General features: G+C 43.3%; 9 protein-coding genes across 13 annotated transcripts in view; 4 read left to right on the forward strand and 5 right to left on the reverse strand.

The window, feature by feature from the left end:
• Positions 1–4,558: 4,558 nt before the first annotated feature.
• l1cama (L1 cell adhesion molecule, paralog a) lies at positions 4,559–43,713 on the forward strand. Of its 3 annotated transcripts, XM_069659879.1 has the most exons (29): positions 4,559–4,716; positions 25,708–26,061; positions 27,272–27,286; positions 29,233–29,335; positions 29,832–30,034; positions 30,917–31,039; positions 31,359–31,529; positions 33,358–33,472; positions 33,762–33,946; positions 34,040–34,171; positions 34,246–34,392; positions 34,478–34,589; positions 34,937–35,097; positions 35,192–35,351; positions 36,262–36,386; positions 36,536–36,637; positions 37,045–37,242; positions 37,326–37,396; positions 37,478–37,703; positions 37,812–37,927; positions 38,679–38,895; positions 39,169–39,291; positions 39,568–39,744; positions 39,842–39,955; positions 40,072–40,221; positions 40,625–40,756; positions 41,734–41,806; positions 41,973–41,984; positions 42,357–43,713. In XM_069659879.1, exons 2-29 carry the CDS (start codon positions 25,941–25,943, stop codon positions 42,616–42,618), a joined length of 3,846 nt encoding a protein of 1,281 aa, XP_069515980.1. In that variant the 5' UTR covers positions 4,559–4,716; positions 25,708–25,940; the 3' UTR covers positions 42,619–43,713. The 3 variants fall into 3 exon arrangements, with proteins under 3 accessions (XP_069515980.1, XP_069515982.1, XP_069515983.1); XM_069659881.1 differs by lacking the exon at positions 41,973–41,984; XM_069659882.1 differs by lacking the exon at positions 27,272–27,286.
• A 1,708-nt stretch (positions 43,714–45,421) lies between these two features.
• On the reverse strand, positions 45,422–48,455 carry ribc1 (RIB43A domain with coiled-coils 1). The gene is made up of 7 exons (XM_069661021.1): positions 48,257–48,455; positions 47,870–48,087; positions 47,661–47,775; positions 47,242–47,360; positions 46,419–46,655; positions 45,641–45,807; positions 45,422–45,503 (listed from the first exon to the last, which is right to left on the reverse strand). The coding sequence occupies exons 1-7, from the start codon at positions 48,453–48,455 to the stop codon at positions 45,422–45,424; spliced, it is 1,137 nt and encodes a 378-aa protein (XP_069517122.1).
• Positions 48,456–49,046: 591 nt separating this feature from the next.
• On the forward strand, positions 49,047–59,043 carry smc1a (structural maintenance of chromosomes 1A). The gene is made up of 26 exons (XM_069659917.1): positions 49,047–49,423; positions 49,946–50,134; positions 50,602–50,714; positions 51,103–51,306; positions 51,634–51,872; positions 51,965–52,223; positions 52,501–52,641; positions 52,730–52,812; positions 52,911–53,010; positions 53,412–53,519; positions 53,621–53,806; positions 54,152–54,331; positions 54,415–54,561; positions 54,683–54,820; positions 54,912–55,028; positions 55,117–55,223; positions 55,308–55,449; positions 55,553–55,698; positions 55,792–55,945; positions 56,032–56,139; positions 56,248–56,404; positions 56,516–56,670; positions 56,851–57,002; positions 57,093–57,162; positions 57,263–57,373; positions 58,250–59,043. Exons 1-26 carry the CDS (start codon positions 49,315–49,317, stop codon positions 58,328–58,330), a joined length of 3,696 nt encoding a protein of 1,231 aa, XP_069516018.1. The 5' UTR covers positions 49,047–49,314; the 3' UTR covers positions 58,331–59,043.
• Positions 59,044–59,443: 400 nt separating this feature from the next.
• On the reverse strand, positions 59,444–79,564 carry LOC138589695 (dihydropyridine-sensitive L-type skeletal muscle calcium channel subunit alpha-1-like). Its single transcript, XM_069660100.1, has 45 exons — positions 79,178–79,564; positions 77,815–77,920; positions 75,262–75,401; positions 74,924–75,057; positions 74,624–74,776; positions 74,274–74,479; positions 74,064–74,167; positions 73,810–73,955; positions 73,652–73,733; positions 73,401–73,561; positions 73,086–73,311; positions 72,790–72,997; positions 72,521–72,641; positions 70,684–70,798; positions 70,493–70,592; positions 70,326–70,395; positions 69,795–69,927; positions 69,531–69,660; positions 69,386–69,445; positions 69,138–69,244; positions 68,942–69,029; positions 68,184–68,291; positions 67,999–68,051; positions 67,772–67,918; positions 67,319–67,520; positions 67,038–67,196; positions 66,122–66,232; positions 65,953–66,036; positions 65,265–65,312; positions 64,684–64,710; positions 64,475–64,600; positions 64,328–64,393; positions 64,158–64,249; positions 63,915–64,074; positions 63,709–63,836; positions 63,478–63,574; positions 62,912–63,014; positions 62,689–62,790; positions 62,466–62,599; positions 62,098–62,223; positions 61,732–61,940; positions 61,583–61,647; positions 61,443–61,489; positions 61,286–61,360; positions 59,444–60,943 (listed from the first exon to the last, which is right to left on the reverse strand). The coding sequence occupies exons 1-45, from the start codon at positions 79,360–79,362 to the stop codon at positions 60,632–60,634; spliced, it is 5,556 nt and encodes a 1,851-aa protein (XP_069516201.1). The 5' UTR covers positions 79,363–79,564; the 3' UTR covers positions 59,444–60,631.
• A 1,628-nt stretch (positions 79,565–81,192) lies between these two features.
• On the reverse strand, positions 81,193–84,587 carry tmem9 (transmembrane protein 9). Its single transcript, XM_069660185.1, has 6 exons — positions 84,480–84,587; positions 84,198–84,331; positions 83,255–83,346; positions 82,984–83,092; positions 82,749–82,880; positions 81,193–82,648 (listed from the first exon to the last, which is right to left on the reverse strand). Exons 2-6 carry the CDS (start codon positions 84,288–84,290, stop codon positions 82,508–82,510), a joined length of 567 nt encoding a protein of 188 aa, XP_069516286.1. The 5' UTR covers positions 84,291–84,331; positions 84,480–84,587; the 3' UTR covers positions 81,193–82,507.
• Positions 84,588–103,714: 19,127 nt separating this feature from the next.
• Positions 103,715–110,470, forward strand: c1ql4a (complement component 1, q subcomponent-like 4). Its single transcript, XM_069660422.1, has 2 exons — positions 103,715–104,266; positions 110,198–110,470. Exons 1-2 carry the CDS (start codon positions 103,721–103,723, stop codon positions 110,375–110,377), a joined length of 726 nt encoding a protein of 241 aa, XP_069516523.1. The 5' UTR covers positions 103,715–103,720; the 3' UTR covers positions 110,378–110,470.
• Positions 110,471–113,625: 3,155 nt separating this feature from the next.
• Positions 113,626–120,735, reverse strand: LOC138589269 (myosin light polypeptide 6). 3 transcript variants are annotated; one of them, XM_069659478.1, is made up of 7 exons: positions 119,157–119,237; positions 118,721–118,748; positions 116,340–116,483; positions 116,034–116,207; positions 115,644–115,721; positions 115,207–115,241; positions 113,626–114,173 (listed from the first exon to the last, which is right to left on the reverse strand). In XM_069659478.1, the coding sequence occupies exons 1-6, from the start codon at positions 119,157–119,159 to the stop codon at positions 115,213–115,215; spliced, it is 456 nt and encodes a 151-aa protein (XP_069515579.1). In that variant the 5' UTR covers positions 119,160–119,237; the 3' UTR covers positions 113,626–114,173; positions 115,207–115,212. The 3 variants fall into 3 exon arrangements, with proteins under 3 accessions (XP_069515579.1, XP_069515578.1, XP_069515577.1); XM_069659477.1 differs by lacking the exons at positions 115,207–115,241; positions 118,721–118,748; positions 119,157–119,237 and adding exons at positions 118,499–118,526; positions 120,559–120,735; XM_069659476.1 differs by lacking the exons at positions 115,207–115,241; positions 119,157–119,237 and adding an exon at positions 120,559–120,735.
• Positions 120,736–129,785: 9,050 nt separating this feature from the next.
• Positions 129,786–131,826, forward strand: neurod4 (neuronal differentiation 4). The gene is made up of 2 exons (XM_069660700.1): positions 129,786–129,923; positions 130,771–131,826. The coding sequence occupies exon 2, from the start codon at positions 130,777–130,779 to the stop codon at positions 131,824–131,826; it is 1,050 nt and encodes a 349-aa protein (XP_069516801.1). The 5' UTR covers positions 129,786–129,923; positions 130,771–130,776.
• A 9,197-nt stretch (positions 131,827–141,023) lies between these two features.
• birc5b (baculoviral IAP repeat containing 5b) overlaps positions 141,024–141,533 on the reverse strand; it is a 2,658-nt gene continuing 2,148 nt past the window's right edge. The window contains exons 3-4 of the mRNA XM_069661008.1: positions 141,199–141,316; positions 141,024–141,113 (exon numbers count right to left, since the gene is read on the reverse strand). Coding sequence (XP_069517109.1) covers positions 141,024–141,113; positions 141,199–141,316 — 208 coding nt within the window. The remainder of the gene's footprint in view (positions 141,114–141,198; positions 141,317–141,533) is intronic.

The raw sequence follows: 141,533 nt of genomic DNA on the forward strand, positions 1-141,533 counted from the left end.
ATCATTCCGTCTCTCCCGCCAGTCTGCCAGCTGACTCACCTTCAGTCACGATGGGAGGAGGGAAAATTAGAGGAGAGCTTTTGCAAGGGCAAGTAAGAAGTCTCTCACAGATGAATGGTCTTGAGTGAAGGGCCGAGGTGGGAGGTTTCCTCAATGTTTCCTCATATGTACGTTTATCCTACAGAGGTCAGGGAGAGGGATTACTCTCCAGCTTTGGTCTCTTTTATGTGGAACTCCATATTAGGAGGTGAAACAATCAGACAGGAGAAACTGTCTGTATTGATCTGTCTGAGTGATACTTCCTACAAGCTGGAAGCACATTTTACTCCTTCGTCCACTTACAAAGGCTCTAAATATTACTGTAGTTGTTGTAATAGCTGAGTGATGCTGTTATTCTGAGAACATTTTTAGAGATCTTTAGAGACATGCTTGCTTTTATACCCTCCTGATGACAATAACATCATGGTTTGTTACTTAGCTACATTACACACATTACCAGATTCTAACCAACACACACACACAACATTTTTGCCCGGCCAGAACGACCAAGGGCCGATCCAATACTTCCTGTACGTCCGTTTTCAAAGCATTGACGTCAGTCCTTATTGTTCCAGATAAGCTTAAAGGGCCAGTTTGCCGATTTTCAACCTCAGTCCTATCATGCTATCATGGGGAGCTAATGCCATTATAGTAGGAAAAAAATGCAATTTGGCTCTGTGCCTTTGGAGGACGCTATCCGCTTCTCCAATGGGCCCTGGAAAACCTCTGCTAGACTACGTAAAACACGTCATCTGGCGGAGGCCAGGGAGCTTGCTAAACTACACTTTCTCAATCTAGGACGCCCGCCTCCGATGTCTGCAGTGTTTAGTGGAAAAAACCACATACCATAATATGTAATCATGTGCTCTGGGAGGTGCCTTGAAACGCTGCCTGCTCTCCTGTTTTCCCTCCCAGACATTACTTATTTATAACTGAGTCATGCCACGTTCCAAATCGTTTGGTTTGAGATGTAGACTGCAGACCACTAATATCACTAACATACTTACTGCTACGCTGCCCAAAACACATCTACACCACTGTAGAACTGAGATACTCTGTGGATCTCTTTCAACAACCAGCCACAGCACACAACTCTGTTGCTTTAAAACTCGGACGCTCACACTAGATATTCAAATATCACCACATAACACGTGAGACGCTTTCTAGCCTGCAACCAAAACATCAATTACCAGAAACACATTTTATGTCTTTGCACAACAAAATAATGCCTCCATAAACTGCACAGAGTAGAAACAGAACAGTCAACAACTTGAGTCTGAGCACATTCAACAGTTACAGCGCTCTTAGTGACCCAATCATAGACAACGAAAAACATTTTTGCACGGCACAGATCACTTGAGGTCACACAGTACAATTTTTGTATTTAACAGAGCACTATGTTCCCGCGCAAACAGATTCAGAAAGGACACACACGCAGCTTGACACACATACACACACACACACACCACAACCGGACATTCCAGCACATCGGCTTCCAGCTGCTCCGAGTCTGACTTTTCTCTTTCTTCAGGACACTGTAATTCTCTTATGAGTTGTTTTTTAAAAGTACTTTATCAAGGCATGTTTGAAGACACAACCTGAACAGTGTTACTATTAGTTTTACTACTTCTTAATTATTTTATTTATTTCCTTTATTTCCTTTTCCTTTATTATTTTGCAATGTTTTAGGTCATCAAGACTGCATTTTAGATTTATAAGACAGTATATTCATATATATATATAATAACATATACATACATACAACATACATATAATAACATAATATACAATAACATCTGCTATCCATCCCATGCTCTTCTCTAATCTCCCCTTGCAGTTTTAGCCTCCACTCCTGGTGCCCATCCGGTCAGAGACACGACTCTGAACTCTCAGCCTTTCTTCAGCCATCCAGCGTCTCCTGAGGATAAAGGCATTGGTTCTCATCTATCCAAACTGGCCTCATCCATCATTATTCCCATGCTGTCTGCTCTGGTGGCAGCTTTTGTCTGCATGCCTGGCATCGTCGCAGGCACCAATGGCAGATGGGCAAGCTGGCACCCTCAGGTTGCAGAAGCACAAAGAAAACCAGCAGCTCTGTGGGAATTGAGGTTTCTGACTGGACATGATGCTGCCCCAATTACCTAAATAGTCCCTACTTTATTTTTAGGAACAGGCATGGAACAGGTAAAAAATAATTGGGGTTTCTCACCTCAACCTTTGTCTTCCTTTCTCTTCTTTCATTTCAGGAATAGATCAAAATTCATCTGAATATCAGTGTTTGCCTATTTTCTGGAGGGGTCAGAGCCAACCAGTCTACAACAACGTGAGTATCATGGAGACGCACCTGGAAAGACTGTCACTGTCAGTCAAAGCTGGTGTTCTCTGTAATCGATAGAAGCAATAATATAGCTGTGGAGAAATTTGGAGAAAGTTATACAAACAGCTCGTGGTTTCGCCCATTGTACATTTCTACAACTCCCAGCTTGCATTGCGCCCCTCCCTCTGAAAGGAGCGGCCCAGCAAGAGACGCTGGAGTGAAAAATACTACGGTTTTCCGGTTAAGGACATTGATCGCTGCAGGCAATGGCTCAGAGCGGTACGGAATCCAAAATATGACGAGAATATACTGGTGGATCGTCTAAAAAATCTTCGGGTTTGCAGTCTACCCGAACTGCAGACCTGACAATTTTGAAGGAGACATGACATCGTAGGCGGGAGTCCTAGAATGAGGAAGTATAGTTTAGCAAGCTCCCTGGCCTCTGCCAGATGACACGTTTTACATAGTCTGGAGGTTTTCCAGGGCCCGTTTGAGAAGCGGATAGCGTTCTCCAAAGGAACAGAGCAAAATTGCTTTTTTTTCCTACCATAACAACATTAGCTCCCCGTAATAGCCTGATAGGACTGAGGTTGAAAATCGACGAACTGGCCCTTTAAGTTATGACCGTTATGTGGATATATACACAAATAACTTGACAAGCAAAGTTTTTTTTCCTGATCATGGTGCTATAAGAGGATACCAAAAGTTGAATTAAACCTAGGGGGACAAAATATCTAATTTAGGCAATCCATCAAGAAGTTTCACTCAAAATAACAACTTCATGTTGGCGCTAGTTGAAAAGTCAGGATATCACCAAAGTCGAGTCCAGTAAAATTCATCACCAATTATTTCATCCTGAGGGGATAATTAAAAATGATATGTTCACAAACTGTCATTGCAATCATCAGATGGTGCGATATTTCAGTCCGAGCAAAAGTGGAGGACAGTCCGATCAACAGGGATACATTTGCAATCAAGTACATAGTAATTCAATCTGGTACAAATCTCTATCATCATTTCTTTGATTTAAATGTTCTGTTTGTTTTCTTTTGTGCATGGTCCCTCACAAATTTAACTGGATAAAAAAAATATGAATTTAAGTTTAAAAAAAAAGAGTAACCTTAATACATTAATTCCTCCTCACAGAGAGGGGTAAACTGTTCCACACAGCCGGCAGCACTTGGAAAAGCTCTCTGAGTTTCACATTTTAAATGGGAGCGTGGAATTGAGAGCAGTAATTGTTTGGAGGATCTAAAGGCTTTTGGAGGTGGAATATGGACTTAGGAGGTTTAAAATATAAACCGGTGCCAGTCCATGCGGTGCTTTAAAAGCAATTAAAAGAAGATTCAGTTTTGTATCTCTGGTTTCTGGATGAGCTGGAGAGGAAATGAGGCAGACTTACTGACACATAATTCCCCAGTAATCAAGATGCAAACAAATCAAAGCATGTCAGATAAAACATCTGTAAAACATATGTTTCCAGCAAAACGTGTGGTGGATCACAATCATTCAGCCAGACAACCCCAGTGTTAAGCAGCCCTTTATTACCCTGAAATCTGTGCAAATCTGCGTCTGCTCAACCCAACCCCCAGCCTTAGATAAAAGACGGCAGTAATTCCTGACACATTTTTATTCACCAGCGTTACGTAACTTTCATCCCAGTCATGCCTTTGATTAGACCATAATGAACTGCAGCCCGGTGCATGTCTTAGTGGCAGAATGAATTAAAAGAGCTTATGAAAGTGGAGCCCAGTGGAGCGCAGAGATTATTAACAAAAACCCTCAAACTGTCATTATTTCACCTTTGTAGTGTTTTTGCTCCTGGATTGGTGCAGGAGGAGAGAAGAAGAAGTGCTGGAGGGCCATAAGCTGTGTGCTCTATGCTAATGTAGACTATAGTATGCATCATTATGCTTAGCTCTGCATGGCTGAATACAAGAGAAGCCAGACCTACTAATCCAGACTGTATACACGGGAGAAAGGAGAGGACAGAGGGAATAGACAGAGGACAGGAAGGATGAGGGGGGGTACAATAAAGGAATGGTCAGAATCCACAGAGGACTGAGGTGAAGAGAGAGAGAGAGAGAGGGAGGGAACAGAGGAGGAGGGAGGGAGACAAGCAATGAAGAAGGGTGATGTCACCTCTAACAGGCAGCCAATGAGAGTCAGGGAGGGAGAGAGAGAGAGAGCGGCCAAAGGAGGGTGTGTTTTTCTATCACTGCAGCATCAGCGGAGAGGAGAGGTGCACAATCAATTTCTTAGAGAAGAGGAAGAAAAAGCACAAGTACATAAGGAAGACGGAGAGAGAGAGAGAGGGGGAAAAGACAACAAGGAGTTGCCTGAGGAACATCCCTGTGAAGGTAAGAGGATGTTTTTGTGATCGGATGGATAGTTTGTCATTACATAGAAACGGAGCGAGAGAGAGCCGGTGGGCAGATTAATTAGGCTGGTAGGTGGAGATGGCTTGTTATGGAATCGCACCTTTTCCTCATCTTACACTGGTATTTAAAGATGACTGGTCTGGTTCAAGTAAATCACTTTAACAGCTCCTTCTTTGAATATCGTCAGATTCGAGATTCGTCCTGACCCCAGCAGGTGTGTCGACGATTAGGAAAAAACTATGAAATAATTTGAATATCTTAATAGAATTTGTGTGAAAATGTTGATTAAACAAATGTAAGAATAGTTTGTTATTCCAGTGGTTTTGGGGGTTGTGATTTATTCTTCTACACTGCAGCTCTGCATATCTTTGCACTGTATGAAAGCCCAGGTGTGATGGATAACCTGTTGGTGCAGATCACTTTGAGAGAAATGTTTTCCATTTGTGTTTGAGTATTTATCCTGCTGATTGAAGATTCAGTGCTTTGCATGCAACAGGGTCTCCTGTGATATTAATATTAAATGCACAGCAGTGCTGTGTGCTATTCTCCCAACACTTTAGTGGTCAGATTATCTATCACTGAAATGTTTTGTTCTTCTGTTGTCTGAGGATGATAGATGTGTTTTTAAAAAATAGATGCAATTTGGACTTTTTGTTAAATCATAAATGTGATTCTTATTTTCTTTGCTATATTTTGTTAGGTGTATTGAACTTCACTTTAGATCTGTTGCATTGCTATAGATGTATTGCAGATATGCACTGAAAGCCCTTCTTCACAATTTCCCACAAATACGTAACACAACTATTCTTTAAATCTGCTCCTTTGCTCATTTTATTGCAGTGTGCATATTCCTGCCAACTGAGGCTAATTACCCAGACAAATTCGATGCTTAATATTAATGTTCGTTTTCTCCCCACATTCCCCTCCCCCAGCTAATAGCTGTGTGGCTTAATGTTAAGTACTGCCCATGATTGCATGGGCCTGTGCTGTTGTGATTTCCATCGATGTGGAGGTATCAACTCTGTATGGTGAACAGCACAGCGGAGCAGACTACAACAATTTTCTAGTCTACCAATCTTATCTCCTGCGGCTGTATTAGGTCTGCTTTGCTAGAGTAATGACAAAGCTGTGTAACCTGAGAGTACAGACCTTGGAAGGAAGAAAGCGTAGGAATCCAAAGAGAACAGGAAGAGGAAGAAATAGAGATTGAGATATCAACAGGAGACGGAGTGAGAGAGATATTCATACGGAAAGAGATATCAGGGGAGGTGAAAATAAGGGTGGGGCCGTGCTCGCAGCAGACTGAGGAGGTGTGCCAATGAAAAGGACAGGCTCACCTGGCTGTGTGCCACACAGCTGCCTGCTGTCATCCTTTGTGGCCTGTTACACATCTGTTCTACCCAATGGCAGAAAACGACAATGCTCCACCACTTGTGTTAATGATGTATTACTGTATTGCCAGAGGCAGCTGCTAAAGGCTGTGAGCTTGTTTCGCCTGTAGGTTGTTTGTGCATGTGTTGTGTATTGTCTGTATCTACTCATACCATGCACTAATGATTGGACCAAATTCCCAAAAATATGCACAACGACATGTAAGTCTGTGGATACACACATCTGTGTGCATCTTTCTCATCCTGGGAGTGCATGTGTGTGCTGGTCGTGTAGTGAACCTGCTCTCTCTCACTACCCCTCACTCTACGCCCCAGTAGCCTGCAGCCTGTCCCAGATGAACCCAGTCAAGGGACTGTAGGGGAGGGACGGCATTGCGCCTGACAATGACTTGTTACCATCTGTACAACATCCATAAACATACTGCACTGCACACATTCACACAATAGATGAAGATACAGCTGCTGCTGAAGAGGGCGTGTTGGAGTGAATGAGCATGTGTGTGTGCGCGGTGCGTGTGCTTCCTCTCTGTGGCAGCAATGCTCCGGAGACCCACTGCTGGTCACATTATCATACTATTTAATGCAATGGGGTTTGCATGTCAGTGGCAGCCGGATCTCCAGACGGTGTTTCTGTTGCTGCTGGTGTAGCAGGGATGTTTTCAGAGCAGGTAGCTAGACTTGGACGGTATGATTACCTTTGCTACAGTATGGTGCAGAATGTAATCTCCCCTCTGACGCTGGCTGGTTAATTGAGCTGTTCCATCAAAGAGATGGATGGAAACAGGGATTTATGTGAGGAGAGGACAGAGAGCCGGGGAATGGCGATGAAAAGAGGGAGAAAAGGCAGAGGAGGGTGGTGTAAGCAATATAAAAAAGATAAAGGAGAGGAAGGTGGACTTCCTTTGAAAGGCAAAGCACTTTCAGTGCTATAGGTTTTAAAGAGAGTGGCAAGAGAGAAAGAGGGATCAACTAGGATAGAGAAGAGGGCAAGGTCACAAGGGAGGATGGGCTCCAGCTAATGAAAGAACCGCAGAAATGAAAGGCGACATGATTAAAAGGAGGATTTTTAAACATTTATTTACGGATTATGACAAAGACGATCGAAGAATATTATGAGGAAAAAGCACTGCAAAGTATGCCTACATATTCATGCTGGCCTTTTGCCAAATGCCTTTAGTCCTGCAGTTGAAGTGGAGAGCTGGTGTTGTGTAGGAGGAGAGGAATGATCTACACTCAATCTGCCTGTTAGGAGGAGCAACTCCAGGGAAGAGCAGTGCTGCACTGGCCCTTTGCTCCTCAGCAACCTGTCATAGCCTCAGGGCACCTTCGCCTGTCATCCTGCACATAAACACATCTGTAAAGGCACTACTTATGCAACACACAAACAAACAGTCTGCAAATACACACTGCAGAAATCCTGTTGCAGTGCGCCAAATTAAAGATTCTCTAATGTTGCCTCCCCGGCCTGATTACTTAAGCGTCTGCTGCTGATCAAAGAGCGCACTCACCACTTCCTGGGGATTCAGACGTTGAAGCAGCGACGGGGTAAAATAAGGGTTAAGCGAGAGAACTATCTCCGAGACTCAAGTGTCAACAATAACTTTTATCTCTGGTTTTCTTTTTATCCTCCTTTGAGAATAAAAATTGTAAAGTTACGAACTCACAAACGCAGATCCAAAGGCTTCTGAGTGAACTCCCCTGAGTTATCCTCCAGCGTGTCTGTGTGTGTGTTTGTGTCCTTTTGATGCCTTGCACGTGTGAGCGCGCAGATGCATGTGCACCTTCAGGATGCTGTCAGTGTGGAGAGTCCCCGCACCACTACTGCCACACACACACACACACACACACACACACACACACACACACACACACACACACACACACACACCCTCCCCTGTTGCAGCTTGGAGGCTGTTTGATTTAGACTACGCAGATGGGAGTCAGCCCACTGGGTGTCAAGTGGGGGATCGTGTTGACATGCTGTCAGGGTTTGGTGGAGAATACATTGTGGTGATTTAGGGGAGCTTAGGGTCAGATGGATTGACAGGCCAGCCACGGGTAAATGATTATAGAGAATTGAGGAGGAGGGAAGGAGGCCAGCAAAGGGAGGAGAATAAAATTTGCAGAGGTGAAACGAGGCAGGCAGGGAGGAAAACTTAAAGATGGAAAGGATTGATTTAAAAGGCAGCGGGATGGTACAGAGATGGAGGAAAGATAAAGGCTGTTAAGGAAGACGAGACAAAGCTGAGAGGATTGTCACGGCAATTTCTTTGAACCACCTTGTTCCAGTCATCACTTTGGATTCCTGTTCTCTCTTCCTAGACAGCCTGAGCAAACCTTTCAACCTAAGTAATCCATTTTCCCTTTACCGCATGTGTATCTCTATTCTTCTCCCTGTTCTACCTGCCATGCGGCTCTTTGGTTTCACTTGTCATATCAGTATTCATGCAGCGGTGGTCAGAGAAGCCCACGCCGGGGTCTTAATCAGAATAATGACTGTGGCTCTTATTAGCCTTCCCAGAAAGAGGCTCTCAGACAAAGACTCGTAAATCCAACCCTATTATACAATTGAACCTGTGATGGAGACTAAGGCACAAATAGAGGCGTCATGTATGGAAATGAATTTAATTTAGCAGAGTGAATTACCTTATTACAGCTTTCAGAAGTGATGGTATGAGAGAGGAGAGATTGGAGAATCCCCCTGGGAAACAAATATGATATTGGCAGATAAAATTACAAAACTGGAACCCCGTCGTGGATATTATTTGAAACCAGGGGAGAAATTAATTACTGCCAAACCAATAATGAAATTGGAGGCCCCGGTTATTGTAGAAATATATTTCAAAACGAGGAAATATATATATAAACATTTTTATCACTTTATTAAATGTGCTGCCCAAAAAAAATCAAATTCTGTGAATTTAATTTCTTCAATGCACATCGATTAAAATAAAGAAGCAGACTGGAGAGCAGCAAAGCAATAAAGCTAAGGTTGAATATGAATGAGGGGAGATATGAAACTCCCTGTCTGACCTTCTCTGTCCCTCCTTTATGCTGTCCTTATCCTTTTTCTGTCTTTGGCAAAATGATGTCTTTGTCTTAGCGAAACAGAGAATTCCCCTCGGTGTCACTCCATCCGGACCTCAGTCAGCTCTATCAAAGAGGCCTCTTATTCCGCATCAGTGACTATAAATGGACTAAACTGACCCTTTGTGTGTTTTCCAATCGCATCTCTGTAGTGTTCTGTTGATCGTCAAAGATGATTCTCTGTGCGTTTGTGTGCGTGTGTCTTTTATCATGAACAGTGGCCAGTACGAGATGCCGCTGTGAGTGAATTAACTGGCACATAGGCTGCCAGTGTTGGTTCATTGCCTCTTATTTGTAAAGGATAATGTCAAGTGTCCGATGGGCACATTGCTGAGTTTAAGTATGTATGTTTCAGTTTAATGGATTCTAGTTTAAAACAGCTCAATAGTTAGATTATGCAATACCTTTTCTGCTTAACAGAAATATATATTAATGCTTCAGTTTTTCTTTCCACTTCCATTCTGTAATCATGCCTAATGATTCGATCTGAACTAAATTAAAGCTCCTGTGAGGAACTTTCGGTTTGTGTTGATTTTGGCGCCCCCTGTGGACAAAGCCGTACCTCTCATCTCTTTGCGGATTTTGTCCTGTACATGCTTAAGTGGTGTTTTTTAACAAGAATTCTCATCCTGCTTTCTTTAACAGTCATATGTATCACTCACTTTTCACTTTTCACTCACGGTTTCAGGCATTAATAATAACTTTATAGAAATAATCAATCTTATCGCTGATGGTCTGGTTTGCTTTTGAAGCTCATATAGAGTCATCAGAATTAATTTCAGTCTGTTCCATAATCTGATAAAAAAACTCCTCACAGGAGCTTTAACCATTGTAGTAATTGTGCAAAGAGCCTCCACTTTTATTGTTGGCTACAATATTCTGTAGTTGGCTTGTTTAACATTCAGCCAAAAGTTAGCCAACAGTAACTACCCTTTATAAATATTAACCAGGTAAATCTAAGCTAATTATTCATATTATATATTGTTCATTAAACACAAAATTACAAGATATAAAAAACCCTTAGTGTAAAGTTTTATTACGTGTTCATGTTTCGTGAGGACAGCTTGGCCTGAACTCCCTTATAGCGAGCTTGCTAACCCAATGGCTGAGTTCGAAATGGCATACTACTATACTAGCAGTATGTACTAATTTGGCCAAAATGCAGTATGTGGTATGTATTTTGCAAACAAAAGCAACATTTACAGTATGCCAAACATACTGGGATGTCGTACTGATTTAAAAAACAATCTCAAGTATGCCTCAGACAGTCTGCCTCGCCTACTGTATCCCACAGGATGTATCCTGCAAAGCGCTTGAACATCACAACAGCAGTTGAAACGGCGGACGGCAGAAGCATTCCCGAAGAGCTGAAGGGGGCGCTATAGCTAAAGAAGCAGTGGTTTGCTTTTGGCAGGTTATTGTTTACTTTTGCTTTCCAAAACCGGAAGCTGATGCCTGGCGTAGCATACTGCAATATAAATTTAAACAGCTCCATACTACATACCGCCGAACACAGTGCAGTTTGTAGTATACTGTATAGTATACAGTATATTAACAGTTAGCTTAACGCTTAATCTATATAACTTGAAAAAGTAGTTTTATTGAGTTGTTTTTTAATGTATTCAATATGTTAATGAAGCACTATTGTCTCTGCATCAAAATATTGAGTGTCCATTGTTTTCTATGATTGATGGAACTGCAGAGGGTTGAGCTGTAATTGTAGGCTGAAGGTAAAAGTCAACAGCACCATCTAACTTCCCTTTGCTGCATGTAGTGGTTTTTGGAAATTCCAGTATAGCATATTTAGCACATATAACATTAAAAGCTAATAAGTTTATTTCTTATAAAAGCTGATTTACTGTATTTTCTATGGACAGTATTACAGGCGTGACTCTATGGTGATCCAGAATCATGTGCTATTGTATCATTCTGGCTTTGGTTACAATGCGCAGGCTGTGTGTTAATGGGACATGACAGCATTGGTTTACTAATTTATTGATTTGTTGCTGAGAGGCCAGCTGCATTTTTAATGAAACTTGGAGGCTCTGTCGGCTACTTCAGCACTGTTGTTGCTTTGCTCGAGGTTACATCACACTGGTCTGACAGACTTTCACTACTGTTGGAATTGACTCTTTTCATGTCAGCTTCCCCCCGACAGAGCCTCTCAGTGTCCTTGGCTTGACTTTCATCTCATCCCATTATAATACTTTAGCGACATTCATTCTGACAATTATTCTGTCAATAGACTGTCAATGGAAATTCCAGCTTTCAGCCACCATTTATACTTCTGTAGGTAGTATTTAGAAATCATGTCTGAGTGTCTGATGTGAAAGCTGCAAATCACTGCCTCACCAGGCTATATGAAGTTGTCTTGATTGACATTTATCCTACATTCTGGCAGTGAAGCATTACCACTGTCAAGTAGTTGACAAGTTTCTGTTTGCATCCTAAAAGCTTGGAACATTGAGGCTTATGCCAGAGCATATCCAGTCATTTCAAGCATCATGGAAGCAAGAGTTTATGGATAAAGATTATGTTCCCTGGAAGAGCCGCAGAACTGGAAATTCAGTTCGGGAAATTTGTGCTTCAAGTCTATAAATGGCAGTGATAAGTTTGGAAGCAGTGTTTGGTATGTTGCAGAGATGTAGAGGCAGGAGAGAAAACAAACTGTGTGTTTGGAGGCATCAGAGAACGTGCGCCGAATTGAATGTGAGCGCTTGACATTGACTGAGTGGTACACATCAGTTTCTCAGAAGTGAAATACACTGTGGTTAGATTGTACTCTGAATCCATTTAAAGGCTTATTTATTTACAGAGTTTACATTGATTTTGTTCACTCGGCTCTTCCCCCACCTACACTTCATTTGAATGAACCATAAACGAAATAAATGGGGCATGAAATACAAGCCTCCATACAGACTGGAACAGACGCGGCATCCTCGAGTACTGCAGGTGATGTTAGTAAACAGTCTGTCTGTGTTTGTCTCGTCTGCATATCTCGCCGATGTTGTGACTGCATTTTCTCTCCGGCGCTCTATCTGCTGTGTCAGCCATGATATATTCATTAGGGTTGGATTACAGAGAGTGGGAGGGGATCAGGTTTTGAGTGGGTTGTAATCCCCATACACTGGCCTAATTTAATCTCACCTACTGTGCCATCCTATTACACACTACACCCACCACATGCATGCAGGCGCTGGCTGGAGGAGAGCAGAGGAGGGACGAGGAAGGTTAAAACAGGGTAATGCCAGACAAGAGGCGTGGAGACAAAGAGGGAGTGTTGTAAGGAAAAGGGCCACAGAGGAGGAAATTGATTATGTGCAGCAGGAGAGAGAATCAGGTAGAAAATGGTAAGGAGCTAAGAGACAGAAGTGGTGACGGGTAGAGAAGGGTGCTCTTTAAGTTTGTTTCTTGAAGAATTTTAAATCACTACATTTACTAACCCCATGCAGGGCTCGAGATGATCATTGGCCAAGCATGTAATGTATAATATTTCACCCGTTACTTCACAGGCTGTGCCCTCTATCTCATGTAGTCATCATTATTGGGTCGGAAAACTTGCCAACCCGTCCCGTGTTTCTTCCGCCTAGTGTATTTTGGGATGCCTCCCCGTCTCATTATACTTATTTGGCCAAGTTGCGAATAATTAGCATGTCAAGGAGACTTTGCACAGACAAGTTAGCAACTTATTCTGTTGTTTTCTTTACCGTTTTAATGACCTACATCCCTCCCTCCGTACCTGCTCATAGCCGTAAAGAATTAGGCCATGCTAGCCTGTTACACACCTAAACATGTGCATGTCTGTGAATCTGTTCTTGTTAGCCTCTCCTTAATGCAGACTTTGTGATTTTAAAGCAGGTTGGTGTTGGAGTTTTGTGAGTTTGCTCCCTGAATTGATCAGGGGTAATTGGGCATGGCGCTACAGAGAGTCTCCCACAGTGCCCAAGCTGCAATAATGAGACTCTATATTTAGCTATAAAAGTGTCTGTTTACATCAGCCGTCATGCTCTGGTTCACAGTGGCAAGAGCAATCATGTTTATGTGGCCAAACTTGCAGGGCACAGTGTCATGTAGCGATTCTTCTAAATCGTTTGTTGAAGATCCGCGCTGAAGAGAGGACTGAGTGATGTAGCAGGAAGCGATAAGGAGACGTGGGGCGAGGCTTCTTGTTAATACGAGGAAAAGATAAAAGGCGCAATCCCCTGGAGAAAACACACGAGCAACACGGAGAGAAAATAGATTTATTCAGGGGTACAGATGTCACATCGGGGGAAGGAGGGAGATGAATGGAGAGAAGAGGAAGAGCAGAAATCAAAACACATGGAGAGAACAGGCACAGGGCCTGGACACTGTTAACGAGCTTAACAAGGTAATTATACACATAAGCAAAGACCTCATCCGCCTGGCCTTTACACAGCTGGGTGTGGCAGGAGAGTAAGTGAAATACTGAATACGGTTTATTATCAGCAACCCTTTAATAATATCGATTGTACCATTAAAGTGTGATCCTGCTCAGGGCGACGAGCAGGAAGTGTGAGAGTGTGAAGGCTGAGACGGGAGGACGATGTGGAAAGATGAGGAGAGAAAGATACGGGGAGGAGCGAGAGACGGGAGGGTAAAGGACAGAGATCCTGTAGCGATTGAAATGTCAGTGTGTGTGGTGGCAGATGCACACCTGCTAAGCACACACACACATTCACACATGCAGCTCACCTGCATCTTCTCAGGCTGTGTGCTGAATGACTCTGTGACAATTATTTAATAAGAGGAGCACAACCCCAACACAAACAACTCAACTACCTACAGACTGACAGGATGACTTCATACTCAGTGGGTCTTATTTTTCTCTCCCTCACTCCCCCACCCCTTCTGTGTTACGATTCCTCCCGCCGTCTATCCTCCACCCAGCATCCCAGACACTCTCTGTTTTATTTATGGCCGCGTAGTGAACGCTATTTAGACCAGCTTGTGTTTCAGACGGTGGGACGAACAATCCAACCGTAAGCGTTAGTGACAGGACTGTTACTAGCTGCAAGGCTGTCGTACGCACTTTCTCCCACTCCTCTTGGCCCCTTGGCGTGCCTGCAGGGGCCCGTCCGCCTCCACAAGTGTCAGAAGAGCCGGTTTTTCTCCTTTCACTTTGAATCACGTGAAAAGTCTTTGAGGTGCTTGGGAAATGTTGTCATGCAAAAGCTGTGTTTGTTTGGCTAGCGCTCGCTGGCAGGAGTTGCTGACATGCTGTGTGGGTGTCCTATATAGGAACCAGCACGATCAGCACGTTTAAAGCCAGCTATCATGGGATGGAGATGATTTAGATATCTGCAACTTTAGCAGGGGATTTAGTGCACCAGAATATTGCTGCTGCTCTATTTTCTCCTTCTGAAGGTGTTTCTGTTTGTCATGTTGCTTATATATTAAAGCGTGGGAGTATAAACAAGAGTATCCACTTCTTGCCGGGAGCGTCTTTGTTTTGCGTGTGTCTACAGTATAGATGTGGAATGTCAGACCTTGTTGGTCTAACTCTCTATGAATAGCTCATCAACCGGTTGTTTAGCCACAGGGAAAGGTCACCACAGCTTCCACTACATCCCCGTGGCCCCCTCTCTCTGTTTCTTACGGTTTGTCTCTCTGTTGCTTGAATAGGCTGGAATCCTTTCTGTCATCTCTCATAACTGAAGCAAACAGGAAGGAAAGAGAGATGAGAGTGCGGTGAAGTTGTGGCCACAGCTGGGAATGTAATGTACGGGCCGATACCCCTGGAGGAAGTGGATGAGGAAAGAAGAGATGATGCAAGAGGAGGAAGAAAGGGAGCAGTGAAGCTCTGCAAAACAATATATATATAAACAGCATCCTCTATTTTTTGCTTATTCACTCTGTCTGCCTCCTGGAATAGATAATATAACAGCAGATATATTTGTCACTCCCTTTAACCGCCTGACGGGAGATGACGCACACACACAGACACACAGACAGGTGCAAACACAGGCGGGGACAGAACAGGTTGTCTGTTTACTCTCTTTCATATTGCGCCTCGCTGAAAATTGCTGCGAGTTCCGTAAAATGTCACGTCCTTGATCTCTTTGCACCACTACACACTGGTGCGTGGACGGGCTGTGTAGAGACGCAGGGAGGGGGATTTGCAGAGACGGGGGTCTACAGCAGAGACGGGGCTGTGCGCCTGAGATAACGCTGCAGCCTTTGATGGAGCCTTGCCCTCCTCTGTTGGAGAGCACAAGCCGCTCCGCCTCAAATAGATCTCCGCTGCGGACTCCATTGGTAATGATTGGATTTAGTTACACAGCAGAAATGGTTTGCCGATGATAATGATAACAGATGCGATGGGAGTTAGTCAGCCACTTAGGGTCGAGGGATTGCATCGATGCAGTGCCAGACTGCAAATTTCCCCTTGGACTGGAAGGTCTCTCTCAAGCTTGATAAAAGTTGATGGCAGGGGTTGATAGAATGCTACCTGTAATTGCATTGTGTATGATACTGGTTGGGTGGTTGTAATGAAGATGTAGTGCAGCACAGATGGAAGACAGTGTTCCACAAGCTACTTTCTATGAGGAGAAGGAGAAAAGTAGGAAGGAGGGTGCGGTGAGTGAGTTCAGGGAGAGCAACAAGGGAAGTTTCATACTGGTAAAAAGAGTGAGAGGCAATCAGCAGGGAGCAGAGAATAGAGGACTGAAGTGAAAGCGATAGAGGAGCGTAAATAACAGACTTTCTGCAAAGACGACAGTCAGGAAGGAGGAACTCTTTCAAGTGTTGGTAGCATGTAGACATAAGAGGGGAGCTGGAGAGAGCCAGAGATGGGAAAAGAGCAAGAGATGGAGACTCGGGAGACAGGAGATGAAGGTAGAGAGAATAAAGTTCAGATAGATGAGAGAGAGAGAGAAGGAGAGAGAGAGGGAGAGGGGAGGGGATAGGGGGATGGGGTGAGGAGGATGAACATGTAGAAGGGGGAGGGGAGGGAAATATTTTTTCCGTGAGCGTCTGAGCTGGAGTCAGGAGGTTGTCATGGTGATAGCAGGGTGAGAAAAGGAATGGGAGGCAGGGGTATTGACACCTAGGCCGAAACACTGCATAGACATGTGCGCACACACATGCACACACGTACACACACATAACAAAATGACTCATACGTGATAACACTGACCTGTCACACCCCGAATAAACACTCATTCACTTTCTAACACAAACAGAAGCGCACGCACAGGTGGAGCGTCCAAACAACCTGAGACCCTGCATTAAGCTCAGGAGCCATATCACCATGCAAACTCTGTTTCTCCATGTCTCTCTGCTGTCTTTTATTCTCACTCAGCCGTATTTGAATGGCAGGCAAATCTCCCTAAACTGATTTGTTTTGCCAGTCAATTACCTAAACCAACCCCTGCTGTCTGCTGCTGCGTTCGTGCATGTGTGTGTGTGTTTGGGTGTGCAGGTTGGAGCGTGTTTGTGAGTTTTCATATATCTGAGCGTTGCTGTTTTCCTGTGTGTGTTGATGACACAGAGAGATGAGAGAGGCAGAAACAAGCTGATGCAGAGACAAGCAGCTCCGGCGAGGCAGGGTTTTCTGAGCCTGTGCACACACTTATATAATAATCATTTCTTCTTGTATTTTGATTTCCATTAAAACAAAACATGTAGTGGATAAAACTGCAGTAAAAACAGCACATACTGCAAACTGCAGTTACTGCTGAAATACTACAAAACACATCTTTTTCTTGCAGCTAGAGCCTTGAAAACAGCAGGAGTTTTAAAGGTTCAGTACTGTGACCTTTTAGAAGAGAGCAACATTTTTTTACCTTGAAACAAATTCACCTTGACTTCAATAATCTGAACTTTGCTGATGTTAGAGGTTCTACAAGTCTGACTTGGAATATCTCTAAGATTCATCTCAAACACTGATTCATAATCGCGATGTTGTGCGAGAATGTGAAGCATTAAAAGCAACGCCGCAAAGTGCATCACAGCAGGAAGAGAGAAGGATTTCCATATCGGACAACAATCAGATCAATAACATTGCTAATTCAGAACGTAAGCACTTTCAAGAAGAAATGGGGTTTAGTTGTGTCCTCATAGAGGAAAGAGTGCTGGATGGAAGAAAAGGATTAATTGTTTCGGAGCTTATTGGACTGTGATCATTCTTTATTAATCTGGACTTTGGAGACTAGTTTGAAGAGAGCAACAACATCCTTCATACTCTCTCTACGCCTTCTCTCAATCCTTTTCATCCATACACCCCCACCATTATCTCTCCACTCTGTTTCCACTCGATAGACATTCACTAGCTGTTTAGAGGCGGTGTATCTCCTTCCTCATCCCCAGAAGACCTTGGATTTGATTAGATGAGGAGCACTTAAGGGGATGTGCTGCTTTTGCAACTTTTAACAAAGTTAATGGGATTGCTTAGAAGCTGTTGTTTGACCTGTTTAATCATTTTGAAGATGTGATCACCAGGTCCGGTGAGCTGATTTGCTAAAACTGTACCTCCTCCGTCTTTACAGCTACCTTGTGCCGTCTTGTTTGTTATGCGTGTGATATTTAAGAGCGGGTTGGTTTGCTTTTGTTGCTAAGAATTTGCAGTTGTTTATATTTCTCTCTTATGCTTTGCTGTGGTGATGAAGGATCCGTGTGTTTGAACTTTCATGCTGGTGTGCATGTATGTTTTAATTTGTGGACTTTCTGTAATTCCATGTGCGACTCTTGCAGGTCTCAACAAGCCCAGTGTCAGGCTAGAAAAAGAACAGCCAGCCACTTTCCCACAGTCGTTGAGCCACAGGGGCTCTTCCATGCAAATGCGTTAGCACAGCACTATGTGTGACCTTGCCCTGCCAGCAGCTCATTTCCCTGAAGTGGTGGAAAACGACAGGATTACATCCATCCTAAGGAGACCTTGACAAATGTTTCTGACAAAGTCTAACTCTTAGCAATAAGCTGTCTGCAGGGACGCTCGGGGCACAAAATCACCTTTTTGAAACATCATGCAAACAATGTAGCTGTAATTAAGACCCCAGGAAACAGAGACGCAGACATTTATTTAGAGTTAAAGCCTGATTTTTAAATATGATATTTTGGTGTCTTTGGTAAGAGTGCTTTTTTCCCTCTGAGGCATGTTTAACCTGTTGTGATGGAGGTCGTAGGTCATATACACACACTCCGCCCCTCTCCTCAGGGTGTGGCGTGCTCTCTCTCCCTGGGTAGACGGCCAGTGTCCTTGCGTGTTACACGAGCCGAAGGCAGCTGTGTCCTCCAGCGCTATATGGGCCACTTATCACCTGACCCAGGGGACCACTCCCTCCTCCTCCTCCTTCTCCTCCTTCTCCTCCTTCTCTCTGTCTGCTGAGTGACTGAGTGCACGGCCCCTCCTCAGACAACACTACCTGCAGCAGCCAACACAAACCTGCCCCCTGCGCACTTCGCTTGATACAACCCAGACACACACACACGGACAAGTGCACACATATGCTCCCATTCACATCTGACACTCATCAGATAACCTCTGCATTACAGCCTCCTCTGACAGGCTCATACATCTCTTCTGATGCTCTATAATGTATGTATGCATGGCTGACTTGAATAACAATGTGACCAGTATGGAAAAATCAACATTCAGTCACGTTAATGCTTATTTTTGTTTATGTTTTTGCTTATGTTTTTCCTTACTTATATGCTATTGCTATTCAAGCATTTGCTTCAGTAGCTGATTTCCCTCTGGTGCTGTTGCACACTGTTTGTGTTGTTATAGCTGGTCTGCATTCTCCACCAGTGTTAAGCTGCTGCATATGGTTAGAGGGCTCCCACTGTAGGGTACTATACTGATGTCAGCTTCTTCTTACTGGGCTGCCTGGCTCCAGTTTGATCCCCAAAGGCTTTCCCAGCACACTCACATAAAACCTCCTTTCCACCAGTCTGATCTCCCTATAATTTTTTTCTCTCTAAGGGATGAATGGCTGCACACAGACACGTTTACTGAAGGATCTCCTCTGAGCTTCTCTTCCCAAACAGCATAAATATCGTCACAAAGGTAGAGCGAGTGACGGAAACGAAAGTGGCAGTGAAGGTCAAAATGCATGTCAGAATAAAAAAGAAAAAAAAAAACAGCAGTAAGGCTGTTGGCTCTGGAGGAACGGGAGAAAAGGGGAGAGGCTGACTGAGAGAGATAAAGAGAGAGAGAGGCAGGGACTGTAGGAGCGAGCAGGAGACATAAAAGGAAGCAGGGAGGGGAAAGAGGGAAGGTCACTCCTAATAGCTCTTCCACGTAATTTCATAATGTCATGATTGCCTCTATTTACGCACACCAACACCATTAACTTTGTACTGTATGAACGCTGTACCATTCAGCCATAAGGAGCATCAGGAGCTGTGTATGTTCATCATTGCATGTTCCTACTGCACACACAGTGCATAACAATGTAGCTGTGAGGACGCGGTGTGTGCAGGGGAGGGCGTTCGTATGCATCTTATATCTTCTGCCTGACACAGAGGGTGTGTCCGTGATTACAGCGCTTTGTGCTGCAGGCGCAGAACCTGACTGATGCTGCTGCTAATGAAGCAAATGACGCCCAAAGGGGAGAGTGCAGCAGTGTATGATAGTGTATTCCTACGTGTGTGTGCATGTTTTTAAAATTTTTGCATACATAACACATATGTTTCTAATTTAGAGTACAGAAACAATTTGTTTTCCCAATGAGACCGTTTTATTTCCATTTTTTCTGCATGTAGATTACAGATTCAGTGTTGCGGCACAGCCCACATGTTGTGCCCATTTAACCGTCTCTAGTCTACAGTAGTAATTTTATCTACCTAAACACACACAAACCTACTGTCCTGCTCCATTCTGTACCATACTCCATTTCCTGTGACTAACTGACTGACAGGCATAAGCAAATTACCTTATCAGTTGTGGACTTAAGTGAGCAGCGGCTTACATGCTAGAAGCAGAGAGACCTAGAGGCAGCACTCCATCCGCAACACTGGATCCATTAGCTGACAAGAGAGATTAGCTGACCTGCTGACACACGGGCTGATCTCTCACTGATACACAGCAACACACACGGACTCACATGCACACAAACACACACACATTTAGGGAACCTGATACGGTATGACATTAGGGTAACACCCCTGATTGTGATCGAGCTTTTACTGGTCAGTGATCCCATAACCGAGATTTCACATCTGTTATTTTACACTTTTTTTTAACCCATCCGTTTCTTGTTGTTCTTTCCTCCCATTTCTCTCTTTGTTTTCACTCTCTATTAATTTTTTAGACTTTTTGTTGTCGACATGTTGTTAACCCCCCTTTGATCTCCCGCCGGTGTTGCCCTTCTTTCTCTTTGTCACTTTTCCTTCCTCTGTCCCTCCTTCCATCCATCCACCTCTCCTCCCTTTCTCCAGCCTTCACGGATGTCTTAATGAGTCCACTACCTTCTGCTTGAATTATTCACCACTTCTTTTATTCTACTATTCCCATTGTGTCTTAAGGGGGAAAACATCAATAAATAAATCACGCCAGAGGTAGCTACTCCTGCGGTCTTGGCAATAGGAGGGATGACTGTGCGAGCGTTTATTGGTGTACAAAGGCGAGACAGAGAGAGGGGGACTTGGGGAATCTTGAGTTTGATAAGTCGCTAAATTATTTCACTTTATAAATCTTTGTGCAACTGAGACACTTTCTGCCAAGTCTGGGTGTTTTGTCTATCATCATGTCTGTTCTAGTATGTGTAGCGTGTAGTGGTGTCTGCGTTTGAGGGAAAGCCTGTCAGAGTGCGCCAGCAAATGAGTGAGCATGTGTACGTGCATGCGCATACGTAAGTGATACCGCAAACCTGTTAGTGTCCATGTGTGTGAATAACTGAATTTGTATGTACAAGGGGGGATGCTGTGTGGAGACCCTGTTGTCATGGCAACCAGGAGAGAGAGAGCGAGAGAGAAAGAGAGAGAGTGGGCGGTTGCCCTCACGGCTCCTCTGACAACCTTTATTTTCTCCAGCTTTGTGTCAGTCCGATATTCACCTCTCACCTCTGACAGATCCAAGGGGGGGAGGGGTGGGGTGTGGTTGTAAAAAGAGAAAATGAGCAAATTATTGCGCGCCATATTTCGCCACATTTGACACAGGTGGGAGTTGCAAAGTATCCAATGGCTCGGTTTATGCTAATAGTGGTATTGATGAATGTGCTGTCTGCGTACCCTGATTCCAGATAGCTTGCAGCTTTTTTTTCCGCTGGTAAATTTCCATCTTGAGTTGACCATGGATCATCAGTCCTGAAACACATTACTTAACCCTAAAAGAGTAGCGGCTGGAGGGATGTGTTGGTTTCCCAAAGCATCCTTTCCATTAAAGTTGCAGATATTGAATTCATCAGCTGCGTTGCCTATTGTCCAAGCCAGAGTGCTACCGCAGCATTTTATTAAATTGATGGAGGGAAAAGATGGTGAGTGTAGAAGGAAGAGGAGGAGAGGCTAGGAAATGTACTGAGAAAAGTGATCGAAGGGGAATTGAAGAAAGCTTTTAGTGTCAGCTACCAAGGGGGCTGAGAGCCGAGAAGGAGACGACTGATAAAAAGGTGACAGGAAAATGGGTACCCATGGCTCCTGGACGGGTCCTATTATACGTCTTGGCTCCTAAGTAGAAACACTTTGCCAAAACATGAGAAAGGATTGTAAGAAATGCAATCTTCTCTGCCTTCAATGATTAAACACACGCCCCGTGTTGCAGAGTGAACTGAGCGGAGCGGGAACAGGTAGCCAGTATTATTTCACATGATTTGTGGTATTTTTCTGCTGGAGCGACAAAGTGGGTCTGAGACTTGTCTCACTGCAACAGGCTCATGCATTAAGTATGACTCTGCCAGAGAGAGGAAGAGGGGAGGGAGGGAAGGAGACAATCAGACAGACAGAGCGAAGACACAGGTAGAGACATGGACAGCAGCAGTCTGGGACCATACCCAATGTATGGTGAGGGGCGTGAATGAATTATGAATTTGGGTGAATTTAGGGCAAATTGTGCCGACAGGAAAGGAGATTTCTATGAATAATTCACTCTGTAGGGGGCCTGATCATCTACCCCCCACCAGCATCACCTTGTCTCTAGGACCCCCTCCTCACTTTTCCGTTGACCCTTATAATCTCTCACTGTCTCTCTCCTGTAATGCCGATTAGTCCAATTGTCTTAGTGAGCACGCTCTTTGTCAGTGTCCAAATCACTCCGTGTTCCCCCTGTCCCTCCGTCTGTCTCCTTTCAGCCTGATGTTTCACCAGACAGACGCACCCCGAGGGAAGAGTAGAGGGTAAAGGGGGGCACGTATTCATTTATTTTTCTCCCCCCCTCCTTCCGTCCCGCATCCTCTCCCCCTACACATCTTCACAGCTGGAGGTAGTTAATATTTAAAAGCAAGGCATGACAGGACACAAGACCTGCACACATGTTTGAACACGCACACACTTTCACGCTCGCACACAAATCCAATACCGCAGCGCTGCTCATCAAAGTAACTGAGAAGCTCTCAGAATTTATATTTGCATGACTCAATGTGTTGAAAGAAAATACAGCACACTACATTTATCAACATCTCAGCTCCTCAGACGGAAACGTGAGGATATGAAGCAAAGTAAGTCTCTCATGTTTCTGTGGGCGGTTGGCAAGACGGGGATCAGAATATGTGTGAAACTACAAACATGTTGTGACTCTAGAGGTTTGATTTTGTGTGTTGTTGCCCCCTCCTCCACTGATAAGACAGCTATTCAGCACTTAAAAGTCCTTGGCAACGCCCAACATGTCTACTTAATACTAATTACTACATTTTGCAGAGGAAGGAAGGGTGCAATTTTCTATCTAATGGATGAAGAGGGGGGCAAACATCACAATGGTGCAGCAATTAAATTCTACTAATGATAGCAACACTTACAGCATAATATAAGATGTTTGAGTTATTTATGTTTTTGTAAGCAAAACGCCTCAAAGCAGGAACTCATGAATAATTGAAGGAGGTGCAAAATTGACTCTGTCGATTTGGCTCGTTTGATACATGGACAGGCCGTGAATGGTCTAATTTTCTGCACTCAGGCTTCCTTGAGGAAAAAAAGAATCGACCACGCCCTCAAATCTCAACGCCGGCCCGCTCACTCTATAATCTCCCCATAATTGAGTGACTTTCGATGTCGCCGTTTGACATCCCAGCGGTGATAATAGTTTTAAAAAGCACTCAGAAACACTGCGACCGGTCATCTCAGCCCAGCTGCAAGCAGCCATCCCAGGAGTGACCTTTGACCCTGTCCAATGAAGCAGGTAACAGGGCTGTGATTGGATCCCTGACAGCTGCACAGCGGATAGCTTTAAGAAGTGAAATCAGGCATCTGCTTCGATGTCAGTGTCCCTCACCCTCGTGATAATGGAGCGCCACAACGCTCCGTGTCGGGCACACAGCCTGGGAGTGTGTCTGTGTGTGTTTGTTAGTTTGTCAGGCCACATCAGTCTGTGCTATCAGCATGTTTGGGTGGCTGGGTTAGCCTCATTACATGTCAGCCTGTGATGCCACCTCTCACAGTCCCTCCTTCACACCCCTCCCAACCCATTATAGTGTTCTCCTTTACTGCTCCTACCCAAAATGACTGGAATATTCTTTGGCAAGGTCTGCCTCCTGACAGGAGCTCACTGGACCATGCCCTTTCATCTGTCTGTTTTCTTCTGTCAGACCACTGGAGGTGTGTGTGTGTGTGTCTGTCTGCCTTTCAGTCTGTGATTGGCGGCGTGACAAGTAACGGAGCGCCACAGCGTTAATCAGCGTCCGGCTTTGCCACACAACACTGGTTTGGAGGCGGCACTGGCAAGCTCCCACCTTAGATCACATTAACACCAGTGCTAATACCCTGACTATCCCTGCTTCATCCGTCTGCCTCTAATGGCATCTTGTAGAGGCCGGTTTAAGACCGGATCACTGTAATTGGCCCCCTGTCTCCAGAGAACAACAAGCACTAAAGCAGCTGATATAAGGACAGCAAAAGAAGAAGAGAGTGAACTAGTGATGCACGCTGATTGGAAGAGTGTGCACATGTGTGTGTATGTATGCAAGTGGATGGAGAGGATTAGCGTCACAGCTGTCACCCTTTGTCATCCCTCCTCCCTCTCCTTCCACATCCCTCCACTCCTCCCATCACCTCACACCCTCCCTCCATCGCTTTGCCTCTCGCCTCCCTCTCCTCGGCTCTTCTCCTCCTAAGGCCTCCGCCCTCTTCATTCCTCCCTCTCTCCCCTCTCTATAGGCTTGTTGTGCTGTTCTTCCGACAAAGCCAGCAACTTAGTGTGATGGCTCATTTAATCCTAATGCTGTTAGTTTAAACTGCCTTATTAAGGGCTCAGCTTTCGTTTGGTCTTTAATTAAATCTAATTGGGCTCTCTATATCGAGACAAATCCCACTTTCCTGTTTCTTCTTCATAATATATTGTCTTAACACATTTTCCACACAGTAACATAGAAAGGTCCTCAGTAATTAACCGGCCTGCCATCTCCCTCTAGATAAAAGAAAATGAATGATAATGACCGCTCTCCATCCTGGTCCCACCCTCTACTCTTCCCCCATCATCTTCATCTCCTCTCCTCTCCTCTCCTCTCCTCTCCTCTCCTGACCTTCCCCCACTCTCCAAGGTCACCTATCACTCCATTGTGGCATTGCCAAGAAACAGCAGAGCCAAAACTCTTCAATCAAGCTGCCATTTCCGCAGAGCTGCCAAATACGCATCCTCTCTCTATTATCGCCCATTTTCTTTTGTCTCGCATGTACGTCTTAATCATGGTGCGCTGTAACAGTTCTTTGTGTGTGATACTGAGTAGTGTAAACAGTCAGCGGGCTGCGCAACGTGGTGTCGCGGGGGAGGACAGCCTGCATGTTGTGGCGAGGACTGAATCCAAGGGTACAGATGGAGAACGGATAAACTCCTCGCAGGGGTGGCTCGCCTCACTCACCAAGACTGATAGCATCTTTATCGCACACTTATCACAGCACTGTTGCCCAAGTACAGTATGAACAGTTCAATTTGTGCAGCGCAGCCCCGTCCAATCAACGTAATTGTCAACTATATGTTTGTCTGTCTTGCGTATTATCTGATTTGACACTTCATCAATCTGCATTTGTCCGTCCACAGCCCATCTGGGTGCTGGGAGGCTCTGTTCAGCTTCTTGTTGTGGTATTCTGTCCATCTGTCCTGCTGACTGGCCCCTCCATATGGGCCACTGGTCACGTAATTAACCAAATGGAGAGTGTTTTTTTACAGGAACAGCGTCAGTGAGAGGCATTGTAGGTGTTTTTTGTCGGGATATGTATTGTTGACTGTTGATTGGTGTGTGGACGCCATGTCTCGGCCTGTGTATAGGTCTGACCACATGGCGCACGGTAATTTTTCTCCCATTCTGACACATGGCCCCTCTCTGCCCCTCCCTTTCGCTTCTCCTCTTGTCCTCCCCTCACCTCCCCCCTCTCTTTTATCTTCCAGAGAGAAGACCAGCAGGAGGGCGTGGACCTGACTTGAAGGAAAGATCGAGAAAAAAAAGAAAGGAAGAAAAAAAGGAGAGAAGAGGGACCAAAGACGAGGAAGCCGAGGCCTCCTGGAAAACACCCAGCCGCACACTTGCTCTGCACAAGTGTGTGTGTGTGTGAGGTTGCCCTCTGCTTGCATTTTACTGCACGCGTGCGTGAGCAGGTGGGACTTTGATGGGACAGTGAGCAATGCCTCACACGCAGCGACAGCAGGTTGGCAGTAGGGGGCGGTGCTCCCCTCACCTCCTCCTCCTCCTCCTTTCCTTTGCTGCCCAGCCCAGCCGAGCAGCCATACACATTCCCCCCAACTGTGAGTACAGATTCATATCGTAGCATTCGTAACAATGTTGGCTGAACGCTTTCATGAGGTTCAAAGGTTCTATTTGTTGTGTTAATTACATTGTTGATTCATCAAAGCAGGCTAATAATGATCTTTCATCATAATTAATTAGTGCAAATCAGCAGAGTGAACATGTGTTTCCCTTTCACTAACCTCAATATTCAGGGTTGGATTGCGCTATTATGCTCAAATACGACCCTGTCTGAGGTTCCTTTGGTGAGCACTCATCTGTGCCTATGCTGTGTCTAATTACTTTGTAATTGATCCCCTCATACTGCATTGATTAGTCCCTCTATTGATCTGGTTTCCTTGGTGCAAACCAGAAACTGATTGGGGAGTAATTTGATCAACAATAGAGTTATACAACAAAAATCCAGCCATTTTTTTTCCTCGCTCGCTCTCATTTCTTCCTCCTCCTCGATGCAATATGTGGGCATTAGAAATACAGCTGAGCTTGTGGCCCTGCAGGGAAATTGATCATCATCTCCTCGGCTGTTGCGGGCCTGCCCACAGAGCTCCGATGGAGAGGGAGAGACAGTCGGGAGAAGATTGTTTCCACAGCTTGCTTTTGTTGTTCACTCTTTATCTAACTAGAAATGAGTCACAATCCTTCACCGCCCACGCAGGTTTCAAGAGTGTGTGTACAAACAAGCAATTAAACATGCGTGGACGCACATGCGCTCACGCGCACATAACCTGTAAACATTGATGAGATGCAGTAAATCTCCCAATCCAATCCCCAAAGGGCCGAGGTGACAGAGAGGTGAGAGAGGCCGAGGAGGATGAAGGGAGGATGATGAGGAGGAAGGAAGGAGGAGCGGGTCAAAGATGTAAAAGGTCAAGGTGTCCCCTGCCTTTCAATTAGCGAGCCTCGGCCATGTCAATGAGAGACTTCGATGCAGTGATGGGGATCAATAAAGGAGATGCCTCAGTATCTGTGTTATAGAGGCAGTGGTTATAAGCTACGCTCCATTACAGGAGACATTACACTGCTTTATCGTCCATGAATCATAATGCTTGTTCAATTATCAGTGAAACGTCTATCTATCTATCTATCTATCTATCTATCTATTTGTCTGTATTTAGGCCTGAACTATCTCCTTGCTCTTCCTGTTTACTGTAACTAAAACATGTTTCCCCTCATTGCCTCTTCCCTCTGCCCACCACGGTGGATTAACAGACCACATAAGTGATCGTAAGTGCTTTCAACTTCATTGACGTCTATGTGTCTTAATGTAGGTGCTGGCAAAGCTTATTGTAAACACTTTCATTATGCCAAAGGGGTTATTTTCCATCCTGAACGCACTAAAGCTCCTGTTGCACTTTGCACTCAAATGAATGCAGCATTAATGTGCATTTGTAGTGTTACGCATGTGTGTGTTCATGTATATGCATCTGTTTATCTTGCTTGTGTTTGTATTTGAGGATGTGTGTTTGGTATTTTAAAGGTGGGGTATTATGCTAACTTCAAGCTTCATATTTTCCTCTGTGATACCTGTGGAGTAGCTTAGCATAATTACAGTTAAACAAACTCATTTTTCTCACACTGGTGCTCTGTGCAGGCCCTCATACAGCCTCTGTCTGAAACGACTCAGTTAGCTCTGTCCCTTTAAGAAACCCCGCCTCTACAAGCCCACTTTCTTCTGATTGGTCAGCTTTCTAACGCCTGCTGAGACGTAACAAAGTGCAGCATGTAAAAAAAACTGTGTGAAACCTGGCGTTCACAGCAGCCTGCAGACTGAGCTGAGAAGCTTGGCGATTACTCCGACATACTTTTACCTACAAATTTGAAACTTCACCCACGTTTAGTCTGGACATCCAACATTGTAACATTATATATATATCTTAAAATGTGAAACAGCATAATAGAGTGTCTAGTGTCAATGGCTTCCAATAGGTGAGGTCCTGGGCTGTCAGATCAAAGACATGGGGAAATAAAGAGGAGTTAAAGCACTAAGCACCGGCTCCTCTCCTCCGCCAATAATGGAGCAGTGCCTGAAGCCCCCTACTTCAATTTGATCAGCTGAGGAAATGGCCTTATTTCCTCCATCAGTGGGAATTCTTTCATTAAATTCCCTCAGTCACCCTATCCGTCTCTTTCTGCATCTCCCTGTGAATCTGCCCCTTGTTTATTTTTTCTATTTCTGTCTCCCTTTTGCTCGGTTTCTCTGCACGTGCTCTTTTTGCAGCGCTTCCATCCATCCTCCTGTCCGCTCAGCTCCCCATCTCCACCGCCTTCCTCTCATGTACCGCAAGCCTCCCCCACGCCCCCACCCATTTACCTACATAATGTTAATTTATCTCAGACTCGGGCTTTTGTCTCTTTCCCTCTAAGTCAAAGACTCTACCAACAAATATCCAGCTGTGACCTCCATTCCACTTTGAACAGCCCGTGTGTAGTTATTCAAGCTGTAAGGATAAAAAAAGATTTAAATTTCTGTCTGTAAGTATTGGAAAGCACAACATAAAAACTTGACATGGGCTGTAAAGCATGTGGAGGCATCAAACATGCTGGTTCAATACAGTAGTCACACCAAATCCCAGCATGCTGCTTTTTATGAGTCTGTTATTGAGGCTCTTCTTTATGGCTGTTACGGACAGTGTTGACAGAGCAAGCCAAACATCTTCTGCTGGTCATTACTTTTTTTTCCTTTTAAATCCCTGCTTCATTTCCCAGCAGACTCCGTCCCCCTCTCTCCCTGCCTCTCAGTCTCACAGTGTGCACCGTGCCGTATATCTCTTTTGCATGAAGTCTCCCTCTTAACATTATAATCTATCAACGTCCTCTCATCTCAACCCATTTTCTCTGCCGGCTCTCGTACTTTCACTCTTTTCCTCGGCCTACATTTCATCTCTTTCTCTGGGGAGTCTTTTTAAGTGATATTGACTGAATATACTTATCGGCAGCTGTTAAACTATGAAAATGAGCGCTGTCTCTGGTTTTTCTGTGCCACGGAGATATGTGGGCTACAATAGAGGTGATATATGTGTGTGTGTCGTAGCTGGAGTTATTACCGTACGAAAGCAGGTCATGTGAAGTGTGTGCATGTGTGTACATCTATTTAAACTACAAAGATGGGCAGTGCACCTGCCTCTTTATGGGTATTAATCCAGCAGTAACTCTGTTTTTAATCCTTGCAGTAAAGAGGCCTCCGATGATCACCACACAGCCGGAGTCTGTCACCGTCTTTAGTGTTGAAGATCTCGTCATGAGCTGTGAAGGCACCGGCAACCCTCCGCCCATGTTAGTCAGCACACACACACACACACATCCACACTAACACTTCATGTCCAAGGATGCTATATTAGTCACGGAGGAGTTTAGCCAGTGGTTATCATTCTAGACAACAGAGGACAGTGACCTTCCCTCTCCTTGCTCAGCTGACACCTACGTATTAGTATTACACGAGAGCACAGACTCTCCCAGTCAGAGATCTCATTTCAACGAGGGATAAATGTCATTAAGCCCTCAAGCAATCTTTCCGGAGTGTCTTAGCTGCTCTGAAGTGGAAAAACTGTTCCAGTTGCCAAGAAAAAGATGAATATCGCAATTACACAGCACAAGCCTGCGATCCCCGCCGGGGCATCACATGTACATTCTGCAAACCATTTCTGTCCTCAAATTCAGCGACATTAAAGACTTTGTGCGTGTTAAAAAATAACAACAACATTTTTTGACATTGCTGTTGGAGCAAGCTGTCTGCCAGCTGTGTTACTGATTTTTTTTCTCTTTGCTTAAGTTTCCGATGGACAAAGGATGGAGAGGAGTTCGACCCAGGCACTGACCCGGAGATGAAGGTTTCCGAGCGCTTGGGCTCATCCGCATTCTTCACGCTCAGTAACACTATGGACACTCTGAAGCAGTACCAAGGCAAATACGTCTGCTACGCATCCAATGAGCTGGGGACGGCCGTCTCTAATGAGGCCATACTCATCACTGATGGTAAGAACACGCTGGCGGCTGATTATTCCTAAAAACAACTGATTAGATTGATAGAGACGGAGTCGCTCAATTTGGACTCAATAATTATTTGCTTGGTGATTTCAATATTCAGTCTTCTTCAGAGAGTATGTGTTTTTATACAAACAGCATCACATCAGAGGAGCTACATGTGTTTTATAGATGTCAGCTTCAGTGCTAGGACTCCCGTAAATGCCTTCAAGGTCCTGATTAGAAGCGAGCTGCGTTGTTGTTGGTTTTATCAGCAATAACAGAGCGATTTACAAAGCTGTAAGCGGAGCAGGCGAGTAAACCTTTCCCTTGGCCTGCTTTATAGAGAGCTCATTTGTTAGCAGATGGAGGCTCACGTCGAGCACTCCTGGTACCGCCACCCGGAACACAATTACATGCAATAACATGATAATCAGCATACACTTACGTGCACACACTCACGCACACACATGGGCCCCTGGGCAAAAGTAAAGAGCACCTCTGTGTATCCATCCACCTGTGTGACTGGCTCTCTCCTGGGCGACCTCCTTCCTTCACTGTTTCCCTGACAACGGTTTCCCCAGAAACGCTCTTGAGTTGATGTCATGTGAAGCGCTCTTCAGTAGCTCCTGTGGGGTTATCAACGATGAGCAGAGGGGAGGATGAGGATGATGAGGGGGTAGCAAACACATATGATACACACATCACGTCATTCTTCTTCTACAAGACACAAAAACACACTTTTGGAACACTTAAAAAAGATACTTCTAGTGTTTGTGTCTGCCTCAGAAAATCTTACCCCTACAAAGTAAATGTGTGTACAGCTGTCTCTGCAAACGTTAGTATCTCGACAGACTAACAGGTGTGTATTTGTCCTCACTTGCCTCCCCGCAGCTCCCCCATCCCAGCAGAAAGAAAAGAAGATTAATGTGAAGTCGGAAGAGGGAAGCAGTATTGTCCTGAAGTGTAACCCCCCGCAGAGCTCTATGGAACCGATCATTCACTGGATGGACTGGAGTGAGTACATTACCTTTCCATCTCCGTCCATTACATCCTTCCTGTCTCCTCAATTAACCTGACCCTTAGACTATCTATCGATCGTTTTGTTGTCTCATCATAGAGAAGTAGTCAATTACATATCTCATGTTCTTTCTAATCGACATCTCTATCATAATTCTTCATCTGCTCTCTTCCTATTTTCCTCTCACTACTTAATTTTACTGCTTAATTCTTCTCTTCTCTTTCTTTTGTTTCTCATTTTCTCGCTGCCTCTATCTGTCATCATTTTCTCTCTTGTGTTTTTTCTCATTTCCTCTCTCTCTCTCTCTCTCTACAGAGCTACACCACATCCAGCTAAGTGAGCGTGTGGTGGTGGGAAAGGATGGCAACTTATACTTTGCCCATTTGACAACTGAGGACAGCAGGGAGGACTACACCTGCAACGTCCAGTACCTGGCAACGCGCACCATTCTGGCAAAGGAACCCATAACTCTGACTGTCAACCCCTGTGAGTTTAACTCTGGATCAACTAAACTTAATAGACTTAAACTCTATTTACAGATTCTACACAGAAATGTGGAATCTGTAGGCAGGGACGTGGATTTCTGGGATGGCTGGTGTTAAGGTTTCCGTGTGTAGTACGCTTGTAGTCCGAGCAATATTGACCAATCACGTATCAGCAGGCTGCGGCATATGCAGGAAAACAGTTCGTGTGGAGAGAAAAAGCAGGCAGAACGTAATCCGCAATAATGACATCCCGGCTCCCATCAGCATCATCTGACAATGATTTTGCTTCTTATTAATCTCTATAAGCAGACATCTGCAGCAAGTTCAGCTAACAATCTGTTCTAGATCCAAAATTCAACTTCAGATAAATTCCCTGACGCTGTGTCACGAAAGCCCTTAAGCGTTCAGATTTCCTGACTTCCACGAATGCATCAGATCGATCCGAGCTCCGAAAGCTTCATTTTTACTTTTTACAACTCTGCATCATGTTGTTGAAATTTCGGCAGAGGTAAGACCTGTTAATTAAAGTAAATCACAAGAACAACGCTTTCTTTTTCTGTAAACAATGCAGCACGCGGAAAAGGAAGTCTTAACTGGAAGCCGTTTATCGCAAACTGCTGGCTACATGCCCGGCATGTTCACCGTTGTTCCCAGAGGCTATATCGTTGTGAGACTATAGCTAATGGGATCCGACATTGCCATAGAGTCAACTGATATAATGAAAGCGTCAGCTGCTGCATCAGGAGCTGTAGCCTTCGTATATGAGGTTCTCGCTCCACCCACTGAGCGCCCTTTCAATGAGATTTTACCATTAACCATTAACAAAACCAACAAGATGACAGGTGTTCAAACTCTTTTCAAAAAGTACATTCGACAGGAAGTTTGGACCAATAGGACTCATTTGTGTTAATGTCTTACAATGGGATCCCGCTTGTCTTCATGCACTTTATAGACTCACTTAAATTACAAGCTTTCTTTCTCACCCGTACCTTTAGTAGTAAGTAGACAAGCGATAGTTTGGGGTTCTGATTTAAATGCCTGTGAGATTTCTGCTGCCGGCTCAATAAAACCAAGAAAGATTAATGGAATTTCATCCGCGGTGCTCAAAGCACTGATAAATTACATTTCAAAACACTTGACAGAACTCGTGTCTAAAGTTTTCATGGCACAATTTCTCTGGAATATAATAGTTTGAATTAAAGTTGAAGAGTCTGCAGCTGCATTGTCAGCTCTGTGAGACTTTCACAGTGGTTATTAGACCTCAATGCAAACCACCGCATACTCATATATTCACAATACAATCCTTTAAATGTCTGTCTTATTTACCATCTTTATTTTAAAGAAAAATCATATTTAGGTTTTAAATGAATTTGGCACACGCTGTATGGTAAATACACAGCATGAGAATTTGTTGAGAACGACTGAGGCCGGATAGTGGAACCAAAGTCATCCCCCCACCAATGTGGAGGCATGTTGCTGACCTAAGCAGTATCGCGTCCAGTCGACAGTCCCAGAGCCGGCAGGAGGCCCATCACCTCCTCAGCCCAGCGGTAATGAGATGCAGCTCACACTGAGATGTGGCTGCCAGCATCTGTGGCCAGACTAGAGGTCAGATAGATGAGCACATGTTAACATGAGACCTCTGTGCGTGTGAAGAAAATCTGTACGTCGATGTGTTGTTAGTCCTCTCCACACGATTCCACGCCGTGCATGTGTGTGTGTGTCAGTCTCTAAAGTGGCTGCTGTGTCAGCAGCACGTTACCCATACATATGTATGAATCTTCTCTCCGTCTTTGTTTTTCCACCTCTCTCTCTCTCTCTCTCTCCAGCCAACTCAGTGCTGCGGAACCGGAGGCCCCACATGATAAGACCTACTGGAAGCCAAAGCATTTACCAAGCTCTCAGAGGCCAGACCATAGAGCTTGAGTGCATCGTCCAAGGCCTGTAAGTGTGTCTGTGTGTGCATATGTGTGTGCTCCTTCCCCCATTAATCACTGCGTTTGAGCCACTCCTTTTAATCAATCTTACCTGCCTCTTATCCATCACTCTTCCCATCTCCTACCTCCCTACTCTCTCTTCAATCCATTATCAATCTTTTGCTGTCTCCTGCCAACACCGCTCCTTGCTGCTACCTTATTTTTATGTATTTCTTCTCTCGTCACCCTGTACGTTCCTCCATCTACATTCTTCTCATCCTGCTTTACCTATTCCTCCCATCTCTCCTCCTCTTCAGTCCGACTCCCAAAGTGTCCTGGCTGAGGAAGGACGGCGAGCTCTCTGAATCCCGGACTGTTAAAGAAATGTTCGACCGCCGCCTGCGCTTCAGTAACATCTCGGAGAGCGACGGGGGCGAGTACCAGTGTATAGCTGAAAACTCCCAAGGGAAAGCCACGCACACTTACATTGTCACTGTGGAAGGTACATAACACACACTCATAAATATATACTTCATCTTCGGAATGTATTGTTTGGCTTGTACTCTATGTTATCAATATATTGTGTCCCTTGTAGCGGCTCCTTACTGGACCAAGGAGCCAGTCAGTCAGTTATATGCCCCAGGTGAGACTGTCAGACTCGACTGCCAGGCTGACGGCATCCCCTCTCCTATCATCAGGTGGACCATCAATGGGGTCTCCCTCTCAGGTCAGAGTGTAGATCCACCTGAATATCCATGTTTTAAAACACTGTGCGTGTGCTGACGGCATGTTTTTTAACAGATATCGTAAGTGACTCCAGACTATCTCTGACAACGAGCGGATCTCTAATCCTAAAGGACATCACCTTTCAAGACACCGCCATCTACCAGTGCCTAGCCTCCAACAAGCACGGAACCATCCTCACCAACACTAACATCTACGTCATCGGTGAATGTTTATCGAGTACACGTCACATATTTAACTGAGTGTGTGTGCTTCTGTTTGTCTCATTTCTGCGTGTGTGTTGTTTCAGAGCTGCCTCCACAGATCCTCACTGAGGACGGGAACACGTACACGTTTGCAGAGGGCCAGAAGGCTTTACTTGAATGTGACACCTTTGGCTCCCCTAAACCTAAAGTGATATGGTGAGGCACATAGCCACCTTACTCTATTTCACTGAGTCTATTCATTGTATTGTGTGTTATAGTATGTTGTCTGGTGGGTTTTCATACTAACAGATTCCACAGAGGTGATATAATTGCGTAGGTAGCTCTTCAAATGCATAAATTAACAGCCAAATGCTGCTACATCTGGGCTGTGACTGTGAATTCTAACTGCGTGGACTGTTTCCAGCTCCGCTTTGTTCTGTCTGCTGAAATAGGCAGTGGCAATTTAACTGGTGAATTCATCAGCACCTGCAGCAGCCAATAAAAGGTTTATCTCTCAATCTGCTTTCCAAGTTTCTAATGTGCTGCATGTGTGTCTTTTCCAGGGAGAGCAGCAGCACCTCCCCCCTTCTGGCGGATCCCAGAGTTAACCCACTCGCCAATGGAGTGCTGGAGATCTCTAATGTCACTCAGGACGACGAGGGAATCTACACCTGCTCTGTGCAGAACACCAGCTTGTCTATCGGTGCCGAGCTGGAGGTGCTCAGTAAGTGAGACAAGGTGTCCCTCAGCGGCTGATGTTATTTGCGCCTCATGCAGCTTTTGCTCAGCGTTGTACATCTCTTTGCTTCCTCCCCTAGACAGGACAGTGATCGTAACACCTCCACAGTCTCTGAAGATGCAACCTGGAAGCACTGCAATCTTCACCTGTGTGGCCCTTGTTGACCCAAAACTGGACCCTCCGCTCATTCAGTGGAGAAAGAACGAACAGAAGCTGTTCCAGTCGCACAGTGACGAAAAGTAAGACTGAGTTCTGTACAGTTTATGACTGGCTCTAAAAGGCATACGTTTTTTAATTTGTTTTACCCTGAATCTTAGAGTTATAATCTCAAAGATCTCAGTTTCGTTCTCTTTGGCGGCACCTATGGCGATAAACAGTAATTGCAGGAGCATACCAGCCAAATATCCAGACAGTGTCGCATGTGTGACGTCCTCGGTTGGCTCCGGTTGTAACGCCTGATTTTCCTCACTGACGGGGCGCTTTCCTTTTTAGACTGTCTGCCTTCATCTGAGCGTCGAATTTGTTTCTTTTTCTTTGGATTTTCACTTATTTTTTAAATTGTATCTGTAGTCATCGATCTTTTCTTTGTTTGTTCAGCCATAGTAGATTACTGTTTACTCGCAACACTTGAAGAGGCCGGAAAAGCAGCCGCTTAGCTCCGCCTACCCTCTCTGGCAGACCAACCACTGCTGGGTGAAGGAAAACGCGTCACTAACTGGGTGCCGCCTGTGATTTTTTCCCCGAATGTCACCACAGACACCCAGTCCATAATAATACTATATACTGCAAATGCAAAGGCTTTCATCAGTGGGTCATAGGCTCACCGCTGTGTTAACTCATTCAGCGATAGATAGTGACTTAATAGACATTTGTTTGATTGAAAATCAAGATTATACCTTTAAAACCAAACCACAAGAAGTGTTTACAGATCAGTTAGGCACACCTTATACAGTGCTAATTGTTTTTCCTTCAACAATGTTTATCTGTATTGTCCCTGTTACATAACCCAAAAAATTAATAAGTTACTATGTTGACACAAATACAAAACAAGATGAGATGATGAGATAGAGGCAAACACGTTAATGAATAATTATGTATACATGAGGTGATAGGAGGGAGAAGACAATAACAATGATGATATTTCCACAGATACACATTTGAAGGTCCAGACCTGATAATAGCAAATGTGGGACCAGATGATGAGGCCGTGTACACCTGTCAGGTCATCACTAAGCTGGACATGGCTAAAGCTAGCAGCACCCTCACTCTGTGTGGTAAGATCACTGATCATATACTGTATGCTCACAAAGTTGAAGAAAGTGCCCAAGACTAAGAGGCCATTGATAAAACATGCAACATTTTCACTATTTTGTGCATAATGAGAATATAGTTGTATTGATGATCTTATTTATGTCACCATCAGATCGTCCAGACCCTCCTGTCCTCCTCCAGATCACCGATTCCAAGCATCGTGCAGTCACCCTAAGCTGGAGTCCTGGAGACGATCACAACAGCCCTGTGCTAGGTATAGTATAGACAAACACACATAGTCCTCACTTCAACACACACACACACACACTTGTCTACTTCTTCTCCTGTTTTTCTTTGTCTTCTAATAAAAACGATAATTTCTCCTGCTGTGATCCATTTGTACCAAGTGAAAAAATGTACTGACACAGACACAAATCATCTTGTCTAACTCAAATACTCAGAGCAACAAACCCATCTCATTTATCTCCCTCTGGCAACATGAAAGACAGCTCTGTTTCATTACTTAGACAGGATTATTATTTGATCTGCTGCATAAGATTTGTAAACCTCAAAATATCTCACTATCACCACTGTGTGTTTATCTATGTCTCTATTTCTACCACATTGTTTACCTCCTGTCGTTATCCACCCCTCCTCGATTCCGTCTTGTTTTCTCTGCAGAGTACGTGGTTGAGTTTGAGGATCAAGGTTCACAGGACAGGGGCTGGGAAGAGCTCAAGAGACTAAGAGGCAACAAAGAGCGTGCCAGCCTCCCTCTGTGGCCCTACATGTCCTACCGTTTCCGGGTCATTGCCATCAACGACGTGGGCAAGAGCGACCCCAGCAAGCCATCTGAAATCCACAGCACAGCCGCAGAAGGTAGAGCCAGTGTTTCTGAACCACAAGTTTCATTCTCACTGTAAACCCCGACACATGACACTGAACTTTTCTTCAAATCACAGCTCCAGACAACAACCCTGAAGATGTCAGGAGTGAGTCCACAGACCCAGACACACTGGTCATCTCCTGGCAGGTACATCTTTCACCTGAATATACATTAATCTGAAGATTTAAAAGTATTTTTAACATATGGCTTCTGTTCTTGTCACTGCAGGAAATGGACAAGCGTAACTTCAATGGACCTGAATTTAAGTACCGGGTAAAGTGGAGGCGAGTGGTCGGCAGCGGGCCCAACTGGCACACCAACTACACAACAGCACCACCGTTGACGATCAGTGACATTGGCAACTTTTCTGCATTTGAGATCACAGTACAAGCTATCAATGATAAAGGGGAGGGGCCTGAGCCTGACCCTGTCATTGGCTACTCAGGAGAGGATGGTAAAATAGTCTTAAAACGTTTGCTTAATGCTTCAGCCACACCCTGTTATCTTTATTGTGAAATATTTCTACTTAGTAATCTTTTTCACCTCTTTCATCGTCTCTCAGTTCCTTTGGAGGCTCCGATAGATGTGGGTGTGGCACTGCTGAACAGCACAGCCATCAGAGTGGCCTGGGCGGCAGTAGACAGAGAGACGGTCAGAGGACACCTGCTGGGATACAAGGTACTGATCCTGTATCTCCTCTGTTGTTTGGCCTGACATATTCAGTGCCTGTCCTCATGAATAATTCATACTTTGGGTTTACAGCGGAGGCAGCCAGATCTTGGCAGCAGCTTCAGAGTTCTCTTTAGTTTCAAGGTTGTGAAGAAAAGAATCTATTTTATTTTAGATTATCTAACCTTCAAAATGTATCATATTCTTGTCGCACTGCCTCTCTCTTCTGGGTTTTTATAACATGTTTCATTCAACAGCCAAGTCAATCTTTTTCCTTCTTTAAAGCCACTGTGAGGAGATTTTTGCTGGTTATGAAACAGACTGAAATTAATTCTGATGACTCTCTATGACCTATAAAGCAAACCAGACCATAAGCGACAAGATTGATTATTTCTATATAGTATATAGTATAGTTTTTTAATGCTTGAAACTCCTGGCGGGGGGGAGGTGTCAGACGAAACGATTAACTGCACACTGCCTTTGTTTACATTTTCCAGGGCAAAAATTTGAAGTGAGTGATACGACTGTTAAAGAAAGCAGGATGAGATTTTTTGTTAAAAACCACAAAATCAGCAAAGAGATAAGACTTTGTCCACAGGGGGCGCCAAAATCAACACAAACCAAAAGTTCCTCACAGCAGCCTTAAAAAGCTTTTAGAAAAAAGAAAATGTGTCTTTAGGTTTGGATATATTACGATAATATCCAGAAACTAATCCCATCCTTGTTAAGTTTTTTTCTGACTTACATTTTTTGGCTCTAGATCTACTTGAACAGAATGGGCTCAGGGGGCCACCACCGAGGCCGGAGGGCCAGAGAGCCAGAGAGCATTGTGGTGGTGGAGACGGGCGCCAACGAAGAGAAGAAGGTGATCAGTGATCTCAGACCATTCTCCCACTATGGCCTGGTCGTCACCGTATTCAACAGCAAGGGCGAGGGACCCCCGTCTGAGACGCTGACCTTCAACACTCCTGAGGGAGGTGAGATTGAGAAATAGAGCATAAAAATCGAGTGAGAAGAAAGAAGGGCTGAAACACGGTGGGAGGTGATAGATAAACTGTGGAGTGGAGAGGTTTAATAACAAGCAGGGAGGGACAAAGATGGAGCGAGATGGGAGAAAGGGAGGGATGGGTAGTGGTAATGCCTTGGTGAAGGGTAGAAAAGAGTAGAGGGGAATATAGACAACAGTTGATCCGAATAGTATAATAATGCCTTGAGTGAATCTTAATTGTTTCTGCTTGTGTTGCTGCTAGTTCCTGGTCCCCCAACATCCTTCATGTTGGATAGCCCATCAGAGACAGACATGACCCTCCGCTGGACGCGTCCTAGCCAGCCTAATGGAGTCCTCGTCGGATATCTACTGCAGTACCAGCAGAGTGAGCATTGTTTACACCCTTATCCCATATAAACAACCAAATCAAACACCCTGAAGTCTTCTGTTAAATACGATTGTCTATGCTGCATCAGGAGTGACAATGAAACCAGACAATACATCTCCAGCTTAATCAATAAAACGAGTGAAATGTCAAAAGCTTGGCCTCCTAATGATGCTCATCAGTCAGTCACATGTCACCCACAACAATGTGTCACCGGTAACAATGCGTCGAAGATCGAGCAGTGATTGAATGTTTTTTTTGCTGTGCCGTGGTCAGTTGTGGAGAGTGATGACAGCCCCATGCAGGTAGAAACAATAGACGACCCCGCAGTCACCCACCTCACCCTGAAGGGCCTTGACCGTCACAGCCACTACCGCTTCTACCTGAGGGGGCGCACCACCGCAGGGGACGGGGAGCCCATCATGAAGGAGGGTGCCACCACGCTGGATGGAGGTACGGAAGCAGGTTCTCTCACCGTCACTGATCAGACACGTAGAGAATCGGGCTGTACTACATTAAGAATTTAATCCTCTTTCTGAATGTCTCACAGCGCCTCCTGCCAACATCAGCCTGTCTGTGGGGGAAAACTCAGTGAACCTCAGCTGGGTGGCCAAGAAGAGACACAGAAACGTTAGCTTCCAGATCCACTACCTCAGAAAACATGGTATGATTACTAAACTAATAAGTGCTTCAGGAAAACTTCCTAAATGTCCTCAATGGGAATATTTTCTTAACACTAAAAATGGAAAAAATATCAATGTTCATGTCATGTCTCGACAGATGGCAATAACTGGAGGAAGTCAGAGAAGGTGAACTCCTCTCAGTCTTTCTACCAGCTCAAGGGCCTCACTCCTGGCTCTCATTACCATCTGCGCTTCAAGTACAGCAACACCACCTTCTGGGAGACTGAAATCGACACAGAAGGAACAGGTACTATGAGCCTTCTGCCTCCATTCATCCTCTTTCCTTTCATCTTCCCTGCTCTCTCCTCTGGGCTTCCCACATCTAAATATAAAGCCTGATCCTACTGAGAGCGCTGTGCAGTTCCCTCTGCTGCCTGTGAAGTGCTTTCAAAGATCTATATGAAAAGAGAGCTTAGTTAGCCATATAAAATGATCCATTACTTGTGTTTGTTTGGCACATTGTGCTGTTTTCTTTTGTTCTCAAGTGATATGCCACCCGTGTCAGAATGCTCTCTTTTGCTCCAGATTCGGCTCCCTCTTTTATCTTAGCTCTCCTACGTTTTTTCCTCCTTTCCGCTAGTTTTGTACTTTCATCTTGTTTCCCTAATATGAAAAATTCTCCTTTTCTGTCTTTTATTTCCCCGCGGAAGGAGTGATGGAGGTGCAGCAAAGCTTTGCCACACAGGGCTGGTTCATCGGTCTTGTGAGCGCCATCGTGCTGCTGCTGCTGATACTGCTCATCCTCTGCTTCATCAAGAGGAGTAAAGGGGGGAAGTATTCAGGCAAGTGCAGCTCACAGTCGTAAAGTGTCCATCAGTGGAGATGCTGAACTGTTAGAAAGTATATGTTTGGTGTTGATTAATCGTGTAGACCTTAAACAGCTTATTTAAAAGAATATAGCGCAATTGTTCCTCCATCTGTGAGAACATTACAGTGTGTGAAAACTGCTGTGTCACCCTCTACACAAGCTGCTACACAAACCATAAATATATTTGATAATGAAAGTTACACTGCAGTAAAAAAAAAAGAGCCAAGCACTTACAGGAATGCATCGCAGTAAACAAGATTATTCTTACTGGAAATACGAAAAATAAGATTGCACCATGTTTAGATTTATTCTCAAACAGCTCTCTGTGTGATTCATGCAGTGGCTCCAGCTCCAAATAATTGGCCGGTTTTCACCTGGCCAACCTTCTCCCTCGCAGCCTTCATATCACAGATATAGTGAAACATACCCCAAAGCTTTCACTTCTTCACTGGGATAGTAAGGAAGAAGCTCTGCCCTGAAAAAGACTGAAATAATAATCACAAACCACAAGAGTAACTGCAGCCTGCAGGCCACCGTCTGCCTGGTCAGAAGAAAGCACCAGCCTTTTATCTCCTTCCACACGAGGGAGAGACACGAGAGAGAAGTGACTGTGGCTCCTATTACAGTACGCTCAATTGTCTGCGTTAAAAGCAAGGACTAAAAGAATAATAATTAGGTACAATTCTGAATTTTTTTTAAATTTAAATGGTTTTGAATTTTAATTATGAAGCTGTAAGTGAGTGATTACGTCAAACATCAAACAGTAAACCTCACAAATAAAGAGATTCTGTCTACAGATCCAAATCTTCCGTCCAGATAGAGACAATTTATTTTCTCTTGGTGTTATCTTGCCGTACGACAGAATGTAATTATCGATGTCTGACTCGGTGGCTTAGAGAGAAACATGGTTGAGATCTCACCGATAATGAAATCCAATAATCTTCTTCTCAGTGAAAGATAAAGAAGAGGGTCCGATGGACTCGGAAGCTCGGCCTATGAAGGATGAGACGTTTGGAGAGTACAGGTTTGTCATCCGAACGCTGATCGTCTCTTTGAGTTTTACATTATATTTCTTTACATCATTAAATCTCCTAACACAGCCTGACTCCCTCAGCACTGTTTGTTTTTCCTAACCCTTTGTGTTCCTTCCATTGTCCCTCTTCTCCCTAATGCCTGCCCTTGCTATGCAGATCTCTGGAAAGGTATGCTGTGATGTGATATGCTCTCCCAAACCCACTTACATATGATCCCATGCTAATGCCTTACTTACCTTCTGACTCCCCTGTAACATTTGCTGTAATCATGGTGTACTGTCTTATGTAGAACTGCAACTAAAGATTATTTTTGTCAGCAATTAATTAGCTTATTATTTTCTGTAGTGATTGTTTAAACATTAGAAAACAAGGCAAAAAGGCCCATCATGCTTTCCTAAACACAATTATACTCAATTTACTATAAAGTAAGACCAAGAAAAGAAGCAAGCTCGTCGATAAACATGTAATCAGATGGCTATTCATTGTTTCCATGACAACATTACTTTCTTATGACCTCCTCTGTGCTCTCACCTACTGTAGTGACCTTGAGGAGAAGCGCACGGCAAGCCAGCCCTCCCTCTGCGAGGAGAGCAAGCTGTGCAGCACGGACAACCTGGACTTCAACGGCAGCAGCGCCATCACCACGGAGCTCAACATGGACGAGTCTCTGGTCAGCCAGTTCAGCCGGCCCAGCGAGGGTCCAGAGGTGCTCCACGGCCTGCCGGACAACTCCCCGCTCAACCCCACCACCATCTCCCCAACTACCAACGGCATGCCCAACTCGCTCACCATTATGGATTAACCCCCCCCCGCCCTCATCCACCAGGAACCATCAGACCAAAACATGTCAACACATATGTGCCCATACGCTCCTGTTCCCTCCTGACGTGCTGATCTGTAGTTTACGACTAATACACAATCAATATGTTGACTATTCAGATGCACCTGGCCGTCATCTGATCGACTGGACTATTTTGACCAAAGGAGTGTCCAAAGTAGTGGACAAAGTGATACAAGTCCGACTGACCTGAAGATGCCCTTTGACCCCCCTGACCCTCCTTTATCTGTCGTTTACAACATATCTTAATGACTAACATTCATTTATCTCCTTTTCTTCTCTTGTTTTTCTCTCCACAGACAACTCTATAGGAAGATAAAGACAGAATGTTGTACAGCTAGAAATATCACAGGGATTGTAGATATGGTCTTATAGAGATGCAGAGTAGCGCATTGAAGGATGATGATGATGGTAGAGCCTCGAGTGGGGAAACAGACAGCACCTGCTGCTGTGAAAAGTCTTTCATATTTATCATGCCTTATATTATTTCGCACGATTTGTACATCTTACGCCATTTCTCAGATTGTATGTGCCAGTGACATTTTTTTAATTTTATTTTTTTACAAATGTTTGAATACAAAACATCCTTTTGTTACCTTTATTTATAGCATCACCTTTTACATGTTTTCTACATTTGTTCTAAATAATGACTTCTCTTTATTGACACATTTCATACATCAATTGGTTTTGATTGAAACTAAGTGAAGCTAAGTTTCTTACTATAAATAACATTGGATGCATACGGGGAACTTGCTTTGAAAATGCTGAGTAGCATCTGGTGTATATAGCTGCATCTACATCTATCTATTTAGCCATAATACAGTATTATAGATATGTACATGCTCCTTATAAGTTCCTGTGCCTGCTGGGTCTGCATAGAGCACCAGATTGATGTCATTACTCTCTCGCCTTCCCACCAGAAGTGTAATGTCATTATTGGAAATGATATTGTAATTTTTTGTGTCGAGACCTATGTGTAGCTTTCTGTATCTGTCTTTGTCTCTTTCTACACTGTATTAAAAACATTGTTGTCTCTAATTAACAATCTTTTCATACCTGTCCATCTCATACTACACAAGCTGAGGAGCAGTATTTATGTATATTAACAGATCAGAGAAAGAGAGAGAGAGGAGTCTTCTCCCAACTTTTATTTTTCAGACCTTCATTAATGCAAGTTGATATTGCAGACAGGCTTAGCGAATGCCAGTTGATGTATAATAAAGGCACGCAGTTGGTATTTACATCAAACACAGAGAATGTATTCTTTTAACGCTGGGCAGACGTTGTATTTACATGCTACTGATTAAACCTGAGCTACCACACACTGGAGACAGAGTGGTTATGGTTCACTTTTTTTCCCCCCAACAGATTGTAAATACAACCTTTAAAGATTGTTTTGATGAACCCCACCATGTTTGATATAAAAATGTGAAAAATGTGCAGGTTTGAAAGCCCTTAACTTAATTTGAAAATGTTGCAACTTGTCATTTTTCTTCTTTGTACTTCTGCTATGAAAGCAAACTTTTTTGACTAACGATCGCAGTGAGATTTGGCTGCTTTAGCAAAAATCATTCATAGCTGAGAAAAAAATAAAAAAGGGAAAAAATTCACATTGTCCTGTAGATGTTTGCAAACATTTCAAAATAATAAAAAAAAATGTGCATTAGTGTCATTTAGTGATAGTTGTAGTTACATTACAGTGAAAGCTAAGATTACCTTCATGCCAGTAACCATCTAACAATGCATTGCAGCGCAGTGAATATCTGTGGAGTCTTTGTCTGATGCAGTTATGAGAGACAGGGATGCAGCGAGACAGTTTGTGCATACCAAAGGGAGTATCTTTATGCAAGGTAGCTGCCTCAGTTCTCCCTGTTCAAATAAAAGCTTGACACTGGCCAAACAACACCTGACAGTCCCTGAGATAAAGTGTTGGGATGTCTAAACAGGCGAGTGGCACTGAAGGAGGTGTGAGTATGCTCCCTGTCGTTTGTTATTCAGACACACTCAGGATAAATAAAGCTTTTAAAAAAATCTATTTTCATACCGGAGTGATGAATGACACAAAGTATGCCAATATTCTGACTTGACTATCTGCTGCTAAACATCTGTGTTTGTCAGTGTTGGGGGGGCAAATGTTAGCTTTGAATGAGGAATGAGTGTACACACACAGATACTCACTCGGCTGCCACTCACTCTTTGCTTTTCATGTGTCGAGGGGAAAGCTGGCCTTTGCTTTTACACCATTGTTTCCCCCCGTTTTTATAGTTAAAAGGTAAAATCCTATTAAAAAGTGGTTTGATTAGAGAGGCTTCTTCAGAAATCAAACACGTAGATTTTCAACAACAATGCCCGAGCGGGAGGGGAGAAAACAGGCGAGGAAGGAGGGGAGGGGAGTGTGTGTCACTGCTGGGATGTAGCTGTGCGTATTTGTGGAGTGTGGGGTGCACAATTAGCACGAGGGGACTGATGGTATCTACATGTATCACGAGTGGACGACAGGTGTTGTACCACACATTGGGCAAATATAACTGTAACTGCATTATGAATCTACACCTGTAACTTGATTTATGACTGAAAAATAAAGAAGGATGAACAATCTGTATTAAAAAACTGCTCCTTTTTTCAGTTGCTAAAATCAATCCAAGTATTTGTCACCTAAAAATAAGCAGCAGGTATTGATTAAGCAGGATTGAATTCACACTGAGTGTGAAACTAGCGATCGATAGATTTTATTAGCACATTGTCACAAGCCTGTGTGAGGTGAGTGTCAGCGGGAGCTGGTATTGAATTGATAGAAGTAGTCCTTGGTGGGTTTGTTGGTGTACAGCGTCTTGTTCAGGTGCTCCTGACTGGGAAACACAGACACATAAACAGACACATGATGAGTAAATGTTCCCAAAATGCTTGTTAAAACCTGAATTCTAAATTACAGCATGTGACCCAAAACACATCTTTCAGAGCGTATGTACATGTACGCAGTGCTCACCGTGCCTGCTGCTCCCTGGCCAGCTGCATGTTGTCGAGGTCTGTCTGAATCCTCCTCTCTCTCCTCAGCTCTGCTGCTCTCCTCGCCTCCTCCTCCGCTTCTCTCGAGAGCTTCAGGAGCTGCCGTTCCCAGGCTGTATTCTGAGCCTTCTCTGCATCACGTTGTCTCTGAAGACGACAGGACATAAAGGTCTAAATGCTAAACTTAAGTGGAACTCTTATAAATGGATACCAGGTCTATTTTTTTTTTTTGTAGAGCTGCTCAAATAAAGGAGTAGTTGCCAACTTGGAGGTTAAGACCAGACCACAGGTTAATAAGACAATGCAGAAAAAGCATATCTCTGCAACATGTAATACTTTCAGATTTTCTTCTTTAGACATGTGCAACCCGTGAAGTAAGGTCTGTAAATATACAGACACATGAATGATAGATTAAAGGATATACATAAATAAATTAGTGGGAAAAGTCAATGAATTCAGATCGATACAGGGCAGCAAGGGTCACTGAATGGTGTGTTGGTTATTGGACATTTTAGACCAGAATGTAACACAGGGATTATGTTTTGGAAGAATAGCTCCAGGAGAAATGAAGAGACTTTATTCCAAGGTGCACCGCAGCATGATTTAGTTTGTAACCCATCATCAGTTTAGTTGTAAGGCAAGTAAAAGGTTTACGAACCACAATTTTGAAGGAATTTGGAGCTTGGAGCCAAGTCAGATATTTTTTAATCAATAATCACTCATTGTGCGCTAAATGTACAAAAGAGTGTTTCCAGTACCTGTCTCTCCAGACGCTGTCCCTCTCTCTCCCTGTGGATGGCGCTCAGCTGCTCAGGTCTCATCCCCTTCCACTTGTCTACCAGAACACGCATCGGCCTCCCTCCTCCCGCCTCCATCTCCGCTGCCTCTGCACACTCTGTCATCATGTCTGATGTCAGTGTGTGCCACACCTCAGCCAGATTCTCCCTTTCCTCCCTCCTGTGCCGCTCCTTCAGGTTCTCCGCCCGCTCTGCAGCCTGTGGGGAACGAGATATGATGAGGCCCTATACCACTGATCCAGGGACAGCTGATTGGTCATTCCCTTGATGGTTAGAGTAGCAGGAGTTTCATAAATCCAACCTCTAATATGTGGTTACTTCCAACATGGAGCGAGCTGTATGCTGATTGTCCTCCTGAGAGATCTACTCAGTCATGTGTGTTTGCTTGTGCATTGTGCATGTGAGTGGTTATTAGAGAAACCACATAATTGTCATGAATACGCCATGACCTGAAGGATTTATAATGATGCCTCCCTATGGAGGGTTCAGTGCATTCAGGCAAACGAGGAGGGGGAGCTAAATGGGGGCTTTTAAAAACAGACAAGGCCCACGCATACATCAAAGCAGTTTAACCATCCATGTTGTTTGGTACCTGATAATATGATGGTCGCCTTCCTGCAGCAAGTGTGTGTACGCATCACTTAACATTTTCAATTAGCATTTTAATTTCAAAAATCCACCTGAGAACACCGTGTCAGAGCTTAAAACCCCTCTGGAGTTTGCTTTGAGCATCCACATCAGCAGGTGGTGTGCGCGTGTGCATGTGTGTGCACATGTACTGTACCAGAGCTTGATTGCAGTCATCGAGGGCAACGCGGGCAGCCTTCTTACACTCCTCCTCTTGTGAGAGTAGCTGAACCCCCCTAAGGTCCTGATACGCCAGCTCTTTGCTCACAAGCATCTCTGTGACACACACACAAGTTAGAAATCACCTCCTGTGTGTTTTTCACACCTGCATTAGCCGTTACACATTGTACAGAGGATTTCAGCGGCACATTCACACAATGGCTCACTGGGAAGAGCATCCATCAATGCCACCTGGCAGTAAGGGCTGTGCGTAGGAGTGTGTGATTGTTTGTGCAGGAAAGCATGAAGCAAGTGTGTGATTTACAGAGGCTATAGTGTACAGCATGTTCGCTCATCAGGGATTAAAGAGAGTGCATGTGTGTAACTGTGTGTGTGCTTGTATTTGTCTCTTCTCACCTCTGTGCTTGTCTCCCATTCGTCTTCTCTCATTCGCTTCCTTCTGTGCTCGCAGGTCTCTTTCTGCATTCTTCATTTGTTCTCTCCTCCTTTCCTCCTCTCCAACATCCTCGCCCTGTGCATGACACAAAGACACAACTGCAGCATGATATTTATATAACCTTTGACTGGATTCTGCTTCACTCATCTTTGATGCACACCAAACCTACCTGAAAGAGCTGCATGCTGGCAGGCCCCAGCTCAGCCTCAGGAATAGTGATCCTGAATGCCCCCTTCAGGCCACATTTGAGATCAGCTTCACGAGAGTCCTCAACACGCTGATGAGTGGCCCAATACTGGGTCAGGTCAGTGTTTAAAGCTGCTCGCTTCTCTCTTTCATTAACCTCTTGCTGCAGCAGGGCTTCATCATGATGCTCTCTCAGCTTATCTGTAATTTAGTGACAGTCAGTTGTGATTAGTTCTGTCAATAGTGGTGAAACATGATTTCAAAAATGGATAATGTGACAATCTTTTTCTATGGGAGTTATGCCCCTGGGTGAATGATAGTTGTGATTCAAGTGATGTAATCCCTGGCTCTCTTTATGCCCAAAGTTTACCATAAGCTTTGCCCCGTTGCACCTCCATGTTTTGCAGGTGTTTTTTCTCCTGGACCTGTTGGTTGAGAGCATCAGTGTCAAGGCCCATTACACGGAGCCGGGTGTTGAAGATCCGGGCCTTGCGGGCTGTTTCTGCAGACCTTCGCCTCCCCACAGCCTTTTCAATGGACTGGTCTACTGGCAAATCCAATTTGTACATTTTCTCACTTTCAAATGGCCCTGATTGGAGATGACAAAGCATTACAATACTGATTATTATGGCTGATATCAATGATTGAATGAAATGATTGTGTTACATGAACTACCACATCCGGTGGGGCATTCATCTTTGACCATATTACTATCAAGTTACTATCATGACCAAACAATATCACACCATAACCTTAAGTATTAGATGCAAGTTTTTTAATTCAGTTGTAAACAGACAGAAGTAGATCAGCACTTACCTCAGATCTTACAGACGTAGTATTGGGACTGAGACTGAGACAACTCGAATCCTGTTGTGTTTGGATGCCCTTGGTAACCATGGTAATATCTGCATATTTCGCATCACAGGTTGTGCTTTGTTTTACAATAACCACTACTACGTAAGGGGCACTTGTACACAAGTTTGAGTTTCTGTGAAATGCGCAATTTGTCGTGTAATATAGTTTGTTGTACGTTAGAGATGGGACAGAAGCCACAATCTGGGGGTCGTAAACGCAACTGAAAACTACTCTCTTCGGTCTCGCGATAAACCACGAGGTTTCCTCCCTCGCGCGCTCGAGGGTCTTCCTGTTGGATTGTAAAATGGCGCATTGTTGTCACAACTGCATCGCGTCTGTCTAAAATAGATTATGAAGCGGTTTAAATTAGTTAACTAAATATGCACTTCATAATGTGACTTATGCATAGGCCAGCAATAGATTGGACACAGAGGTTCATTCATTTGCGTGCATGCTTCGTCTTTGAGACAGCTTCTCGGGTATACAGTGGTTGTTAGCATTCGCTAGCTAACATTTTACTAGCTAACATTAACTGCAGCTCTTTTCCAGAACAGCGGCACAAATATTGCGAAAATGGGCTATTTGAAACTTATAGAGATCGAAAACTTCAAGTCCTATAAAGGAAGACAGATCATTGGACCTTTTCACAAGTTTACTGCAATCATCGGACCCAATGGATCTGGTATGTTATGATTGACAATAACTCGCGGCTAATGCAAACTGCTTGCTAGCATTGGCTAACGGTAAACAGTCCAGGAATGTCCCGCTGTCTTTTGACTTCACAACTTAGGTTATGCACATACTTTTTGTCTTAACTGTGTCCGACTAGCTTATAACAGCAGCTTTATCACCTATCTCACAATAGTACTGTCTATCGTTTTAATCTGTTTTTATTAATAAGTTAATTGTGTGTATGATTTAGGAATACAACTAGTGAAATGTTCTATGTGTGCATATCAATCAATAACCGGTAGTTGTGTACAACACGTTACATAACAATAACAACGTGTTAACGTGTTATATTATCAAACTTCTCTTGTAAACTTGAACACAGACAGGTTTTTGTCCAAGGTTCTTTCCAAATTCTTGTAAAGAGCCCAATGTTATATTACAGATAGTACATTTTATCTACTGCTCATTTAAGTTTGTGTATTGTGCTTTCATATGTGATATGCATTGGTTACTGAAAATGCTGTTGTTGTAGGAAAGTCCAACCTTATGGATGCCATCAGCTTCGTGTTGGCAGAGAAGACCAGTAACCTGCGTGTGAAGACTCTGAAGGATCTGATTCATGGAGCACCTGTAGGGAAGCCAGCTGCCAACAGAGCCTTTGTCAGCATGGTGTACCAGGAGGATAACGGAGAGGAGCGCTCCTTCACAAGGGTCATCATTGGTATGAACCACCATTAACAGTCCTGTTGGAATGTATGATTGAGTATCGTCACTGTTAATGAACTCTCTGCTTTCCAGTCGACCCAGTTAAAGGAATTTCATTAATTATAACACATCCCTACTTCTATACATCTGCACAACTAAGATTATTCAATATTTTTAACATTGTAAACGGGCCCACAATGTGCTCACTCTAATTTTGAATCCATCCTAAACTGCCTAGGTCTGTAATCAGCCTCTGTTAACTGCAGAACTTTCTATTGTTATTTTTATCAACCTACAGGCAAAAATTTTATTGTGCAAAAAAGAAGAACATTGTCACCCGTGGGAATGCATTTGATGTTTGTGTGTATGAATGAGAGGCACAATTGTAAACAAATAGCACCTAATAAATGAATGTAATTTACAGTTCTGTTGTATTGTATATGAACTTTGAACCCTTGCTTTTGCATTTTGCGTGTTTATTAGGTTCGTCCTCTGAGTACCGCATCAACAGCAAGGTGGTGAGCTTGCCTGAATACAGTGAAGAGCTGGAAAAACTTGGCATTCTGATCAAGGCTAGGAACTTCCTGGTGTTCCAGGTGAGACTGACATCTGAAAAAATGTTTTCTAGGACAAGTGTTATCTTTTGTGTTTTGTGACAGTGCTTCTGTACCTAAGAGACGAACGAGTCTTCTGTGCAGTGATCATAGCACAGTAATGTTAAGTGTTTTTTGTATCATGATTGAAGTTGCACACTGTGTTTGCATTTCTGTTATAAAATGATTGATAGCTTAAAAAAATGTTATGACCAACAGCCCTGCAAGTGTTCGCATTAATGTCGCCATACATCGTCTCTCGATATCACAGCTTTGAATGTGACTCAGACAAGCAGAGCAGTGGCCCAAAATATAAATGATCTGGTGTTGAATATAAATGGTGATGCCAGTTGCTGTCCTTGATTCTAATGCCTTGCTTCTCCTTCTCCAGGGAGCCGTGGAGTCGATTGCCATGAAGAACCCGAAGGAGCGTACGGCTCTGTTTGAGGAAATCTCCCGTTCTGGAGAGCTGGCCCAGGAGTACGACCGCAGGAAGAAGGAGATGGTGAAAGCCGAGGAGGACACGCAGTTCAACTACCATCGTAAGAAAAACATTGCTGCAGAGCGCAAAGAAGCAAAGCAAGAGAAAGAGGAGGTACGTGCTTGTTGTTCAGTCTAAATACAGTATCTCTGGAATAACGGTGGCTTGTATGTATTTGTTGGATTTTAAAATGAGAGGCTTCGTTTGCATAACTTTTGCAATGGGATAGGATGCTAGAGGATAAGATATACTTCTGATTGGTTTTGTTGTTTGATTTAATGGATTCGTCACATATTTTGCAATCTTTCCCAAGTTATATTTGTCAGTAACCCACTGTTGTTGTTGCCTATTTTGTCCATGACATTTTTAACCTCTGTGAAGCTTCCCTGGTTTAATAACAATCATCACACTCTCTATTTCCCTCTCCCATCATCTCTCCAGGCTGAGCGTTACCAGCGTCTGAAAGACGAAGTTGCCAGGGCCAGCGTTCAGCTGCAGCTTTTCAAACTGTACCACAATGAGACTGAGATCGAGAAGCTGAACAAAGAGCTGGGCCAGCGCAACAAGGAGATTGACAAGGACCGCAAAAAGATGGACCATGTGGAGGAGGAGCTGAAGGACAAGAAGAAGGAGCTGGGTAGGCTCATGAGGGAGCAGCAGACAATTGAGAAAGAAATCAAGTAAGTGACAATAAATGTATGGTCTCCTCAGGGCTGATTTTAATTCATAAATAATGCCATTTAAAAATCGAATCACTTGACTCTGTCCGCAGAGAGAAAGACTCTGAGTTGAACCAAAAGAGGCCGCAGTACATCAAGGCCAAAGAGAACACCTCGCACAAGATCAAGAAGCTCGAGGCGGCACGCAAATCATTGCAAAATGCTCAGAAGATGTACAAGAAACGCAAGGCGGACATGGATGAGCTGGATAAGGAGATGAGGGCCGTGGAGCTGGCCAAGCAAGAGTTTGAGGAGCGCATGGAGGAGGAGGCGCAGAGCCAGGGCCAGGACCTCACGCTGGAGGAAAACCAGGTCCGATAAGTTGTACACAATAAATCGCAAAGTATTTTAATTAAATGATTTATTTATAAAGGTGATAAAGCTAAAACAATTGCACTCCAAGGTTCATGTAAACAAAGGAGAGAGACATTATTCTTCAGGGAGTTTATACTTGAATGACTGTGTAGCGGTCAATACAAACGTTATATGCTTCTCATAATTTAATCAGTAACTGTAATTTTTTCGATTGATGAGATAAAAAAAAAAAAGATGACTTTACATGACGCACTGTTTTGTCTCCCCCCTTCAGGTGAAGCAGTACCATCGTCTGAAGGAGGAGGCCAGTAAACGTGCTGCCACTCTGGCACAGGAGCTGGAGAAGTTCAACCGCGACCAGAAGGCCGACCAGGACCGCCTCGACCTGGAGGAGAGGAAGAAAGTGGAGACAGAGGTAAATAAGATATTTGTGTCAGATGACCTGAGAACATTGATTTTAGACGATTTGAATGCATTCAGCTTTATGCTTTTCTCCTCTCCAGGCCAAAATCAAACAGAAGATCCGTGAAATCGAGGAAAACCAGAAGCGTATTGAGAAGTTAGAGGATTACATCACAACCAGCAGGTATGCTGCTTTTTTTGTACTTCCTGAACAGTGCTGTGTTATGATTGATTTGTAGATTGATCCACTACACTCATTCATTCACACTGGTTACCCCTCAGGCAGTCACTCGATGAGCAGAAACGCATGGAGGAGGAGCTGACGGAGGAGGTGGAGATGGCCAAGAGGAGAATTGATGAGATCAACATGGAGCTTAACCAGGTACTCAATGCAGACACTTGGAAAGAAAACCTGATTACTTGAAAAGGTGTCATCTTAGCTGACTGCTAATGATTTCTGAAGTGTTAGAGACCCTTTCACATAGACCTTAGCATCCTGTTTGCACATGTTAACCCGTCACAGTGTCTTTAAGCGAGACAGGAAGCTGCATGTTTAGCTAACGTTCGTCTTAAAAGTGAGCAGTAGGTTTTTTCTCTCTGTAAATCCATAGAAGTTTCTCACTGCAGACTTTTCTTTCAGATCAGACAAAAGTAAACATTTAACTAATAAAGTGAATCACAGCTGGGTGTGCCAGTGATCTATCTATATACGTGTTATAAAAGTAAAATGCCAGCTGTGAAAACGTCTGTAAGAAATCCCATTATTTTGGGCTTTGGCTGTAGGTGATGGAGCAGCTGGGAGACGCCAGAATCGACAGGCAGGAGAACAGTCGCCAGCAGCGCAAGGCTGAGATCATGGAGAGCATCAAAAGACTCTACCCCGGCTCTGTGGTACGTCGAATGTGACTCTATCTTTAATTTTCTTATGCTTGCAAAACTGCAGTTATTTATCTATTAAAAGGTTTGATTAAGGTGTCTTTCTTCTCCTCCAGTACGGCCGTCTGATCGACCTGTGCCAGCCCACTCAGAAGAAGTATCAGATCGCTGTGACCAAAGTGTTGGGCAAGAACATGGACGCCATCATCGTCGACTCGGAGAAGACTGGCCGAGACTGTATTCAATACATCAAGGAGCAGAGAGGAGAGCCGGAGACCTTCCTCCCTCTCGACTACCTGGAGGTTAATACAACATAATAATCGCTCTGCCGCAGTGTCTTTTAGAATATTCAGATATCAAAGTGTCTCATCTTAATGGAACTACAGATTGTTGAATAACATAGCAGCACGATTTATTTTTGCCTTAAAGCATCATTTATCACTCTGACACTGCTGATTTGCATCCACCTAATTAGTTTTAATTCATTTCAGAGCTTCTAATTGAATGTGGGCATTTTACTGGCAGCTATCTGAGGTTATTAATTTCTTGCAGGCACCAGCTTTCCTGCTGAAAATAACAGCTTATTAGACATTTTCTAAAGCTCCATTATAAAATACACAATAATCTTTTTTCTTATTTTATCAAAGGTGAAACCAACAGATGAGAAACTGAGAGAACTGCGAGGAGCCAAGCTAGTGATTGACGTGATTCGCTACGAGCCTCCACACATCAAGAAAGCCCTCCAGTACGCTTGTGGCAACGCTCTGGTCTGTGAGAACGTCGAGGATGCCCGGAGGATTGCTTTTGGGGGACCATACAGACACAAGGTGCCTGACTGAGTGTTACCCTATCAGTAAATGCAAACTTGTATATTCTTTAGTCTAACCTCTTCTTGTGCCCATCTGTGCAGACGGTAGCCCTGGACGGTACTCTGTTCCAGAAATCTGGAGTCATCTCTGGAGGCGCCAGCGACCTGAAGGCCAAGGCCAGGCGCTGGGACGAGAAGGCGGTGGACAAACTCAAAGAGAAGAAAGAAAAACTCACAGAAGAGCTCAAGGTAACTTGAATTATTAACACTCTGTTCAAAGTGGTTGCAATTCTTTTCATGTCTGTACTTTTGAACTATCGTGACTTGAAGTGAATTCACAACAATTTCCATCCAATCTTTTTCTTTGTAGGAGCAAATGAAGGCGAAGAGGAAGGAGGCGGAGCTGCGTCAGGTGCAGTCTCAGGCCCACGGTCTGCAGATGAGACTCAAGTACTCTCAGAGTGATCTGGAGCAGACAAAAACCCGCCACCTCTCCCTCAACATGCAGGTACAGCCTGCTGATCACAGCTCAGGGTCCTTCTCTTTGGTGTTGCTATAGTGACTGCTGCATTAAAACGTGCTTTATTTGCGTCGTGCAGGAGAAGTCTAAGCTAGAGAGTGAACTGGCAAACTTTGGCCCGCGCATCAACGACATCAAGAGGATCATCCAGTCCCGTGAGAGGGAGATCACCGACCTGCGAGACCGCATGAACCTGGTGAGGCTGACACACGGTGAAGTCTATTTTAAAGTCTATGAACATGTGGCATTGCAGTAACATCATTATAACTGTTTTTGTTTTCCAGGTGGAGGATGAGGTGTTTATTGAGTTCTGTAAGGAGATTGGAGTAAGGAACATCAGAGAGTTCGAGGAGGAGAAGGTGAAGAGGCAGAATGAGATCGCAAAGAAGCGGTGAGTTTATTCTCTCCACATTTTAAGGAATCTGCTGCAGGATCCCTGTCCTGGTTTAACCTGACGTGCATCATTTTACTTCAGCCTTGAGTTTGAGACTCAGAAGACCCGCCTGGGCATCCAGGTGGACTACGAGAAGAATCAGCTGAAGGAGGACCAGGAGAAAGTCATGATGTGGGAGCAGACCGTGAAGAAGGACGAGGCTGAAATAGAGCGACTCAAGAAGGTAAAAACAACAAGTGAACGATTCAATCTGGACTTATAATCTATGTTTGTCCTTTATTCAATTCTTACTCGTGTGTCTTGTTATCTTTCTTCCCTTTGTGCAGGAGGAGCACAGACACATGAAGATCATTGATGAGACGATGGCCCAACTGCAGGACCTGAAGAACCAGCACCTCACCAAGAAATCTGAAGTCAACGATAAGAACCATGACATGGAGGAGATCCGCAAGAAACTGGGTGGCGCCAACAAGTGAGTAGCTGCAAACACACACAAACTGAAGCATTCTTATGTCATGCTAATATACGCTGTTTGTGATACAAATGTTACTGTTGTATCTTCCAGGGAGTTGACTCAGCTCCAGAAGGAGGTAACCGCTATCGAGACCAAACTGGAGCAGAAGCGCAGCGACCGTCATAACCTGCTGCAAGCTTGCAAAATGCAGGACATCAGGTTGCCTCTTCGTTCAGGAACAATGGACGACATCAGCCAGGGAGAGGTGAGCACAAACAAGCTCACACAGGCTGTAACTTTTATCCTGATTAAAACTGTAAATAACATCCTCCTTTTGTCTCGCTGTACCAGGGGAGCTCTCAGAATGACGAGTCCAGCAGCCAGAGGACGTCCAGCACTGTCCTCGCTAAAGAGGCTCTCATAGAGATCGACTACAGCAACCTGTCTGAAGACCTTAAGGTAGCTACTCTACACAACACCAACGCCTTACAGTGAAGCTATGATGTTAAAGCTACACCTACATGACGTAGAATGAAATGTTTTAAATCCGTGTTTGCCTCGCTACAGGATGCCCTGTCAGAGGATGAGATCAAGGGGGAGACAAACACACTGCAGCAGCGTCTGAACGAGCAGCAGAGTATCCTACAGAGGATCAGCGCCCCCAACATGAAGGCCATGGAGAAGCTGGAAAGTGTCAGGGACAAGTTCCAGGAGACCAGTGACGGTGAGAGGGCTGCATAATAGTAGAGACTGGGATTGAATGAGAGAGAGAAAGGAAGTGATTTTTTTTAAAGCTCTTTATAATAACCTCTGTGTGTGTTTGTTTTTCTCTCAGAGTTTGAGGCTGCTCGTAAGAGAGCCAAGAAGGCAAAGCAAGCCTTTGAGCAGATCAAGAAGGAACGTTTTGATCGTTTCAATAACTGCTTTGAGTCTGTGGCCACCAACATCGATGAGATCTACAAGGCCCTCTCACGCAACAGCAGCGCCCAGGTATGCCCCGGTTGGTTTTTACAATGACCTACATACAATAAATGCCACAGAACAAATTGTGGTCAACTTGCTTTATGGCCAGTAACACACAAGTCCCATAGCATGCATTTCAACCCTTGATTAAGTGCATAATACATCCAAAATTAAACCTTTGATAATGAGCATGTCCCTCTTCTGTAGGCGTTCCTGGGCCCAGAAAACCCAGAGGAGCCGTATCTGGACGGCATCAACTATAACTGCGTGGCTCCAGGGAAGAGGTTCAGACCCATGGACAACTTGTCCGGAGGAGAGAAGACTGTCGCTGCCCTCGCTCTGCTCTTTGCCATTCACAGGTAAAACAGTGCAGAGTCTTAATATTTTTTTTTTTTGGTTAAAGTGAGTGTCTGTATGCGTTGCTCTAAATCTCTCCTACTTGTCTTTAGCTACAAACCCGCCCCGTTCTTTGTCCTTGATGAGATTGACGCCGCTCTGGACAACACTAACATTGGCAAGGTCAGTTGAGAAATGATTATTGAGCTTCATGAATGCTGCTTTTGATCTAAACACTGTGGTTTTCAAACTACAACTCATAATTTCCCTCTGTACCTTCAAGGTGGCCAATTACATCAAAGACCAGTCGGTGCTGAACTTCCAGGCCATCGTCATCTCTCTGAAGGAGGAGTTCTACACCAAGGCAGACTCACTGATCGGGGTTTATCCAGAGGTGGGGTTCTCATTCTTGTCAAGATAAAATACAGTGCAAAATGTTGCATAAAAGTCAGCCATTAAGCTTTCACAGTTGTATAATCCAGCATATCTGCAGGCCATGAAAAAGGCCCCAGATGTTACTTAAAGCCCTGGAAAAAGCCACTGTCAGTCAAAGCTGGTGTTCTCTGTAATCCATAGAAGCAATAATATTTGAAATTGGCGCCATAGCTGTGGAGAAAGTTGTACAACAACTCGTGGTTTCGCTCATTCCACATTCCTACAACACCCAGCGTGCATTGCGCCCCTCCCCCTGAAAGGAACGGCCCAGCGAGATACGCTGGAGTGAAATGCTACAGTTTTGCTGCAGGCAATGACTCAGAGCGGTACAGAATCCGAAATATGACAAGAATATACAGGTGGTCTGTCTAAAAAATCTTCAGGTCTGCAGTCTACATTTCAAACCTGACGATTTTGAACGAGACATGACATCAGAGGCGGGCGTCCTAGTGGCATTAGTTCCCCATAATAGAATGATAGAATGAGGTTGAAAATCGTCGAACTGGCCCTTTAAGATGTCCATACATTTTTTCAGGTTTAGGTCATGTTTGTTCATTAATTATTCTATTAGAAATTCCAATTGTAAGCATGAAAAATAATAACAAAACTGTGATTTTAATGACTAAAATGTACTCATGTAACTATATAAATAGTGCAGAATTCTGATATATTTTGAAACTAGATGGTTTATAATGACGACTCATTCAAACATGAAAACTTGCCTGATCCTACCAGAATCCAGCGAGAGCCTGTGACTGTTACATGAAAGCATTTTGGAAACATCTTCTGTTCATGATTTAACTTTAGACACATTGTTTCTCTCTTCCTCTCACAGCAAGGAGATTGTGTCATCAGCAAAGTGCTTACCTTTGACCTCTCTCAGTATCCTGATGCCAACCCAAATCCCAACGAGTAGGACGAGCACTCCCAACATCGACATGTTGGCAAGTTGGACTTTGATTCTTTAGTCACGGATCATGTATCATTAGGTCTCACGTGTTATTTCCTCTTGTTTTTATGTCCATGTACTTTTGTTTTGATATGCTAGAGTAGTGATTTAGTGAGGTTTTTTTTTTAGTTGTGGGGGGTTGTTCTTTATAGACGGCGACAACCAGGATGTATGTACATTTAAACAAGCCAGCCCTTTCAGGAGTGATTATAATAATCATTACAAATTAAGTGACATAGAGGGAATTCAACACTTTTTAACAGACTGTAGAATTTGTATCGCGCAGTAGAATGTGTCCGATTTACCTGAAACAACCTTTTGTTCTCAGCTTTTATACTGTTTATGGCTCCCTCTCCGTGGTGTGCTTTAAAGCCTGCGCCTGTCCTCTGTTGTGTGTACTAAAACATGTATTTGCATTATCATGTTCTCCTTTTTTTTTAAAAGCTTAATCAGGAAACTGTTGTTACAGTGTGGTGGATACATTCCTGTGTGTGATAGCTGAATATAAAAAGCTTTGTCCGTCATCAGTCAAAGGAAATGTGCTGAGGTTACACGGTCGTGTGCATAACGACTGTCTCTTTATATTCCTGAATCAGCTTTAGGTGAACTTAATGAGACTTTTCTGTCCGGTCGGTTTTATTGATTGCTTTGCTTCAATAAATAAAATTTGAATTATTTAAGCTCCTTTATTTGTTTACTTTTATGAGTGTTCAGGTGCTGTTTTACAGATTTGTGCATCTCACTTTCTTCTTTTTACTTTTATCTTTATTGCAGCGTGCATGTAGCTGCATTACTTTCCACTCCATAAGGGGGAGTCTGTGCTTCGCTAGGCAAGACTATTTATAGAGACTCTCTGTAGGGGGAGGCTCTCAGCTTTCACACTGTAACTTCTGCACATATGTGCTCATCAAGATACTGTCTGCACTCTCATTTCAAGACGTTCCTGTTTTTAGTTATAATTATTTACTAGAGCACACTCACCTGTTGTGAAAAGACTGTTTGCTTCTCCGTGTCTCGTGACCATCTTTGGTTTGTTTGCAGAAAGGAAACTAACACAGAATCGTATGTTTGGATGATTTATTTCTTTTGCTGTGGTGAAACATCAGCCGTAATGGTGAAGGTAAACGTGAAGGAGGCTCAAGTAGAGAGGTTGAGTCATGAAGTTCACTCAAACTTTCTCCAAAACCTTAACATAATATTTATATGACAGTAAAAACACAGGCTGACCAGAAAATAAAGTAAAAAAAAGAAAGTCGTCCTGAAGACTGTCAGTGTTTGCATTCAGGCACAAAACATGAAAAAGTGCATTAGAAAATGCCTACGCAATAAAAGGTCATGTCTGTTCGAAGCCCAGGTGAGCTTTGAAACTAAATCCACCATACTCCAGGTATGCTGAAGATACACTCTCCATACTGGTCAAACTAAGTGTTTAAAATGTGTGACATGTAAAACACAAAACCTGTAGCAGTCAGAGCGACTTAAAGTGACCTCTCAAAAGATCCCAGGCACTGCTCGACTACAGCATCGCGTTCAAAAACACTTTAAAATACAGGTAAGTGTTTTATATTTAATGAACTTTTCAGTAAAAAAAAAAGATGTCTCCTCTTTAAAATCTGCTCATACCCGCTGCACGTAAGAGCAGCAGGGAGCAGGAGAAAACGGTGATTAAAGACTCAAAGACAGTACGTCCGTTTAGAGGACACTGCTGCACCAACAAAGAAAAAAATGCTTTCACTTGCTTCATAACATTTGCACCAGAGCCCTTTTTAAATACACCCAGAAGAACCTTTCCGGGCCTGGATGCACACATCCTCCTTCCCATCTGTGCCTACTAAACTGCAGCACAATAAAGACTGCCACCTTGCTCCCTGTGGGTCATTTCAGTCACAATTCTACCTCCCAGTGAGGCTTCAGTAAGACACTCAGCTCGCTCACACGGTTGTCCCATAAGTCATCTGGAATGGATAACCTCAAAGAAACGCTACAAAGAAAGAAGTGCGTCATTCTGTTCGCTCTGAGATACGTTAGTGTTTTTATTAGTGTCGATAAATCTAAAGATGTTTCATCATCAGATACTGTTTCTCCTCTTTTCAGTTTCAACCACACTTGACAATATATCCAACTAAAGCCAACCTGCCTTTAGGCATCGGTCCAGGCTAGTAGATACAGATTGTCACAGGGGCAACAAGCTTGGTAAAGTGAGGTGAGGTGGAGCCACCTGCAAGTGTCAGAATCACAAGATAACCACGTAAACTCCAGTGACAGCCTCTAAACATTGGAGTCGGCCTCAGCCCCCTTCTGCACGGAGGGAATCTTGGGGATTGGACGTCTCTTTCTCCTCACAGCAGGATCCGGCTCGCTTGTCTCCTTTGCCGCCACAGCAGGAGCGGATGGAGGGACAGGGATGGGACGCCTCTTCTTGACGGAGGCGCTGCTGGCGGAGCGTTCGCTGAGGATGCCCTGCGCCACGCTCTCCATGTCGTCTACACTTGTGTGCATGGCATCAGCCATCTCCTTCTTAGCCACGGAGACAAAGCCGGGGTCTTCTGCCAGGGTGGCCAGGCCGCCCTTTACTAGAGCCTGGAGAAGGAAACAACATGGATGGCTTTGTTTACATACAGTCACATTTTCCGGTAGTGCTAAACTGACCCTGTCCTCTTTCAGAGACAAAGTAAGACTAATGATGAGTTCTTCTGCCTCAGGACTCATAAAAGTCCCTCTGATGTAACATCTAAAGTTCATCCCAAAGTCACTTAACTGCATTTACTTTATGAAGAGGATGTAATCAATGTCCAGGAAACAAGCGAGTGCTTAAAAGGGACTCATGTTCATTGTCTATCTGACAGATCTGATCGGGACATTTCCCGCCAATAAATCTGGTCATTAATTAGTGTGCAGCGTCAGAGATTTCTCCTCACTTACCTCCTGGACGAGCCGGTCAGCTGCAGTCCGGGAGCTCTGACTCTGACTGTCACCATAGTTCGGGTCGTAAGGGAACTGCAAAGCAAACATATGTATCCACACAGGTTCTGTATAATCATCATTTACTCTATATGGGGAAACTTTAATGAAATATTACCTGTGTTTTATCTGTTCTCACTGTGAAGTTCCAGGAGCGCAGGTTGTCTAAACAGGAGCAAATAAACATAATGTAATTCAGTCTGTATTTTTCCAACTGTTTCACATTTTATTAGCTTGTTAATATATTAATTTCCATACCTAGCTCCTCGTCCTCGTTGGGATTGTAAAACTCTCCAGGACTGCCTTCTCTGTCAAATGAGAATCTGTAAGAGAAGAAAAATCATCAGCCTCCTTAAATATGTTGTCTAGTCTCCTTGATAAACATAAAGAGCTTGTTGGGCGCTCACTCTGCGAAGGCGTTGTTGTTAGTGTTGCTTTTTGGTGCAGTTGTGGGGAAAAATTCAGTCGTGGGCGACAGCGTGGAGGAGTTTGGTGGAGAATCAGGCTGACTCTCAGAGAACGAGAGGGGCCGCTGGTTGGTCATCTGTTGAGACTGAGTGTTGGCGGGCTCAGAGGTGAAGGAGTCCACCCGGTTACCAAACAGACCGTGTGAACGCTGGAAATACAGGGAAAGAGACACATGCAGGTAGGATGGTTTACAAGGCAACAAGTAATCCTGTAACTATTCAATCCAAAAACATCAACACGTAACAAAAACCAGAGCTGTGAGATTCAAACGAATATTCTGCCAAGTTGCAGACAGTGTTTCTCACCTGGAAAATGCCTTCCTCTCCTGCCTCCTCCATCGCTCTCTCCAACTCTTCCTCGTTCTGCAGGTCTCCTGAAATGGCCCTGTGCATCTCTGGAGCTGCCTCGTCATCTATACTCCTCAGGCCCGCCTAAAAAAAACCATGAAAGATATGGATGAATGGACACGACAGTTTGTTTACAAGGAGAGAAAGACGTTCATTACTGGTTAAAGAAGAGCAAGAGGTCAACACTTGGAGACAATTGAACTTTGTAAGAGTTAAGTGTATTAAAGACACTCTGATTACGTCGTGGGAGCTCTATGAGACCCAGAATGCATTTATATTTTGTATTGCACCATTTATCTTTCCATATTTCTGTAGTGAAAGCTGACCTGGATCTCGGGGCCTGAGGCGTTCTTCTTCGTGGGCCTGTAGCCGTAGTACTCCTCCTGACGCTTAAGGAACTTACGGAAATGGTCCTGGAGCAGGAAGGTGGAGTAGAACTTCCCCACAGTCACCTCATCATCTGTAAACAGGCAAGTCACTCTGGTGAGAACACAGGATTATTGTGTTAAGGTGGAATTAAACCGACTCTATTTATGTTGATTAACCGACCTCCTATAGGGGGGATGACCTGGTCCAACAGTTTCATACTTGTACGTTTCCAGATTTGTTTTATGATGGCTCTCAGCTCCTCGTTGGCCTGCTCAAAGTTACCTGTTCAGAACAATCCATACAAGTTTAACTGGATAAAAGGGACATCATCTTGAAGCAAATGCATTAACAAGATATGAACTATAATCCATCACAGTGTAAGAGAAGTTTAGATGCTCTGTACCTTCTGTTTTGATCTTGAGTGCAGTCCTGACCAGAGCAAACAGGGTGGCGTTGAAGGTGACGGTGCCGTCACTGTTCAGAGGCATGTTCATGCCAACCAGGCGCTGCAGACAGGATTTAGATTTAGAGCAGTTTTACATCAGGGAGGACGAGAACAATCAAGGGCCTTATTGAGTAGATCCTTATTAATGTGTTGTATAATTTCTAAAACATTCTGACACAGTAAAAAATACTCTGTTTTATTATCGATACTGATCATTAATTAAATGAAACATGCCTTTTTTCGTTCATACAAGAAAATATTAGGGTTGACCCTGAATTCTTATTGGTGTAAAAATTCTAATGAGCAGAATCTAAAACTAATTTCATCTCGATTTGAAACCTTTTCTAAATTATTCAAAACATTATAAGACACATATTATCCTGAAAATGTATAAACAGGATACTGAAAATTTTAGCTCAACGTCATCTACAGTTATGTTAGTGTATCAATAGTTATTATTGAACGTAAAGTATAAACCCTTCTAACCAGCCTAAGTCTTTATGCCTGTATATGCCTGTACGTACCTTGCACGCTGCACGATGAGGACAGAACTTGCCAAAGCCCAGCGGAGGCTGGATGCGACGCAGCAGCGTCACCACGTCCAGATGTTTGATCCTCCCCCTGTTAGGTCACAGACACATCTTTCACCCATACCTAACCTTAACCCTAACCCTACCCGTACACACATTTGAAACGGACACTGATCCTGGTTCTGTCGATGAATGAGCATCCATGAAATAAGGGGAAAGGCTTACGTGGCTTCGGGGTCATATTCAGCCCAGATCTTCTTGAACTCATCCAGATGGTGTGGGCCAAGAAGTGACCAATCACGAGTCAGGTAGTCAAAGTTGTCCATGATGACCGCTACAAACAGGTTGAGGATCTGAAGGGCAGGAAAGAAGAACAGTTTTAAAATATAGCAACATATAAGGCAGAGGATAAATGTTGATGTGCTGCTCACCAGGAAGGCACAGAGACAGTAGAAGCTGAGGAAGTAGAAGACAGCAAAGTTGGACCCGCAGGTGTACTCCTCTCCTGGGAGGAAGTCAGACTTGGGGTCGCACTTCTTCCCGTACATCGACGCCATCATGACCTCCTGCCAAGCCTCTCCAGTGGCACATCTGCATACGTAAACCAGAGAGAGATGATGGCTCCGTTTGCAACAAATGACATTTTAACCAATGATCTTGGATTAGAGACTCACCGGAATAACATCAGGACAGCCTGAGGGAATGTCTGGAAGTTGTTGTTGCGGTTGATTTGGGTGCCATCCACTAAGGATACCTTTCCAAAGATCTGAAGGGTTGAGACAATCCAAGTTATTAAACTGTAAAAGTGAAATTAAATCAGAAAAATCGCGAGAGTTTTCTGTACCTGCATCCCGATGACAGCGTAGATAAAGAAGAGCATCACGATGAGCAGAGCTACATGAGGGAGAGCCTGCAGACACAAGGCAAACAATCCTCTCATTAACAGTGTGTTAAAAGTGGAAGTAATGATGATGAGGGCAGTGTGACAGACCTGGAAAGATTTGATGAAGGTCCACAGCAGGTTACGGATGCCCTCCGAACGGTTCAGCAGCTTCACCAGACGCATGACACGGAAGAGTCGGAAAAAGGTGATGGACACTGAGGCGTTTTCAGAGGCCTACGGAAAAAGGAAAAAACAGAGTTAAGTAAAAGAAAAACAAACAAAATGTAATGCTGTATTTAAGAAAACTTTAGGCTTACCGCAATTGCTTGCATAGGATTTGTCTCCTGCAAAAGGAAGATTAAGAGATGACAAACTGTAGTTTTATTTCATTGAAATTATTATATCATTAAGAAGAGGCACATAGCAATAATTAACAGTTAATTAACACTGTTAAAGTATGACTTCAAATCTCAAACTAGGGTTAATATCTGACACAATGTGTCTACTTTTAATGGGTTATAAAGCCTACAGGTCTACGTTACTGAAAACTAGAACAGCTGCAATATGTAACACATGCGAAATACTCGACATTTACCCGCTTCATTGTTTGAACAGTTTTCAGCCATTCCAGCCACCATTAACACTTCATATTTAATATTCAGTGTTGAGTTGCAGCCCATGTTTGAGCCGGACTACAACTCAAAATAGCGCAAACCCCGAGGGCCTGATCTTACACTTGCTTTGTAAGATAAGACAGACAGTAGAAACAAAGATGTTTCAGCAGCTGCTGGAGTCACACACACGGTTCAGAACAGTCCAGTTTAGTAGAGAAGATAGTGGAGTGCTCACACAGCAAGGCTCATGCAGCAGTGCAGTGCAGTGTGGATCAGATATTTACAGCACAGCCATGGAGACAGTACAGTCCTCCACTGGAGGCCAGGGCAGTCTGTGGAGGATAGACACATGAGCAGTGAGGTGCATGACGGACAGACGGATCAGAGGAAGGAAAGGAAAAGAAGAATTGAAAATAGTGAAAAGAAGTGGATTTGCTATGAGCTGGTGTTTGTGGGTGAAAAAGATGAAGACAGTGCAGTGCAATAATGACAGGAAAATGTGACCGGCCAGAGAAGAGAGTTTGTGAAGCATTACCACATTAAACACCAAAAAAAAAAATCCTTGTGCTCTTTAAAATGTGTTCGATTAACACACAGAAAACATACATATAATATTATTGAAATATCGTTATGGATAATTGTGGGGAAAATGGATATTTGGAGGTTTGTTGATGGAAATGTTGATGCAGGCGAGTTGGGATGGGATTGGCCAACAGCAGTACTGACCATGTCCTGTGAGCTAGTTCTGCTGGGACCAATCAGCTGTTGGGCCACAAGTGTATGCTTCTGGATCAGAGCATTAAATAAATGCATTCAGTCACTTTAATTAAAATCTCACTATTGACTGGGAATGCCTCATTAAGACAACACCGGGGACTTTCATACACAGCGCCTGCAATTATAATCTGATATCTGTGAAATTCATTAGAATTGATTTTTTTTTTAAATCAATGTTTTATTTTCTGTACTCACATCGACTTCACTCAGGATGACGTCAACGACGCTGCCGATGACGATAATGAAGTCAAAGACGTTCCAGGGGTCGCCGAAGTAGCCCTGCGGAGAGAAGAGAGGCATGGATGAGACGGAGAGACGCCGGGTTGGGTTGATAAATATTCAAACAGCAAAACAGAGTCCTTACTCTCGCTTTGAAGGCCATGAGTTTGAGAATCATCTCCACAGTGAAGAGGACGGTGAAGATCAGGTTCAGCATGTCCGACAGCTTGGTCACATGGTCCGACTGGTTGCAGTGCTGTTTGAAGTGGAAAGCAAAAGTATGATAACGTGTCACAACTATGAATTTGATGTAGTTCTATTACAGAATGTAGTTTTAGTAAAGATACTGAAAAAAGGGCAATACACTGTACTGGTGTCTTTTCATGCAGAATTATTGCTCAACTAGCTAATAGCTAATTGAGAGCTAATTCTGAAATTAGGTTTTTGGGGCCTTTAAATGGTAAGTTGTGTGTTTATTTACGTCATGTTTGGGTAGTTTCTTTGGTCACAATCAGAGTCATTTTAAGTCCCAATTAACCCGGAGAACATCATAATTAGGTGTTTTGCTCAGTGTGTTACCCTTGTCTGTGTTAATAAGAGATCCTTTATTACACTTAAATGGGTTAAGTGTACAATCCCTAACACCAATTGAGTACTATTTAATCATGAACATTGGAAATAATGGGACACTCTAAGAAATAAAACACAAGTTGTAATGAAAAGGCCTGTAGAATAAAATAAATTGGCCCGTACTGAAAATGTAAAGATTGGCATCTGCTGGATGTGTTGTCCGGTCCTCTCTTACCATAATTACTTAACAAAAATGAGGTTTTGAATATTAACGTACAAAGACTTATGTGGGGCAGCCTGCATTAAAGCACTCCTAATCCTCCCCCGAAAAATTAATTAGTCTCAGATGTTGCTGTAAAATCATGATGTCCTATATTCTACATACAGTTTCAAAGTTTCCACTTCCTCTTTAACTTAATGAGACAAAAGTCTCCTCTTCATCAATACAATGGAGATGTTTTTAGACTGCAAGATGACATATGTTTACATACCTGCATACCCAGACACAAAGTGTTGAGCATAATGAGGAAGAACATGAGGTACTCAAAGTAGCAGGAGGTGACGATGTACCACACTCTGTACTGGTACGGGTTTTTGGGGATGTAGCACCTCAGAGGACGAGCCTTCAGGGCGTACTGCACACACTGACGCTGAAGGGGACAGAACGTGGGTTAAATAAGTCATTTTACACTTGATGTTAATGATTTGACTAGGAGTGATCAGCCCCTTTCTTTCACTGTCCTAGGCTTCATCCCTGAGGGTCTTAGCGTACCTGGTTCTTGTCCAGCTCGCAGTCCTTATACTCCTGCTCGCCCTGCTCCTGGAAAGTGACGATGACGAAGCCCACGAAGATGTTCATCATGAAGAAGGCGATGAGGATGATGTAGATGATAAAGAAGATGGACACATCCACGCGGTTGTTGAAGACAGGACCCATGTCCTCTTGGTCTGAATCAATGGCTCTGTATAACAGTCTGGGGAAAAAACAGAGGGATGTTTAGAGAAGAGGGGAGGTTGGACAGAAATCAAAGATCAGCACAGTAAGGCTGATCTATCATTAATAGGATAACCACAGATATATTGCCTCTTCTTCCATCTCTGGCTCATGGTAATGGAATTACTTCAAACTCAATAACTACGTAATAAGATGTGCTGTCTTCTACATCGATCAAACAATGAGAGCAAGAGATTTAATTTATAGAATCAGAATTGATGCAGTGCTTACTTTGGCCAGCCCTCAAATGTGGACACAGTGAAGAGAGCCAGCATGCCGTACAGCACGTTGTCAAAGTTGAAATCACTGTTGAGCCACTCTCTCTTTGCCAACACGGTGTCCTGTAGGGAGTTATCCATGGGCTTCCAGAACATTCCCCTGAGAGCAAACAAAGAGGGCGGTCAATCTAAAGTTTATATAGATGAAAAGTTTTAGTTTGTAAAAGATGTTGGCCTTACTGGCATTCCTCTTCAGTCATTTTAGACGGGTCTGTGCAGCTGTAGAACTTCCCCTATGAGCGAAAGTAATGGTGACAAATTCAATAAATCAGCAGCAAAGACCTTTAAACTTACAGTAGAGTCATCTGGAAATATCAGCTTCACGGTACCAAATATTGTTTCAGCACCATGGTTTAAAAACGTACCTTGAAGAGTTGAACTCCTATACAGGCGAACATGAAATTCAGCAGCATGGTGACCAGGACGATGTTCCCGATGGTTTTGATGGCCACAAACACGCATTGGACCACATGCTGTTATAAAAGAGAAGCAATGACGCTTAATACAAGCAGGTAAAGGAATAATCTCAAAGATTTTCATTTCAATAAATGTCTGTTAAGTCACTATCTATCGCAGAATAAGGTAACACAATGGTGATTGAGAAATTATTGTACTGCACATTTGTATAAAATTTTGAATTACTAGTTAGCTTACAGGTCGTCATTTTACATATTCCCTTGTGACCATTTAAATAAAAGCAGTTTCTGGTAGGCTCCTTGTCACATTTCAAAGGACCTTTGCCCAGTAGGTAATAGTAGTAGATATGTATATAAAAAGATTTAAGTCTCAATAATGACTTTCCCTCACAACCCCTCAGATTCATCTTCTGACCCTTTGAAGGTGCCTGGCTCCGAGGTTGGGTATCACTGGACAAACTAAAAAACTGACTCTAGAGCAGGTAAGCTCTGACCCTTACAACAGTAAAACACAACTTATACATAAATACATCAGTATCTTATAGTGCCTTATGTCTATGAGTCAGTGAGGACATTTTGATACTTCAAGTTAATCTGGCTGGTTATACGTTTGTTCCTAAAGTAGGAATTTGAATGCAGGACTGCATCGATACTTCGATCTACTCAAATATCCTAGGCGGGAATTACTGTAATAATAAGTGCTGTACCTTTAAGCCCTTGGCTCTGTTGATGGCCCTGAGAGGCCTCAGCACCCTCAGCACCCTGAGAATCTTCACCACAGAGATGGCACTGGACCTGCATACAACACATGGCAAAAAGACACCTTAGATATATCACATGGACGTAACAACATCTGTAAACAAATACAAAAGACATTTTTCCAGCATGGCCATCATTACTCACTCCATTCCCATTGAAAGCAGCGACACTGTGACCACAATCAGATCCAGGATGTTGAAGGAGTTACGGCAGAAGGAGCCCTCGTGCATGAACGCTCCGTACACCGTCATCTGTCAGTCACATACATCAGATTACTCAACACAACACATTACATGCAGAAATCTAAATAATAATCATGATTGAATCTATAACTATTTAGACACATCAGTCAACCCTAAACAAGGCAGCACATGAAATCTACAGCGTATTACCTTCAGTACAATCTCAATAGTGAACACAGTGGTGAAGACAATGTCAGCATAGGCCAAGATCTGGAGAAAAAGCATAAAAGATTCTTAGGACATTTTGTCTTACTACAATTAATGTAAAATATGTAGTGGTAGACCTGATGGTCACCTGGTTTCTGTAGGACTTGGGGTCAATGGGGTCCTCAGCTGCCAGGGAGATGGAGGAGAGCAGAATGAACAGCAGGATTAAGTTGGTGAAGGAGGAGGCGTTGATGATCTTGTAGCACAGTTTACGGAACCTGAAGACGCAAAGAAACACAGTCGTTATTGAGTTCGATCAATTCACTGTCGAGTCGTTATGATACAGTATGAGACGTGGAAATGTAACCACTCAGAAATCTGTTATTGGAAGGTTGGTATGTCTGGTTCCTACTTGTTCTGAGGGCCAAAAATGAAGAAGGAGCTGGCTTCAGGCAAAGGAACGGCTTCTTCCTTCAGCTGCAGGTCGGCCATTGGTCGGGGCCGAGGGCTGATGGGGATTTCAGGCTCTTCCTCCTCGTCATCACCTACCATGTGGAAGAGAAATTGTCAAAATGCTAAAGTGCAATGACTGATTAATTTATTAGTCGTGGTCATAACTCAAATCTTGGGAAAAAAGGAAGCTCTCGATACTAAATCCCGTTAGACTTTATATGGTCGTCACCAGAGTAGTGTGAAAACAGCCTAACTTTAGACTCTGTGATAAACTCAGCTCAGGGAATCGGCTGGGTCTAATAATAATGAAGGGTCACTATACTTAAACTGTAACATAACCAGGACAGCAGCGCTCTTAGACAGCTACTGTGATGAATATGAATTCCTGCAATCAGTGACCTCTTTCTGCACAACTCTATCGCTGAGTGATGCAGGAGGTGAAAGAAAGGAGGATGTAAGAAAAGAGGTTTAGACATGTTATTTCTGTTACCTGGGAAGTCATCAGGTGGGAATGGATCTTTCACTTCATTGACGTTGGACTCAAACTCGTCAATCTTGAGCTGAAAGAAACAATATTATATATAGCTACTCATGCTCAGGAATAATACATCACTGCCAATATTAATTATGTGATAGGATGCCAGACATTGAGCTGACCTTGGCTGTGGTGGGCATGCCCTCCGTCTTGGCTCTCTGCTCAGCCAGTTTCTTAGCTATCCTCTCCCTCTCCTCATCAGTCTTGTCAGGCATTTTGGATCTGCATGGTGAGTGAAAGGAAATGAAATTGAGTTTAGCTATGACAAGACAGAGCAGATGATGTCACTTATATTAAATGTTCTTTTATCCACCTTAGTAGCTTTCTCCTCAACTTCTCCTCCGCCTTGTCTTTCTGAGCTGAAGTCAGACTCTCGGCTTCTGCCAGGTTGTCGACAGCGATGGCCAAGAAGACATTGAGGAGGATATCTGACATGCTAGCTTAGGAAAACAAAAACCTTGATATGCTAAAAGCATTATTACAACAGTTTTGAGCCATGATTAGCAACATCAGTAAATGGATTTTACTGTTGGTTTGACAGTTCGATTGTTCACCACTTTGGCTCAGTATTTACGGGAGGGATTGATGAGAAACCATGGACTTTTCCTCTTGTGCAGGACACATTTCCAGCCAAACTTAGAACAAAATGTAGTACAGATATTTATTGGTTCCAGATGACAAATCCTAATTTGGATGTTCCCCTGACTTCCCCTTTAGTGCCACCTTGAAGTTCACTTATGATTTCGATTGTAATAACTTGACTATTGTGTGAATTTCCATGAAATCCTGTACAGGCATTCATTTCCAATACCTTTGTTTACAACCAAACACCCTGAAAAGAAATGGCAATCCCATTAACCTCAGTTGTACATTGTGTTGAATTCTAAGATGTTAAAGGGGGGGTATTATGTTAATTTCAAGCTTCATATTTCGCTCTGTGATACCTGTGGAGTAGCTTAGTATAATTTACAGTTAAAATGTTTTTTCTCATACTGGTGCTCTGTGCAGGTCCTTATACAGCCTCTGCCTGAAATGAATCAGCTCTGTCCCTTTAAAGGAGCAATTGGCCCCTGGAAAAAGCCACTGTCAGTCAAAGCTGGTGTTCTCTGTAATCGATAGAAGCAGTAATATTTGAAATTGGCGCCATAGCTGTGGAGAAAGTTGTACTAACAGCTCGTTGTTTCACCCATTCTACATTCTACAACACCCAGTGTGCATTGCGCCCCTCCCTCTGAAAGGAACGGCTCAGCGAGAGACGCTGGACTGAAATACTACTGTTTTAGCTGCAGGCAATGGCTCAGAGCGGTACAGAATCCAAAATAAGACAAGAAAATACCAGTGGATCGTCTAAAAAATCTTCGGGTCTGCAGTCTACAATTCAAACCTGACAATTTTGAACGAGACATGACTCAGTAGTAAATGTGTAATGTCTGGGAGGGAAAACAGGAGAGCAGGCAGCATTTCACGGTACCTCACGGAACAAATAATTACGTTTTACAATATGTGTTTTTTTCCACTACACACTGCAGATATCGGAGGCGGGCCTAGATTGAGGAAGTGTAGTTTAGCAAGCTCCCTGGCCTCCGTCACATGGCGCGTTTTACGTAGACTGGCGGAGGTTTTCCAGGGCCCATTGGAGAAGCGGGTAGCGTCCTCCAAAGGCACTGACCCAAAGTGCATTTTTTCCTACCATAATGGCATTAGCTCCCCATAATAGCATGATAGGACTGAGGTTGTAAATCGGCGAGCTGGCCCTTTAAGAAGCCCTGCCCCTACAAGCCCACTTTCTTCTGATTGGCCAGCTCTGTGACATCACAATGTGCAGCGTGTAGAAAACAATGTGTAAAACCTGGCAATCACAGCAGCCTGCAACATGAGCTGAGAAGCCTGGGGATTACTCCAACATGCTTTACAGATCTGAAACTTCAACCACGAATAGTCTGGACATCACAACACTGTAAAATGATAAACATGTCTTAAAATGCGAAACAGCATAAAACCCCCTCTTTAAACATAATAAACCAGTACCTGTTAAACATCAGCACTGACAGTTTGCATTGTCATTGTAAGCATGCTAACATTAGCATTTAGCTAAAAGATCACTTATTCAAGTTAAACCACAGAAGACATCATGAGTGTGTGAAGGATACAGTTTCCACAGACAAACAGGATGATAAAGTAGATAGAAACCAGGATGCCAGGAAAGACGGGCCCTCCATAGGCCATAATGCCATTGTACATAATGCTGGTCCAGTCCTCTCCTGTGAGGACCTAAGAGATAAAAAAAAGGGACAACAATTAATTTCAGTGACACAATGAATCATCGAAAGAGAAAGAAAGAGAGAAAGAAAGGTTTATCCCAGTTTAAGCCGACACTACTAAGAGCTAAAGTAGAGTTTATATCGGAGCCTCGCCTCACCTGAAACACGCTGATGAGGGCCTGAGGGAAGTTGTCAAAGTTACTGCGTCTGGGTCTGTGGTCGGAAAAGTTGAACTTTCCTCCGAACACCTGCATGCCCAGGAGTGAGAAAATGACGATGAAGAGGAAGAGAAGCAGGAGCAGGGAGGCGATGGAGCGTACAGAGTTGAGGAGAGAGGCCACGAGGTTACTCAAAGAGGTCCAGTACCTGAAAAACAGTTAGCAGAAGAGTGGTGTTAAACGACAGCACTTCTAATTTAATGCATCATGATCCTTTGAAGGGGACATGCTCTTACTTTGTGACTTTAAGGATCCTCAGCAGTCGGATACACCTGAGCACAGAGAAACCCAGGGGAGTTACGGCTCCTGCAGAAAACATGATCATCTCCAGGATGCCGCACAGCACCACGAAGAAGTCAAAACGGTTAAACAGGGACATGAAGTACGCTCGGGGACCAAGAGCGTACATCTTCACAAACATCTCTATGATGAACAGCACCAGCAGCACACGACTGGCCACATCTGGTGAGTTAAAAAAGGAGGGAATCAAAAGGATGAATTATGTAGAAAAATATATTCACACTAAAATACACTGTACACTAATCACCAACCTTGAAGGGAAGTGAGAGAGTCAGACTGGTGGTGGTGTTCCGTTGCTATGGTCAGGGTGTTGAGGAAGACGAGGAACATCACTAACCAATAAAAGCTCTTTGTTTTCACGTACACCAGACACTTCATCCTGAAGAAACGGTTCCAGCGACGGGCCAGGCGGCTAAACACAAACGTAACCATGACTTACTGTGCTCACTCGGCCTGAATATTACATATGAACATTTACACGTGTACAAAAGTGCAGACTCACTAATAGTAGACGATTCGACTCTTCCCTTCCAAGTCATACAAGCTGTCGGTGTCAGAATCTCCACTGGTTAAAGGCAGGAGTCCTGACAAGAGAAGAACAGTTGTAGTTTATCATCATCATTACAAGGGATGTGTGCTGAGTTTGTTTACAGTGCTGACCTTTGCCCTCTCGGTCTGCATCCAGGACTTCAGCGTGAGTGATCCACTCCATATAGCCATGCACGTCTTCATCCAGCTGCTGGCGCTCTCGCAACTTCTGGTACTCTCCTCGTGACCTTGCCTTCTCTCGCTCTTTTGTAAACTCCCTGAGTGGGAAAGACAACGAAAGTAAAATAGCACATGATTCTTTTTAAGTCCATCAGAAGAGGCAAGATTCAGACGGCAGAAAGGATAGATGATGATAGTTGTCTTACCCACTGAGCACGCCCAGAACCAGATTGAGCACAAAGAAGGAACCCACCAGAATGAGGGGAACGAAGTAGACCCAGGGCCACTCGTATCCTATGGCATCATTAACCTGAAAGACAACTCCAGGTCAGCCACAAAATAATACATGTAGATAAATGTAGACAGATACAATGGTTTTGTTACCCTGCACTGAAACTGAAAAACAAGTGACTGACCCAGTAGAGCACTTTGGTCCACCCCTCCATGGTGATACACTGGTACACAGTTAGCATAGCAAAGCCAATGTTATCAAAGTGGGTGATGCCGTTGTTGGGACCTTCCCAGCCAGGCCGACACTCAGAGCCGTTGATCGTGCAGCGGCGTCCGTTACCCGCCTGGGCGCAGGGAGCAGGCAGCTCCAGCTCTGCTGTGGAGTAGATATCTGTACGCCAAAGAAACAGAATCAGTAACATATTTGAATGTAGCTTTAAGGAATTACAACTGTTATGACTTCAAGTATGAGTATGAAAAATAACACATATTAAAGCCAAATTGCAACAGGGTCTGATTGGCCCTTTATACATACTTGTGCCAGTGTAATAGCAGGTCTTATGCATTTTGCACTTGAACAGCTCCAGCCCCATGATGGCGTAGATGGTGACCAGTAAGAAGACCAGCAGGGCGATGTGCAGCAGAGGCAGCATGGCTTTGAGGATGGAGTTCATCACCACCTGCAGGCCTGAATGGTAACAGTAAAACCAAAACATTACAAACATTGCACAAAGTCTCAATAATGTTTTCAGTAAGTGGTATTTCCAAATTGCTCAGACAGTTCTACATAGAAAGGCTTTCTGCACTTTTTTGAGATTAGAGAAAAGGCTCTTACTTGGGACTCCAGAGACGAGACGCAGGGGCCGCAGCACTCTGAAAGCTCTCAGTGCCTTCATGTCAAACCCCCCTCCCTTCTCCATGGGCACACCTGCTATCTTGTTGATGGTATCCAAGGCAAAAGTAAATAGACTGTGGGAAAAAATATACAACCATAAGGGCCTAGCGCTATAAGTAAAATGTTATTCAGCAATACACTACTGCAGTTTTGATATTACTATAAGATAGAGCAGTTTCAATTATTAAGTGTAGATGGCAGTTTCTTAGATATGGTCCAAAGAAAGCCGTGTCCTTTGCTGGTAGAAATATCCACCTGTGGCTCAGAGCTCATCTTACCCCATGAAGACGATGACAAAGTCCAATATGTTCCAACAGTTCCGTAAATAGGCGCCTTCATGGAACACGAGCCCATACGCCACTATCTTCAGAAAGCACTCTAACGTGAATATGACGAGGAAGATATACTCCAGACTCTCCTGCAGAAACACAAAAACAAGAAAAGGAAGTTACATTTGTTAATTAGCAATAGTTGTTAGTGTGAGCTTTGTTGGTCCTGCACAAAACAAACAGGAAATGTAAGTGCTTAATTCAGAGGTAAAAAGTAAACATTTGTGTTTCATCATCTGTGTTGATAATTTAAGAGACAATGGGGGTAGACACAAAAAGGAGAAGAACAAAGAACTGAGCGTAGTTTTCTTCATTAGTGACTGCCCCCGACAGTCATTAGGGAACACACATAAGTAGGACATTTCTGTTGTTACATCAGAGCAGCATTATTTTGCTACCAAAAGACTTTTTTATTGCAAAAATAAGTGAAATTGCAGGAAACCGGATGAGAAAATGACCCTATTTCTTAGTAGATTAATTACCTCAGTAAATAGTTTTCTAATGAGCGTATGGTCTCTATCGCTAGTTTAGAGTCTCCTTCGATACAGCACGGCATTCATTTTGTAACTCATGGTCCCATTTAGAGTAAAATTGGCAATAAAGTAGTACGCTTTAGGGCCGTGGTTCTCAACTGGTGGGTCGGGACCAAAAAGTGGGTCGCGGAGCTGTTTTCAGTGGGTTGCGGATGTTTGCTTGAAAAAAAAAGTTGTGGCAATAAGTCTATGCTGCTCTTTTATTTTGAAGGACATGGGTTTCCTGTGATGTGCGTGCAGTAGTAGTGTAGTTTATTCACACATGCATCCACTGATTGGGTAATCACAACTACAGTTACATTTGTATCCTTGAAACGTGATGAGCCAGACAGTAGTAATGTTTATTAGGCACTTTTTTGGTAGTTTTTTTCTATTGAAAAAATGCTGCGAACTCAATGAATTTTATAGGGGATATTTTGCACAACCACCTGCTAGCCATTTTGCTTGACTATTATACTGTTGTTTTTTGTGAAGTTGACACTTTTTACATACAGTCTATGAGCAGAACAAGCTGTACCAAGTTCTTTTGAGGTAGTAAAAATGATATACGATACAATGTTTATTTCCCCTCTGATCGATAATGTTTGGCTAAATCAAGCCGAAACCCTCCAGCCCCTAATGAATTAGAAACTGCCAGGCCAACCAAGAGATGGCTTTTAAAATCAAATATAGGGCAATCTGCCGCTCTGCATTGAAGTGTATCAGTATCACTCTTACAAACTTGTGGTTACATGAGTCTACTTTGTGTACGCTCCCGTATCGCCTGCGTCAGTTGGGTGAGGCTGCCTGGCCCGACCTACTTCTAACGGCAACATGAGGCTGAAGTCGACCAGCTCCTCTTACACGGCTCACCTCTGAGGAATGGCTCGGTGAGGAGTAAGAAGGATCTGGGAAAAGGCTGGTGAGTGAGCCAAAGCAAAGATATTAAAGAAACGGGGTCAGCTTCAGGTCCAGATACCTGACGGCTTGATGCAAGTCTCAGAGGAGCTGGACAATAAGACTGATCGCTTTAACCAAGTGATGTGTGGAGTTTATTGACTGAATAGTGGAAAGAAAGCGATGGGTGTTATATCTGACATTTGAGCTGGATGTCAGGCCTCCAGAGACACGATCCACATATCAAGTCTGTCATAACCAGCCTCCTCAGTGCCATAACCCCAGAGCCATTAGGACAACAAATATCCAGAAAGATGTGTGCACTGTGCAAGAGCAAACATGTATCTTGTGTACATCACCTCACATACACACTTTTATTATCCCTGGCTCCAGTACTCGACTCATCACACACCATGCACATACTCACAGCAGTGTAAACACACACCTACGAGGCTGAAATATAATAACAGCAGCAGATAAGGGCCAAACACCTGCCATCAGCTTGGTTACACTACTTTAACATGAGAGTGTGTGAATCACCTTCTATTTAGACTTAGAGGAGCCATAAAAACATGGATTTATTTTTATTCTTTGCCAAATACGCAACAGATTACCTGCTTAGAAAGAAAACATCCACTCAAATGTAGCATTTTGCTTGTAATTCAACCATTTATGAGACATTTCTGCTCTTGGAATCTCTTGTTTTTGTACTATTGTCTTTAAAAGCCAGATTCAGATCATAAAGAGATAAGACCCAGCCCAGCTGGAGGATAAACTAAGACCACATTTGTTTGATGGCATGCTCCTCTGCAGACTCATGTGGGACAACAAATAAAGACCTGAGTCGTATCTGGAAGCATTTTAATAAGGCTTGGCACTCAGACGAGCGACCAGCTGGACACTCAGTGATGTAGCAGCCATAGTAATGTGTTGAACAGCTGCAGTCATGAACTGGTCCTGGTAATATACTGAATCCTCTGTAAACAAAAGACCATGAGCTGTGTATGACGAATAAATTAACACATTCATCCATCAGGCCATTGCTCATGAGTCAGACCTCAAAGATAGCGTTTGTGTTCAATCTCAAACTCACCAAGTTGGTGTTGGTGTTATTACTGTCTTCTTCAGGCATGGGCAGGAACACAGCCAGAGCGATGCAGTTTGCAAAGATGGTCAATAAGATGATGATCTCAAAGGTTCTGGATGGTGAAACTGAGGATCATAACAACAACACGAGTGCTGGTAACATCCCAAGAATGTTAATAAAGGAAGCCAAATGAACCTGGAATAATTCATGATGATAATATTGGAGTTATTTGTGTACATGTGTGGTTAATACAAACAATGGAGAGTAATAAACACTTATAACATCATATAACACACACACACAAAACCTGCCTACACTGATCTCTGCCCCTAAAAGCTGCCTGAAACATCATCCCTATCACAGCCCATTGGGGAGCCAGCAAAGCATTCACAGTAAATGTAATCTAGTCTGCTGTGCCGCTTCATTCTCGCCCATAGGGGGCTCTGTTTGAGAATTCCCCTGCCAGGTCAGCATCATGTCTTGCTGTGATGCAGAGGGACAGCTGCAGAGCCCAAGAATATGACCGAACCATTAAACACAGTCTACTAATCAGGGAAAAAATCTGTTTGGTTATTTTATGATACATCAAAAATCTGCTAGCACTGGTTGATTTATAGAAAAATAAAAAAGGATTTTAGAGTTTGTATCTCTAATTCTGCAATAAATACAGCGCCCATATCTGTAGTTACAGAATCGCATACCAATGTGATTAAGCTGCTGCAGTAAAAACATATCCTGGCTGAACTTATGATTATCATTGAACTATATTTACTGTTAAACTCTGTCCAGTCCTATTGGAAATATAAGTCTATTGTCACTCGATAGGTTTGATAAGTGCAGTCTATTTTGGATATAAAATATGCATGCTCTAAGAATGGATATTAGTCAACAAGCAGGAAACCCCCTCCTATAGGGGCTTTAACATCACTCAACAGCCTGACTTGTGTTCATGTGTCAAGCCTCCCTGAATGTCAGTGTTCCTGATCAGCTTGAAATAAAAAGGCAGCTAACAGGATGCTAAGATGCAGCTTTAATAACCGTGTCCGTTTGCCAGATGTAAACAGATCTGCTTAAGAAGCTGTGCAGGTGAAAACACAAAGGCCACAGACTTGACTTTGACACAGTGCTGCCAGACACATAACAAAAGTCTTAACACTTCATGGGTCGCCTTAACACAGATTTGACAGAGACTCGGACACGGCGTGCTTAACACAGGTGAACTCTGTGGCTGATAATTCACTGGCCTGCAGACAGTTAATCACTGTGTATCCTAGCTATCAGTGTTCTTAACCTTCATGCTGTTATAACTGTGTAATAACAGTTTACTTCTGTTTTAAGGGCACATTCACATCTATGATATAAAGGATACTTCCACTCCACGATGTTGATGCAGGCCTTGCGGAAAGGATTTTTGAGGTTGAAGAGGAAGAGGGACCTGGCTGGTCGAGGGTTTCCCCCCGTGGCCTGCAGCTTCTTCAGCTTCTCCCTCTGCTTCCTCTTCAGCTCCTCTTCATTCATGATGACCGGCTTGGCCACGTCTGCGTTGGCCGCCATCTTGACGACTCTACCTGAAACAAGCTCCCACTCCTCTGGTTGTGTATCCTCTCACTGTATAATCCCAATCCAAGGTATGTTTTCCCTGTTGTGAAGGTCCCTGGGTTCCAGACCTGCTGATCCTGTGTGCGCTCCCCCTGCCGTCCTCTGTCCCCTGGTCTCCTCTTCCTCTGACTCTCTCTGCCTCCCAAAGAGCCACAGGCCTCTCCTCCTGCCTGAGGGCCTCTGACAGAAAAAGCCCCCTCTGTGGGGAAAATAACAGGAGCCCAGAGAAGCTGGAGGAGCAGTTGGCCCTGCTGGAGTTTAAATTTAGATTGTGAACCACTTACAGGCCATGCTTGGGGATGGTTAAAAAGGTGGGGTGGGGGGCTGAAAGATGGGAGTAGATGGGATCATTAGGGGGGGTTGGGGCAGGACAGTAGTGGAAGACGAGAGCATAAAGAAGGGGACAGACACAGTTTGGGGGGTCTTGTAGTTGCAGAATATCACCACAAGGCTCCTGAACCTGCCCTCCCTTAAAACAGACTCAGCTGCTGGAGACTGTTGTTGAACCCTAAACTGTGAGAAAGAAGTGAGCATGGGGTAAGAAAAGGACACATAGACGTTTCTGCCAACGTGATATTGTGATGGTGGAAATATTTTTTAACAGAACAAACTTTTACCCTACTTTAAGTACAATCAATTCATCATCCATACACGGTATATTGACGTGTTATTACACGGCTGTGTTAAAGACTTGATTCTGATTGGTTAATTATGGAATGCCGAGGTCTGTTATTATCTCGATAACAGACCGTTGTTATGAAGAACAGACCGTTGCTAGGGATGCGGTTCTAACCACACAGGACTAACTGCTATCATATCAATCTGCTGAAAGAAGTCCGATAAATTTGATGTTGGTCTGTTTAGAGAGGGAAAAAAAGTAAAGAGACAAAACAGCGGAGAGAAAGCAATAAAGGTTAAACTATGCAAAAACTGAAGTCCACGACAGAGAAACCTGTCTTACTTCACCATCAGTTGAAAAGTTTCCATTTAATGTGAGTAAAAACAGCTAGGTTAGCTCATATTAATGTGAGTAAAAACAGCTAGCTTAGCTCATTTTAATGTGAGTAAAAACAGCTAGCTTAGCTCATTTTAATGTGAGTAAAAACAGCTAGCTTAGCTCATTTTAATGTGAGTAAACACAGCTAGCTTAGCTCATTTTAATGTGAGTAATATAAGCTCTGTTAGCTCATTTTAAGAAGGCTACAGAGTAAACCGTTGCTATGGACGCAGCTCTCACAGTGAGTGTAACAGACTATTATTTTTAACGGAAATATAACAATTTCTTAATTAATAAAATCAATGTATTGTGTCAATAATTGATAAGTAAATAACCGTGTAATAAGCAGGATAATGTATAGTGAGCACCCCTTCAGGGGTTCCATTCTGCGATAACAACCTGCTCACTATACATAATCCCTTGCTTATGAAAGCTCTATACCACACTTAATATAATATGTCTTACTTTGAGCAGTTGCTGACGATTATGGTCCATCAATAATAACTTGAAAAATGTCCATGAAAATGTACCCATAGAACCATGGAATGTTCATTTAGTGCTGATTAAACATATAAATTAAAGTTTCCAATGTGAAAATGTGAAAACTTAAAGACCTTAGTCGTAAGGGTTAATTTTATGATAAAGCAGTGTTTCTGTACAGAAGCAGAGTGAACCCTGAGAGCCCACATACTGTGTACTCTGTCGCTCCCTAGTGTCAATCAGCAGCAGTGATTTCTACAGCGACCAAAAGAATCATCCGCAGCAGTGAGAAAAAACAAATCTTGCACTCAAGAGTATTTCTGTTTTATTTCACATCAAGCTGAATGTATGGACATGAGCAGTGCAATCCTCCACTCAGGAAATAAATATAAATACAAACACAGATAAAGAGATGAGAAATGAAATCAATCAATCAAAAAGTCTTCAGTGATAAAACAAAACCATCACAGGCAGATAAACATCAACAGTTTGCTTTGAGGTAATGTGAGTCAGTGTGCACTGCTTTGTTGTGTTAAAAAATCCCCCCCACAGGGAGCTTCAGAAGGACGTGAGGGGGGAGTTTAATGACACATCATGATGCAAAAGAGGATTCCTTCAAAGCCATGAGGCATCCTGATTCTGCCACACTTAACCGCATTATCAGCAGCTTTACTGATCTGGGACATTCTCCAGTGGCAGAGATTTGATTCAAGTGAAGAAAGCTTTAAAGCTCGGTTAAATGCCCCGTTCCCCATTTCTCTCCTTGCATGGGAAAGTGTTGCAAAATACAGCCTTTCTAACTCAGGAAACTGGTAAATACAAGGCTAAAGATTTTGTTTACACAAACAGAAAAGCTTCCTTGCGGACGATTTACTCCCAAAAATGCAATGGTCTAACATCTGTGAATTTTTCTGTAACACATTATCCCACACAAGGAGAGAAATAGAAGAAGGCACATATCGGGGCTGGCTATCTTCAAAGCTTTAAAATTCAAAGCCCAAAATGTACAATCTTTAAATCATTCTATGAGTGCAAATGATACTAAAATGCCCAGGTTACTACGTACAGCAATGGAGACACATAAATAAAATATAATAATTATTATTATTAATTATTTTAGTGCTGAAGTAGGAAAAGCGCAATGCTTGGCAATAACACAGGTAGATTACTCTTTGTAACCAAATAGTTTAATTAACCTTCACATACAGGGAGCGTACCTGTTCGGAGGTAACTTCGTAAATCATGCTCTGAGAAAAACTGCTTAATATTAAACCAGTTCAGGGAGCACTTAGCAAGAAAATAATCACTAAAGCTTTTCACAGTCTGACAAAAAAGTTTTCCTTTATCAAGAAATTCTAAATCTGTTGCATTGCTAATTGCAGAAATTATTGAGATTATTTTAGCCGACCAAAAAGCGCAAACATGCAGTTTCATTACAACTGCATTATAAGTCTGAAGTGTATATAATACATTAACTAAAGCTCGTGTGTGTGTGTGAGGAACTACTTCTCTAATGCACAGAAATGAAGAACAGGTTAGTCGTAGTGCAGCTGGTGAAAGTGTAAAAGCTCTGAGCCTGGAAAGTTACCTCCTCTAAACCTGGTTTGAGGTCAGCTGTAGGGTTTAACTAAGCATCTTGTGGCGGTCAAAAACAGTCTTGCGCTGCTCCTGGACCTGCTTTTTCCAGCGCTGCTGTGCTCCCTCAACCCTCTCCAGCACTGTGTTTCCTCTGGCTGCGGCGTTGTCCACCTGGGGACGCATCTCCTGAACAAAACACACACACAAAAAAACACGAATTCAATCAAGGTTTTAACACCCAACTGAGATGAAATTAAGCATTTAATACACGTGTTTAAATTGTTACCTCAGCGTCCTCCTCATTGTGCAGTGGCTGGGTGTAGGGGTCATGCTTGCGAATAAGAGGATCAACCAGCAGCAGGAAGAGCATGTAGAGCAGCAGTGCACCCACAACAGACAGGTAAATTATGATGGTTACCTGGAGCAGAGAGAATGAAGAGCTTTTAGAAATGCTATTACTCATGTTGTGTGGCATTAAAATAATCAAAGTCAAAATTTGACCCTAATGAAGCCAGTGTTACCTTGATGGTGTTGCTACTCCGCTCCTCGTACTTGCACTCACACAACAGGCAGTAAGCTTCCACATCGTGGCCAGGCACCGGCATGGGCTCCACTACATGGAGGCAGTTACTGTAAAACACATCAAAGTGTGCCATAAGACATTTCTATACAGTACCAGATGGGCATCTGGATTCGAACCCTTCCAGAGTCGAGGATAAGTGGTTGGAGCTAATGGAAGGACAATTATTATGTATCTGTAGAGCTCAAAACAACATTTAAGGTTTCTCTTACCAATCCTTCTGGGAGACATTCCTGTTATATATGTGGCCAGTGATGTTTCTGTACGGTGGGCAGATGCACTTGCAGCGAACATCCTCAAAGTTCTGTAATTGTCAAAATAAATGCGCCACATTGAGCTCAAACACAGCCAAGTTGTACAGAAAAACTGCTATGTACATACATTTACAGACATTCCAGACTGAGATGCAGATGCTGTTTTTCCTCAAGACATAAGACATGACAAATACCTACGAAAGTTAAATGGATATTCTTTCAAATGCTTTACTTTTTAATTATAAAAAAGATTTCAATAGAAACTGGGCTTTTCTTATGGTAGTAAGAGAAATGAGTGAGCATTTATTTAGGTCTTGCCTGCAAACAAAACAATTTGCAATTGTGTAATGTGTCACAAATGTATTTCTGATCATAACCCTCAATTTACATTACTTTGAAATTGTCCAGACGGACTCAGAAATGTTCTAATCTAAAAGAACGATTATACAGAAAAGCTAAACTTTTCTAAGCTTATTATCTATATCACATGATACTTTTCAATCCATAGCTGAATGCAACAAAAACTGCTCATTTATTGTTCTGCAGTACACTTGTTATATTATTTGTTACTTGCTGTACACTTGTAAAATCAGAATCATTTGGGGTTTTTTTAATCAAACGAAAAGCACAGAAGATTACTGAGCATTAAGAAAATATATGACAAAAACATTAAACGACTAGACGTTTCTTCAACCCTTTTCATATTTATAATGCAGATGTATTTTTTTTAAAATTCCTATTCTTGAATTTAACAAAGATTTAGTTTTAAGAAAAATTGTCTGACCATAAATAACATTATCTCTCCTACCAAAGAGGAAGGGAACACGATGTCCATCATCGGTTAATGAACGTCACAACTGACCATTTCTATCTGTTGTTATTATGCAGCTGCATCTTTTACCTTCGCATGTGCAAATCCAACAGCATCCAGCAGAAACAAAGTCACTGCTGCGGCTAATGCAAAGGCCCAGGATCCTTTACTGCCACACGACATTTTCTCACAGGCGAGAGGGGTGCAGAAACACCAGCAGAGCTCTGTAGAAACACAACAGGCAGTGTAACAGATGCAGGTGACAGTTAGCTTGTAGCTAAAGAGGAACCAAATAAAGAAAGGGCTTCACTGCGGTAGAAATGCAGCTTAAACAACCGTATGACACAAAAAGTAGCAACACAATTAACTTACGTTGTAGAAGTAGATGAAAAATTTAATTTAAGCTATGCATTCAAGATGTAGCTCGATATGTAGCGAGCTACATTTAGAGGAAAGATCGCCCAAAATATATTTTGGGCTTCCTTATTCCGGGCTGCGTCACACAGGATACGAGAGGAGAGATGTGGCGACACCGCCCCTTACTGGACAGAAATACGCGAACACAGGCGAGAAAATGAAAGGAGGTAAATATATCAGGTTTTTGTATACTACTTTACGCATTTCGTTTTATGTTACATGCTACATCTACTCCACTAAATTTTAGATAACAAAATACATTTTAAAGCTACTTTACAGCCTTATATTTGCCAATTAACAGACTGGTGATGGTTTGACAGACTACTACTATTAGCACCTCTCGACCATTATAAGATAAGATTAATCCCCGGAGGGGAAATTCGGTTGTTGGAACAGCACAAAGACAAGTAGCAAGAAGGCAAATACAAATAGAAATAAGAATAGATAAAATAAATAAAATAAAATAAGAGTATATTCAGCTGATATACAAAAGTGACAATCTAAAGAGACATGGGATACAGTTATGATCATATAAAGTTATGATCAGTTTACCAGCATTACTGATGCAAATAAACCTGAAACAGTGTATATGATAGCAGATTCGTATCCCTTTAATTTCAGTATGATATTGGGCTCTGAATAAGTCTTTGAGTTTCAAACACTGTATCAGGCTAATGCTACGTTGCAACACAGAGGACGATCTCTTATTGGAAGCTAATTTGTCTTTATTCTGTAAAAAGAGCATGATTTCAGTGAATATGTAAACAGATGTTTGATTCTTTATATTTTTCAAACCCATGACAAATGAATGTGTGACTCATCAGAATATTTTCCCATATCTTTCAGTCAGTACTGTTGTTATGTCAAATCCTGCCGTCTGCCCGGAGGAATTTGAAATGTAAGCTCCAGCTAACCCAATCAATACCTCTATTTCCTGGTAATCCTGCTTTCATATCTCTCTGTATAGTAAAATACTCGTACCTTTAATAAGCCATAGAAATCAATGGCTCACAAATTCAGCTGGAAACACTTGAGCTTGTGGTCACAGAGATCAATTGAAACCATGTTTATTTCTCTAATGAGCAATGATATCAGTGTGAACAGCACAACCCCATCCTCTGTGTAACCTCAATCATCCCTGTGACCTTTCATTCAACCATTTAAATCTACCGCAAAGCTGCCAATATCTTATTTACAGCCATTTTTTTATTATTCTTTTTTTGTGTAATCTTTGCAAAGTTTGCAAACACAAATTAATTAATTCTTTATTCTTTTTTTTCCTGATTATCTAATGTACTAGATTATGTCATCCACTATCATACGTATAAAACTGATTTCTGATTTTTTTTTCTCCATGTGTTTGTATACTGACATCATTTTGTTGGTTAATTTTCTTTATTTAGAAAAAAATGTGAGTACTAAAAATTGTATTTGGTTATTAGTCTGTGTCTTGGATGTCATGACTTGCGTTCAATCCTGCATGCATGTATCCATCTGTGTAACGATCAGCATGTCCTCTTGTTGTATCATAAACCAGCTCATAAACTCTCCTCAGGTTGTGACTTACGCAAGCCCTCGACTAGAAGTTCGTTTTCTCAGTCCTGTCATTGTAAGCCACTTAGTCCTCTGTCTTCTCTGATGCATGAGTGCCCTTTACACCCTTAGGCCAATTACAGCATAAATGACACTGACCAGAGCTCAGTGCCAGGTCTCATTATCGCTTCAGAGCTCTCATGAGGAAGAAAAAGGTGATTCGGTTCCTTTTTAGGTAGACGGGGGGGGGGGAAAAAGGTTCATTTGAGAAAGAAAACAAATCCGGTTATGTAAAATAGTTTATTAGCTCTAAACAAAACTCTAATTGATGCAGACTGATAGAAATGTTTATTAAAGTCTGTAGGAAGCGGAGTGCGTACGCTGTGTGACTATAAAACAGCTGAGGAAAATGATCCATAATGGAAACACTGCAGAGAAATCCAGCGTATAAACAAGCTCAGAAGATGTCAAGTTCTCTTATTTGTCAAGGTACCAGAAGGTATTGACTGCATCACATTACTCAAAGCATTAATTTTCATGGGAGAGAAAACAGCAGGCAGTTTGCCCACTAGGAGATGCTATAAGGCCCAAGGCAAAGCAAACTGCATCCAGACCTGCACACTTTAGTCAAAGCAGGCTTTGGAGATGTCCGGAGGGATGCAGATAAGACGTAGGAGGGCATGTAATGTAAAGCAAGATTGAATATGTTGTGAAACCTACTGCGAAGCTGCACTAACAACATGAAAACAGCCTTTATATTGTTTGAATTTGAAGCTAAATTACGTTAACAGCAGGTCTGTAGCAGTTTTTAGTGTGAATGAGTTTGGATTTATTTTGTAGCTTAAATTTTATGTGCATTATAGCATTCAGATAAAGTCATCCACATCCTACTGTTGGAAGAAACAGTGTCTTTTCTTATTCCTCCACCTTCAACACACCGCTCCACCTTTCCGCGTTGTTCTTTTTGACCTTTATCACATCATCTGCAGTGTGTTTTTGCCCTCAGCTTCCTGTGTATCATGCTTTGGCAGAGAACACTGTTTGAATAACAAACCCACCTCTGAAAGTCTCCCCTCTCCTCTCCTTTCTACTGAGGTGATGCATCGTGGGCAGCAGGACTATTCTAATAGACACACGTGGTAATTACAGTAGTGGGAGGCAGCAGACAGTGGTGGTCCAGGGACGGCGCAAAACTATAAATCACAAATCCTGGTTCCGCCCTCCTGAGCGTAGCCGATCACGCTCAAGCAAAAAGCAATTCTGCCAACATGTGTTTGCACATTTGTCTTCATCAGGCGCTGGCTTGTTTTGGGCCTGTGAGGCTGGATTTTCCTTCCCGTGGTAATCAAACATGGACTTCTTCTCAAGTGTTTGGGTCAAAGTCGGCTTTATAAGGCGCAACAATTAGCCACACGTGAAATGTAGTGAGTATGATATTCTAAAATAAAGAGAATAAAGCTAAAAAACATTTCCTGCTATGAAACCTGAGTAGAAAATAAAATAAAACATCGCCTGATTTGACTTTAAGTACAGTTTTTTTTCCTTTTTTGTGGGAGGTAGCGTGATATGCTTCCAGGAGAAAGCATCTAAATCAAAGCGGAGGCAATAGCAAAGGTGTTAGGAAAGCAGGCAGTGATGGTGAATGCCTACTACAGTGTGTCCTCTCCTGCTTTATCCGTACGGACAGCTGCCTGTCAGCCAGCTGAGCCCGTGCAGGGACGAGGTGTCTGCTGAGGAGCTGGTGTCAGCAAGGTGAGAACAGAAACCCAGCTACGCTGAGCCGAGCTGAAATGGATGCAGAGGAGAGAGCGTCTCTCCTGCCTCTGAGGGACACGGATTTTCAGCGAGGAAACAGAGACTGCTGGAGCAGGAGACTCAGCCAGACAGAACATGAAAGCCGAGAGCGGCCATGACACATGATGGACACAAATGCAGGAAGAGAAGCTGCCTCCTCCTCCTCCTCCTCTTTCTCCCCCCCTTCTGCATGCTATCCTTCTCCTTCAGCTCAGAGGGAAAAAGGGGAAAATGGAAAAGGAGAGATGATGCTTGGATCACAGTGGCTCCCGGTTGAACTCTGCCCCCCTGTAATGTGTGGTCTTTGATGTTGCCCAAGATGTTTAGAGAGATGCAGCGAAGCTTCAAAGAGATCATAGAATCGTGGCATGTTGGTGGAAAAATAAAAAAAAGAGAAGCAAGCTGCCAGAAATCCACATGCATCTTTCAGGAGAGAGCAGGGGTCATGCGAGAAGACAGCTGAAAACAATAGCGAGAAATGAAAGGTGACATGAATTGAAAGGTAGATAAATAGCTGCAGGGGGAGGACGGAAGTTTGTTGTTGGAATAAAAGGATGCGATGCAGGCTTTGGTCTCGGGAAAAGCTGCCATGTGGTTTAACAAGGCTTGGCAGGCCAGTCAATAGACTGTCAGGCATTAATGTCCACATTTCAGCGACACCATCACGGAGTTCAAGACTGATTTATATGTCAGGCGATGCATAGAATGCTTAAGGATAAAAATGTACACATGTAAAGACAATGAGCGAACAACAACGATACATGTGTGTCTTGTGTTTCACCAAACTGATCCTTATAGATGATTCAATGCAGTTCTTTCTGTCAGCTGCAAGAAAAGGGGGAAACAAGCTAAGAGGTCAAAGGTCACAAGACAAAATGAACGCAGATCAAAAAACGTCAAATCTGATCCTTTTATTTTTCATCGTGTGTCCGTGGTGAAGGTGAGGGCAGTTGCAGTGATCTAGTCATTGTTACTTTAATCTCCAGTGATTCCCGCATCGTGGCGGTTTATGATCCCCCTGCCCCCGCTGCAGGCCACATCTGCAGGCACGATGGATTTCGTCCTCCTCCTCCGAATGCCACTGTTACTCAACCTCCACTGTTTCAGCGTTTACTTCAATGTGACCTGGCAGCTCGCTGGTGTGCCACAATGGACTAGCCTCTGGCACTCTCACAAACACAAACCTAAACAATTGTATATTTCAAACATAGCAGATAGTGTGTGAATGGCTTGTGCATGCAGCATGGCAGAGCAGCAAGAAAGCATCTTCTTCCCACAAGGGTTACTTTTAGTTCTTTCTTATTCCCTATAGTCTGATGTTTTTCTCAGACCACAAGTGGGTTGCAGCAAATCAGATGTAAACAGGAAGATCTGAGACCAAACTTGTCATCTCACAGCTTCGCTAAATCAATAAATCCACACGTTCCCCGTCTAATCTTGGCAAACGTGCGGAGCAGGCTTGGACTGACAGAATTTAAAAAGGAAGCAGGGAAGCAGAAAGAGGGGCGAAGGAGGCAAGTAGGATAGAGAGGTGGGGATGGGTTAAGGACGTCCGCCTTTGAGGTAATACAGGTTCAAATGAGAGTCTGAAGTAAAGTTGTTTTTTATGCATAATTGGAAAAATAACACATAGTATATTTATTTGTCCAGGGTTTTACAAATCCATCTCTGAGATTTCTTCCTTTGCCTTCATACATTGGAAATAAATCATGAAACAATGTTTGCAGCATAGATCTAGACTTAAAAACAGAGGGGATCAAGCCTTCGCGGTGGCTGCTAAAGAATCGTCTCTTCTCGATGGCCTTCATTTCAAGTTGATCTCGAGTCTTCCTTTTTTATCTTATACTTCCAGCAATTCTTTTATTATGATTCTGTTTATGGTTTTATCTCTGCTCTTATCTGTTTTATTATTATATTTCAGTATTTGTGTATTATTGTGTAAGTGGGTGCTCTTGGTTGTACTATAACCCCCCCCGCCCATTATTGTCACCATTACTCCCATTTATATATATTTATATTCTTGTTGACACCTGTTGACAAAGAGTTCTGTGACTAATCAGAGTAAAAGGGACTCTTGGTTGATATGTTGCTGTCACTTTTTAACGCAATGTTCATCTCCATTCTCTTGACATGGCAGCAGAAATCTCGAAGGAAGCGATTTAAAACCTGGGCAAAGAAAACTTTATGCAGTGCAAGATACCATAACGGTAAGTAAGAAATATTTTTTTTTGGTAATATAGGTTATCTGACCCATCCGACCAGTCCTCCACCAATTTAGCATTGCGCTCCTCTAACAATGTCAGTCGTGATGAAATAAATGCAGAAGAACCTGAGATATTGTCTATTTTATGGCATGTATTATTCTTCTTTGGGAAAAACCAAGTGCCTACATTACCCATGATGCAGCTCAACTGCCAACAGTCGGAAAGTCGGAAAAGTCGGAAAACCAAATTGGACGCCTCCAGTAGAACAATTATTGTGCTTGCTCTCTTGGAATACAGACAACTACAGAAATATTATGAGGTCCACAGCATGTCCACAGATAGACATTGGACAGTACTTTGTGTACGATGAGACAAAAATAAGACAGAAGGGCTAATAAACAGTAGCTATATGTGTTAGCCATTGTTAGCAATACCAGTGGATAACAACACATTATGCGGTATTTTGCGCACACAAACACCATACCATATCCACAGATAGAAGTTGGACAGTACTGTGAGTACGACTGATTTAATGAGACACAAATAAGACAGAAGGGCTAATAAACAGTTAATACTACAGCTCTCATTTACTGGTGTTGCACGGAGATTATGAGGTCGGGGTTGATGAGGTTCCTCCGACTTTCAGGGTCAGAAATCCGACCTCAGAGGAAGTTCCAGTTGAAATTTCCGTACTCTAAAATTCCGACTTTCGAGTACAAATGGAACGCACCATGAGGTTTGGGTGTGTGTTATGCTAGTTTTGGCTAATGTGGCTTTGAGCAGCTAACCTTTAGCGAAGACAAGGAGAGGCCACAGAGACTTTGCTCATTTCACCATATGTCTAGTTTTTCAAACTTGTTAAGTTTTAGTTGTAGTTTAGTTTAGTGTTTGATTTGTCTTTCAGTGTTTAGATATAATGTCCTGTTTTGCTTTGTTACTTTGTCTCTTGTGTTGACCCACATCCTGCCTTTGTGTGTTTCCCGCTTGTTTGATTATGTGCCCTGCCCTTATTGTTTTCACCTGCCTCTTGATTGTCTCACCTGTGTCTGATTAGCTTCACCTGCCAAGTGTATTTAGTCTGTGTGTTCCCCTGTCTCAGTTGTTGTAAGCCCTTGTTCTGCCCTTTGTGTTTAGTGTTAGTGTTTGAACAAATCACAAGTCCTCTACCTTTTTGTTTGAAACTCTGAAACTTGACGCTCGTAGTCTTCATCTTCAAACAAGTGACATCTTTTGAGTCAATTTATCAGATATGTCTCAGCTCCATATTGAACTGTTGTTTTACTCCCAAATATATGTAAACAGACTTTAATGTGCACACACAGACACATCTGAACTGTGACACGTGTCTGCAGCAACAATGAGAATTATATACAGATCTTGCATGGCTGTGTGTCTCATTCGGCAACTTGTTAACTTTACCAGCCTCGAAGAATTTCTTTGCAAAAAATTGATTCTCAAAATCTCTCCCAAAGCTTTGAACCAAGGTGGACCAAAGCGGCCCCTCCCTGTTAAATACCAGCTATCATATCTCATTCTGTCCCTGCCCTTTATTGACTTTATCAAAAGGCTCTCCCTTAAAGGGGGAGTGAAGAGGCTGTTAAGCAGACCTGAGGAAAGCAAGAAACAGGGATTCTGAAAACACAAAAGAGAGGTGGAGGTTTGGAGAGAAAGAAAGAAAGGGGAAAAGACAGAGAGCGAGGAGGAGGTGGGGTTAGAGGGAGACGCTCCACTGCCTGGCTGACAAACAGAGGGTCCCTCCAGAGCCAGGCAGATGAGAAGGAGAGGAGGAGAAAGGGAGAGGGGTGAGAGAAAAGGAGGGGAGTTTGATGTGGGCAGTCAACCCCACCACCCTCCAACAGCCTTCCCTCTCGTCCTCCGCCCCCCCAGCAGAAAATCTATGCCTGCTCTCTTAGTATTCCTCCCATCTCCTGTGAAGGCTCTGCGGAGGGGAGAGCAGACAAGTGGACTGCGAGTGAGGCCCTGGCCAGCCGTGTGTGATGCTAGCTGGGAGATTTTTTCCCCTCTTCCGTTTTTAGGATGGGGTGTTTGCTCAGGGCTGACAGGACAGACAGAGCGCCCAGCCACTTGAAAGCCTCCACCAGGGATCTGAGCCGGACACGTCCTCCCTGTACACCTCCTTTTCCTCTCCCCTCCCTCTTTTTTAGGAAAATGCCACTTTTCAGACTGGATCCAGATAACTGCTGAACAGGGAGGGCGATGATGAAACAATCAGTGTTATAAAGATGTCTTCTTGATCGGGGCAGATGTGTTAGTTCATTGTATTTACTCCACATGTCGATTTAAATATGACCTAGGGCTGCTGATGTGAGTCCACAATGATTCTAAATGTTTTCCAGCACTTCCTCAGGAATCAAGAGGCGTTCCCTGCTCAGATAAGATGTGTATCTCTGAAGCGTAACATGCAAAAACATAATGTAACGCTGGCTATAAGTCACTGCTTATGTTTACAGTTGTTTTGCAGTTGTTTATTGAAGGTGTCCACCTTAGGACCCTTTTGAAATCCCGGGTGGTGCTCACTGGGTTACCTGTGTCTGGCATGCTAACCCGCTAAACTATGATGATGAAACATTACACCTGCTTTGTATCAGCATGTTAGCATACTGATGCTAGCATCTAGCTGAAAGCACTTCCCAAGTTCAGTCTCACTGAGCTGCTAGCATGTCTGGAAACATTGCATCCAAAGGCATCTCTATAAAACCATATCTCAGAAAACTAGGTCAAAACCTAGTATGTGGCTGACCGCAGCAGGTCAATGTGCACTTTTGTGGGCAACACAATATTAACTTCTCTTCCTGTAGTAAAAGTCACCGGCATGGAGTGTGAAGTAGATCAACACTCCCGGTATGCTTTTCAAAGTAAAAGCCCAATCTGGAATTCTGACTCCCCTTGTTTGTGCACAGTGCTTTTATTTTGAAGTGTTTCCCGGGCCGTTGTTGTTTTGTTTTGTTTTTTTCACTTTATTTGGCTCTGAGAGTACCGTCCGTCACTCACTCACTCACTCAGTCAGTTACTCTGACAGTTAGTCACATACCCATCTCGGATCCTATCGGCTATAATCTGAGACGATATAGCCTCTAGGGACACCTGTGAAAGTGCCAGGCGGTAAGCAATAAACAACTTCCCGTCAACACCTCCTTTTCCTGCGTGCTGCACTGCTACAGAAAGAGAAAACGTTTTCTGAACGGAGGTCGGATCGATCTGATGCATTCGAAGTCGGGAAATCTGAACGCTGAACGGCTTTCCTGACACAGCCTCAAGGGAATTAATCTCAAGTTAAATGTTTGATCTAGAACAGATTGTTTGCTGAACTTACATGCAGATGTCTGTTTATAGAGATTAATAAGAAGCTAAATCGTTGTAAGACTGCTTTTGTTCTCTTCTCACGGACTGTTTTTCCTGCATATGCTGCAGCCTGCTGATATGTAATTGGTCAATATTACTCGGACTACAAGCGTAGTTCAAACGGAAACACTTGCCTTCCCGGAAATCCATGTCCATACATACAGATTCATCTATATGCAAAAAAAAGAGAATCACATACAGAGCCATGTGTAGGGCTGACTCTGGTGGTCAGCCAAAGGGAATGGTGACAAATATGTTAAGGAGATGGATTTTACATCTGCTGCAATTCTCGATCTTCATCACATTGATATTTTTCGATAGCAATATTTATGTAGGACAATCTGGAAAGCTGGAAATGAATCTAAAAAAACTTGATACATGGCCAGCAGTGTTGTAAATGCAGGTTTTGGGCTCATACACACAAAAACTCTCTTACAGTCCACAGAGAATGCAAGGCTCCTGGCCCAAATCCTCCTCTGCTCTGTGACTACTACCAATGTACCCTTCTGAGAGGCTTTTAATTCCCAAGCAGCTAATGACAAAGAGAAAATGTAAGTGAGTGTGAAAATGAGAATGGAACAGCAACCTAAATTACCACATCCAGAGAATGTGTGCACATGGGACAGTTTTCCTGTCTTAGTGAGCATTTGATCTTTAACTCTATTTACACACACTAAACCATAGCTCTCTGACAAAATTACAGTGTTATAGATCACCTGTGTACCTATAATCTGCAGTACCACGGCAGCATCACAGACACACAAAGCTTTGTTGTTGCTTTACGTCCTCTTCCAAAGTAGCCCGTTTCTCTGTCACCTTGAGCCCGGATCGTCATGCTTGTGTGATCGCTCTAAAGGTCACAGCTTGTAGCTACTGTCATTAGCTGTCACTCTTCCCACACTTCCTCCCGCTGCCTGCCTCTCTGCTCCTTCAAGTCGCTTTCCGTCACGTGTTTCTTTCTTCGGCTCTGGAACAAAGATCTAAGTGGCATCCTTAGTTGGACTTTGAAGGTTAAGAGAATGGAGAAGCGATCCCAATGCAGAATGAGACTGCCGTGTGTCCGTGTGCACGTGTATCTGATGTGCAGGTGTGAAGCGAGTGAGGGCAGGTTGCGTAGATCTTCTGAGAGCTCGGTATCTTTAAGAGTTACAGGATATCACACCTGAATGCCTGTTAAGATTATATGATATGTTTGTGACATCCATGTGAGGATCCACTGCCAGAGGCTCCTACGACTAATCAAGGCATGATGCAGAACACTGGCACTGTTTTTCAGAATAAAAGCATAGAAATCTGCTTGATGAATGCGCATGAACAAGAGGACATTTAAGCTTGTTGCTTGAAATCCAGGTGCTAATATGAAACAGCACCTCGCAGAAGTGTCCGCCATTCCACCACACACAGCGTGGCGGCATGCGGCTAATTGAAACACGTTTGAGTGAGAGGAAGGATAGGACGGAGAGAATAAGTAAAGAGACAGCAAACACACAGGTGTGGCGTCTTATCTGTTGGGGAGGTGAGGGGTAATCACGGCAAATTTTAATCAGTTCAGATCAATTATTCATGGTCAGGGGCCTAGCGAGCTGATTTCCAAAATGCCCCTTCTCTCTCTCCCTGACAGCCCTGTATGAATTATTCAGACTGCATTTACACAAAGAACTCCATCTCTGATACCTGATCAGTCAGTTAGAAACATTATGCAACAGGGAATGTCAATTAGAAATGGGGAAAAGGGTCTCTTGGTAGGAGCACAATAAAGAGGAAAACAACGCCACTCAAGAAGAAGCACGGCGAAACGTCTTTAAGGAGCCCAAACTTCACGGTCCTGGGAGGTAATTATTTATAGAGGAAGACTTGTGAGCTTTAATGGCCTCAGCCGAACATCCACCCATCATCCATCAGTTTATTTGCAAAGTAAACTCCATCTACTTGTCGCTTCCTCTTGCAGTTCTTTCGCAGGCTGCACACCGGCCAGCCATTTAGCTCTACTTTCCCTGGTCACCTTTCCACATGGTCACCACTCCTCTCCCTGCTGGGTCCCCGAGGGTGGAATGACCTTCTGTTTCTGGTCTGAAAAGCAGAGTCACAACCTGTCGTCCATCATTTACTGAAAACTTTATGTCTCCATATCCCCCACTGAATCTTTTTTTCCTCAGGTTCCTCCTCTTATCTCACTCCTTACCTCTTTTTGTGTCCTTTCCGTGAGAGACTCTGATACAGTATTTGGCTCTTCAAGTGAGACGGTATTGTCAGGGCACAATGGCCCTGATTTCTGCTGTCTTTGTAATGATGGCAGTAAGTAATTTTGCTCTGGATGTGTTTGGCAGCCAAATATCTCAGCTGTGAGTGAAAAGAAAACTAGACGAAGCTTCTGTGAGGCTGCAGGATTTGAGCTAAGTGCCTCTTCTATAAGTGGACAGATGCTAACACTGACAATGCTAACATGTTGATGTTAGGCAGATATGATGTTAACCATTTTGTTTACATTCTTGGTTTAGCATGTTAGCATCGATACTTTCATCTAAATAGCACTAAACACAAAGTACAGCTGAGGATGAGGGTAATTTGTTTTGCAAGCCAAAGAGCTTTAGCCTGACGGTGGTCAGAGTCTGTGCAGTAGAGATGGGCGGGCGGGGCCGCCATAGCCACTTACGCTAACCAAAACACAAACTTAACTTACTGAAAAAAACCCAGCAAAGATCCCTCAAGTCGGCGTATTTAACAGCAGAACAGCTTCTTGTGTTGGAGTTCAGTGACTGTAGTGATTGTTTTAGTTACGTCTCCTCTCGCCAGTCATCCTCTACTCTACTAATCCAGAACAGATCGGCTGCAGGAGCCGTATTTGTCAACCGAGCTGTCAATCATCCTTTTTACAGCATCAAATAACTAATTCAAACTAAACTTGTCAGAAAAATTAAGACTTGGACATAATTCAGCATGATAAGAACTAACTAGAATGACAGAAACCATGTTTCAGAAAAATGTATTTGTCGTGTAGTTTGATTTTATAGTTTGACTCATGTCCCATCTGTTAACATGGAGGAGGCGGGCTTTATGACCTATACTGCAGCCAGTCAGCAGGGGGCGATAGAGATGTTTTGGCTTCACTTTTAGGGAGCTGTCATGTCGTCCATCTTTTTATACAGCCTATAGTGAATCCTTACAGGCACATGAATGCACCAAATTTCCTGGCAATCGATTCCATAGTTCCATAGTTTTCAAGAGATTTGACTCAGGATATATCCTCTGGAAACTATGAATGTTTGTACTTTATTTTGAGTCAATCCAGCCTGTAGATGCTGAACTTTTTTTTCGGGATACTTGGAGTTTTGGCCTTCTGTTGCCACAAGAAGACAGGTTAGAGTCATTCAGGTAAATCCTCTAGGCATCCTGAATGGCTGTACCAAATGTAACCACAATCCATTTTATTGTTTCTGAGAGACTTCCGTTAAAACAAGACACAGGGTGTCCTTAGATTAAAATGGCAGGGGATCAACAAAGTCATCAGGATTTCTCCTCCGGAGTACATGGTTCTGTGTACGATTCTTTATGACGTACTGTTCTATCGTTGTTGAGATGTTTCAAGGGGGTCCCAAAGTGGTAGCCCAACCAACCAAGCAGATTACCATTGCTATCAAAACAGCCATGTTGCTGGCATGGCTAAAAAGTCCCAATGAAGGCTAAGTGAACATGTTTGAGGACGTGCTGCCCTAAAAGTTAGTCTGAGAACTCTCTGGTACAAGGACGGAGGAGGCCGAGCGAGCAGCCTACGTTAGAGAAGGGGTGGTCAGGCAGAGAAAGGCAGATAAATAGACAGCGGAGAAATGAGAAAGTGTAATTCTTCCCTGGCACAATCTATCATGCCGCACCTGACAGCCACCAACCATAAGTCACCAAATAATCACACTCAATAATTCACAGGGATCTCTCGTGTCCTCCCTTCCCCTCTGCCTGCCCTTGTTATGCTTTCCCATGACACGAGGTCAAACCGCGTGACTACTGACGCTCTCCATAAACGCAGTTTGACCAGAGCAGGTTCGTCTCGACTGAATTGTGTCGCTGCGGCGCATGACAACAGGTTGTTCATTCCTCCCTGTGTTTCTTAGCTGCATCTCAGCCGCTCGACTAATAGGCTATCAGAATTGACATATCCATGGGAACGTCTCACTGCATCACTCAGACACACTTCTGTTTCCTTACATTGCAATAATATCATCCAGAGCTGTGGGGACACTCAGAGTCAGACGATACTGTGTCTTTATTCTGTTGTGCAATTTTATAAAGAGCACAAATTGATGGCATGACGTCTGGCCTAAAATTACAAGATCTGACGGATAATTGAGCACAGGATCTGCAGATCTTGATCATGACTGAAGGAAATGATCAGGCACTTTAATATATCATTTCTCCAGCAGCATGAGTCTTGGTTGGGACAGCCGGCCAGTCCATTCATCCTCGTCATGTTGCTGTCAGAGCCCTCGCCGCAGACGAGCGATGACCACCCCTGTCAGACCGAGCGCTGTCTGTCTCCCTCTGAATGATAGAAATGTAGAGAGTGTCTGTGAGCAAGGACGGATCAATTCCTTTCACTCTGTCCTCTACGTCTCCGTGCTTTCCCTTGTCATACCTTGAAATAGCTGTAATATCTCCTCTGAAATAGAAGATTTGGATTGTTTTTTTTTCATCCCATCACTATCTGAATCTTAATCCACACCTTTCATACTTCGCTACGGTTTCTTCTCTGACATCTGTCCCCGCTGTGTGTCACTTCCCGACCTTTTCTCTGCGTGTGCGTCCGTCATCTCTTTTGTCTGCCGGCTCGGCGTGATCACGCGTGTAGTTTATTTCACAGAAGGGGATCGCCGAGCACCAACTTGGGGATTCTAAGAAAATGTCACTGTTTGGTTGCGTTCTGCTTTAAGACGCCGTTTATACAGCAGCGATGATTTCCGGTTCCCCAGTGTGGCCTTGCGCTTCGCCTGCCCGGAATCAGGAACGGTAAATAAGTGGTAATGGGAGTGAATGGGAGGGGGAAGTCAGCCAACGTCTTTCTGTCATCACTTTAGAAGGTTGCGACCCCAAAGCACGGTGGCACAGAGCTGCTAAATTATTCAGGCTGTGTCTCAAGCCCCCGATCTCCGGAGAAGACGGGCCTGTGATTGCTGGGAGCCGACTGACTGACATTTGCACATGAAAATCGCCTCTGTTTCCCCCCCAAACACCCGTTCTGCTCAAAGAAAACAGCAGAGGGACCCTGGATCTGTGTGACGGCGGCTGCGGCGGGTAGCGCTGGGCTGAGGTGGCAGAGGAAGCGGCGGCTTTCAGATCAGACTCGTGTTTGTAACTCTTTCTGAGAAAGTTCTGGTGTGAGGTGAAATCCAGTTCGAGGTAAATGAATATCCTCAAAGTGTCAATATAATAAGCATAAACGCTGCTTTGAAAATGAGAGTGGCAGAGCGGCACCTGGGGGACTGGCTGAGTCATAAATCATCTTTCTGAGTGGGGTCAAGGGCCATTTGACTGAGACATGAGCTGAAAGGTGATGTTAATTTTGGGAATATTTCTCACCAATAATGCAAAAACACAGCGTACATACATATTGATTAAATGCCACAACTTTGTGCACATAGAAAATCCAGATGCAAATGTGTTCCAGGAGGCGGCTGCATGCTCTCTCAGTAAAGTTAACGTCTCTATAATGATGCATTACAGTTTGCAAAGAGCGTAACAGTTCTGAAATTGCAAATTAAAGTTAGTTTTATCATAATTTACTACAATAGATCTTCACTGGAGTGTTACCAGAACAGTCCACAATCCAAGCTGTTATTCGGGCAATTAAATGTGGAGAGCTTTCGATTAATCAGACTCCTTCCAGAGTGCAGTGAAAGTGAGCGAGCAGGAGAGGAGGAGAGCGAGATCCTCCCTCTGTATGCTGGACCATGTCTCTGAGCTGAAGGCGAGCAGAGGAGCCGAGGTGAACGGAGGGGGGGAGGGGGGAGGTGGAGGAGGTGCAGGGGATAACTGGCCCTGCTGGGAGGGAGGGAGAGACACGGCTAAAGAGAGGGAGGGCGAGAGGGAAGGAGAAGGAGAGGGCGGAGCAATCGGACAGATGACAAATTGTGATTAATAAATGCGCTTCAGGACAGCAGTGTGGAGGCTTGTTATTAATAGAGAGAATTAGAGTGGCTGTGCAACTCAATCTGCACACTGTCACTCTGCATCAGGCCCCATAATCAAAGCCTAATGAAACAGCGCAGCACCAGGATGTAGACCCATCCACAACTGTGCACTCTGCCTACAAATCTGCACTTATTGTACAGTAAACACACATGCTCAGACGGTAAGTGAGGGGGAACATGATGTCTGAATGCAGAAGGGTTTTATGCATAGTGTAGTGGGTGTGAACGAACAAACCACACTTTATATTTGAATGATCTCACCTTTAAAATTGGACATATTTGCTATGATGCAAGAGCTCTATTTATTTCTCTTTTAACCTCATGATTTATCCCACAGCGGCTTTATTTTCAAGGGTCAAACCAAATACAGTCATCAGATTTTCATTCACATTTTACTCTTAATTTAAAGACATGACTGTAAATCCAATTTCCTGCTTTAAAACATGCCCCCAAATCACCTCCTTACATCCCTAACGACCTCCAAATTGATTTACAGAGACAGTAATCTACATGTTAAAGAACGGGAGCTTGATGGTTGGATTGCTGTCAGCGGTAACTGTGGAAGACGTGAGCGGCGGTCCCCAGGGGGATCGTCGGCCCTCCAGGCAGCTGCGTGCCTCTTGGGGGACGATATGTCATCATCCCTCAGAGCTGATGCTCAGTATGTGTTGGTCACACTCCCAGCGCTGGTGTCTTCTGTGTTACAGTGAGACCATCTCAAATCAAAACACAATATGTCACATATATATATCACTATAGCACTGACAGAGCTGTGATTGCTCCATTTCTTACCGCTCAGGAAATGTGGCGTGTTTTGTGCCATGAATTTCACAAGTTAAAAACACAAGTATGCAGTTATTTAAATGTTGCCGTGTCTGGCTGAGCTGAAGAGTTAGTGGACATAGCAGCTATAACAGAAGAGAAATATAACACGAGTTATGTAGCAATAAATAAGTTCCTCTTGTTTACACAGAAGAGAGGAGAGAAAATGCAGAGCCGGAATTATGCAGGCGTGTGCACAAAGACAGATTTATTCTCGGTGTAGCATAATATATGAAATTAATTATTAAACAAACTAATAACTCAAACAGCCCACTGATTTTCCTATGGCCTTTTTATTCTATCAGGGTGGGTGACATGATAGAGCAGTCGCATGGAGTAAGAAAGGACACACTTCATTATAATAATGTTGATATTTCAGGTTAGTGTGAACGCTAAAGGGAGCAAATGAAGAAGGGAATAGAGAGAGAGAGGGAGACAGACAGCTGAGGACATGCGCATATTTCAATATTAATCACCTCAGTAATATTTTAACAGGCTTTAAAAATCCAATCCTGAGCATATTGCCTCTGACTGTTGGCAATGATTAGCTACCTCATGCTGCTGCTCAGGACCTCTGAGCACTGTTCTAACAGGCCAGACTGACTGACCCGCAAACTGGGACTGACACAGCGTTTAACTCGTCCCTGGGCCGCTCAGCCTACACCAGCATTCCCCAATGGTGGAAAATATCATCCAACATCCCGCGCGCGCCACCTCAATTTCCCACTAAATCCAACCCATCCCTGCAAAAGCACCTTAAAAGTCTCCGCCTCTCCACGTCTGGAGGGGGATCAGGCGGGGTGATCCCTAACATTTCCAGACAGTGGTCATCAGATGTGAGGAGGGAGAGGTCGAGGAGGTATGTGGTTGATGAAAAGGGAGTCATCAATAGTGCATGTAGACCTATCCCCCTTTCTGCCATTAAAGTTTAAAGACGCAGATTTGCGCTTGTGCCTGTCAGACAGGTGACACAAGACGCAGAGGAAATATGAGCTGAAGATGTTTCTGATATAGAAAGAGAATGTGACTGTAATCTTTAAGCCCACATGGATCACATTTTTTCCCAGCAGCCTTTGCAACAATGACAAAATGTTATACAACACAAAACAAAGCGCATCATTACTAATGGTGCACAAACTCTTTCTAAATACCTGCATACGCTCATGTGTGTACATGTGTGTGTGTACGCAGAGCGCAGGCTGTCTATGTGTCTGTGTGTGAGGGTTGAGGTAAGGGAAAAAGAGCAGCACAATGTGTGGGGCAGGGTGTCTCACTAATGAGGCTTTATAGCTGTGGGATGCGAGTCACACACACACACAGACAATGGTCTGGGGAACATTTAGTGTCTCCTCTCCATTCCTCACACATCATGCTGAGGCAGCTTTTACTTAGTCACCCTCCTCTGTCCTCGCTTCCCCGGCAGACGCAAGATGAAAACATCTGCCTTCGTTTCGCAACATTTTATCAAACATTTCTCTGGCAAAGACTTTGCCTCTAACAACAGGTGAATGTCAGGCTAACAAGACGCAGATGGGAGGCAGCGTGGTGGTGTAGCTCACATCTCATCAGTCTGTATACAGTGGAATACAATTACCGTTTCATCTTGGCCCACAAATAACAACAATGTATAATAAAGTTAAAAATGTGATTAAATATAATTGGAGGGTGGATGCTAGTCCTGGCTTTAGGGTGCCAATAAATTACTTTATCCATAAATAACGATGTGTGATTTTATTAGGCAATGAAGAGGAAAATAAAATTGTAGCATGATATAGATGAGTAAAAGAGAGCGAGAGGGAGAGAGAGAGAGAGAGAGGGAGAGAGAGAGAGAGAGCTCTAACAGGTGTGACTCGGACTGCCCATGGACCAAACGCTGCGTAAAGACATACAGTGGACAGCCACTGTGAATGGGAGCGTCAGATAGCAGCGCATCCCTCATTTGGATCCGACCCAAAAAGTATTCTTGCAGGTATTTTTCTGGGCTTCACTTCCTCTGAAATTGGCGGCTTTTAAATTCTCCATTTTTCTACCTGGAAAGAAGAGAGGGGATTAAGCGCTGATTAAGAAACTCTCGTCACTTTCCCGGCATCTCCTGCGCGCCAGTCGGCTAACCGGCTCCCCGTTTGGCACTCCAGCGGTCCAAAGTCCTTAAATCATTTTGGTGGGACGCGGACGGAAGTGATGCTCACAGTATTTTAACCTGCAGGGATATTTTTGGATTATAAAGAGCAGATGGTGAGTTTTTCTTTGTCTTTTTCTTGTTTTAAATGTAATATGGCGCTGTGGATGCTCACTAATTTTATGTTATTGGGACGCAACAGCTTTAAAACAATTTACACAGTTGACTTGTTTATAAATAAAAATGTACATTTTTATTTTAGAAAATTATACTTTTGATATTGATATTATTATCTTATTTTCAACTGTTGAATTAAAGCTGGTAAATTACAGTTAAATATATAACTGTGGTAAATAAGGTCATTGAGTGTTTTTGCTCTTTTTGCTGATATTTCCAGATGCAGATATAGCAGATATAGAGGAGGGATCTGTCAGAAACACAGCCAGCGTGACAGGTTACCTTAACCTGCCTCGGTTTAATGTGGACAGTGGAAACAGGATGAGAGTGGGAACTGTGTCAGGAGAAGATCTGTGATCTGTTACTTTCTTTTGTCATTTGTAGTCATGGCATTAAGTGAGACTTCCACATGAAGTGACATCCTGCTGCTTTGTAGGGGTGATTTCTCTTTGAAACAAACTGCAAATCATTCTCCAAGAAATAACAGACAGTACCTCCGCTCCCTCCTCAATGAGCTGAATGTGGCACCAGTCCCTTTTTTTCAGCCTACTTTACGTCATGGTGTCTGTCTGGTGCTGAAATTGAAACTGATCTGGGGGACAAGAGGGGGAAGTCAAAAAAGGTGAACCAGCCTTCTTCAGCAAAATTATGCTCTTTGGTCACCACGAATCTGACTTAAACACTGTGGTGTGAGACGTTTAATCTTACTAAGCACAGATTTTTAAATCACTTGTCTCTGAACCCTTGGACATCTTTATCCTTCCTGAAGGAGCCTCTCAACCAGTTGTTTTCCTCCGGGCTGTCTGCCATTTTACATTATCTCTCATACTTAGCCCAGTGTTTCCCCCCTTAAATCCTTCCTCATCTTTCTTACGTACTGGTTCTCTGAGCGGCTTCAACCTGGCCGGCACGATTCCAGCCAAGGGGGAAGAGGACTTCCTGACGCTGGCCGCCTCGCGGCTCAGCCGCAGGAAACGTGTTATTGGAGCTGCTGTAGGTGTGGCCATGGTTCTGATTCTGTTGGTGGCTATTCCCCTGCTGGTCCACACGACCAAAGGGAGGAGCACCGCGAACGCAGGGAGCCATTACGAAATGCTCGGAAGCTGCAGGATGGTATGTGACCCCTACGCCACGGGTCAGCCTGGCCAGGAGCTGACAGCTGTGTCTCCGCCGCCCCAGGATTACTCTGGGAAGAAGCTAAAGTCTGGGCTTCGAGGGCCTCCAGGGATCCCTGGCCCTCAAGGAGCACGAGGACCCCCTGGAGAGCCAGGCAAACCAGGGCCGCAGGGGCCCGCAGGTCCAGGTCCTGATGGCTACTCTCCCTCGCTCTACACGCCCAAAATCGCCTTTTACGCAGGGCTGCGCAAGCAGCACGAGGGGAATGAGATACTGAAATTTGACGATGTGGTGACCAACGTGGGAAACTACTACGAGCCAAGCACCGGCAAGTTCACCTGTCCTCTGCCCGGCATCTACTTCTTCACCTACCACGTTCTAATGAGAGGGGGCGACGGGACCAGCATGTGGGCAGACCTGAAGAAGAACGGACTGGTTAGTAAATGTGTGTGTATGTGTGCGTTTGTGTGTGTGTGCAGGGCCGTCAGAATGGGGGGAAAAAGGAAGACTACGTAAACTGAGCCCTGATGTGAGTCGGGCCCAAAAGATGCTGGAAGGGTTCGGGGAGTGGGCCGCAGAGCATGCACAGGTCTAAGACATGTTTTGCTTCGCCCCTGTGTGCGTGACAGTGTGTGTATAATGGTAGCTTTGTATGTATGTGTTTGTATATATGCACACACACGACCATGCAACAGATTTTTTCCCACTGTTGACCGTCCCACGTTACCATTGACTCACATTCACCTCTGTAACATTGAGCTCTTCACATTCAGAGCACATTCCACTTTGGCAGGCGCCTACAAACAGCCAAAGAATGAAAGAGAAATCTTTCTCCTCATTAAGAGGAATTCATGCTATACAGTCTCAAATCACAGCCACAGATATTTGCATTCCCACATGTACTCCGGCTAAATGACAAGTGGCAGAATGCAGCCGCCGCCACCAAAAGGAACAGTCTAATTAGTAAGTATCATACACAGAGCTTGATTATCGCCTAAACAGAAGTGCAAAAGAGCACAGGAGAAATGTCTGTCAGTACGTGGGCCAGTCAGTTTACACCTCAGCGAAATAAATAATGAATGTAAAATTGACAGTCCACTCATCCACTCCCTCATTCCCCAGACACTAATTAAAGACAGAGGGGCTGATGGGGGGGGGGGGGGGGGAGGAGGAAAGGAGAGGTGGGATAAATCACACGGATTTCATCGGAGGACTCCAAATTCAGGAAACATTCTGCAAGTTGCTTTTTACATTCATTCATTCATTCATCAAGGACTTCAAATGCAAATCGTCTCACATCAGACCTCCCTCTCTCTCTCCAGACCTGAGGTGAACCAAGGCCTGCTCAGACACATATACTGTTTGGCTCATTACCACAGATACTAATAAGGTTGATTTAAACTTGATTTGGTGTTAAAAATAATGATTTTATATGCTTTTGACCACAGAAGCGATGGTGCGTTTAAGGCCGCCTGCCTGTGTCCTATATTGTCATTCAAGTCATCTTAGCCTGCTGAATCATTTATACACCTCAGATTAGATCCCTGAACCCCCGCCATACTTTCCACTCCTCACCCCTCCCCAGCTTGTCCATTGATTCACCATTAATTATCTTTTCACTCAGCTCAATCATTTAACATCACCCGGGTCCGTTTGGTACCTGTCAGGCTGCCTCTTAAATATCTGTTAAATAGAGACCTCACCTAACAGGTATGCACCCGAACAGAGCTGCAGGTAGATGAAAGCGGGGTGCAAATGAGGTGCTGCAGAATGCCTGATCATGTTTGGAGTTACTGAAGCCCTGAGGCAGACGGGTACTCTGCCTGTCAGTCAGTGGTGAGGGTTTACTAAATGGGCAGTGTGACCGAAAGGTTGCATTACTGACTGTAGAATCAAACGGCCTGCTTTGCCATCGCCGTAGGTGCTGCGGCTTTATTGGATATTTTGTCGGCCCTCTGGGTTTTTATTAATCCAAACAAACAAACATAAAAAGAAGAAACGCCACAAATTTCTCTTTCCGATAGCGTTGTAACTTTTACACCTAAACAGATGAGGTCATTTATAACCTTGGGTTTGTTAGGCAGCCACTCCAACAGATCCAGGGCTCAGACAGATTGAGCGAGAATGAATGAAAAGCAGGAGACTCGACATGACAGGGACATGCTGAGACGTCCGCTCGGAGACAGTGAGAGGGCGAGAAAAACAAGACAAGTGAGTTGATGTGAAGATCAGGGGTGGAGCAGAGGAAGATAGATGACTTAATGGAGTCGTGGAGACAGTGGGCTGGTAGACGAGGCATCGGGGAGGCTGCTGGTGAAGGCCAGGATGAGATCGGGGCGCGATGACCAATGGACACCCACTCGACATGTCTCGGCTTGACAAGTGATCAAGGCCGGGAAGAAAAAGAGAGAAAACTTGTTTAGAAACTTGCTCAGTGCACCAATTACAGGTAGAGACTGTGTGAAAGCAGCACATTAATTAATGCTGGACTCTAATGTGTCTTTGCTACTGGTGTTAAAACAGGCACACTGTACTCTGCTGCAGTGTGACATGAGAGCGCTGTGATGCGATGGATCTCAGGAGGATGTGCTGACTGTAGCAGGGCTTCCATGGGATTCCTATAAGATCCGATACCTATTACCTCCACTAACACCCCGCTCTGTAAAGCCCACCTGCTCACACCTCAATCTAACTTTCACGAATCATTGCAGCATGACAGAGCTTCAGAGGCTGGGGGATTTGTGATTGAAGGAGGGGGTCACACTTCAGTCGCTCCTACCTGTCTGTAATTGACTTACAGTACAATCACGATGCATGATGGGCATGAACGTTTGCTCAACACTGTTACACCCTATTTGGGAACTCTTTGCAGATGATGGATCTATTATTGTGTTATCATTGAATCTAGCTTTAGATATGCACTTCTTATTGGGCACAAGATGTGCTAATGCTAGCACATATTCCATCATGTATCAAATGCTAGTGCAGGCATGCTTTTATTACTTCATACGCCTGTCTCTACAGGACTTCCCTCTGTCCCCTCATTAATCCACATGTGATCTGTTCACCGACTTATTCCCACAATGCACCACTCATTGCATTAACCCGTCACAGACTTTTTTTATAGCCACGTTGAAGGTCAAGTTATTTCACACACGTGTTAAAATGTCATCACCTGCTGTAATGACCTGATGACCGCTACCTGATTTAACTCTCCCAGAACAGAGACGTAGATGTGGTGAAATAATTAGCCTCAGAGCGACATGTGTTCATGACGACATGTCAGGTGTTGTCTTTTTAGTAGAGCTCTAAATAAAACATCCCAACTGCCTCTAAAGAAAGAGTAATTAAAGGAAGTCGCTCCCTTTCATACTGTTGGCATTCAGTTAGAGATTACACACTGGAATACCGAGTGGCAGGTAATAGCAATCGAAGGTACGCTTCAATGCCACAGCCGCTTGTCGCCATGTAATCCCCGGGCTCCCAGAGGAGAGGGGAAAGCCTATTCAATAAATATTCTATTTCCACAACATCTTCCCCACCACCCCGTCCCCCAGCCCTCCTGCCATGTGCTGGAGTCCCTTAGGTAAGTTTAACAGCTACTTTTCTATTGTCTCCGCTCTAAGAGGTCAGTATATCACAGTGAATGAATCCTGTCACTTTTATTACCAGTGGAGCACAGCACCACAGATAAAAACAAGACTTCATATACCCACATCTCCCCGGCCTCACAAAATAGCCTCGCTTGATCAGTCTGTTACTCTAGGCCCCCCCCCTTCCCCCTTTCGTCAACCCTCAGGGCCCTTGTTTTTGTTTTTTCCTCCCTCTCCCTTCTTTTTGTCCATCCTCGTCTGTCTTTGGCGCTGCGGCTCCACTTGTATAGAGAATGACACCGCAGCTGCTCCCCGCCACCGCTCCTCCCTCCCCTCTCCCACCACCTCGCCTGTGGCCCCCTCTGCTCCCAGGCGTGTTTACTGGAGGCCCTATAATGAAAGGGCTAGGCAGAGACAGAGATTGCCACGGGCAAACCCTGGAGGCCCCCTTTGCCTCACGGCTCACAACCCTTCCAGCTCCAGGATCAGCTCAGTGTGCTGCCTGGTTCACACGGATCAGTCTCTGTCCTCCAGCCGTATCCATCTCCTCCATCGGCTTCCCGTCTTAATCCCACCCCGGCTCCCCTCATGCCTCTCAGTCTCGTGTCTGCATTAATGGATGGCTGCATTATTCCTTCACGCACAGGGACATAAGCTGAAGCACCAATTCATATATCATATATTGGCAAAACAATCTCCACGCTGAGTGACGTAATATAATTCAGCTTGCACTTCCATGCATTAAGTCATGAGATCTGCAGAGGCCTGAACGGGGGGGGTTAAACATCTCCCTACATCTCCCTCTGTTCCACTGCTTGGCCGAAATAATGAGCAGGATGACATATGCCCGGTGTCGATAGGAAGTCACAACAACAGCATCGCTGTCAGCTGCAGCCAAAGATGCAAATGTGATATTGGCTGTCACTACACATGTCAAGCAGAGCAACAATATAACCTTTACAGATGACAATGGATTGGTGTCGTTATTTGAGAGATGGTCTTATGAGGGCCTAACAAAGGCTAGATTATGTTTCATTAGACTAATTGGGCAGCCTGGGCAACACAAGGGAGCCTAAACTTAAAAAATAATTGTATGGGTTTGATCATCGATTAAAATCCTCCGCTGAGTCTATTTTTTAAATTCTGTTTGTTCAACTTTTCCAACATAATGTGTTTTACAGTGCACACTTATCCTACATTCAAATGAGCAAAGCTGCACCCTTCTGCAGTGAGAGATATAGCTGTATAAAACACAAACCTGTGGATGTTGCAGGAGAGTAACAATAGCAATGCTGGGTTTTACTGTCGTTCGAGCTGCAAAGCCTCAGGACATCTATCTCTCTGCTCCCTTAATCAATCTGGTGTGGAGAGGACAGGGACAGGCTTTTCACTGGTCACCAACATGTTGGATGCAGCATCCATGGCCCACATCTCATTTAAGAGGAGAAATACGGAGATTGCACACAAGTCCAGGGTCGATACATGGTGGACAAAGAGCAGAGGAATGGGTGCAGGAAGCATATTTTTTCAGTTACAGTAATTCCGGCTCTCTTGCCAGGGGATTGACGGTTTTCAAATTGATGCATGCTCGTTGGGGAGAAAGGGGTCGCAGTGATGGGGATGACATGATGGTAGTTGAGTTGCAGATCATATTCGGTGGCTGTCATGGAGATGCGCGTGGCTTGTCTGGCTGCTGACACGGATTGAGTGCTCCCACCGTAGATGGACACCGAGGCAGACACAAGGCCACTGATGGCTGACATATGTCTGATGATTGGAGCGGCTACCGGGAATTATTGATACGACCGACTTAGGAGGTTTTTAGAAATGCAACAGTTTATGCACGTCACTTTCTTCTTTTTACCTTTGCTAAAGTATCTATCTGTCTATTGTTTGGCATTCGTTCTTAGCAGTGGGGCCATTTTTGCAATATTTAGATTAGAATCTGACTTTGAATCTGGGCCTTAAGATTTTTTACAAGACAAGTATTTAATCTAAGCTCCTAACATGCTGTGCCAATTCAAAAAAACATGTTATAATGCAGCCGTTTGCGCTCGATATGTTAGATTAAAAGTGATAATAGAGAAGTCTTGTTCCCTCTCCAACTGTAACCCTCATCCTGGCATGTGTATTTAAATGTCCACAATGAGTAAACCCAATTAAATGTGTTAACAAACAAGTAAAGATCCACTGCCGCTGGGTCAATAAGAGCAAACTCACACACAGCATGCAAATGCGAAACTGTCTGGCTGCGGCATAGCCACTCAATATCATGCATATCGAGCTGGGCCGGGATCATAAGCAACAGGTCAATAGCCGGTGTGGATAGCGATGCTGTTTCTCGGCCGCGCTAGTTTCCCCATAGACGACCTGTTGTCCCCGGTGAGTCTGCTTATCTCCACAACCCAATCAGATCTCCATCCTCGGCCCTTTTCCCTGACCCCCCCCCCCCATTTCCCAGCTGATCAATAAGAGGCAGAGTGGATGTGTTCTCAGTCCACCTCTGGGGTCACAGGTCACGGTCCCATTCCTTCTGGTAATCCAGAATGAATGTGGAGGTGATGTCACACTCATGAGAGTCTCATATAAAGGTTGTGAATAATTGATCATGTACCAGTCCGCAGAGGAAAATAAGATGTGAAAACAGAGATTTAGTTTGAAAGCGCTGAGTAGCTCCTGCCGCTTTTGACTAAGTAGCTGTGACATTTGCAAGTGTTTGTTCAGTTTCCTCCACGTTCTAATTGTCAATGCGTTTGTCCTCTGTGGGTGACAGGTAAGAGCCAGCGCCATCGCTCAGGACGCTGATCAGAATTACGACTACGCCTCCAACAGTGTGATCCTGCATTTGGACGTGGGCGATGAGGTGTGTGTGCAGCTGGACGGAGGGAAGGTCCACGGAGGGAACACAAACAAGTACAGCACCTTCTCCGGCTTCCTCATCTACCCGGACTGAGTCCAGTCCTTACCAAGAATGGACAGTAATATACACATGAGACACATTTACACACATGTACGTATGCACACACACATACAGACATCCTGGAATCACACCAGACTCCAGAATTAAGGATCGACGGCAAATCAGAGATAAAAGGGATTAAGTGGAGTTTTGTGATTTTGAGCCAATCGTCATGAGCGACGGCGTTTACTGGCCCTTTGTGTGCAAAATTCAGAATATGTACAGTATAGGTGGGCAAAACAATTGCACGTTGTGGCTCTGAAATATCTAAAATACCTTAATGTGTTGCATATTAACTGACATTGTGAGAACTAGAATATAACACCATCAGTCTAATTGTTTTTTAATGCAATAATGGTGGTGAGGGCGCCATTAATCAACACGACTGAGCTGAGGCGAACGTCCGCCTACGGTATACCGACACAGTATTTATCTCATACATTTCTGCTCTGCGGTTTCAGTGACCTCTGATCAAAGGCCTGCATATATTTAGCAACTCATCATTACGAAGAGAAAAAATCCCTCAAGTGGATTACAGCAGCCCTGCTGTGATTCACCCTGCATCGGGGCAGTCTTGATTAAAATAAGGCCATCTGAATAAACACGGATGCTTAACCCTTACTTCCTGTTTCCATCCTGACCTGACAGGATATCGTACAGTGAGATTAAACTAAATATGACACATTTTACGGATGGCACTTGTGTGTGATGAAGTTTCAATTGCCAAGTGCATTATTGACGATATTGTATGTGTGTGCGTGTGTCTGGGTATATCGGTATGAGTGGATGTATAGATACTGTAAGATAAAGAGGCAGTGGAAAGTAACAGCTGCGGTGTTTTATTTACATTAAAGGTTGTACGATACATTACAGACATGTTGCTGTAATTACACTGCCATACCGACTTAGTACTTTATTTTTGAGAACCCTGTCCAAGTCTCATCATATGTAAACAGTAATCCTGGATCGGGCTATCTGCTATGTTGAATAGGTTGAGTAGAAGATTGCTATTAAAATATCTATACCTACCTCGTCTGTGTTTTTGCGTCATGTTTTGTTAGCTCAGTTTTAATTTGTTACCACTCCGCCTGCGACTCAATTGGATATATGACACGGCTGCGTGGACTTTACATCAGAGATCGAATCAGCAGTGGCCGAGCACAGCAACAACATGGATTTCCAATATGTCTTAAGACACTGTCTAAGACACAAACATTCATACCGCCGTATTGATCCCAGCTTATAATACACCCAGGATCTACAAAATCCAGCCAATGTATACATTTTAAATGTAACAGTACAGTGATCAATTGTGCAAACAGACGAAATTGGTTGGGTGTTCAATAAGGCTTGACGTTGTTTATCAGGGTTTTGAACCGAGATAATTTGTTGGAAAGGGAACCAATAACTAGAAATGCATTGAGGGAATTGGTGAAATCTTCCTCAGATAATATCTGTACGTCGCTCTGGATGTATTGATAATGCTGCAGTGATTTTATGTAAGCCATGTTGTGCTCGCTCTCTGACCAGCAGCCTCTTTGAACACATCGAGTGCTCCAGTTAACAGACTCAAACACCCAGTTTAATCACCTCCTATATTTATTATTCACAATAGGGCTGACACTAACGAATATTTTCATTGCTGAGCCACATGATTAGTATTTTCTCAGTTAATCAACAGCCTGTCAATGTCAGTGCTCGAAAAAATCAAATCCATCTCCATCTCAATTTCCCAGAGTGCAATGTGTCTTTCTTCAAATGCCTTGTCATGTCCGACTAACAGCTAAAAAACCCAAAGACATTTAATTAAACATAAAATAAAGAAAGAAACCAAAGTTTTAACATTTGGATTCTTGGAACTCCATTAAATGAATTACTTGCTTCATCAAATTAAATGAGGATCAATTTTCTATCCACTTTTTGGAACCAAACAGGATTTATTATTGCTATTTATTTGTCTTTGTGCTAATAATCTGTACAATCTATTATTCTAGGTGTTTTTCTTTGTTTTTGCTAATAAGCCAACATAACCTTCAGCCAGCTATTAGTTTGTTTAGAGGAAATGTTTCCGCGATACATTCACTGTCTTAAGGTTAACTCATAATCTGTAAACAACACTTTGCTACACAGGGTTTGAACTGATTAACACGTATATTTGAAACCCTAGGTGCTTTTATCAGACCAATGATAGTGCAAAAACTATTTGACACACAACCACAGTGAGTGGATAAAAAGTTGCTACACTGTGTGTGATTTTCTACACTTAAAATGCAAATGAATTCTATATTTTCCGATATACTTCAACAGTTCCTATACCAGGTAGAAGAAGACATCATCTCCATGTTAAAGAGAAAGAATCTTAACATTATCGGCAAAAAGAAAAGTGTCTAATTGGAGTACAGAGCTGTTGGCATTCTAGACTTAAAGGATTTAGTGAATCTGTTGCTCCTGAGCGGAGAAAGAGGGATGTAGCGGCGGCGTGCCCGGGCCCAGCCCCCGGCTCTCCCTCCTGGCAGATTCCAGTTGAAAGTTAATTGGACGGGGAGAGGTCTGAGACAGGCTGCGCTGAGGCCCATTAGTGATTCCCCTGTCGAATGCAGAGCCACGAGGATCACAGACTCACAAATAGGAGGATTAAAATAATCAATAGCCTTGACTTCCATCGACCACACATACACACACGCACCGAGTAATTAGTGGACAACCTATTCAGCAGTGGACTATGACACCCTCCCGAACCTTACCCCACACACATAAGCTCCACACTCCACTGGCTGTGGGACCTAATGAGGGGGAATAGTTGTGGCTGCTTGTGAAGAAAATGAAGAAAAGGTCAGGAAGCCACCAAACAGCCTTCTGCTGCTCATAACCTGGTGCTTTGTCGCACAATGATTTCTCTTAACATTTCTAGAATGGCCACAAAACATCTAAAATTAAACACATTTAGGTTTATATTTGAGTTAAGTCTCTCTGGACGGCCGCGTCCAACAGGTGCTCACAATTTCCTGTAAGAGCAAATAGTTATGAATAAATTCTACATTTGTTTTACGCAGGTATCAAGAGAAGATCCAAATATTCCTCTTATATTATAGACAGTATATTTTGAAAGGAAAGTGACTCTGTTATACCTGATTCCAGCAGCAACACTGCCCTCTTGTGTCGATGGAAAAACATCAATGCTTGTGCAAAACCTAAACATTTCAGTTCAGTGTGAATCAAAGAAATCCACTCAAAACAAGAAAGAGGTTCTTAGAGGAAATATTTATTTAAATGCAGCAACAAAAGTGGGGGAGGATTAAAAACATGGGAACCCATTTGAAATGTCTCTTTCTACTTCATGATAGTCTGACCCTGAATGCACCAGTTACTTGCAGAATCAGAGGAACATGTCCCTCAGCCAAAGCAAGTCTTAGCCAATGATACAGTAGGTTGCTGACAGCATATCTATATATTAAAGGTTCCTATCCAACAGTTACAGTATATCATTATCAATTTATGTGGTCATAAGTGCTGCATCTGGGAATGTTATTGCAAACAACGCAAACACAAAGACTCCTGAATGCATACAAGTTGGTCACATATGTTTATGAACCTAGCTGGGTTCATTTGTGGTATTTCTCTAGGGAATGTAAAGGCACTTTTTAAATTAAACGTGGAACTAATCCATGGAAAAGGTAGAGGGGGGGCTGTAGAAGCTAACTGCAAAAAGAGGTTACACGTGACAGGGTAAAAAAAAAGAAGAAGTTGGAAGCTCTTCGTCTTCACCCGTTCATGACCATCCTGACCAGCTCTGTGAGGGAGAGAGAAGAGAGAGAAATCGTCAGACTTGTGGTCGAGATCTCAGCAGAGAGCCCCTCCAACTACAGCATGTGGCCCAAAGGCCTCCTCCTCATCCAGCTTTGATGAGCCTGGGTGGGAGATGCTGCATTTGAAGGCAGGTTCCCCAGAGGAAAGAGGGAGTTGAAAAGGGTAAATGAGAGAAAGAGGTGAGTAATCATCTCTATCTCCTATAAAGCCGAAGCGTCTGGCCATGTCTATGATCCAAGAAGAGCTGGTTAGAGAAGCCATCTTCGCTGTTTGCCTTCCTCTAGTTGAGAAGCAGGAAAAAGGGGAGAAGATCAAGGGAGCTACAGTCCAGTCAGATAGCGGCCAGCTAAAAATTCAGTTTCCGTCAGTACAGAGGAGAAAACAATCAGCACAAGAGCAACGCATTGTAATTCTCTGGTTAGTAGAAAAAGGGACTGGTCCACTCTCCCAAAGCTGGTGGCAATTCTCCAAATGACAGACATGGCTACTGTGTTACAGTCTATTTTATCAGCCTGTGCAAAGAGCAGCACCTCTACCACCAACAGAGGAAGAAGTATATTTAAATCGCACCAATGACATGCAAATGAGATTAGAAGAGCTGTCTTGTGACGTCGAATAACTCGACAGCCACCAGACTTTCCCTGAATGAGACCAGTCACTTCCGTGTGTGTCCACCTTATCCCCTTCTAAACTGAGGGGAGTCCCAGACACATGCAGAGGGGCATGCTGCAGCCAGGGGCCAAGACAGAGGGCTGCAGGAGAGAGAGAGAGAACAGCAGGAGGCTACACATGGGTCAAAGCCTCAGGACTGAAGATGAGAGGGACCACCAGGCTTTCCCGCAGGCACCTAATGGGTCAAATCTACTTTGCAAAAGCATCTTAGTTTTGTTTGCCGCAGTAAAGAGGACGACTACAGCTGATTAGTGTTAGGGTGGCCTAATGGGGAAGGATTATTTAAAAACTGAAATGCAGGAAAGCCTGGAGGTGCCATCTCATGGTATACCAAACGCCCGTACCGGCCCTCAGCCTGACATGATGTGGCGGACAAAAGCTGTGGAGGAAGAACAGTTAACACACTGTGAGCAGGTTGACATTTACACATTGCCACGACGACGCATAATAGAGCACATGTAAGTAGACCCACCTCATCAACAGACAAAATCAAGCATTACTGTAGTGAAGTAGTTAAAGGTGCTTCGAATGATCACCCTTTGATTGTAGTGATTTATAGAAAGACGATCATTTGTGACAGCTTCTCTTGGCAATCACACAATATTTCACACGTCAACACAGCACACTTACAGTGTAAAGCACGAAACAAGGGTTCATCAACACTCTGCAAAGACTGAGTACGGCAGTTACATTGAATAGCTTGCAGATCCAAAGCAGCAGCATGGTTTCACACACCATCAGCCTGATGACAGCATATATTCCATTGTGTTAATGCTTTTACCTTCATAATTGATGCAGCCGTTTGCATCTTCATGTCCCGCCAAGAGCGTCTCCACTTCCTCCTCTGTCATTTTCTCACCTGAGAATGGAACACAGACACATTTTTTGATATTATGTTGCTGTTGTTACCAAGATTTCTAATTAAATGGGACAGCAAAAGGTTTAATGCTTTTAGAAAAATTAACAATAAAGTAAAATAAAAGTAAAAAATAATGAATATATTAAAAATACAATTGCATACCTTATGATGTCCTACCTATTTTTCATTTACTTTAAAATTACATTTAGAGTATTTTATGGGAAGTGAAAAAATGGAAACCGTGTACATTAAAGAACCCTAAATAGTCTTTCTAAGCACATATCTATTCAAGGGTGATGAAATGCAACTTGCCTAGCGTTGTGAGGACGTGACGAAGCTCTGCTCCCATAACTGTGCCGTTGCCCTCTTTATCAAAGACACGCAGTCCCTCCACAAAATCCTCCATGGAGCCTTGATCTTTATTCTTAGCGATGGTCTGGAACATGGGCAGGAACTGCTCAAAGTCGAGCATCTTGATGTTCATCTCTGCAAAAAAAATAAGAACAAAAGAAATTAAAAAACAGGGCAATCCTCAGAATTTTGTTTTTTCAGCAGTCACAATAAATTCTGCACATTAAAGATATTTAACTCCTATTAAGTTTAGTTTTGTCCTCTCACCCTCGGCCTTGGGGTTCATCAGGACCTTAAGCACCTCAGCGTTGACAGGGTTCTGTCCCAGGGCCCGCATGACATCCCCACACTGGCTGTAGCTAATCCTTCCCTCTCCTGTCCGGTCGAAGAGCAGGAAAGCCTCCTTAAACTCTGCAGGATACATACACACACACACACAGGAAATTAGAGAAGGAATATAAAGAATCGTATTAGAGATTATCAGGCATGGATAGAAGGATGGAATGAGATCAGAAGTGAGGAGAAAATAGATTTAGACAGAAAAGCTACAGATTGTGAAGTAAATGAGAAAAAGCAGACGAGAGAACGCGGAGACCATGACAAGTGTTTGAACTGAACCATCTGGTTTCTGCTGGTAGGGTTGTGAGAAGGCAGGTCACACAGCACCGCACTGAATTACAAGAATATGTTTCAAATGCCACTCTTGGCAAGTTAGTCGAGCTAGTCTCCCCAGGTTAATAGATGTACTTATAAATGGTAAACCTCTAATGGCAACCCCAAACTCATGATGAGCTGGCAAGAAGGCGTCATTATTATTTTCTATTTGAAAGACCTAAAAATCAGCTTGCTCTGTTCTCTGTTGGTTGACAAACACACCTCTAACTTCCTCAATTGAGCAAATACTGAAAGTGTGTGCCGTCTAGTCAGTCTGTGACTTCTTCACTACACATCAACAAAGAGGTAGCGCAACATCACCAAAGCAACATCACCTGCTTTGTCATCATTGCTGCAATTTGTAAATGCAAACACTTTAGGAATTAGTCTCTAAATACGTTTGAATTACAGGAAATTTTAAATGTACTTTTAAGCATGTATTTCACAGCTAAAATAAGGCCCAAGAACAAACAAACAGATACGGATTATGTATGTTTACCCCTTAAATACAGTAAGGGGTGTATATTTGTCAGTCATATTCAAACTATCTAAAGTGGCCTTCATTTATCACATGCAAAAAATATCTAACCAACAAAATGCATTCAATTAAAGAAGAAAGAAAGAAACATCCTGTTATGCAACTCTTGGGTTTCAGTTAATGTCAGTCATCTGTAATAACCTGTCACTCATTTCAAGAGTAATGTCAGTAGCTCACACTATTTTAGTTATTACTTTAACCAGATACAGCCACAGTAGCCTTGTAGTTTGCTTGGAAAATATTCTTTCCAACATGTTATAAAGCGTTATAAAGACACCCTGTTTGCCAACTCCACTTTCAAATGAATATTTAACATCATTAAAAAGTCAATAAGAAAACACAAGCTCCCCGAGCCTTCCAAAAGATACTCACAACAATGTAGTGAGTATTTACTTTAGCAGTTCTTTTAAAGTGGGATTACCCAGACTTCATCAACCGTCAGCAACGATGCAATCTTGTCTGTCTGACAGAATTGATTACAAGGTTGATTAATGTAGCTTTGATCTAAAATCAGCCATTGTTGTTGGGCTAAACAACCAAACTTAAAGATAAGCTAACATCAAGCAATCCTGGAGACATGCAGCTGGATTACACAATATCCGGGCAGAAGTCTGGGCCTAATGTTGTGAGACAAGCTATTCCCTAAAAAAGTTCAGCCACTGTTGTTGAGTTTTTCCTGTTCTGAGGAATGTGCCTCTTCCCTTCTGGCGTGTGAGCACTTTTCCCAACACCATATTTGGTATTAGAGGAGTGGAGGAAAGTAGGAGGAGAATGAGAGTAGCTATGGCCTATTATGTCGACGGTGATTAAACAAACCAGCCCGAGGACAAAACACAGCCACCGCTGTATCCAGCACCAAAAAAGGACACACTCATGGAGATGATCCGCTTGGAAGATAACAAGCAAAGTTTATGGTAAACTGACAAAACCAGGTATGACTACACGACTTATGAGTACGGATACAAGCTTGACTATGTTTGGATTTATAAGTGGTGCTAATGCATGGCTGACCACAGACAAAACACTGCAACACACGATCAAAGCTGGTAAGTATTATATAACGTTATATGCAAAATATGACGGATTTTGACGTACCAATCAACAGTGCAAAGCGACTATCATTCACATATTAAACAGACTTCGTTTATCCAAAAAACAACATGCAGATCACACCCTAAACACTTCGAGATAGCCATCAGTGTTGTGCTCAGGCGGTCCCCCTTCACTGACTTACCATGAATCTGATCCAGGTTAAATTCAATCTGGAAAGGACAAGCAGTTGCAAGTGGAAAGTGGTGAAACAGTGCGGAAATAAAGAAGGAAAAGTAGCCTTAAACCACGACTACCGTGACAGGCGGGTACAGAGCAGGATGATATGAAGCTACAGGGCAAAGTGTCATCTGAACAAAGCAAGAATGAAAGCGTGCAAAAGTAACATCACAAAATCAAAACTCACCCATAATTTGATCTTCCGAGAAGTCAGACTGTTCAAAGAGAAATTAGGCGACATGAAAATGGTTTCTTCTGCAGCGCAGCGCAAAGCTAGCTTGGGTTGCTGTGTAGGGCTTTTGAACATATTTTTCAGTTAGCTAGATTTACTCAAACCAGCTATTCTCTGACTACAACACATTCAACAATGATTTATGTACTCGCAGATATATTACTGACATAGATTACGTTATCGTTATATTGTTAACTTTATCTACCGTGTAAGCTAATGTTAGCATCTCAAAAGTTCAACTTCCGCTAATAGCGACAAGCGAGCCAATTCGTGCATTCAGACTCATTTTGATTAATATGCTAACCCATTGTCTTGAAACAATAAGCCAATTATCTAAACGATGGAACAAGAAGCTGGTTGAATCGAGTGGAACAAGTAAAAAAAGACCCACCATGGCTGTTCGCTGAGGTGTGTCCGAGGCGTCGGCAAACCAAAGAATGTGTGACGGCTCGCAGGAAGGGCAGGGTGACAAAACCAATCCTACCAGCGGTGCGTCATGACGTACAGCACGCACGACGTCCTAGCAGCATGGTGGTAGGCCGAACAGCTACTCTCCTTATATAGCAATGTAAATCTAGGTATGGTTTGTGTTATTTACTGTAGACCTACAAGAGTTTTTATCCCTTAAAACTTGTTTAACTACACATTTTATCACTGAGGCGACATGGAATAAGTAACTTCAGGGGTAAAGTTAAAGCTAAGCCTCAACAGAACAAAGGTAAGAAGGCTCAAGTCACTTACTCTGGCCAGTATACCTCACATAGCCGACTTCACATACTTACAATCCCCATCCCAGGTGTAGCTTTGCCCATACGAGCAGAATAATTTTATTATTAAATTGTTCAGTGGAGATCTTTATCTTATTTTTAAACAGTCTGGTTTTACCTCACAAATTGAGTCAATGTACTCAATGCTGATGCCTAGGGGTTGTTGCTCATTTAGATTAACTTTGTTGGATTGTTCAAAGGGAGATTGTCTCTTTGTGGCGAGTGTTGATTTTGATGACTTTGACCCCATCATGCAGGTAAATGAATGCACAATTACAGTTTATTTTTAGGCTTTTCCTTTAGGATGTGAGTGTCTGGCCATGCAGGAAAGATGGATTACTTTGGGTCTGCCATGAGATCATGGACTGATTCCACATCTCTTAAAAGCCTGGCTAAAGTGATGTTGTTGCCCAGCAGGAGCTCTGGCCTCCTGTCATGTCTGGGCTGCCAGAAGCCATGGCCCACATATACCTCCACAGGCTAAATGGGACAGACTTGCTACATAAAATCATGCAGAACACACAGTGTGACACTTACTGCACATGAAGATGGAAACAAAGCTAAAGCGCTGTAAAGTACATAAAACAAAGACTAATGTGGGCATCAGTATGGATTTTAGGTTTTTACTTAAAGTTTTAGTTTGGTTATTTTGCTACTTGTAATAATTGCAAGGAACAAGCTGTTCATACTAGCACATACTGTGGCAGGAAACAGCTTCTTTCTCCCTAAGGAGGCCACTGGCTGACTGACAGCCTCACTCTCAGTGCCCTATTTCTTTGCTTAGCTTAGATTCAGTCTTGCAACAGATCCCTGCTGACAGCTTTGTCTGTTTATTTGCATCAAAATCAAAGAGAGGAACTATTTGACACCTGACAACAAGTTACTGTTGTGTATTTCTCTCTGGATGAGATTACAAAACACTAAATGATTAAGATTAATAAGACACGATTTATAAATATAGTCCTAATTTATGAATGCTCCACATTAGCTTTGTCTTAAAAAGTCTACTGTAGTAACTTCACTCACCTCCAAAGTGCTGGGGTCAAATGGTGCATCAGAGGGACGCAGCATCCTTGGTTTCTGCTCCAGAGCCGGTTTGGGAGCTGCAGGAGAAGCAGGGAGGCAGGGGTACGGAGGACCCAGTCTGGGTTGAGACGTCGGTGAAGGAGACTTCTTAATGGAGGGTTCTCTTTTAGGAGCCATTCCCGTCATCCCAGAAAGCAAAACTCAATGTCAGATCTCTGCACCAGCTAGCACTGAGGCTCCTGAGAGAGGATATCAAGCTATGAAGTAAAGTGTGTCAGCTATGCCGGTCCTCTGAAGGGATGGGGAGGGGTGGGGTGATGATGATGCTGATGATGATGCTCGGGGACTGGCAGGTGGATGAGGCAGAGGTGGAGTAAGGGATAGCTTGTGAGTGAGGTTGTGAAACAAAGCGTAGGAGTAAAAGAGATGAAAGTTGGAGTGTAGAACAAAGAGGGGGATGGATATAGATGGAAAGAACCAGGATCCTCCTGTATGACTCTGAGCACGTGCTTTTATCTGGGTCGTAAATTAGTGTAAGTGTAGCAGCAACGTGAAGGGCTTCTGTGTCAAGCTCGATACACAGATTTTAGCCTGAATGACAGCATCTTATTTTTCTGTAGAGGTAGAAGTGGTGTTAGAAATACTGTGACTCATTAATACCCATCATGCAGCTAAAAATAGGATGTTCTAGCATATTTACATGCTCTCTTTTTCTCTGCTCCCCAGATAATCTCTCCCTCCGACAGAGTTGCTGACACTGATGCTACATTCTTTAGAGCGGAGGTATGTAAAAGGAGTGAAACAGTGCAAAACGATTTTAACAAAATTTGGACTCTAGGAAATGTTTTGCTCTTTAAATGGCTGAGATTGAATGTCTATGATTTATACAGAACATATAGCCTGAAGTAGGGGTGGGAATTGCAGGGTAACTCGTGATACAATACACGATACATGGCCCACAATAACGACAACATCACGATACAGCGATTCTGTGATAATTGATATATTGCAAGACAATCATGTGGTGTCAGTTTCAAAGAATTTGACACAAACTGAGATGAAACAATGTACGTGTTTTCAGTGCGTAAATTAAATTTACAGAACTATGGAACAGCTGGCGCATCTCTTAACTTCTTCTCAGCGCTGTCCAACATGATCTCGCCATCTTCTTCGTCTTCTTTTATCCTGCGGTTAACTTCTTCTTCTCCCAATTCATTTCCGTTCATGTTACCCTCATTCATGTCTTAAGCACCACCGTGTGGAGTCATGAAGTAGTGATGAGGTGAGTCAAAATTGTAGGCAAATCTGTTTAGAGCGCCATTTATTTGTATAATAGAATCTCGATATTTGTCGCCAGACTATCAATAATTTTATTGCCCGAGTCTGTACGACGATATATTGCCATATCGATACATTGTCCCACCCCTGGCCTGAACAGTGCATATGGAACTACAAGTGGCCTGTCATATTAAATGTCCATACATGGATGTAGCAATTCTTATATTTTTGCGAAATGTCACACTTTTACTGTCACCAAAAAAAGCAAAGCTTGCCATTTAGATTGTAAAAACACGTCTGAATAAACCGAAATATATATTTGTACTTGGTGTATTTGACAGATTAAACAAATCAACAAAATATATTTCTTTATCCATATGTGGTTTTTACACAGATGGAATGTGATACATTATTAACTGTAATAGATACAATTAGATCAACCTTAGTTTTTCCATTTTACGCTATTTTACACTTCTAGTTCTCTACAGTTAAGAGATTAAACGTTTTACACCCATACATTTGGTTTTAATTTTGTATAAAGCAGAGTCAATATACACAATAAGACGATTTAATACATAGCTGCAGTCATTTCATAAAATATGATCCATTATCCAACAATCCAACCTCAACCAGCTACACCATTACGATGCTGTTTACACTGTAATGCACCAGAGACCATACGTTATTAATAAGAAATACAAATAATAATAATAATAATAATAATAATTAACTTATATGGCTCATTCTGCTGCTAATGAGTACCTGTAACTTTGATACTTGAAGTAAACTTTGTTGCCCTATTTTAACCAATGACTGTATATATATATATATATATATATATATATATATATATGTATATATTTTATACAGTCTATGATTTAACCAAAGGGAGACATAGTTCCAAACATTGCCACTAGATGTCGCTGTTGCACAAGAGGAAGACATGACGCAATAAAGCTGCTGTCGTCAGCTCGCTCTCACTCACTACACAGTTGACTTGACTTCATTGTCAGTAATTTGAATGTCATGTAGGCCTATGTTATGCATGGTATTAGAAACAGAGACTTAAAAAGCCAACAGCATAGTTCAAAGCAGTATTTTGAAAAAATACAAATAAAAACTGACAATAAGTTTAATAATAACTTATAAATGTAAGATAAGATAAGATAAGATCGATTTTATTGATCCCCTATTGGGAGAAATTCGCTTGTTACAACAGGTCAAAGTAAAAGACAGGGTAAAACAGGTGATGGATAAAAATGACAAGACAAAATGACAATAAATTCAATAATATTATTAATAATAATAAATATATACACTATGTACACCTTTTAACTTATTGTGGATGTCTAAGTTTTTGTACAAAAAAATTGCACCAAGTCCAAAACACACACGGTGTGTATCATGGTGATATGGTTGGTGATAAGTAAAGTGACCCACAGTATTTCAGAATAATTCTAATAGTATTAATACTAAGTTTAAAATGATGATTAGATTATGGTGGAGCCATCTAGGTATCGATGGCTTTAAGAGTAGTTTACAGTTCTATTGGATTTTACGGTAAACATGCGACCCTTGGCGTCACTCGAGCCTCTCCTCCAATAATCAATGCTCTCCACTCGTCAGCCGATTTCTGGCACAATCCATCGCGCGCTCAATGGGCCTTGAAATCACCGTTTATGTGGCTGCAGCGTCAAAACAATAGCGACATAAGACCCTCGCTGCGAGACCAACGGCACTTCTGGCGCTTTAATAGCGGATCGAACACGCAAAATGAGAGGAAAAAAGACCTCCAACAAAGTCTTCCTTATAAGTCCATTCTCAAAATAAAAATTAAACACAACAAAGCTACGATATAGAAAAGTCTTTTATTATTTTATTTTGAAATGCTAATAGGCTCTGTCAGCCTATTCACTTGCCAGCTGATTGCTGATGAGTCTGCCGAGCAGACAGCTCAGTGTCAAGCAGTTTAAGCAGATTAGCAGAGCCTCACGTTTTCCTCATCATTTGCAACTATAATCCATTACAAGAGGCTAATAATAACACAGGAATATCCTATGTCTGCTTTCAACTAGATTACCCCCGATATATGCTGTAATTAGGAAATTGAAATATTATCCTATTATGAAATATAAGTGTCTGCATAGTTTTTAACGTGTCTGAAATTAATTTTCAAAATGTTCAGACACTTAATTGGAGAAATTATCATAATCATTTTCCCAGTCTTTCATTTAGTTTGCAGTGTTTTGAAGGCAAATTCAATTACTCCAACTTAAAGGAAATGTTTCAACAGATCCTCTGAGGTGCCCCAACTGACTAATGAAATTATGGCAGTTCTCCCACCTAATGCCATTCAAAGTCCCCCCCCCCCCCCCCCCCCGCTACAGCAAATCTCCAAACCACCTGATTTATTTTTAATGATATTACACCCCTCAGTCGGCTGTGTCATGGTAATAATCGGGGCTGCTCCAGCTGCCTCTAGATCACATTAGCCGGGCTTAATATTGACAGTGCTGGGCCTGCTAAACAATGAGGCTATGGGGATATGGAGCTTAGAGGCGGCCTAGCCAATGGGCATACTGCAGGAGGTAGAGGAGATGCAGGCCAGGATGCTCCAGTTCCCTATGCCCCGGAGGACTGGCACCATCATTAGGCCGCTTTTTCTGTAGTCCTGTGGAGCTTTAAAGCCACCAAATACCATATCCAGACCCCACCCAGGCCCCAGACATCAAAACCATACTGACAGGGGACCAAGGAACTAGTGGCAACTTGATTCCCTGCTATTCTTTCAGCGGATGGAGAGACCAGCTTATAGGTTGCACCTTTTGTATCCTGCTGTGACAAAGTCTTTGGAAGGCTGGGGGACTTTTCTGACCACATGAAATCAGCTGTGGTTCATCCTCAGGACTAAAAGCAATCTAAAACAATGTCTGATTCTGGTCTACAAAATAAAAGTCTTTTGTATAATTAAAAAACCTTTTGTAAAAATGTGAAAACTTATGAGTGTTTTCTTATTTATTACCAAAACGCAACAAAAAGCTTCTGCAGTCTGATTTGATTAGAGAAGTGCTTTTATCCGTTAGACTAATTTATGTTGCAGGCTTGTCTCGTTGCTGTATTTGCATAATGGTCACACTGGGAATCAGACTGGGCCACTTGTGGGACACTTGCACCTGATCACAGACACACCATGGCTCTTTGCCAATCACACCTCCACACTGGATTCTCCCAATTAAAAATCACCTGTATTTGTCCTTGGATTTTGTCAGGTTGTTAGGCTTCAGTTCGACGTCCCCGTGCACTGAGGTTTCATCTCCTGTTCCAAATTTGTTGTTTGGATTGGAGCGGATTTTGTATGGGGGCCCGCAGATTACCGTCGTTGATTAGTGGTTGGGTGTAATCCTTTCAGCCCTTCTCTCTCCAAAACACCCCTGGGATATGCCCGTCTCCCTGAGGACCAGCAGCATGGCAGATGGATCCTCCTCCCCCTTCTTCTGCCCCCTCTAACAGCACACCCAAAAACACTGTTGATGTCCTGGGACGGAGGTTGTAAAGTATCCTGAATATGAAACCACAGGCACCTTTGTTTAATGGCTCTCTCCCCACTTAGTGAGAATTGCCCTCAGGCCTGATTCCCATTCTGTAGCTACATTTCTGCCCGATTGGAATGTCTTCAAATCCATTAGCCCAGAGGAAGAGGAATAAGCTGCAAACAATCTGCCCAGATCGCCGGGATGAGACGCTGAGAGATCCTATCAAAATAAAACTTTGTGAACCAGAACACTTTTAAGTGGTTGAAATGGAAACCATGAACAAAAATAAATATGCCTTGGTAAAGTCAAACATGGGAGACAAGAGATAAAACTTGTCCACTTGTCTGAATGGCATTGATTTATACACGTGTTTTTTTTGATGCTATCATGTGACGTCTAACTGCAAAGCCTTTTCCACAGATTCGACAGTGAAAACTTGCAATTTTAAACTTCCATGCAGAAATCTTCACGATTAATATAGTTTTCATTCACATCAGAAGATCGTAAAAACAGGTTGAAGGATTATTAAACCAGTGACTGAGCCCATTTAGTTGCCAAACGTTACCAGAAACGCTATTTCTGCTTGTTGTAGTCTGTTGTTTGTTGTCTATGTGAAGCTCTTTTATGCTGCGGTGCTGGACAAGACTCCCTTGTATCTTAGTTGGAATATTCCTTGAGGTTAGAACCAATGTAGAATGCAGAAAATCTGATTTGGCTCGAGGATCAACGAAATAATTCAAAATCATTCATTGAGACTTAATGTTATAATCTCGAAGATCTCAGTTTCGTTCTCTTTGGCTGCACCTATGGAGATAAATGGTAATTGCGGGAGCACGCTTCCCAGAAATCCGGACAGTGCTGCATGTGTGACGTCAACAGTTGGCTCCGGTTGTAACTCCTGATTTTCCTCACTGACAGTCCAATTTGTTTCTGTTTCTTTGGATTTTCACTTATTTTTGAAGTTGTATCTGTAGTCATCGATCTTTTCTTTGTTCAGCCATAGATTATTGTTTACTCGCAACACTTGCAGAGACCGGAAAAGCAACCGCTTAGCTCCGCCTACCCTCTCTGGCAGACCAACCACTGCTGGCTGATGGAATACGCGTCACTAACTGGGCGCCGCTTGTGATTCTTTTCCGCAAAAGTCGCACCAGACACCCAGTGTGTAATAATACTATATACTGCAAATGCAAAGCTTTCATCAGATGTTACCTCATTCGGCAATCGATAGTGACTTAACAGACATTTATTTAAATGAAAAACCTTGAGATTATTACTTTAAAATGCCTCATTTAAGCATGTTTAACTCAGAGAAAATGAACCAATGGTGTTATAACTGAGGTTAAAAGTCCATGATTCATAACTGTGTGTGTGTGTGTGTGTGTGTGTGTGTGGTTGTGTGTGTGTTAGACCACTGATGCTCCCCTGTGTGCAGCAGAGTCAGTGTCTCCCTCAGGAAAGTCTGCTATGTAACCATATTCAGCCTCAGTGAGCAGCAAATGGAGAGAACTGGGCCCTGGGACTTCTTAACAAACGCGCACACACACAAACGTACACACTAACTGTAAAGCATAGCGGTAAAATGGAACTTGATGAGGTCAGATAAAGTGCACGTGCACAGGATAGACTCGGTCGAGAAACTTCAACAAAACAAGAACTCTCAAAAGTGGCACAGATTTTCTTTTATGTGTACGAATAAATACAAATGACACGTCCAGACTTTTTGTTTAGTTTGACAACAACACAGCTTCATCTCTCTTTTCTCCCCATCCTGTGCAACATCACCCCCCACCCCTTACCACGCCAGCCCCTCTCACAAATCCACGCTCCCTCCATCTTTTATGATCACTACAAGGGGCTCAGCTTTCAGGAGCGGCGCAGGGAGCATGTGTGCGGAGCTTTAATTCCTATTGTATTCGTGCAGTCTTGGTGTGTGTGAGTGTGTCTGTGTTTTAAGCGAGAGAGGGAGAGGGAGATAGAGATGAAGAAAAAGACAGGAACAAGGACCCATCTGTCAGCGCTGCGCACGAATCCCTCCCATTCCACTCAGAGTCCCAGGGGACGAGGGCGAGAGACAACTCACTTGTGGCAGTGTTTTTTGTGAGGAAGGGGGTTACCCCCATTACTGGCAACAACAGCACTTAAAGAGCTAATATAAGACTGGTACTTTCTTTGGTTCAATCATTACACAAAAAGTTGTCTTGGACAGCTTATGCCTAAATTGAACACGCATGTTAGCAATGTTAGCCAAAAAAGTAAAAACTAAACACCCTAAAACATGTTTTTCATTCATATATTTTAAATATTTGACATCTTACATCAATAATTGACTAAATAACCTCGTAAAAAGTGAATATATTTGATCGATATATTGAAAACCCAGATTAAAATCATGCTAACTCATCAAAAGTTGCTCCTGTTCACATGTGTCCACCATGACCTCTTCCACAAGGCTGCCTATCTGTGTTACGGCCTAAATGGGAGCAGCTAACACACAATTCCCTCTCCGTTAGTCACTCAGTCATTTGGGAAACCGATGGGGATTGTGGGAGACTGCCAGGCTCCAATTCCCCACACAGGCTGCAGGTGTGGTGGAGGCCCTGCTCGCACTCATGGGACAGAGCAGTGTATGTGTGTTTGGGGGGGTAGGGGTGCATGTACCTGGGGAGCTTTGGGCACATCATATTAGTCTAGAGTTGTGGCTATACACATGCAATGTCTTGTTCACAAGGGGAAACACACACACACATAAGCACACACGCATGGCCAGTGCAGTGACCAGGAGTGATTAGGGCCGTTAGCGAGGTGCATAAATGCTGCTTCAGCACGAGACCTCATCTTCGGGGCAAGCGGTGACGCTGGAGCACCCAAGCAACAGATGCCCCCACCCCCCACGCTTCCTATATCCAGCCATCTGTTAGGCTCTGTTCAATAAATCGTTGGATAAGTGCCTGTTTTTACGCGATGTTGCCGATTAGTCACGTGACCATATCTTATTTCCCAGAATATAGCCAGCGCACGCTCGCGAACAGGAGAGTCAACAAGGCTGTTGGCAAAAGTTCAGTGCGTCTCAGTCTCGAGCACAGCTGTGCACAATCGCGCGCACAATGGGATCAATGCGGGGGCACGTGCGACTCGCGAGACCCCGGCTGTCAATGGCCAGCGATGACAATAGACCCCCACTGCGCCGCGGCTCGCCACGCACGGGGACAGGCGGGCGTTTATTATGCCGTGGTATTTGTTATGGAACCTGGGGAAAATGCGCAATATTGAGATACGATTATAAACAATTAAAGCCATATAATCATTACGAGACCTCTAAGTGTTGGGTTAAACGTCGAGTTTAACAGTGATTGACCGTGTTAATGTAAACAAACACATAAAATACACAAATTAAAGACAGTTAAGTGGACTACAAACCGAATATCCATATTTATTCTCGACCATTTAATATTACAAGTGAAGAAGTTATCTTAACGTATTTAGCGTTTACCATAAAGTACCTGTCCCTACATTAGGCTATTGCGCCAATCAATTCAACAATCACAAATCTCTTGGCGGCAGAATATGACGCCAAAAAAAGCAACAAAACAATTGAACAACCGGCTGAACAACGCACACACCTGCTCTCTGCACAGTAAGCTGTCAAAATCACTTAAATACGCGCACATGGAAGAGCGTCTCTTTACGCAGCGAACACCAGGCCCACACTGTGTGTAATTAGGTGGAAAAATCCTAATCCAACCGACTAATGAAGAGACAGACTATCGATTAAGATGGTTAACACACGCATTATAACCGAATATTCAAATGTTTTGGTTTGGGCAGCATTTCCAAGTGTGAGGACGCACAATAAAGTGATCCAGGACTGAATCTCTCCTCGTTAAAACCGCATTAAAATCCCAGATTATCTTTAACGTGTGAAATTTCTGTTAAAAAATGTTACAAAATCTTGGCAATACTTGGAAAATGTTTTTTCCAGGTCACACAACTTGAATAACTTGAAAGGATGATGCGTATAACTGCACTTAAAGTCCAAATATAACATCAAACAGCCTTTATTCCTTACATACTAACTCTCCTCAGTATAATTTCTGATGGTTAATTAAGAAGTGCTTTCCAATGTGTTCACATTTTCTGCTCCGGCCCATCTGACCGTAACCCTTTCAGCCTTTCACAAACTCCGCATTTACATTTTATTTAAAGCACCGCCTTCACGTGCACCCTCGCGCGAGCCCTCTTTCTGTCCCTCAAATCTTTCCCTTGGTGCAAACTTCTGGCCACGAGCCCGCCACGCGCGTTTGGTTGAATTGATGGTGGGTGGGGCGCCCGAGGGAGGGGCTTACCCCTGCTAAAGGCAAAAAAATCAGCCCTGTCGTGCCATTTGGAGATGAAAATTCCACGCGCACTGATGGCTATCTGAAGGAGCGGCAGTGTTTGTATGCATCAGGAGAGAAACGCAGTGACTCTGGACTTACAACTCAGTTCGTGGTCTTTTTAACTTTGCCTGACTTGTCTCTTATTTTGCACTGAGTGAGCTGTGAATCCAAACAGGTGAGTCCACCAATTTTGTTTATTATTATCACACAGAAATAATGATCCAAACTAGACGTCAAATTTGGGCAACTAAATTCAGCACGTGCACTTATAAATGTGCTTGTGTTGCCTTTAATGGGACAGATATATAACACTTTTATTGTCAAGCAGATGAATTAGAAAATATATTTTTTATTGTATTTTGTATTTTGAAAGTTTTGAATTTCAGGAAGTGTTCCCCTTTTACGCATTAGTGCGCAACAATTAAGTGTGACAGTTTTTTCTACAACAAATCAGTGTCTAATGTCTGCGTTTCACTTTTCAAGATTAAGTCCAATATATATTTTTATTCCTTTAATGTTTAGGATCTTCTGCAAGGTGTGAAAATGTCATAAAAGAGAAAGAGAGTGTCAGTGTAACGTTCTAAACAGTATTTGTGCCATTTGTCCACATGTGTGTTGAGTTGCATGTCCCCTTTTTAATCTTTGAGCTTTATATGCTGAGCAAATCCCGTCGTGTCCCAGATTGACAGCGTCTCTGTAGCGACCACAGCATAACAGCAGGGGACTATGCAGCCAAGTTATGCTAAAAACAGCCCACATTTCCTTTATTGCAGAATAGAATCAGAATTTCAAAATAAGACTAAATAGTTACAGAGTTTCTTCCAAATTCCAAATGACACCAGTTCCATGGTGAGAGGAGTGAGCTGTCCACACTGAAGTGCTGAAATGAGAGCACTCGTACTGTATTCAGGGGACATGAGTTGTTTGTTTTTATTTTCAGGGAATGGCATTATTAATTTAAATTTACCGATATAAAAAAGTCCTGTCGACTAACGTATTTTTTTTTTACTTTGCTTCCTCAGATCAAAATGATGACCAAACCGTTTGGAAAGAGCGGAGACATGAGCGATCTGGTGAGCTCCCTCGGCTGGCTGGAGGAGGAAGGCAGCTCTCAGGACGGAGAGGAGAGCCCTGAAATGAGAGGCCTGACTGGGAGCAGAATCCACTCCTGCACAGAACTGGGCAGTGAGGACATGGACGAAGAAGAGGAGGAGGATGATGAGGAGGAGATTGGACCAAATGGAGAGAACGCCCCTAAGAGGAGAGGCCCTAAGAAGAAGAAGATGACCAAAGCTAGAAAGGAGAGGTTTCGTGCCCGGCGGGTCAAGGCCAACGCCAGAGAACGCTCACGCATGCACGGGCTGAACGACGCGCTGGAAAATCTGCGCAGAGTGATGCCCTGCTACTCCAAGACACAAAAGCTGTCAAAGATTGAGACTCTGCGGCTGGCCCGCAACTACATCTGGGCTCTGTCGGAGGTGCTGGAGAGCGGCCAGTCCACGGAGAACCACGGCTTTGTGGAGATGCTGTGCAAAGGTCTGTCTCAGCCCACCAGTAACCTGGTGGCCGGCTGCTTGCAGCTGGGGCCCAGCCCCATGATGCTCAACAAGCTGGAGGACAAGTGTGGAGGCCCTGGGGTCGGTCAGGCTGGCCATCCCCTCAGCTACCCGTCTCCTGGCCTTCCAAGCCCCCCATACGGCTCCCTGGAGGCATCCCACCTCCTCCATATGAAGGGATACAAGGGGCCCGTGTACGACAACCCCTCCCCTAACGAGTGCAGCAGCGGCACTCCTCCGTACGACGGGCCCCTCACTCCTCCCCTCAGCATCAGTGGCAACTTTGCCCTGAAGCAAGAGCCCTCTCCCCACGAGACAGAGAGGAACTACACAACCCACCCTGGCCACCATGCCCACTACCTCTCGTCCCACCATTACCCCTCTTCCACTGCCGGGTGCCTAGCGGGGGGGCCTCAGGGCCACCCACTGTTTCAGGCCTCACGCTACGAGCTGCCCCTGGATGTGGCCTTTGACTCGTTCGCTCCCTCTCACCTGATCACCTCTCAGATGGGCACAATCTGAAGTGTGACATGAAGAGTGGAGAGGAGCCGCGACTCTGCTTCTCTTAAATGAACTGCTGTAAAAACTGTACAGAGAAAACGTTTTGCATTTCTGTTGTTTCGGACTCTGAGAGAGAGACTCACCACCTCAACTCAATCTACCTGATACAAACACGCACCCATGACTTTTAATTATTAATTTATTATTACTTTTTTGTTATTTCTTTTAGGATTATTTCTGATGAAGTTGCCCCTCTTGGTTGTTACAGAATGACTAAAGATGATTCTACCAAATCTTTTCCCTACTTAAACATGACACTGATGTTTCTGTGAGATCTGCACGTCTGCATTTCAGAAGAAAGAGATCAAAAAGTCGTCAAACTAAACCTAAACAGTGCACAACCAATGCCCCCCTCGCCGTAAGAAAAGCAATGCATTTATTTATATCTGTATTTAATATTTATTTTGACGTCTTGTCCTCTTTTATATTTTTCAGCACAGTTTTTTTTGTTTCACTGTCTTCTCAGTTTGTCGTGAGTCACTGGCATCTGTACTGTATTTAAGTTATTTATTCGAGGTCTTTCAGGTTCTTGTTCATTTGGTGTCACAGTTTTTTTTGTCATACTGTACTGTTGTAAATATTTTGCTGTTTCGCACTTAATTGAATAAATATTCTTATATTATATGCCATTTCTATAGTAACTATATCTGCCATGTGATTTGTTCTGTCATCCCCCAAAGATCGGGTAGCTGAAGGTACCTGTAAGCAGTGGAACATTTCTGAAGTAGTGACATCTCCATTTAAATAGACTTTTGTTATTTTTATATTGCACTGACCGTGTGATAAGTGCCCTGATATTTCTGCTCTCTAAATGCTACTTAAAGCTCCCATGAGGAACTTTGGGTTTGTGCTGAATTTGGCGCCCCCTGTGGACAAAGAGGTACCGCTTCTCTCTTAGGCCATGTCCACACGTACATGGGTGTTTTCAAAATGTAGTTTTTTTGTGTGTTTTGGCCTTTCGTCCACACACAAACGCCGTTAAACAGATCTTTTATAAACTCTGGCCAGGGTGAAGACTTTTAGAAACTCTGTTTCCACGGAGACGTGTAGTAAACAGAGTTTTTGGCTCGTGACGTCAGGCTGTGCGCGGTTATCTCCTTTGTGAGGCGTCACTAATGAGGTGATATTCCTTGCAAAATGACAGATGTGACAAAAACAGTGATGCTTAACAAGACTTTTTACATGTTTACACATGTATGTACAGTTACTCGTCCACTATATTGAGGAACAAAGACATCGGGATTGATTTTTTTCACACTTTTGACTGGCCGCGATTCTTCTTCTTCTTCTTTGCATGACTGGGTTATATCGCCGCCTGTTGGTGTGGCATTCTCACGACAGCGTTTCTGTTGTGTTTTTGCGTTTTAGTTTGGATGCAGATTTTTTATAACCGTGATTTTGTGGACGGGATTTTTGGGGGAAATGAAGAAGGCAAAAACTCAGTTTACAATAATACCCGTGTACGTGTAGACACGGCCTTAGCTGATGTCCTGCACATGAAGCGCTTCTTAAAAAATCTTATCCTGGTTTCTTTTAACATTCAAACATATCAAATGCTGTGGATCTTTGCCGTGGAAAATATAGAAGAGCTTTCACAACAATTCCACAACAAAAATCCAAATTAACTTCTAATTAAATATATTGTATACTTATCAATACATGGGGAATAAATGCAAGCTCATATTAGACCATTTGCAGACATTTAATCAGACGTTTAAGCAGATTCACAGGATATAACAATGATTGTGTTCAGGCTTCTATGAAGAAAATCATCTCTCTTTGTTTTATATTGAAGACATAACTAAAAAAAAACTCAACACATACAACAATAAGAAACTAAAAATAGAATCTCAAACAAGTTGTGGGAAATTATGTTAATCACTAAAAAAGTCCAAGACAATGTACAAGACAAATTGCAGGAAATAAGATGACTGTGTTGCCGGGCAATAGAGATCTGTTGCAGCATGTGTGTGTGTGTGTGTGTGTGTGTGTGTGTGTGTGTGTGTGTGTGATCATTCAGAGGCCTGCTCCGGGGTGTCTATCAGGTCAGGCAGGAGGGCTGTTGTGGGCCATGGGAAAACAGCTCCGGGGAACAGGTGAATGTGTCACACAGTCTCTGCTGTTCGCTTTCTCCCACACATGTCCCATTTTCCCATCCTGCTCATGCCAAAACACTGAGGGGCAAAAGCTTTCAAAGAATGCACACACATTAATAAACCGAGGCATGGAGGGATTACAGGAAGTAGTATCCTGATGCCTTTATAGCTCAGCTCAAACTGGGTTTCTAACACATTTATATCACTCATCTAACGACAAAAGTCTCAGTTTTGACTTTAATGATGGTGTTAAAGGGCATGATGGCTCTTGACAGGAACAAAGAAGGAGATGGCCGAGTCAAAAATGGAGAGGTGGGAGAGCAAGTGTGTGTTCGAGTGTTTATCATTGTGGTCCTTTCGGCCTTTGTGAGAAGAGGGAAGGTGCCTCGGAGGCTGTTGTCCAAGAGGACTTCCCCCCTCTTCAGCTACCTCTCCAAAGGTTTGTCTTTTCCAGTCCCGGCAACGGTGCAGAAAGGACGGAGGAGAAAAAGGGAACGATTGTTTCACTGGGCGCCACTGGTCCATTGTGAACGCAGCCTGTTCTTTCTCTTGACCTGTGACCTGTATTGTTGTGCGGCTTCTCGTTCGGGGAGGGCAGACAGCTGGGGGAGCTGCGGGGGGGCTGACGGACAGCTGGGCCAATTTGGAGAGAGAGAGGAGAGTGAGAGCATGTGAGAGAGAGAGAGAGAGAGGGATGAGAGAGGGAAAAGGGGGAATGAGTGTGTCAGGGAGGAAAAAGGAGAAGAGGAAAGAGGAGGAGAGGGCACGAGAGGTGGCGGATGTCCTTGCTCCTCATTCACAAGTTTGTCCTCCGTGCTCCTGTGTGTCAGAGGAGTGACACATAGCTGTACACACACACAGACGTTTGGCCTGTGAGAATACTGGCAGAGTGAGCCGGCCTGGCGCACTCCCTCTTTGTGTCTTTGCTGTTTTGTTTCAGCGAAAAAACGGTGGAGTCGGGGGGGGGGGCAGGGTATGTGGATTATCCTCCTGAGTCCAAAAACATGAGTGGGTGGATATGGGAATAATCCACGTAAATTAACTTTGGATACAAGATTACAGAGCACAGAGATGAAGGACAGTCTCTGGAGTTCAGGGCCGGGGAGGGACACTTTGATACCGACGCAGGACGATTCAGGAAAGATATGCAGTGTTGTACCAGATGTGATTATTCCAAGTTTGAGCCCCAGCATTACGAGACAATGTTAAAATAAAGTTCAACACCATGGAGAATAAAGGGGGAAGATGGCCACACTCAAAGCTGATCCTATCACAGAATAGTTATATTGTCTTAAAATAGTTTTTAGTTTTGGTATTTTATCTACATTTATAGTTTATAGGTGCAAAGAAGAACTTATTTTCATTACCTTGGGCTGGGGAAATGGAGTTGGGCTGCTTCTTTCAACATTTGGCAGCTCATCATTTTATGATTACCCATTTGATTTGACACAAGTTGTATTCAACTGTATGAATAAGGGAGGACCTATTTACTTTGATGTCATTATCATTGCATATTCATTTATTTATAGTTTTTATTCATTTACTTTTATTTATTTATGTTTGATTTTGGCAGTTTCATTCCTCCTATAGTTTTTAAATAAGTTATATAGTGTGTGTATGTATATATATATATATATATATATATATATATATATATATATACATATATATATATATATATATATTCATGGCAGTATTATCAATTTATATCACTTTATTAAGACGACACCAGGGGTGCATTTTGCACTTTTTGTATTTGGTTGTCTCACTGCACTCTTTTTGGACTGAGATAGCATATTTATCTAACATTTTATCTTTGGTTGTTTGATGCAGATATGAAGCTTTGTATGCTTATGATCTGTTCAATTGCATATGTATTTTACATGGGTTTCTGGAAAGAATAAGATAGATAAGATAAGATAAGATAAGATAAAATAAGATAAGATAAGATAGACTTTATTGATCCCCCATTGGGGGAAATTCACCTGTACAACAGCTCAAAGTAAAGGACAGGGTAAAACAAGTGACAGATAAAAAATGCAAGGACAAAAAGTCAATAAAATACAATAATAATATTAATAATAAATATATACACTACACACATGTTGTGTGTTATGTTGATATGGCTGATGATAAGTAAAGTGAAATATTACATAATAAATAACAATTGCAATTACAGATATGTATATATATATGTATATGTATATGTATATATATATATATATATAAATATATATACATATATATATATATATATATATATAAATATATATACATATATATAGTAAGTAGCAAAGTATGATATGCTATAATAATATATTACAATTGGGCTGGTTTTGAGTTGTAATTGGGCAGGAAGCTGTCGAGCTGTCAAACTCATCTGGTAACACTGAGAAGAACACGCATCATGTTAATTCAAAGGGATGAAATGGGAAAAAACAACAAGACACTTCTGGAAAAAAGTATAAAAGCCAAGATAAAATTTTAGTTTTAAAAAAGTTAAAGTTAAATTGTTTGTACATTAAAAAAAATAAAATAATAATAATCATCCTGTTAAATGCTTCAAAAAGTGCTGTAAGATCCTGTCTTTACAGTACATGTGGCAAACTGAAGCTCAGATTGAGTGTAGGCCTATCAAGTGGCTCTGATCTGAGATAAGATAATAAGGGTCTTTCATTGTGAAAGGAACACATGCTCTGTAATGGAGCCTGGCCTGAGACGTTAGGCTGCAGAGCGCGACCTGTAGCTCGATCCCCCGGGGAGAGAGAGGTCATATCAGACATCAATACACAGAGAGTGTATGGTGCTTTAATCTGACTTAAACTTGTGTCATGTTTGTGTTTCTTTTTTTATATTTTTATATCCATTTGAAGCCAACAACATGGACCCTAATGGCAAAAGATATGTTGATTATTTGCAGGGGAAGCTGGAAAATCAGAGCTAAAAGAGTTAGCGTGTTGTCTCGTGCATATATTGCAGTTTCTGTGGGCCGCACATTTAATCCACTGGCCAAACAAGAGTGGCTCCCACTAAAATGAAAAGGTCCTGATCCATAGGAGCGAGATAGAGGGATAAAGCATTGTGATTAAGATTGTATTAATGGGGCCATAGGAGGCTGGAAGGCTTTAATCAGTGTCTGTGTGCCGGTAATCCCTCTGCCTTTAAGCTGGGGCCAACACAGTGATCCCCCCACAGCGCACATGCACACACATGTACAAACACACACACACACACACACACACACACACTCACACGCTCACGCCTCCTCTGTGGGGAGCACAGCGCTCAGGTTGAGAGGTGGAGCACCCCGAAAAAAAGGAGACGGCCATGACTTAGAGGAGCAGCTGGTGGAAGAAAGACAGAGGAGATGGATGGAGGGAGAGGAGACAGAAGGAAACAATGGAGGATGGAGCTATGAGAAGATGTGGGGAGTTTAAATGATGCTGGTCACGGTCAATATGGTGGAAGCAATTAAATATAAATCAATAAAACTTTAACTTTTCAGACCCCTTTTATTAGCATGTAGCATCAGACTGGACTGCCATGTATAGACTGAACTTGAGACTAGAATGAATTTACCTCCAACAAGTCTTTCTCTCAGGAATGTTCACATAGTTAGGTCTAAGATTTTCTATGTTCATCAAAGGAGTCACCTCAGGAAGAGACTTTCTCATTCTCATTTGTTAACATTTGCAAATGATTGAGCATATTTTGGCTAAGAGTTAAAAAGTCTACAATTTTGACAATTATGTCTTTCTAATTTAACTTTCTTCCTTCTTCTGTTTTCTTCTGAATGGCTTTACTCTGCATAATATGTTGGAACTTTCCACCTTATTTTCAACATCTGCAGAGACGTCGCTTTGCAAAGACATGGAGTGACTGTAATGTGTGCTAAGTTGATAAAAACATTGTCAGGTGTCACACAAATGACAGTAAACACAATATCCATACTTTAGTTGGCTATATTTTTAACTGGTAAATGTGGGCACATCTCCCCTCTTTTGGCTTCCCTTCGTCCGTTTTAGGATTCAATTTTAAGATTGTATAATTAACTTATAAATCGTTAAAACTTCCTCACAGGCCTTTTAAAACCACATCTTTTTATCAAGGACACTCAGATCCACAGACCAGTTGCTTCTGGCTGTCCCAGGGTCAAAGTTGAAGCTCAGGGGTGGCTGACCCTTTTGCAGCTCTGGACCGCTCTGCCTCCACATGTCTGGCTGTCCCACACACTTTTTAAATCAAACCTCAAAACGCACTTTTATTCTTTGGCTTTCGGCTCTGCATGAGAGTTACCTCTTTATTCCCTTTTCATTTCCTATTGGTCTTAATGCTTTTGACTATTTTATTATCGTAAATATCGGAGGCCTTTGTTTTGTTCCCACAGTAGATCAGTTTGGTAGTGATAGACTGTAAGCTGCAAGAATGTTTTGTGACTATTGCAGGAAAAATAAAGTTGTTTTTTTCCTCATGTTAGCTGTAAAAAAAGCAGCATGGTCGGTCTGAACTTTGTAGATCAGCAGCTGAAGAGAATCAATTTAATACACATCAGCAGTCAGTTATAAGAGAAATCTGGTTCTGGTTTTCACCATATTTGGTTTGATACTTTTATCTTCTCATTTTGGTGGACTTCATTCAAAAACTTTAAAGGAAGAAATTTTACAACGTTCTGAGAAATGTGCCAACGCAGCAGAGAAAGCAGTTGTGGCTTGGACAAATAAAGCTAAAGTGTATTATATAACATCTTGTTGTGCTGCTGTAAGAAAGAAGGAGACGAACACAGGAGGGGAGGAAAGAGGGCAGCCCGCACACTCATTACCTCTGGGATTGGGTGTAAAAGGTGACATTGTGCACGAGGATAAGGGGTGGGCCCTCTCCTCCCAGAGTCTGAGAGTATTAGGGTGTTGGAGTTAAAGAGCTTCTAATGGGATCTGGATGCTGTCGTGTTTACCCTGCGCACCCCCACCCTCCCGCCTCGCTGCACGCCCCCTGCATTGTGGAAGTTGCTGGGCTTTGGGACACCACAATAGGGCTGAGTGTAGGGACAGATGGAGGTCTCTTTAGGAGAGGGCACAAAAAAACAGCCAAAGGTAGGAGGGCCGTGGTATCAGGCAGCATGCCCCGCTGCCAGTGACGTGGGAGAGGAAGAAGTGAAAAGGGATTCGAGACTTTTCCCTAATTATAATGCAAGGAAGAGTGTCGCTCTGCTCGGGTAATCTGGTTGTAAATTCGGCGTGATGTAGGCCCAGTCACGTGGCTTTGGTTCAGGATATACTTGCAAGCCTTTATAACCATTTATCCTGCTTTGTATGTTCTCATGTCGACCCTTAGTGCCCATATTTGATATCTGACTCATTTAGCCTTTGTTTAGCAAGTGTACAACCAGGTCATGCGAGAGGCTAAATGCTGATGTCATTAATTGAGGCCGTTGCAGCGCAGTCAGAGCATCAGGGCCCGCTGATAGATGCTGATGAGGAGAAGAGGAGAAGCATTGGAGGAGGGTGAGAGGGAGGTACCGGGCGCAGGAGCAACAGATGGGGCCTGACGGAGAGCTCAGGTTGTAAACTTTCTGTTGGTAACATCTGTCCGTTTGTCCATCTGCTACACTCGCTGTTTACAGTTTGTTTAGCAGAAACGCAATCAGAAATCTGCTTTTGTTGCAGGATATTAATTAGACATGTGCAGGAGTGCGATGCAGATTAGCTTCACTTATTTTATTTGGATTATACTTATACTTTCTACAAACTAGGGTGGGAAACATATAAACCTTCACCTCAGTTATGAACCAATCAAATTATGAGTTTTGCAGCGTTCCCACACATTAGCTAATCTATCACATCTGTGCCGTGCCGTTCCCTTTGTTCCTTTTCTGGAGCACACATAAATAAGTGGATTGACACGGATGTGGGAATAAACCCTGATTAGAGTTACATTAGCAATTACTGTAAACACTCCGCTTATAATCTGTGCACTTATGCAAATACCTCACCACTTAACCTAACTAAATGGCAAATCCCATTTCTCACCACAGTTTGTTTTGTGGTGCATTTTATTGGATGCCTCTCTCCATAAAGGACAGCTAACTGAACACTTTCGGCCACAGACAGAATAAAAAAGCCTGAGGGAATATTTTGCCGCAGCATCGTGAAAAATAACCTCCTTGAAAACATTGAGGCAAAACAGTTTCGTTGGAAATGTTACATCACTTTTGCGTATTTAACTTTTTTTGGCTAAAAATATTCTCTCTTCAATTTGTTCCGCAGCGAGCGGATAAAGGAGAATTAAGCAGCTGATCTGGGCTCAGTGTCCAGAGTGTTACATTAGACATTAATCCACAACAGAGGAAGGTTGGAGAAGGGCTAGCATGTTTTAATCCTGCACTGCATGCAGCCAAACCTCCCATCAGACACACCCAGAGAGTGAACCCAATATCCTAAACTCAAAAAGACTTCAGTGTTAAACTCTTGCCTCCTGAAATGCTTAATAAGAGCAGTGAAGCATCACGGTGTGACAGAGCCTTCTGAGTGTTTACTACCTTAACCACAGTCTCTATTGTCGGCTGTAGCATCCTTCAGTGTTCCCTAAATCTCACTCCTCCTCACGGGGTTAAGCGGGTGTCCTGGTGAGCCCTCTCCGTGCACACTGTCCCCCTATATGTAACAGATGTTACTGGGGCAACAGTTGGTATTGAAAGGGAGGGGCTTCAGGCCATCTGTCCAGGGTCAAGGTTTGAAAAGGGGTGGTAGGGATGGTGGCACGTTCAGGAAAATGGGAAGTATTTGGTTTGAAAAGAGGGAATATAGCGCACATTGTAATCCTGCTCAATGTGCGCTTTCATTTCAGATCGCCTTTGTGAAGAGTTTGAGGCTCGAAACTCCGGAGTGTGTGTGTGTTTGTGTGTAAGAGAGAGAGAAGCCAGGGAACTTTACTGCAAAAGCACCATCTTGTGGTTAAAGATGATACTACAAGCAAAAATGTAATATTCATCAACTTTATTGCTGCTTTAAACTGACATTAAATCAAACAATAGAACAACTTTACACACATGGGACATGTAATCACTCATATCGACTGCAACTGAGATTTAAGGCTCTCAAGTGTGTGGTCAATGTCATCCCGCAAGCACGCCATCTTCTTATGACAAATCTTTCTCTAGAAGAAAAAACAACCCCGTCAGTATTTACATTTTACCTTCACTTAATTGCACACGACGTGTACAATGTGCGGGCACACTTACGATGTAGACCTTCAGCCTCTCCTTTTCTATGTGATAGAACTCAGCCACAGTCAGCTCGGTGAAGTCTTTCATCATGTCCAGGTACCCACAGTTAGGGGAGCGCTTCACATGTTCAGACCTGAGAGAGAGAGGAAATGTTTTGCATCACAGCTGAACCTAAAACTTGTCAGATCCAGCTCAATCAGGATACAAACTTCTGAAAAAGCAAAGAAAACATGAAAAGGATTAATATTAAGAAACAGCTGAACTATTTAAAAGGGTCATCAGCTCTATGTGGCGTCCATTTCTCCTCCTCATTCCTTATGGTGATGTACTGTGTGCAATATCTTGCAGGA

This window comes from Semicossyphus pulcher, unplaced genomic scaffold, assembly GCF_022749685.1.
Source record: "Semicossyphus pulcher isolate SPU_LCO1_2020_fin unplaced genomic scaffold, fSemPul1.0.p SCAF_13, whole genome shotgun sequence".
Lineage (NCBI taxonomy): Eukaryota > Metazoa > Chordata > Actinopteri > Labriformes > Labridae > Semicossyphus > Semicossyphus pulcher.

Coding starts and splice junctions, on each gene's coding strand:
- tmem9 (XM_069660185.1), bottom strand. CDS start 84,290: ATGTCGTGTGGCAGTAAAGGATCCTGGGCCTTTGCATTAGCCGCAGCA. Junction 83,093..83,254: donor AATGTCTCCCAGAAGGATTG/GTAAGAGAAACC, acceptor TGTGTTTTACAG/TAACTGCCTCCATGTAGTGG. Junction 82,649..82,748: donor ACAATGAGGAGGACGCTGAG/GTAACAATTTAA, acceptor TGTTTTGTTCAG/GAGATGCGTCCCCAGGTGGA.
- smc1a (XM_069659917.1), top strand. CDS start 49,315: ATGGGCTATTTGAAACTTATAGAGATCGAAAACTTCAAGTCCTATAAA. Junction 55,224..55,307: donor AATGAGATCGCAAAGAAGCG/GTGAGTTTATTC, acceptor ATTTTACTTCAG/CCTTGAGTTTGAGACTCAGA. Junction 57,163..57,262: donor ACAACACTAACATTGGCAAG/GTCAGTTGAGAA, acceptor TGTACCTTCAAG/GTGGCCAATTACATCAAAGA.
- l1cama (XM_069659879.1), top strand. CDS start 25,941: ATGCCTCACACGCAGCGACAGCAGGTTGGCAGTAGGGGGCGGTGCTCC. Junction 39,292..39,567: donor TCTACTGCAGTACCAGCAGA/GTGAGCATTGTT, acceptor TGCCGTGGTCAG/TTGTGGAGAGTGATGACAGC. Junction 39,745..39,841: donor TGCCACCACGCTGGATGGAG/GTACGGAAGCAG, acceptor AATGTCTCACAG/CGCCTCCTGCCAACATCAGC.
- ribc1 (XM_069661021.1), bottom strand. CDS start 48,455: ATGTACAAATTGGATTTGCCAGTAGACCAGTCCATTGAAAAGGCTGTG. Junction 46,656..47,241: donor ATGACTGCAATCAAGCTCTG/GTACAGTACATG, acceptor CGTTCCCCACAG/GCTGCAGAGCGGGCGGAGAA. Junction 45,504..45,640: donor GCCAGGGAGCAGCAGGCACG/GTGAGCACTGCG, acceptor TGTGTTTCCCAG/TCAGGAGCACCTGAACAAGA.
- LOC138589695 (XM_069660100.1), bottom strand. CDS start 79,362: ATGGCGGCCAACGCAGACGTGGCCAAGCCGGTCATCATGAATGAAGAG. Junction 61,490..61,582: donor CAACGAGGACGAGGAGCTAG/GTATGGAAATTA, acceptor GCTCCTGTTTAG/ACAACCTGCGCTCCTGGAAC. Junction 60,944..61,285: donor CTGACCGGCTCGTCCAGGAG/GTAAGTGAGGAG, acceptor TTCCTTCTCCAG/GCTCTAGTAAAGGGCGGCCT.
- LOC138589269 (XM_069659477.1), bottom strand. CDS start 120,735: ATGGCTCCTAAAAGAGAACCCTCCATTAAGAAGTCTCCTTCACCGACG. Junction 118,527..120,558: donor TTGACCCCAGCACTTTGGAG/GTGAGTGAAGTT, acceptor TGTCCTTTCCAG/ATTGAATTTAACCTGGATCA. Junction 116,208..116,339: donor GATGAACCCCAAGGCCGAGG/GTGAGAGGACAA, acceptor TTTTTTTTGCAG/AGATGAACATCAAGATGCTC.
- c1ql4a (XM_069660422.1), top strand. CDS start 103,721: ATGGTTCTGATTCTGTTGGTGGCTATTCCCCTGCTGGTCCACACGACC. Junction 104,267..110,197: donor ACCTGAAGAAGAACGGACTG/GTTAGTAAATGT, acceptor TGTGGGTGACAG/GTAAGAGCCAGCGCCATCGC.
- neurod4 (XM_069660700.1), top strand. CDS start 130,777: ATGATGACCAAACCGTTTGGAAAGAGCGGAGACATGAGCGATCTGGTG.